The sequence below is a fragment of the Sinohyriopsis cumingii genome, unplaced genomic scaffold (genome assembly GCF_028554795.1).
Source record: "Sinohyriopsis cumingii isolate HCF-2022 unplaced genomic scaffold, ASM2855479v2 utg000695l, whole genome shotgun sequence".
Lineage (NCBI taxonomy): Eukaryota > Metazoa > Mollusca > Bivalvia > Unionida > Unionidae > Sinohyriopsis > Sinohyriopsis cumingii.
The window spans coordinates 3,434,657-3,578,835 of NW_028315924.1; the positions used below are offsets into that span (position 1 = coordinate 3,434,657).

Here is a 144,179-nt window from a genome sequence, read left to right on the forward strand (position 1 = left end):
ACGGGGTATCCACATAAAACGATACAGTTTCAGTCAATATCCAGTCTGCCTCGGGCTCGGCAATTTCACTTTATACGTACCTATGGTTTAACGCCTAAAAATCAACCGAAAACCATTCAAATCAGTTCCGAGTTAAGCTATTTGATATCGAAAGTAGAACTAAAACAAGAATATGCATCAACAAATCACTATGACATTATTCATGTATTGTATTTAAAATACTGAATTACTAGTTCGGCTACACTCAGGCCAGATACGTTGCTGTACAGGAATAACCTCATATGTATTCCAGCGTCCTTTGTCAAACAATGACGTTGATTCGGCTATGTTTGTTTTGGGGTTGTTTTTTTATTTTTATTATTGTTTATTAGTCCTTTGTGATTTACGGCAAAAGCAACACAAGTATGTTATTTATTCCTGAGAAAAAGAACATGCTCTCTGCCCAAGGACTCCGCCAGGGTTGCTAGTCTGGGTTAAGCGTAAGTTAGGTTTCGAACTCAAGACTCGAGTCCAGCACGCCAGCCACTCAGCAAAGGCGGGTTACATTTTGCCTTCACTCTTAGAAATTATAATGGGGTTTTTCAACGAGCCGGTATTTCGATGAAGTCGACTCAATAGTTACTCAATTCAAAAAGATTGTAAATAAGTATGGAAACCCAAAATTGTAATGGTTAGGTACGTTACTTAGTTAGCTAGCTAGAAGGGCCAGTTTGGGAAAGAGAGGGAGATTTATCATCGTGACAACTGTCATCATCATCATCATCACCATGATTTTATATTGTCTAGAATTTTTTAAACAAAGAATTCAGTACTTACTAAATTACTTTCTCATTTAATTTTTCTTACATAAATACCCATGAACGTGTTATTCTGGAATCCAGCACATGCACCATTCAGTCTGAAGATGTACTCTAACAACAGTCGTACATACAATGTGTTGATTACTCTCATAACAGTGTGTTGATTACTCTCATAACAGTCGTACATGCAATGTGTTGATTACTCTCATAACAGTCGTACATGCAATGTGTTGATTACTCTCATAACAGTCGTACATGCAATGTGTTGATTACTCTCATAACAGTCGTACATGCAATGTGTTGATTACTCTCATAACAGTCGTACATGCAATGTGTTGATTACTCTCGTAACAGTCGTACATGCAATGTGTTGATTACTCTCATAACAGTCGTACATGCAATGTGTTGATTACTCTCATAACAGTCGTACATGCAATGTGTTGATTACTCTCATAACAGTCGTACATGCAATGTGTTGATAGTATTCACTTTGCAGTGGATATAAATTTAATTTTATTTAATTGTATGTCTGATCACAAGAGTCATATATAGGAGGAATAAAGGAAGGAATAAAGGAATGATATAGTGAAATTTAAATCCTTGACATTCATTAGTATGTACAGGAATATGCGTAATATTCAATCATCAATCATGACCTTGTCACGTGGTTTGGCTGATTCAGCAACTCAGGAACTGTTGAAGTACTTTACTTCCTCGTGATAACACGTTCTTGACATCAAAAGAGTCAGGTGAGTGGGCATAATTCAGTTTCAAGGATGTCCTGTTCCGACTGTAACCGCCCAGTTGCTTGTTTAAACTCATTAGCAAAAGTAGTGACATAAATATTTAGGGGTAGTTGTCAAAATCAAGAATTTGGCATTCCAAAATGTATTGTTTCTTAGCTTCGTCTTATGCCTCAAACACCAGAAAATCCCATAGTTATTTACTGTGACGTCATTTACGGGTCTAATTTCAAACTTTATTGCTTCTAAGTAGATTTATTAAACTGTTGATCTTTTGAGGAAGCCTGAGATTCATGGTACACCACAAATCGCCATCTCGAGTTCGGCTTTTGGCATATAGCCAATAAATATGTATTTTCGTCCTTGTCGTGACTAAGGACATGTGTTCAAATGACTGAAATAAAATTGGATTTTCCCGTGTCCTTTACCAGGAAGTTTTGACCTAAATAAATATCACCTTTGTGTTCAAACAAAACTCTTAAATCCGATATTTAAAATATTTATCTCAGCAGTGCACTGTATTTGCAACTCGAACCTAGCATAAAATATTAATAGTAATCACAAGTATATATAAAACAAGTGAACAGGAAGAGAGAGAGAGAGAATGTCCGACTTTGAATAAAAGACTGACCATTTAATTTTTCATGGTGGAGGAATTTGTTTTATATTTCAATATTTTATATTGATTTGATAAAAGTTATCTTGTTCTGATTTATAGGAGCTACTGTGGCCATTTATTAAAGAAAATATAAATTAATGTCAAAGAAAACCACGTATCGTTTTGTAATTCATCGTATAATTTGTCAAATAGGTCGTTTTTACACACTGCAAAGTCAATTATAAAGCATACAATTTGAAATCAATTTTATTGGTTGTCAAACTCCATCTAACCTATCTGTGTCAACAACGACCAACGTGTTGCTAAGTTCGGGAGCGGTAGGTTTAGGGGTACTTGTCAAAATATGGAATATGGAATTCTAAAATTTCTTATTTCTAAGTTTCGTCTTTTGCCTCAAACACCAAAATATCCCATAGTTATTGACAGAAACGTGATTTATGGGTCTAATTTCAAACTTCAGTGCCTTTTAAAAGATATCGTAAAACAATTTACGTTCGAGGAAGCCCGAAATTCAGGGTTCACCACAAATCACTTTCTAGAGTTCGGCGTTTTGACGTATAAATATTAAATGTAGTTTTTCTTCCTCGTCATAACAAAAGCTAAGTGTTCAGGTGTGATCATATTAGAGCTCTCTTGTCCTATACTAGGAATTTGGACCCGCATATCAAGTACAAACCATGAATCAGACATGTAACATATTTATCTTAATCGCTTCACAGTGCACTAAAATGCAATTTAAAATACTAAAAGGTAGTAAAGAATGTTCAATCAAGTCAATCGATAGGTAAGTAATTGCAGTGGTTAATCATATGTCTGACTTTAAATAAAAGAGGGACCATTTAATTTTTTTTGATTTGGAGGATTTTCTTACTTTACCTTTAAAAATTTTAAAATAAAAATCGGTTCCTATTTTGAGACATCTTGTTCTGATTTATAGCCCGAAATCCCTAATATATCCATTATGGAAGATAAAAATATTAATTAACTTGAGGCAAAATGAAACATAGTATCGGTTTTCATTCATCGCATTGTTTACTTTGTAATTTTTCTAATATATTTCGTGTTGTAAACAGCAAAGTCAATTATAAACCTTACAATTAGAAAATATTTTTTTTGTTTGACAAACCCAGTCTAACCTATCTGTGTCAACAACGACCAACATGTGGCTAAAGTTCGGGAGTGGTAGGTTTAGGGGTACTTGTCAAAATAAAGAATTTGGCATTCTAAAATGTCTTATTTCTAAGCTTCCTCTTGTGCTTCAAACACCAAAATATCCCATAGTCATTTACAGAAACGTCATTTATGGGTCAAATTTCAAACTTTATTGCTTCTAAGTAGATTTATTAAACTATTAATCTTTTGAGGAAGCCTGAAATTCATGGTACACCACAAATCACCATCTCGAGTTCGGCTTTTGGCATTTAGCCAATTAATATGTATTTTCTTCCTTGTCCTGACAAAGGACATGTGTTCAAATGAGTGAAATAAAATTGGATTTTCCCGTGTTCTTTACCAGGAAGTTTCTACCTAAATAAATATCACCTTTGTGCTCACACAAAACTCTTAAATCCGATATTTAATATATGTATACCAGGAGTGCACTATATTTGCAATTTGAAACTAACATAAAATAGTATTAGTACAGAATCACAAGTATGTTAAAGCAAGTGAATCGACAGACAGACAGACAGATAGATAGATAGATGGATAGATAGATAGATTATTCGACTTCGAATAAAAGACTGACCATGTAATTCTTCATGGTATGGGTATTTTTTGTTTACTTTTCAATTGTTTATTTTGATTTGATAAAAATAATATTGTTCTGATTTATAGGAGCTACTATGGCCATTTAGTAAATAAAATATAAATTAATGTCAAAGAAAACAAGGTAACGTTTTGTAATTCAACGTATATATAGGTCGTTTTTACACACTGCAAAGTCAATTATAAAGCATACAATTCGAAATCAATTTTATTGGTTGTCATGCACCGCCTAACCTATATATGTCAACAGCGACCAACGTGTGGCTAAAGTTCGGGAGTGGTAGGTTTAGGGGTACTTGTCAAAATAAAGAATATGGCATTCTAAAATCTCTTTTTTCTAAGATTCGTCTTTTGCCTCAAACACCAAAATAGCCCATAGTCATTTACAGAAACGTGATTTATGGGTCTAATTTCAAATTTAATTTCCTTTAAGAAGATATCGTAAAACAATTAACTTCTGAGGAAGCCCGAGATTCCTGGTACACATCAAATCACCATCTCGAGTTCGGCGTTTTGACGTATAAATATTAAATGTATTTTTTCTTCCTCGTCATAACAAAAGCTGAGTGTTCAGGTGAATGAGATAATATTAGAGTTCTCATGACCTCTACTAGGAATTTGGACCCAAATGTCAAGTACAAACCATGACTTAGATATGTAAAATATTTATCTTAATTGCTTTACATTGCACTATAATGGCATTTTAAAATACTAAAAATTAGCAAAGAATGTTAAATCCAGTGAATCGATAGGTAAGTAATTGCAGTGGTTAATCATATGTCTGACTTTGAATAAAAGAGGGACCATTTAATTTTTCTTGATTTGGAGGATTTTCTTACTTTACTTTTAGAATCTTTTTAAATAAAAATCGGTTCCTAACTTGAGACATCTTGCTCTGATTTATAGCCCGAAATCCCTAATATATCCATTATGGAAGATCAAAATATTAATTAACTTGAGGCAAAATGAAACACAGTATTTGGTTTTAATTCATCGCATTGTTTACTTTGCATTTTTGTTAATAATATACGTCGTGTTGTAAACAGCAAAGTCAATTATAAACCTTACAATTAGAAAATAATTTTCTTGGTTGTCAAACCCCATATAACCTATCTGTGTCAAGAACGACCAACGTGTGGCTAAAGTTCGGGAGTGGTAGGTTTAGGGGTACTTGTCAAAATAGAGAATTTGGCTTTCTAAACTTTATTATTTATAAGCTTCGTCTTGTGCTTCAAACATCAAAATATCCCATAGTCATTTACAGAAACCTTATTTACAGGTCAAAGTTCAAACTTTGTTGCTTCTAAGTAGATTTATTAAACTATTGATCTTTTGAAGAAGCTTGAGATTCATGATACACCATAAATCACCACCTCGAGTTCGGCCTTTGGCATATAGCCAATAAATATGTATTTTCGTCATTGTCGTGACAAAGGACATGTGTTCAAATGAGTGAAATAAAATTGGATTTACCCGTGTCCTTTACCAGGAAGTTTTGACCTAAATAATTACCACCTTTGTGTTGACACAAAACTCTTAAATCCGATATTTAATATATGTATGCCAGGAGTGCACTATAATTGCAATTTGAAACTAACATAAAATATTATTAGTAAAGAATCACAAGTATGTTAAAGCAAGTGAACCGACAGATAGATAGATAGATAGATAGATAGATTGTTCGACTTCGAATAAAAGACCGACCATTTAATTTTTCATGGTGGGGGAATATTTTATTTTCAATATTTTATATTGATTTGATAAAAGTAATATTGTTCTGATTTATAGGAGTTACTAGGGCCATTTAGCAAATAAAATATAACTTAATGTAAAAGAAAACAAGGTAACGTTTTGTAATTCAACGCATAATTTTCTTTGTATTTTGTCATATAGGTCGTTCTTACACATTGTAAGTCAATTATAAAGCATACAATTCGAAATCAGTTTTACTGGTTGTCATACAACATCTAACCTATATTATGTCAACAACGCCCAACGTGTTGCTAAAGTTCGGGAGTGGTAGGTTATGGGGTACTTGTCAAAATAAAGAATATGGCATTCTAAAATTTCTTATTTCTAAGCTTCGTCTTTTGCCTCAAACACCAAAATATCCCATAGTCATTGACTGAAACGTGATTTATGGGTCTAATTTCAAATTTCATTGCCGTTTAGAATATTTCGTAAAACAATTTACTTTCGAGGAAGCCCGAGATTCAGGGTACACCATAAATCACCATCTCGAGTTCGGCGTTTTGACGTATAAATATTACATGTATTTTTTCTTCCTCGTCATAATAAAAGCTAAGTGTTCAGATGAGTGAGATAACATTGGAGCTCTCTTGTCCTATACTAGGGATTTGGATCCGCATAACAAGTACAAACCATGAATCAGACATGTAAAACTTTATCTTACTTCAAAGTGCACTATAACGCCATTTTAAAATACTAAAAATTAGTAAAGAATGTTAAATCAAGTGAATTGATAGGTAAGTAATTGTAGTGGTTAATCATATGTCTGACTTTGAATAAAGACCACCTATTTAATTTTTCTTGATTAGGAGGATTTTTTAACTTTATTTTTTAAAAATTGTTTTATAAAATTCGGTTCCTAACTTGAGTACACTTTCTCTAATTTATATAGCCCGAAAACCCTACGATATCCATTATGGTAGTTACAAATATTACTTAACTTGAGGCAAAAGGAAAAATGGTATCGGTTTTAATTCATTCTGTGTCATGTAGTAAACAGCAAAGTCAATCATAAGTCATACGTTTCGAAAATATTTTATCTTTGTTGTCAACCCACATCTCACCGACCTGTGTCAACAACGACAAACGTTTGGGTTTAAGCTAGGTTACAAACTTAAACTTTCTAGTTTTATCATTGAATATTTAAATAGAATATTTATAACAGTGTATAGGAATCTTAGGGTAGATGTGTGTGTGTGTGTGTGGGGGGGTGATTTGGATTTTTTTAAAGTAGCTTTAAAAGAAATTCAGTCCTATCACTAGGATGTCTGTAGTGTGGCAGTTTATAGTTATGCCGCAGACATGTAGCATGACGTCCACTCAGTCATATTATTATAACACTAGGCTGACCAGTCCTAGCACTAACCTCTTAATGCTGAGGGCCAAGCGAGGCAGCTGTTAGAACCATTTTTACAAGTCTTTGGTATGACTCGGCCGGGATGGAGTACAGTAAACTCATTTAATATCATGCATTATACAATAAAATCATTTAATATCAAGCATTCTACAGTAAATTCATTTAATATCAAGCATTCTACAGTAAATTCATTTGGTATCATGCATTCTACAGTAAATTCATTTGGTATCATGCTTTCTACAGTAAATATATTTAATATCAAACATTCTACAGTAAATTCATTTGGTATCATGCATTCTACAGTAAATATATTTAATATCATGCATTCTACAGTAAATTCATTTAATATCAAGCATTCTACAATAAATTCATTTAATATCATGCATTAACCAGTACATTCATTTAATATCAAACATTCTACAGTACATTCATTTAATATCAAACATTCTACAGTAAATTCATTTAATATCAAACATTCTACAGTAAATTCATTTGGTATCATGCATTCTACGGTAAATATATTTAATATCATGCATTCTACAGTACATGCATTTAATATCAAACATTCTACAGTAAATTCATTTAATATCATGCATTCTACAGTACATTCATTTAATATCAAGCATTCTACAGTAAATTCATTTAATATCATGCATTAACCAGTACATGCATTTAATATCAAACATTCTACAGTAAATTCATTTAATATCAAACATTCTACAGTAAATTCATTTAATATCAAACATTCTATAGTAAATTCATTTAATATCAAACATTCTACAGTAAATTCATTTAATATCATGCATTAACCAGTACATGCACTTAATATCAAACATTCTACATTATATTCATTTAATAACAAGCATTCTACAGTAAATTCATTTAATATCATGCATTAACCAGTACATGCATTTAATATCAAACATTCTACAGTAAATTCATTTAATATCATGCATTAACCAGTACATGCATTTAATATCAAACATTCTACATTATATTCATTTAATAACAAGCATTCTACAGTAAATTCATTTAATATCATGCATTCTACAGTAAATTCATTTAATATCAAACATTCTACAGTAAATTCATTTAATATCATGCATTCTGCAGTAAATTCATTTAATATCAAACATTATACAGTAAATTCATTTAATATCATGCATTCTACAGTAAATTCATTTAATATCAAACATTCTACGGTAAATTCATTTAATATCAAGCATTCTACAGTAAATTCATTTAATATCAAACATTCTACAGTAAATTCATTTAATATCATGCATTCTGCAGTAAATTCATTTAATATCAAACATTATACAGTAAATTCATTTAATATCATGCATTCTACAGTAAATTCATTTAATATCAAACATTCTACGGTAAATTCATTTAATATCAAGCATTCTACAGTAAATTCATTTAATATCAAACATTCTACAGTAAATTCATTCAATATCAAACATTCTACAGTAAATTCATTTAATATCATGCATTCTACAGTAAATTCATTTAATATCAACCATTCTACAGTAAATTCATTTAATATCAAACATTCTACAGTACATTTATTTAATATCAAACATTCTACAGTACATTTATTTAATATCAAGCATTCTACAGTAAATTCATTTAATATCAAACATTCTACAGTAAATTCATTTAATATCAAACATTCTACAGTACATTTATTTAATATCAAACATTCTACAGTACATTTATTTAATATCAAGCATTCTACAGTAAATTCATTTAATATCAAACATTCTACAGTAAATTCATTTAATATCATGCATTCTGCAGTAAATTCATTTAATATCAAACATTATACAGTAAATTCATTTAATATCATGCATTCTACAGTAAATTCATTTAATATCATGCATTCTACAGTAAATTCATTTAATATCAAACATTCTACGGTAAATTCATTTAATATCAAGCATTCTACAGTAAATTCATTTAATATCAAACATTCTACAGTAAATTCATTCAATATCAAACATTCTACAGTAAATTCATTTAATATCATGCATTCTACAGTAAATTCATTTAATATCAACCATTCTACAGTAAATTCATTTAATATCAAACATTCTACAGTACATTTATTTAATATCAAACATTCTACAGTACATTTATTTAATATCAAGCATTCTACAGTAAATTCATTTAATATCAAACATTCTACAGTAAATTCATTTAATATCAAACATTCTACAGTACATTTATTTAATATCAAACATTCTACAGTACATTTATTTAATATCAAGCATTCTACAGTAAATTCATTTAATATCAAACATTCTACAGTAAATTCATTTAATATCATGCATTCTACAGTAAATTAATTTAATATCAAACATTCTACAGTAAATTCATTTAATATCAAACATTCTACAGTACATTTATTTAATATCAAACATTCTACAGTAAATTCATTTAATATCAAACATTCTATAGTAAATTCATTTAATATCATGCATTAACCAGTACATGCATTTAATATCAAACATTCTACATTATATTCATTTAATAACAAGCATTCTACAGTAAATTCATTTAATATCAAACATTCTACAGTAAATTCATTTAATATCAAACATTCTACAGTAAATTCATTTAATATCATGCATTCTACAGTAAATTCATTTAATATCAAACATTATACAGTAAATTCATTTAATATCAAACATTCTACAGTAAATTCATTTAATATCAAACATTCTACAGTAAATTCATTTAATATCATGCATTCTGCAGTAAATTCATTTAATATCAAACATTATACAGTAAATTCATTTAATATCATGCATTCTACAGTAAATTCATTTAATATCACGCATTCTACAGTAAATTCATTTAATATCAAACATTCTACGGTGAATTCATTTAATATCAAACATTCTACAGTAAATTCATTTAATATCAAACATTCTACAGTAAATTCATTTAATATCATGCATTCTACAGTAAATTCATTTAATATCAAACATTCTACAGTAAATTCATTTAATATCATGCATTCTACAGTAAATTCATTTAATATCAAACATTCTACAGTAAATTCATTTAATATCAAACATTCTACAGTAAATTCATTTAATATCAAACATTCTACAGTAAATTCATTTAATATCAAACATTCTACAGTAAATTCATTTAATATCATGCATTCTACAGTAAATTCATTTAATATCAAACATTCTACAGTAAATTCATTTAATATCAAACATTCTACAGTACATTTATTTAATATCAAACATTCTACAGTAAATTCATTTAATATCAAACATTCTACAGTAAATTCATTTAATATCATGCATTCTACAGTAAATTCATTTAATATCATGCATTCTACAGTAAATTCATTTAATATCAAACATTCTACAGTAAATTCATTTAATATCAAACATTCTACAGTACATTTATTTAATATCAAACATTCTACAGTAAATTCATTTAATATCAAACATTCTATAGTAAATTCATTTAATATCATGCATTCTACAGTACATTTATTTAATATCAAACATTCTACAGTAAATTCATTCAATATCAAACATTCTATAGTAAATTCATTTAATATCATGCATTCTACAGTAAATTCATTTAATATCAAACATTCTATAGTAAATTCATTTAATATCATGCATTAACCAGTACATGCATTTAATATCAAACATTCTACATTATATTCATTTAATAACAAGCATTCTACAGTAAATTCATTTGATATCATGCATTAACCAGTACATGCATTTAATATCAGACATTCTACAGCAAATTCATTTAATAACAAGCATTCTACAGCAAATTCATTTAATATCATGCATTAACCAGTACATGCATTTAATATCAAACATTCTACATTATATTCATTTAATATCAAACATTCTCCAGTAAATGCATTTAATATCAAACATTCTACAGTAAATTCATTTAATATCATACATTCTACATTAAATTCATTTAATATCATGCATTCTACAGCAAATGCATTTAATATCATGCATTCTACAGTAAATTCATTTAATATCATGCATTCTACATTAAATTCATTTATAATGCATTCTACAGTAAATTCATTTAATATCATGCATTCTACAGCAAATGCATTAAATATCAAGCATTCTACAGTAAATTCATTTAATATCAAACATTCTACAGTAAATTCATTTAATATCATGCATTCTACAGTAAATTCATTTAATATCATGCATTATACAGTAAATTCATTTAATATCAAACATTCTACAGTAAATTCATTTAATATCAAGCATTCTACAGTAAATATATTTAATATCATGCATTCAGTAGTAAATGTATTTAATATCATGCATTCTACAATAAATTCTGCTCTGCTATGTTGCAATTGCCCATGATATGCCAGGGGTTACAAACTGACAATAGACAAAGTTTTCATACCGAATCAGTCGCAACATCAGTTATCAATAACCACACCATCCCCTGGGAACCTGAAGGGAGGTGATAACTATGTTATTGTTGCAAATGCCATCAAAGTATGAGCAAGAAATATCATCACTACTAGAACCTGGAATGTTGGGACTTTACGACCAGCAGGGAAACTCGATGAGCTAATCCATGAGAATGGAAGATACCAATTTCACATCCTTGAATTCCATGAGATGCACTTGAAGTCTTTTTGGAGAGAGATCAAGAAATAAAGGACACAGGATTTACTTCAGTGGATATAAGGACAAGAACGTACGTAGAGTCACATTTATAATCACAAAAGGACAATGTGAATGCAGTAATGGTTTGTTGACCAGTGTCTAAAGGACAATTACTATCCACTTAAGGGTATTAAGATTATCATCATAGAGGTTATGCCCCAACATCTGACCATGATGATGAGGAGGTTGATGATTTGTATGACCAGCTTCAAATTCTCACAGACCAGACACCCAAGAACCATATTCTAGTTACTCAAGGAGATTATAAATCCAAGGAAAGATGCACAGGCATATTGGCGAGACGTTTGTGGTCCATATTGTAATAAACAGACCAGTGAGAGAGGATTCAAGCTCCTAGACTTCATCACCTACAATAACGTAGTGCTATTGAACACCCTTGGCTCGCACAAACTAACGTAAAGATGGATTTGGCAAAGTTCTGATGCAAAATATCACAATCAAATTGACTACATCTTGCTGAGGAAGCGCTTCTGGTCTAGCATTAACATTACCAAAAACATGCAGCTTTCCTGAGGCTGACATAGGAAGTGACCACGTCTTGCTGATGATGACTATCAAACTTCATAGGAGGAAGATCAGAAAGCCATGACAGGTTAACAATTGAAAACCATAAAGATCCAAGTGTGTCATAAGCTTGTAAGAATCAATAGGTGGCAAATTTGCACTACTTGAAGGTCTGGTGCTAAGAATAAACCTAGACTCCTTGATAATCACCTTTCACACAGCAGTAATAGGCACTGCCACCAATATCCTTGGAAAGCATCATAAGATAAAAAAAACATTGGTCATTGCAGATGTCCTCGACCTCTGTGGTTATAGGAGAATACTTAGAAAAAGGCAAGGTGACCATGAATGATCCGAAAAACACAAGTAGATTAACAAGAGGATCAAATAAATGAAGGAAAGATGGCTAGAAATGGAGTGTAAGAAAGTCGAGGAAAGCCTGAACCAGAATAACAGTAAAAAGGCATACCAGTTGGTGAAATACATGGCTATGACGTCGGGGAGGGGGGGGGGGAATCTACGATGAACCAAGACAAGGTTGGTAAAAGTCTCACAGAAGATAAAAAGATTCATGATATATGGATGGAGCATTATTGTTAAGAGCTTTACAACCAGGCGATTTCTAGAGACTCAGCTGTACTAACCTTCCCACTGAACACAACAGAGGTAGACCATTTGATTCTCAGGGAAGAAGCTGAGGATGCAAAAAAGGCTATAAAGAAAGGGAAACCAGCTGGGGTAGAAATATATCAACAGAACTTGCTCAAGCAGGTGGAACCTCTATGACACTATCCTCACAACAATCTGTAGAAAAATCTGGCAAATTGGAGAATGTCCCACCCAAAGACCCAGTCTAAGATTATCACTTTCCCTACAAAAAGAATATGCAGCTATTACAGATCTACCAAACAATCAGCCTCAACAAACACCCAATCAAGGTTATGCTTAAGATCATCCCCATGAGACTGAAACCCCAAGCAGAGTACATCACTGCTGAAGACCAGGCAGGTTTCAGCACAGTTATAGCACTATAGTACAGATCGTCAAGCTTAGATTCCTCTGTGGAAGGTATTTGCAGCATAAACAGGACCTCTGTCATGTCTTCACTGACTGTTATTCTAGTTCAAGCTTGCCTTGACTTTCTTAGATTCGTGCTCTAACCAGCTTTCCTTTATGGAAACATAGGAGATTGGTTCCGAACCACATATTCAGAATCAGACAGGGCTGCCTTCTCTCACCCACTCTCTTCAACATCAAGAGTACCTGCAAAGGATCATGTCTGATGCCTTGGAAGACCACAAGGACAGCGTCAGTGTTGGAGGCAGAGCAATCACTAACCTCCATTTCACTGATGATATCAATGGCTTAGCAGGAGATGAACATGAACTGGTAACCTAAGTGAACCATCTCAACCATGCATCAGTAAGGTATGGGCTGGTGATCAGTACTGATACAACTAAGCTAATGACAAACAACCTGAATGGCATCCAAAAGAAAATAAGAGAGAATGGGTAGAAGCTGGCAGTGACAAGCTTCAAGTACCTAGGTGCTATCGCCTCTGATGAAGGACTCTGAAAGCAGAATTAGAGAGAAGAGTCCATGCCATATAGTTGAGATGTTATCAGAAGATCCGGAAAATCTCATATATAGACCAGGAACTGTTCACTACCATAAATAAACACAAACTAACATGGCATGGTCATGTCTCACGCCCATCTGGCCTGTGAAACACAAGACAGATGGAAAAAGAGATGGGAAAATAACATCAAAGAGCGGACAGGCATGGCATTTGTACAGTCTCAAAGAGCAGTGGAGAATAGGGCAAGATGGAGAGAAATTGTTGCAATATCATCAGTGGCACCCCTATGACTAGCCAGGTTACAGGAGAAATGAAAAATGAATAAAATAAATACATATACATATAAGATAATATAAAAATTTATTTAAAGTTGGCATGATTTAAAACAACAAAATGTAAGCTCTATAAAACTTTGTATTGACATGACACTGGGACACTTGTAAGACACTTGATGGTAAATAAGGACAGTAAAACTTAATGGTACATAAGGACAGTAAAACGTGATGGTAGATAAGGACAGTAAAACGTGATGGTACATAAGGACAGTAAAACTTCATGGTACATAAGGACAGGACAACTTTAAGCTTGATGGTACATAAGGACAGTAAAACGTAATGGTACATAAGGACAGTAAAACTTGATGATACATAAGGACAGTACAGCTTGATGGTACATAAGGACAGTAAAACTTGATGGTACATAAGGACAGTAAAACGTGATGGTACATAAGGATAGGAAAACGTAATGGTACATAAGGACAGTAAAACTTGATGGTATATAAGGACAGGACAACTTTAAGCTTGATGGTACATAAGGACAGTAAAACGTAATGATACATAAGGACAGTAAAACTTGATGATACATAAGGACAGTACAGCTTGATGGTACATAAGGACAGTAAAACATGATGGTAAATAAGGACAGTAAAACGTGCTGGTACATAAGGACAGTAAAACGTGATGGTACATAACTACAGTAAAACTTGATGATACCTGGGATAGTAAAACTTGATGGTACAAAAAGACAGTAAAACTTGATGGTACATAAGGACAGTAAAACGTGATGGTACATAAGGACAGTAAAACATGATGGTACATAAGGATGGCAAAACAAAGCAGTAGAACATATATTACATGTCATTATTAGGGGAGAAGATTTTGGGGTGGGGGATTATTTGGAGATATTACATTTACAGTGTACCGTATCATAGTAAGCAGCCTGTCACTGGATATAATCATGAATTCTCCAACAATTTTTGCCACATGCTGTCATACCAAATGTCAAAGTTCATTGTAACATGTTTGTGAAATATATAATGATAAATGTGATGTGCCGGTCTAATATTGTGATACAGTCAATATAGGTATCACTACACTCATCAGTTTTACTATGCAATATCTGTTTTTATTTTAAACCATAGCCAAATGGATATAAGATCAAAATAGAACACACTGTGTCTCCCACTACTAAGCCTCTGAAACAAAACTTAGCATACCTTATGTACGCTAAACACCTACTGTTCTTTTTCTCTTGAACTGATGGCTCATCCTAGAAGCTCAACAAAGTCAATGACCTCAAGGCAAATTAACAACCCAGATGGAAAAGATTAATACACCACATATGGCAGACAAACTGAAAAATCAACTTTTGTTTTCTTTTGCATTATTGAAAATCATTTACAAAAATCATTTACAAAAAGTGCCACTTGATGTTGGATGCCTTCATACATCTCATGTACTACAGCCCCTTGATGTTGGTCAGATTGTTCCCTTAGAAAGCTACATTCACTTATGAGTGCACCATTGAAAGCCCATTGAATACAGTACAGCAATGACAAAATGCAAACTTTATCTTGCTGTTGTAGGTTTTTCAGCACATGATTATCTATACATGGCATCCAGTATAACTTATGGAGAAAGAAATGGGGAAAACCCCGGTAAAAACACAGCCCTATGAGATGATATTGTTAAACTTTCTCACATACCCACATTGGCCAAGCCTGCAGATACTCAAACCCATTTTGACAGAGGTTAAAGAGCATTGATTGGTAATAGTGAGTGATGTAGACTACTCAGCCACTTGAGGCCCCCAAAACATTACGAAATAGCAAGTAAATCCCATGGTAGATCAATGACTCAGCACAAAATAATAGTATGCAAATCCTATGCAAAACCAGACTTTGCATAATAGTATGCAAATCCTATGCAAATCCATCACTTTGCACAGTAGTATGCAAATCCTATGCAAATCCAAGACTTTGCATGATATAATAGCTGCAAATCCTATGCAAATCCCATTACTCTGCACAAAATAACAGCATGCAAATCCATAACTTTGCACAATTTGATAGTTGCCTGTAGAAAACCAAGGATTAGTCCACTAACCATTCATTAACACCATAATCAAAAGTGCTCTTAAAGCTCATCTATTTTGAATATAGGAGACTTAAAGACTTAATGTCTACTTCCATATATATTGTCAGCATTTTTTTCTTTGTAATTTAATGCTGCTTGTTTAGTAATCTTGTCGTTGTATATGTTTTTGTGTCATCTAAAACTGGAAGAATTAGATAACAGGCAAATAAAGGTATTGTTTGTACGAGAGCCATCCTAAGCCATGCAACCATGTCCAGAGGGAAGGCAATTAACAGAAGACATTAGAGTAGAACCTTGCAAAGCATTTACATGAAAATTATAAAAATCCAATCAAAACAAATACCAAATAATCAGGGAAGCAGAACCACAAACCATAAGAAGAGACATCAGCAACAAATGTAAAGAAAAATAACCACCCTCATCTTATGCAGTAAACCAGAAAGTAAACTGGCAGCTGAAATTTACTATGAAGTTGCTGTTGATTATTATAATGATGATGAAAACCACAATAAAGAAAATAGCAATTATGTTGATGATAAAGACCTCTGCTCCATTTATCACAAATGTTCACCTACATAATTAAGAAAATGTACATATATAATTAGTGTAAAACGGGCATTTTTAATCAATGTGTCATCACTTGAAACATTTACAGTTTTGCTCTGCTATGAAAATTGTACTTGAACTGTGACTTTCTATGCCCTCAGTGTTTTGATTCAAATCAGAGCTATTAATGTTGACAAACGAGAAAAAAAAAATCAATGATAGTTCTAATGTTAATAACATATTTCAAAGCTATGCCTTTTTAAAAATAAATAACTTTAAAGATTTCAATTCCATGTGCTTTACTTATTTTAATCATTACATTTAAAATTGCGTCACCTCCATCAATAACAATATTTGATCTACTTTTATATCAAAGCATTGAATTGTTTGCCTGAAATACCTTAGCTATTTCGTGCGGATGAGTTTTATATGCATTACTACAGTAAACAGTCCACAAAATCCCCCGCTTTATTAATAGCAAACCAATCAAATCTCACCACTCCCTCTCGCTATAACATATCCTGCCGAACGGCATTATAGTCAATCACCGTCAGTGGTTTCGACAGCAAGTGAAGTCCCGTTTTAGAATATTATCAATTTAAGTTTAGCGTATCTAGGTAGTCATCACAAAGATAATAACTAAAGAACATGTAAATTTACCATATCGAGTGAAGTTAAATAACTTGGAGATTGTTGCTGAGAAAATTCTCTTTCATTAGATATATTATTTACTAGATTTCGGCTTTTATACCAATTGATGGGCTTCATTTGATTGATCGTGGTTTGGATACAGCCATAGTTGTTGTTTGTATTGCAGAGTTATAAACTCCACCTTTTCCTCTGAGCACCCTAGTTCAAGTAGGGCTATTTCAAGAGCAATAATTTTTCAAGAAGCTGTCAATATTATCTCGGACCACTGCAAGAACACAAGTTTTATTTCTTCGGTTTTATCTTGATAGTTTAATTCTATCATTTCTTTAAATCTACTGTGTATTTAAAGCCCAGCAGTTTGAAAACACCTGATTCCCAATTTAATGAATTTTCTTAACAAAACCGATCTCCTATATTTATTCCCCCCCCCCCAACAAAACATCTCTATAGTCATTTCACTATTACTGCAAAAGACTTCATTGTATCTAAGATATCTATCTGTGATGTTTCAGTAGCGTCTAAAATAACAGAGGCATCATGGGCATATCGAAATTAAGCATGTGAGCAGCAGGGAGGGCGAGCAGACCTTGACATTTCGACGGACCAAAAACAGCTCCATAAAAACACCATCAGGAGAAAGATTTTATTTACCGAATAGATTCTTCCTGTGATAGTTACATCGTTATTGATCCGCAAATCATTTATCAACACCTGCTCGAAGATCCTGCTACGTATTAATCATGTTCATGATTTTTTTTTTGTTGTTTTTATTGGTTATTCTCGTCGACAGACCATACTGTGACGCCCTCCCTGCTGCCGTCGTCTTTAAATGAATTTTACAGGATTATTCTGTCAGAAGATTCTATCTAGTCCGACTCGATATCGAGTTCTAGGATCACATAAATTCACAGTGACGAACCCATACGGTGTAGATTGAGCTCGTCCAAAGAAACTTCTGAATTTGTTTATATCCATGTCGCCGCTACACCAAGTCTGATGAATATTTCTCAGCGTATGTGTATCAACACCGTTGAAAATCGCCAGCATGTTGCAATTATCTCTGATCACTTTAGGAATTTGAGTATACCTCTGAGTCACATAAACAACATCGGTGTTCTTATGCCGTCCACGAGAGAAAATTCTAGCGGGATTTGATTGCTTATCCAGCATGACATCATCGTAAACGACAAGGTTATTTATCGAACCATCCAGAACATCTATTGACGGTGCTTCTTCGATATCAGTAATAAAATCAATTATATTCTCGCCGCTATTCAACAACGCTGCGTTTTCATTAAATTCCTTGAGTACCTGATAGCATCGTTGATCATCCACAGATGGTGCAACTAAATATAATTTGTCCCATTTTAACCATCTCATAATCAGATTCAACAATAGCTGCGTTTTCCCCGATCCTGATGGTCCTATGATAATCATTCTGATCGAATTAGGTAACGCAGCGTGATGTTTCACAGGGGTAGACTTCTTTGTAGCTGAAAAATCAATTACATTCATGATATAGTTATACTATGGATCTATATTGTGTGCGATGTAGAACACGAACTCCAACCGTGGATGTAGTTTCTGTCGTCACAAAGAATAATAGATCAGCCGTTACCGGTAGATGTGAGATATGTAACACAAAGAAATTTAGATTCACTTCATCCGGTGAAAAACCAATCAAGATGAAAATGAAAATGACAAAAAAAATGAAGAAGAATCGGAGGTGACATCGCGTCAGGATTATCATCGCTATCCGGATTCTTCTGGTCCAAGTATCCCGGAGAGAAACATTTACCCGGATACAGTTACTGCGGACCGGGAACGCGACTCGATCTCAGACTAAATGATCAAGATCAACCTAATCCTGGCGAGGATCCTGTAAATGCAATTGATCGGGCGTGTTATATTCACGATCTCGCATATCGAAGTAAGGATCTGCAACAGAGACATCAAGGAAAGATTAGCTAGCTGGGCGATAAAGGCCGAGATGAAAAGTAAATTAATGCTAGGTGCTGGTTAGTATTATATGGAAGAGATTTACTATTCTCTTGTTGGATTTTGGCGAGGTAAATCAGCGATTAAGAAACTATCAAAAACTGCAAGAGTAAAACCATCAGTAGCTGCTGCGTGGTTATCAAAACAGGCTATATGGCAAATTTATCTACCGCCGCCTAAACGAATTGAATACGCTCACTTTGATGTTAGTATTCCAAACGAGGTTCATCAGGCTGATATCATGTTTCTACCGCACGATACCGTCAACGATAAAACATATAAATATGTACTGACCGTTGTGGATATCGCTAGCAGATACAAAGAAGCTGAGCCATTATCAACTAAAACAGCAAGTGAGGTAGCTAGCGCATTCGAGAAAATATATCAACGAGGTCCATTAACGCGGCCAAGGTTGCTGCAGGTTGATCCCGGACGAGAATTTCTCGGTGCGGTTACTCAATTAATGAACAAGAAAAATGTAGCGATACGACGTGGAAAAGTAAACATCCACAACAATCAGGCTATTGCTGAACGATTCAACAAAACACTAGCTGAAAATTATTTGGATATCAATATGCAAGAGAATTCATTCAGGATAAGCGATCCAGCGACTGGGTCGTTAGGTTACCTAGTGTTATCTCAGCGATAAACAATGAGATAACAAGAACAATAAAAATGAAACCAGCAATAGCTATACAAAAACATTTTATACCGATCATTAGGAAAGATTTTTCAATTCGACAGGTGCTAGGTGATGTGTTAGTCAGGTATTTATATAAACATGGTGAGGATGAGGGCGGCAGAAAAAGAGCAACAGACCCTATTTGGAGTGTAACAACACACAAAATAGCATCTGCGACAAGATCATCAGGTAGACCGGCAATATACAAACTAGACGCTTACGCACCTCAACGAGGTTTTACTCGTGAAGAATTACTCGTGATTCCTAATGATACTCAATTACCGCCTCAGTCACTTAAATAATCTACCCCGCGTCTATTGCATTCTAAACAAACTAGATTGACATTTTTTTGTTATGTCCTAAATTGTTATTTATTCTATCTACGGTGAACTGTCTCGAATCGTTTCTTTGATATGTCCAGGCCATAATACAATTACAACCACAACAATGGTTATTTTGTTCTTTTTTCAGCGATAAAATAAATTCTACATCCAGATCGAATTCGTGATTATTCTTTTTATCAGTCTGTTTATAACTGAATAATTTTATTTTAATCACGTACTCGTTCGTTTCTTCATTAATAATCGATCTATCTAGGACTATTCTACCTAGCTGAGATATTTTTCTCACCCTAGATACAGCTAAATATTTCAAATTTGACCATCCGATATTATCATCCACAATCCAAACTCGAGTATCAGTTATAGTTAATCCCTGTGAGGAATGTATCGTCATGGCATACCCTAAATTCCACGGTGATTTCTCTGAATTCATCATATCATTTACAAAATTAATATCAACGGCGACGATATCATTTAATACCAAATTCTTTTTACCCCGCCCTGGTATATCAACATCAATATTTTGTAATCTTGTATCGATTGGTCTGTAGCATAGCGGAACAGGCATCAGAGGGAATTTTTCTTGATGTATCTTAAATAGGACTAGGTTGACCGTGATCTCCGCACATAATCACTGCGGTATTTTTCGTCGATAACCACTCTAAAAACAAATACTGTACAAATTTCATCCCATATTATTTTTTTATTTATGTACTTTTCTCCCATTCTCGATGGACTCCACGTGCCACCGTTATACTTGAAATAACTGTGGTATGTACACGAATTGACCCCTCGCTGCTTCATTTCTCGTGCTAATCGATGCGTCGGCGTCAACACGATCATATCCGAATTCTTGAATAATTCGATCATTCTTGTTGTTTTTCCCGATCCACCAGGTCCATTTATATATAACATTTTGTGTCTCGCAGCAGGATCATGCGCAGATGGCGCGATAGAATTTTCCGATAAACTATCTGAGTGATATTTTTCTTCATCAATTACATCAGCGTCTTCACAATACCATAAAATATGCTCGTCCTTCACCCGCCATGTGCCCCATGATCCATCTCCTGTTAGTTTTTCTAGCTCTGGTAGGTATTTTTTGTCAATATAGAATGAATCTGTAGCTACTCTAACCGCGGCATCGGGAAATTTGTTTATCATCGATAGCAGATTTATACTCGCATACGCTAACATCGATGATCTTAAATGGACGTACTGGGGCGATTCTCCATCGAGATAATTAACGACGGTACCTAATTTAGTTCCATCAGCGATATAAACATCCTCCCGCGTACAAAATATTCCTCTATCAGCTATATCGGCTATTATAAAATCTAATTCAGCCTCGCCCATAATCAATCTACAATTACGTCGTTGATGATCATATGCGCCACCTTGGGTAAATTTCCCAATAATCTTCCTACCTAAATCCTTCGCGTCATCGTGTTCAGTGGGCAGCCAAACATCAAATTGTTTTCGGTACGAAATAATCGCTTCACTGACCGTCAACGACGTCAACATAGCAGAATCCAACATATATCTCAATAACACTATCGGGACCCATCTTTGTTCTGATAAATGTCGCCCAAACCAAACATAGCATATTTTGTGTAATCCTGCGGCGAATTCGAACCATGTGACTTTAGCGAATCCTGTTAGGGGAAATTCAGGTAGCGGACCATTAATCGATACTCGAGTCATTTCATCGCAGGGATGACCAAATTGATTGAAATACTCGTTACATCGTCCCATTCCGAGAAAACTACCAGGATAGCACGCTATCATGTCAAATGAGATCATGTCGATGAAATTATAATCGGTATTCCATAACCCACCATGGCCATACTCAACGCAGCTATTTTGAATATCACTAAGGAATTCTATTCTAGTGGGCCTCCATGAATTTTTCTCTCGTGCCGCATGAGCAACAACAGACGGAATTGTAAAGCAATTAACAAGTAATTCTTCATTCACCGAGTATTTTTTCGCTATTTCAGTCATAGAATCATGCAATTTTTCACTTCGATACATATCACCGTTGGGCCTGACAAACTGATCGTATCTATCATCGCTGTAAAATAACCAAACAGATACAGGATCTAATTTGCTTATTTCATGAATAAAATCAAATATGTTTTTCGTAGAATAAAATTTAATGTTACGTTGCTGAGGAAAAATAGTTATTGATTTTGACCATGCATGTGAATTGTGATCAATTATTTCGATAGAAGCACCTTTAGATTTATACGCAGACGAGTACAATATCTCGCCTGATATCGTTTTCACCGTGATAGGGAATTTTAATTTCGCTGATAACGCAGCAACGTCGTTTATTGATGCACCATCAACAACAGATTCAGCCCAATTATTTATTTTTTCTTTTCTCAGATCGGTTAATCCGTTACCACGTTTTGTGTTTGTGAAGTGTTCTATTACTCGCTCAGCTACACAATTAATCTTCACAGACATTTTCATTTTGGCAAGATTCTCAACGGTGGGTTTATTTAGCTTGTAAATACCATAAACAACAGCTGTTACGGGATATGCTCGTACATAATACGGTTTATCTATTCCTGTGAGTAATCCTGGTTTAGAATTATTGCTAACCGTGACAGATTTTTTCCCGTTAATCACAGGATCGCGTTTATCGCGAGTAATCCAAATATCATTCTCGTTATTCACTATGAATTTTATTCTAAATATGTATTTATCGCTGAGCAAATTGATTATTTTTTTAGCTCGTTCATCTGTCATCGTGTTATCGATATCAGCTGCTTTCCACGTTGACCACACATGAGCTGCTCCGTCATCGTAAAATTCTTTTTTAGCCTGATCCAGCTCAGGAATCACATACTCTATTTCATCAAGATCGAATACCATTATATTATATTTTAGACAAGTATCTAAATAATAATAATGATGAATAATTGCAAATGGTTAATGGTTGGTTCATTTACTTGCTGTGATAGATTATGCAAAAAAGAATACTGCGGGATACATTCAGCTTACCTGAAACGCGGTGGAATTGATCCTACGAGATGCATCAGATGCAACATCGGAATTCGGGGGAAAACAAGAATTTGTTTGGAATGCGGCGGTAAAAGATACAGGGAGTTGAAACGGCATTACGATAAAAAATCACCCAATAGCAATATCGCTATCAGATGCGAGGAGGATTATCTTAATAGATTCTCAGACAAATTATCCATTAGAGAAATAGATACTATGAAATGACCGGTATATTCGTGAGACATCCGATCTATGATAACTACGAAGCATCAGCTGATGGTACTCAAAACGAAAAAACAGGTTGGTTGTGGTGTCATTAATTCTGGATATCTTCATCTTAACGCAGGAGGTCGTCACTATCTGAATCATCGATTCATATTTGAGTGCTTTCACGGACCAATTGGAAACGGATTAGTAATCGATCACATCGACGGAGATATATTGAATAATTCCATAGAAAATCTGCAAGCAATAACACAAAGCGAAAATATCGCAAAGGGAAATATGGGTCACGGGCGAAAAGTTTCTCGTGCGGTCAAATCAGTAAATATGGAGACTAACGAGGAAATATATTTTGAGAGTATGAGTCTAGCCGCAAAGCATTTTGGTATTAATCCATCCTCGGTACAAAAATGCGCGGAGGGAACATATAAATCTTCGTTCTCATACAAAATCGGCGTGTGGATCAAATTCAGCTACTTCCCGCTCGTATTAGATAAATAAAATCATTTATGAATATGAATCAAGAAAACATCAACGAGATAGTAAAATTGATTGACGAGTTAAAAATAAAAAAATACAATTATCAGATGATTTGGATTCTGATAGAATTATCGCCGATTTTGATACAATATTACAAAACAAACACGAGGGTAGATATACACTATCGTCTGAATACCGGCTCATCAAAAAAACACAATCTGCTATGTACAAATCTCTCATTAACATTGATGGGGCTAATTTAGCGGATTTTGCTCCGTTGGCGCGTGTTGTTAAGCGGATTCGATCATCGTTATCTGATGAATACGAATCAAAAAAGACAATAGATACACGCGCGAGACAATTACGAAGACTGATGATGGAAAGTAATCCCGAGACACCGATTCTCGATGAAGTAATTCCGGATAAACCAATTCCGGATGAATCGATTCGTGATAAAGTGATTTCGGATAAACCATTTCCGGATGAATCGACCAGTAATGATTGTGAGCATTTCTTCTGTGGTTGGGGTCCATGTCAACGTTAATCAATATTCTTTGAGATATTTTATTTTCTGTAGAATAATTTTTTTTTTTTGTGTTATTTTTAGTGAAATTTGACTGTTTTGGGTGAAAAATCGAGCATTTTGGGTGATTTTTTTGACTGTTCTGACTGTTTTGGCCATCAGTTTGTTTGGGCAAGATACCCGATTCTCTAAGTGGTTTCAATTAGAGAAAATACAAGAATCGAGAAAAACCATTAATTTTTTATTATTTTGCTTGTTTTTTGTTTGTTTTTTTGAGTGAAATCTGCTTGTTTTTCGTTGATTTTTGTTGATTTTGATCGATTTTTTCGACTCTTGTATCGTTCTCTAATTGAAACCACTTAGAGAATCGACCGAGTTGGGGGTAAAATAACAACCAAAATAATCCAAAAAACGACCAAAATAGTCAATTTTTCACCCAAAACAGTCAAATTTCACCGATAAAAACAAAAATCTGCAGAAAATAAAATAATTCTACAGAAAATAAAATATTTTTTTTTAATGATTTTATTAACAGATTGATACTCAATGTTTCTCCACGTGTATCTAACAAATGACCTGATTGATCAGTCAGAGAGAAATTTGCTCGCTGTAATAATCGATTAGGACATTTAAGATAAACTGGATTGATCGGCTCTTGCACTAACAAGAATCCAGGTGGATCTTTGGGTGAAAATGAATACAAAACGAACCCTTGTTTCGCCTGATCAGAGGTAGATGCATCAGCGATGTAGCTATTCTCGATGATATCACAATTGAGATTAACCGCGATGGTGGTTGTTATATTGACTATCTCTGGTGAGAGATGCCTGCCTGTTCCATCCTCGGCATTATCGCGTTTGAGAATGGCTGGTGGTGATAGTTTTCTTCTCCATGCGGCGCGCAATTGATGAAAATTTTCATCAATGATATCATTGAGGGATTTTCTCAGTTCATCTACGTTGTATCCCGGAAATTTGTAATTTGGTATATCGGCCTCGTATATCCGATATACCTGCATGAATTTTTCTTTATTGTCTGTCTTATCCTCGATTATTGCCTGAATCAATCGTGAGTGGATATACTCCATATCAGATATTATATGATTGATTATTTCCACGTTGAAAATAATTGAATCACATGAACTCGATATATCAGAGATACACTCATGAAAAAGCTTTTTTATGTTGTCTAAAACTAATTTACCATAGTTAGTTAAAAAATCAAAAATAGGAGTGAACTGAGCGAGTTCATATAAATATCGTTCGATCATCGGTAGCCCCCTGGTATGATCGAAAAGATCTCTGATAATAAACATAAACATCATATCATCTTTTTTCTGAATGTGAATTCGGTTCTCAATGATCCTGTCCTGAAATTAACCGTTGGATCATCGTACCTATCATAACGATTTTTCCTGTCCGTGACAAAATTTTCCCTCCTGGGCTCTGGTGGTGCTGGTTGTTCTGGTGGTTTGATCTCGGGCCAACCTAATATGGTTCTTATTGAACTCGCGTAGATATCAACCTGGTAATTCGAGGTGATTTCAATAATCGATTTTGATGTTGGTTCGTGCACGATTATTTTTATTCCAGGATCGGATCCTGTTATATTCTTTATTCTGTGTATGAGCTCATCATTAATCTGATCAATCTGATAACTACCTGCTGACAATCCAACAACGGTCCAGTCGGGAGTACCATCGGGTTTGTTTTTGTAAGCGAAAATGAAAGAATTATTTGACTGTAATCCACCGAATGATCTTGATCGGATATTTGGCCAGCTATAATAAACACATAACTGAGCTAGTGCTATCTCGTCGATGGAGATGGGAGTAGGAAAAACGATGCTAAATTCGGGTTTAGTTGAACTAGCCGAGATCATCGTTGTTCTTGTCACTGTTGTGTTCGTTGCGATCTGTTGCAGCAACTCGGTCATTATTAATATTAATATGTTTAATCGTCTGATTGAAAATACCAGATATCAGCGCGAATTCTGCGTCGGAGATAACACCATCGTTAAGACTCTCTGATAATAATAAAGATAATCTAGAATACGCCGCTGTTGCTGTATTTAGTTTGTCTTTGTACGAGATCTATTTTGTGTTAGTACACGAGGATATTTTTTTCGTTATAATACTAAATACAGCAGCGAGTGCGGTTGTTGTTGAAACAATTATCGTGATGACAAACGGCGCTGTCATCGTTAACGCGGATAGAATTATTCCAGTGCCTGTAATAACCGCAGAGACGGAATAAACAGCAACATCAATAATAACCAGTCTGTGCTGATATTTCTTTATTTTTACTTGATAAACGTCGACGATACTCTTCAGCGACATCTGCCATGCAACAGCCTGATTGTATCTGTATTCCATATTATAATTGCAGATGGTCTTAATTCAAAAACTAAATGAGGAAGGCATCTCAGTGAGGAATTCTATCAACCACCATATGGACATCTCCTGCGGTGTTGGTTTATTAGCATCAGCGAACTCAAATTTGATTATCTCCTCGATATTTTTATCCAGTAGGATATTTAATGTACCGAGGAATCTATCTGAGTGATGTCGCCATTTAAATTTTTCACAGGTGACCCTAAATCTATCCGAGGAAAAATGGTTTATTCTGTACGCGCCAGTGACAGGTGCTGTGTATTTTATTGTGTTTGATGTGTTTGTCCATTTTAGTACTCCTGATGCAATGGTAGGAATTAGATTGATGAATGAATCTTTCATCGCCGCTGGAATCTTGTTAAAATCAATTTTACCCTCGATTGATGTATTAACCACAGCTAGGTTTTGGTTTATTTTGTCAATATCATCAGAGTTGGCCGTTCGGAGCATTCGACTGACAACATACTCGATAACTCCACGATTTCTCTCAGCAACATCGGTATTTCTTTTTGTGTCTTCTTTGATGCTCTCGACTGTACTGGTATTTTTTTTTGTATCCTCTTTGACGACATCAAAATCAGCTATGTGAGTATTGTATTCGTCTCGTTTGATTATATCACCTATCTTCACGTTGCTGGTTTTTATTTTTCCATAATCATCCTGAAAAACAACAACCTCACCAGGATCAGCCTCAGCTAGTGACAGAATATTATTAACGTCGTCCTTTGTTGCGTATCTTGATAGATCTCCCACATCAAATTTCTCTCGATCTAGTATCTTTTTTATTGTTCTCGCTATCAGAGATCTACCGTAAATGTCAACCATTATATTGTTGTCGTTGATTCAATTTACTTGATGTATATTCATGAACGGCTTTATGATACGTTTTTTTTTTTTTGATCTAGATATCGCCGATAGGATATTTATTGCTTCATCACCGCATATCGGAGGATCGTCTAGTGTTTGTATCGGTAGCGTAGAATACCACGCTGGGACGTTTATTTGATTTACATATTTCAAGAATTACACAGGCGGGGCTAATCCGTACGAGTCAGCGTAGATAGCCTCGAGCGGATTAATAGCGTATACTACCCAATGAGTACCTGGTCCGGTACTGTTATCGAGATTTACGATTCCTGTCTCGTGTTTATTCGGGCGGGGTGGTAATTGATCTCGCATGAACACACCTCTAAAGAATTTTATTTTTTGTTTTTTTGCGGCATTAATTAGATCGTAATTCGACATCGGGGTTATCTTCTCCACGCCGCGGGGGTTCCTGGTAGAATCGGTCCCCGTCCGTAATACCACGGAGGAGTCCCCGGTAATCGGAGTCCTCGTCCTTTTTTTTTCCATATCTACCACCGGTGATTTTATCAATGACCTTTGACCCAACACCAGTGGCGGCGCCCAGCGCAATGGCCTTTGCAACAGCCGGTGCAGCAGCTGCGGCTATTGCAGGTAATGAAGCTAATTTTGCTGCGAGTAATGCGGGTATCGCAGCTAATAATGGGAAAAACCCACCTACCTTAACCATATCCCTTAACGCGGATGGCGATAATGTGATTTTTATTCCAGTATTCGATAATTTAGCTCTACTGAAATGTTTTTGTTGTGTTCTTGTCAGGGATAGTTTATTTGGACCACCCTGAATCTGATCGTGTTTTAACGTCAATTTAGTCCCGCATTTTCTCGCTAAATCTGATTGTAATTTCTTTATCTGACTCTGAGTCAGGGTCACACTAACATGATCATACGGCATTCTATAATTGTAGGTTGAATCTAAATTACATTTTTTCTACGGGGGAGTCGATTATTCTCATTTTACCCTCGATGCCCTCGAGAATCATGGTTCTATCGCTGAGTATAACAGCGACTGCTCTAAATGCAACAGGACCCGGATTATCTATTCTGATCTTGAAATGAATATCAACGACGGATTGTTTTATTAGGTCCATGTGTTCCAGTGAAAAGTAATAGATCGGATAGTATTTTATGAAATCTAACTGAGATATTTGTAATCCGGGATCTATATTTTGATCTCGACCCATGTAACTCCAGAGGCGATGATAACCACGTGCTACTGATCCCTCTGCGTAATTTAACTGAATCTCCTCAACTGGCTCCTGATGTCCATTTACCCTTAGTGATACATCGCTGGCATTGAAATGATCAAAAATCATATGGGTTTGACGTTGATCATTCACTCGATTAGCTCGCTGAAGAGCGATAAAGATATGTCTTGGTGCGGATACACCTTGCTGAGAAGCTATGTGCCAAGTGAAATTACCGCTGATATTGCTCTGAATACTATCTGTGTACGTCGTCAGCCACGACATCACCGATTTACCACCTCGATCCATAAACGATAATAGATTTCGCTCCTCGTCTATCGATGGTGTCATTGATGGCATCCACAGTGTCAGTTTGGTTAATACAACCTTGCCATTATTGTCTGCGGCTCCAGTCCTCCAGATAGCATCGTTACTGTCGCCTTTTCGATAGAAAACAACCGTGTGCTTAGCTCCAAATATGACCTTTCTAAAATCTCTACAAAAACCAAAGATATGGGATAGCGGAATAACACATGAAAATCTTTTATCATCACCCCTCAACATAGATGTGCGAGCCAAAAAACCAAGATTATAATCCGCAATAGAATCATGAATAACATGAAAAGCAGCGGTTGGTTTAACTATTGTTCCGGCTACCGCATCGGCAACAACGTTATCATATTTCAATTGCACTAAACTGAATTGTTTATTTTCGGCGGCGTCTGTATTATCTTTAGTAAACATCATACTGGGACCAGCCGATCTAGTGAAATCATCTGAATATCTCGCCAGGCCTATAATCGTGGTTGCTACATCAACGTTGTCACTGATTGTTTCGATCTCTCTACCATCGATCATGTACGCTGCGCTCTTGAACAGCGCCATAATACCATTGTTGACCAATCCAACCTTGACATCCGCGGCGTAATGAGTGTCATCGTTTTTCACAATCCGACCAACGACCTCGATATATGCCTCACACGGGAGAAAATATCTCGTCGTATCTTGTACTTGTAATTCTATTCTACTGGGACTATTTGGTGTTATCGCGTCGTATGAGTAATATTGATAATCTCGCACTGAGTCGTCTCTCTCTATTGGTTCATCTAGCTTGAATGCTTCATTAGATGCGCGTGAGAACATCTCTTTTATAAAATATCCTTATCGTCTAAAACGAAGGCGCCCTCCAAATGCACTGGTACCGATTTCTTGTTGTGGTTGTTGTGGTTGTTGTATTTGTTGTATTTGTTCTAGCGCTTGTTGTGGTTGTTCTAGCACCAACGATGTTAGTTTTTTATTAGCTGCGTCGTTTATGATCTTGCTGACATCGCCGGGCATCCCAGCAGTGATAGGTAGTTTATCTTCAGGTTTTGGTTTTCCTCTTACCAATCGTGCTACTCTATCTTTAATAGCCTCATATGCTTTACCAGCAACATCACCAGCAGTACCTATCACTTTATCGCGAACAACACCTATTGCTTTCGATGATAATTGCTTGGCTAGTGGACCGACCTTAGGAGCTATTCGGCTGAAAAATTTAATTATTGAATCAAATATCCCCGATTCATACTTAAATTTGTACATGGGTAACCTTGAATTCATAACACGAACCTGTGTCGCTCTCTGATGGCTCTTGTGAACAATCATTTTATTTTATAATACAATTATTTAATCACTGCGATAATCATCTACGAGTTCATCGACGAGATCGCGATAGATAGATACATCAATAACCTTTCCCTGAAACAATCTTCTACAAATATCCGCGGCCTCGTTTATTATTTCACGTGAATTATTCCCGGCTCGTTTTCCACCAACAAGAACCTCTAGTCGAGATACATCATTAACAACGCTATCGGGACAGATGGTATATCCTTTACCCGTCTTCTGGGTACCGAGAAGTGATCCTATCACATCAGTCTCCTCAGGTACATCCTGGAATTCCTCCTCTGGTGATTGTGGTCGTATAGGTTGTGCCGATGAGGGTTGTCTGTATCTGTATACATCTTTTCTGAATTTGATATATTCTTCATTGGATAAATCGACTTTGGTATCTTTTCCAGCGAAAAATACAACAGGAATCCAATCAGCCTCGGTGATTTTATCTTGATATTTTTTTTGCATGTATCCATCTTTTTCGTCATATCCGAATGCAGCAATACGATTTATTTTGGTTGGATCGGCAATATCCTTCAAAGCAGCAGCATAGAAAATTTTTTGGGGATTTATCCCCTGCATTGTTGATTCATCAATCGGAATATCAACTTGTTGTTGCACAGGTTGAGATACCGCATCAATGAATTTTGCATAATCTGGATCGTTCGGTTTTACCGATGTAGATCTCTTGGATGCGCTATATAACAATAATGGCCATTTTTCTTCCGTAAATTTAAATGTGGCAAATTTGGAATTTACGTATTTTTCTCGATTATCGTAATCCCTAGCTATATCGATTAATTTGTTTGGGTCTTTGATATCTTGAAGAGTTTCTTCGGTAAATAGATCATGCGGTTTAGGTTTACGTGGTTGCACAGGTTGAGGTGTCACAGGTTGAGGTGCCACAGGTTGAGTTGCCACAGGTTGAGGTGCCACAGGTTGAGGTGTCACAGGTTGAGGTGCCACAGGTTGAGGTGCCACAGGTTGAGGTGTCACAGGTTGAGGTGCCACAGGTTGAGGTGTCACAGGTTGAGGTGTCACAGGTTGAGGTCTCGCAGGTTGAAGTCTTCGAGCTGTTGATGCTATCTTTGTTTTATTGATGTAACTGACGTATTCATTATCAATCCTGTTGATGTTACGATACACATAGTATAGTATTTTATACCATTTATCACGACCAGGGGCAATATTAGCGTATTCGGGTTTCAACATGTTTTTTCGATTGTCAAATGATCTGTATGCGAATTCAGCAAGATCATCAAGATTCGCTATTGCTCTTATTCTTGTTACCTCGTCATCCTTAAATTTGCCAGCGTGGGGGGCTTTCGTTACAGTTAGTTTCTCAGTTCTTTTCAACAAAGGTAGTATTCCCTCCTTTGCCGCTTCTTTCGCTGCCTCAGGGTCTTTTATATCACCCATGAACGCCATTTCGGTTGCTCTGGTTACTGGTTGGAATAATTCTTGTGTCGTCTCAGCGAATCCTTCCTTTGCTCTTTTAATCGCTTGTATTTTCTTTTTTACTTCCTTTTGCACAGGCAGATATTCCTCTATTGCTTTTAGTCGTTCTCGTGCTATTTTCGCGCTAAGTGATTCTCCAACATCCATGTTATTTTATTTTCATTTTGTTTATTGAAATTGAAAAATTAATACAATATTTTATTCTATTTTACTTTATTTTGACAGAATAATCCTATAAAATTCATTTAAAGACGACAGCAGCAGGGAGGGCGTCACAGTATGGTCTGTCGACGAGAATAACCAATAAAAACAAAAAAAAATCATGAACATGATTAACACGCAGCAGGATCTTCGAGCAGGTGTTGATAAATGATTTGCGGATCAATAACGATGTAACTATCACAGGAAGAATCTATTCGGTAAATAAAATCTTTCTCCTGATGGTGTTTTTTTGGTGTTGTTTTTGGTCCGTCGAAATGTCAAGGTCTGCTCGCCCTCCCTGCTGCTGCATGTGTTATATTAAGAATTACTATGCCTTTGATCTTGGGCCTTAACCTGATCATTTGTCATAGAATCTCGACACACACAAAATGAAAATATTTGGCGAGAAGTGATCACCTTGCCTGCAACCACTTTTAGTAAGAAACCATTGTGAAATTTTACTGTTCACGGTGATACCTAATTGATATTCTTGTAAAATATTTAAATACAATTTTAACCATTGGACTAAACTTTAAAAACTGAAAAACATTTTAATTATAAATTCCATGAAACCAATTTGAAAGCCTTTATTTCAAAGTCGACAAGAATAAGAAGACCAAGGATATTCTTCTCTTCTGTATATCACATTATATCGAAAATTAAATCCCACGGGTTTTCCTCGTTACATAATGTTTATAGACTCACCTATATATCGACCAGAAATGAAATCCTCTATATCCGTTTTGGTAATATTGTATCAATTCTGTTTTGCACTAGTTCCGGAGTCAAATTTGCACGTAATAATTCACAAAGTTGTGTGGGTTTAACGCCGTTTTCAGCACATCATAGGCAGGGACGTCATTTCAACTTTTTTTCGGGGGAGGGGGGCAAAACTTGATTCATGCAAATATCAACGCGCTTCCTCAGGCTGAATAACAGATTAGAAAGATAGTAATAGCATGGGGCGACATTTCATTTTTTTTTCGGGGTGGGGGGGGGGGGAACTTGACGGGCTTGTTAATTTTCGTATATAGGCTACAGCAATTTTACAGCACATGCAAATTCTGCCCCACCCCCCATGATCAATGTATGTACAAAATGAAGTTTAGTTTCTACCTGACCTGAAATATTGACTTTTGTATTATTCTGTAAACAAATAATACATAGCTAACATGTTTTGGTTTAATATTAGGATCATTATTAAAAGAAGTAAACATGTTTATTTGGGTCTGGTTGTAGGCTTTTGGGTATATGTGAGCCAAGTATGTGTTTGTCGTGAAATAGTGAGTGAGCGATCGATCACAGTTCACGAAGCGCATGAATGGGGCGCTAATGTCGATCCCATACTAACTAATAAAAGTCCTTAGAACTTGTTCTCGCGTGTCCATACGAACAACGCCTTACTCATTCTGTTTTTGCAAAGGCCTATAGTGCTAGTCATAATTCGAGGGTGTTATAACGTTTGTAGATTTAGAGGCTTCGTGTCTGGTAGATTATCGTTTATGTGTTATTAAATTGATATATGGAAATACCGGATTACGGGTTGTGTATCGTATTTGTCTTGTTTCTAGTATTGTATATTAAGTATTAGTTCTGTTTTGTTTTAGGTCTATCTCGTATATTTCCTGTTGGTTAATAAACCCCACGACCAGCGTATGTGGTATTTATATCTATTTATACAACGCCCGACTAACATATATTATAATTTTCGTAACAAACTTTCTAATTATAATTAACATTTTATCTTGTAAACATGAAGAAATTTCTTTGAGGTTATTTTCCATTAGGTAATAGTGATTTTTAGAAATGCTAATTGTGACATGATGTCAAGTAGAGAATTACATAATCTTGTTACTGAAAAAGTTATTAATTCGTGCTTTAAGATTTAACAGAACTAAAATTTAATATTGTTGTGACCAGAGGTTCATTTGGGCTAGAATTTATTTCTTCAAATTATTTTAAGTGGTTTTTCTCCGGAAATTCAGGGTGCTCATAAAAATTATTCTTGGGATTTATTATGAATTCATACCTGGAATTATATTTTTGTTATCCAACAAAAGACTGTTAGCACATCACCACTACACTTGCTACCACAGACACATCAACACTTTCAATGTTGGATTTAATTTTGATTTTCCACCATAGTTTATTCAGAACTTTAATCATTATGATTTGTGTCCGTAGTTCTATGATTGTTGGGTATCAATTCGCAATATCGTAAGTTCCTTTATTTAACTTTTCACTTTGTATTTTATGGAAATCGTATATTATTTGTTGAATTTTACAAAGCTTGTGGCTTCTCTTTCTTTTCTATCACAAATGAATGAACAATAAATTAATGTATTAAAGGTAGGCAAATAGGAGAAGTTGCGAAATATATGAATTTGAAATGAATGAGAAAAAACAATAGGATAATAAAGGACGATAACATTTAATGAAACTGAAAGGAAATTCAAAATGCAAATAGCGACAATGAAGGAGGTTATTATTGGATGGGACTTTGATTTCATTTTTATTGCGCCGAACAATAAGGAATTTTCATTTACATCTCTTCTAACAAAATGCAATAAAGGAGAACAAAATTTGAAGAGAAAAAACAAAAACAAATAGCACAGAAGTTCACGGCTATTGCCAAAAAAAATGTATCGTGCATATTTTGGAATAAAGATCAAGATAAGTCATGAGCTCCACAAAACGTTTGTCGAACTTGTACTGAGACTTTGAGAAAGTGGAATAAATGCAGAAAGAATTCATTGAAGTATGCAATACTCGTTATATGGCGTGGACCTAAACACCACGCGGATGATAGCTACTTTTTTATATTGCTAACACTGAAGACTTTAACACAAAAAAAACAATGATTATATCTGATTTACTTTATAGCGAAAATACCTGACGTGATAAGTGAAAATTGTTGCGAAAATTGAAACCAGCATGGCAAAATTGTACAAAATAACTTAATAGAAAGAAAACGTATCACTCTCTGTTCTGAAACACATCCTTGTCTTCATCACTCACACGGAATCTGACGACTTGCATTATTGTAATAACACACTTCACACAGTTAGCAATATCAATACAAATATTATTTTATTCTAAGTTACAAAGTGAAAATTTAAAAGACCCTTACATTATTCTGAATTAAATTCCAAATAAACGTAAATGTCCTATCACAAGTCCAAAAGTATAAAATATTCCAAATTAATTCCAAAAATCTTGAATGTATCGGTGTGCCACAATGACATAATCCAGAATGTCTTTAAATGAGTCATCAATAATCCCGAAGTAATGTATTGATCTAAAAAGTGAATGAGCACTTTGTAATATTCCAGTGAATAATTTAAATAAATTTCTTCTCAAATTATAACCGAACACGGCGAAAAATGATTACACAGACTTATCTTAAGATAGGAAAGAATAATTATTTACAAAGTCCTAATTTCACTTTTGACCTAAGACACTGTATATTTTTATGGAATTCCCTTGCTGTAAGATATTTCTAACGGACGAGAGAGAGAGAGAGAGAGAGAGAGAGAGAGATAGAGATGTGTGTGTGTGTGTGTGTGTGTGCAGGACAGGAACCAGGCTAGCAGAGTACAGCCTGGCACTCTGTTTAACAAAACCAACGTCAAATCAGTTGTAAAATATATCATATGATGTTGAGGATACCAGGCTAGATTTACCGAGGCCCGTTGGATTTTAATAACATGTTTGGAGACCATTCTACGTTTATGTAAAATATTAAGTTTTGTGTCGAAGTGGATATTGCGTGTTTTCAGTGGTATATTGGAATAATTTTCTCAGTTAAAGTTATATAAACTCAAACAGCAATGAAACTTTAAGCTCATGTTCGCACGTCATTTCCTGAAATTGGTCTTTCTCTTCAGACAAATATTTCTTTAGCAAAATTTGTTGCGATACGGTTAATTTCACTTCCCGATTCATTTGCTGGTATTTGTAAACTTTACACGCGGGAATAGGATTTTTCCGAACTTAACTCAGATTTGTAGGAAATTATCGCATCCGGTTTTGTTTGTTGTCTGCTATAAATTTTATTTATCGTTGTATTGTATAAAATCAGTCCATCTATTCAACGAGTAATCATTCAATAAGGGTCAGACTATATACGAGAGCAAACTGAAAAGAAGCCGGAATAAATTAAAATACCGGAACAAAAAAAATACATAATAATAATAATAATAATAATAACAATAATAATAATAATAATCAGGACTTTGTATAGCGCATAATCTTTAAAAGCTCTAAGCGCTTTACAACTTTAGACAACACATATAAGATTAAAAACATATATAATGATATGATTACAAAAACAAACACCATGAAATTAGAAAACGTAAAAAAAAAAAAAAAAATGCTGAGAATATTTAAGGTAGGAAATATTATTAGGTCTTTAAGTTTGTTCTTGCAGTCAAAATAGGTGAGTTTTTAGAGCACTTTTGAATGGGATGACTGTGTCTTTGTGTCTAAGTTCAGTGGGCAATTCATTCCACGTTAATACCGGAACAAAGGTTAAAAAACAAATTCTGCTGCTATTACTTGTTATACTTATATTGCCATTAATTTCAATTCATTTTATAGACCATTTATTAAATATGTTATCATAAACATGTGAACTTTTTAAGCAGGATATCAGGGTGAATAAAGTTTAAGCAATTAGTGGCTAGTAGTTGGATGACTATTTTTAAACTGTTGTTGTCACATGATGTCATCTAACATTTGCATGTCCTTGTCCACCCTTTTGATTCCCAAGCCATGCAAACCAGCACCTAAAAACGTTGTTCTTCCCAGATATTGCTGAAGTTACATCTCATTTTTGTACATAAGGATAGCCTAATGCATCGCATAATGTTGGGCACAAAGTCGAATTCATGACTTTTCCCTTTTTTTTTGTAAAGAAATAAATCCATCAATAAATAGATGCATAAACAAATGGATTCACCAACAAAGAGAAACATGTAATGATTTTAAATTTTCAGGGGCTGAAGTTAATCATTTAGTTATTTTAAAAAATGCCAATTGTTAATATTAATTTCATATTTCTAAAAGCTTTTCAAGAATACTCAGTTTTGACATTCAACACAAAATCATGTTCCATTTGGCATACATTTAATTTTAATGCACTTAAGATGAAACAGTATCTTTGAACAGTTCTTGCTTTTATTCATTGTCATCCTCTGTCCATCATCTTCAGCACAAAAGCAATATTTCACCATACTAATTAAAACTGGTTTCTCAGCTGTCTCTGGCACAATCACTTGTTTTTGCAAAAAGTATTTGTACATAAAAGTTCTGTCATAATACACATGCTATGAAATTATTCCGTAATTAATATTGTATCCTGCAGATCATTATCTGGAAATACTCTTTGAAGATGACAATCTTGGGGACTTCAATCAAAATATTTTTAAAATCACAGTATTGTCTACATTTATGTTTGTTAATAATATGCAAGATTGTGGTTCAACTTCACTTTTGATATAAGTGAAGGAACTTCCAGCTTTAATTTGCCTTTCAAGCTATGGAGCACTTAATTTCAAGTATATTATATGTGACCTTTCAATGAAGTAAATGTCCTTATCAAAAATGAAATCCGATTTTTATCTTGAATATACAAGATGTTGAAAAAAGGTTCTTAGGGAATCAAAATGGCAGCGCAAGGTGTGTACATGTTGCATTATGGGTATTTGTATACACTATCGTGATGTCTGTGAAAACAACATCCAGTGCTGATAAGCTATCATTATTGTTTAACTACACTGCTTATTTTTTGAGTATGAATAAAAACATGGTCTTATACAATAATAGATTCCTATTTTATTGCTCAGAATGTTAAAATTTAAGACATGCAAAACAACACATTTGTGAAACATCAGAAAATGATTGTTACAACATATTTAGTACAAACATTGTTTGAAATCAACTGTATTTAACCAATTACTGTGATTCACTTGTACCATTTAGCCATGCATGTTTAAATTTAAAATGTATTCTCGTGTTGTTTACCTTTTGCTTAAATTTATTGCTACTCAGCATTTTCTGACATGCAAGTGTTTTCATATAATCAGTATGGATGTCCCCAGATAAATTATTATTTTGAAAGGCACTGCTCAGACAGCGACTATCAATTTTATTATTTTTCTGAGCCATTCTATTTGAAAAGAATATTTGTCATACAATATATATATGTATGTCTGTCTACCTACCTACATACATGTCTGTCTGCCTGTCTGTCCATCTGTCTACCTACCTACCTATCTATCTATCTATCTATCTATCTACATGTATCTATCAGTTTAAAGAGATTAAAGTGCAGATAGATGGAAAATGGAAAAGCAGTTTCTTGATTGATAAAAAAGTCACTGTAACTGACTTTTGTTGCTTTACTCTGATAAATTTTTATTCCGGTACATACAAAGAAATAGTCTGCTAAATACACAGTATTGGGGGCCCTGAGTGGCCAAGTGGTCTAAAGTGCTCATCATTCTGGATCACTGCCATCTCACCTCTGTCTGCATGGGTTTCAGTCCAAGGCTCGGCTATCGCAGGTACGTGGGAAAGCCTGTCAGTAGCTTCTCGTGAGTCGGTGGTTCTTCTCTGGGTTTTCCAGGGTTCTTCCTCCACCAGTTATACTGGCCACCATGTATAGCCAATCTTGTGCTGAAAAATGACATTAAACCCTTGAACAACAACAACAACAACACAGTATTGTATCTGATGCAATGCAGGGCTTTTCATATCAACTGGGATCTGGGTGGTTTACCTGGCTACTTTTACTTTTCACCCAGCTACTTAAAAAGAAAACCTGTATCCCATTGGGGGAGTTGCCCCTACCCCTTACTTTGGCAACTCACAATCCAACTTTAAATATAATGGAAGACCTTGCAACTAATCAATTTGCAGTAGCACTCTTCTGTAAAAAGAGAACGAGATAAAGCAAATAATCACAAGAAGATGAAGAATACTTAAAATTCTGTCATAAATTGGTACGCCTGTCTTGTGATTATTTCATGTGATACATACAGAAGACAAAACTACAATATTTCTGTGTAAACACTGTTGCTTATGCATATTTATGGCACATGGTTTTTTTCACAATATCAAAAAATGATCACTTTCTAGGAATTGTAGATAGGATAATTTAATCGGTTTCATTTATAAATTAATGCCTTATCAATCAATCAGTATATAAATGTCCTTGGAAAGAAAATCTCTTGGACTTGTGGACAGTTTTTTCATACACATTGTTACCTGTTTTGAATAATCATAAAAGATCTCACCAAACAACTTTGAGATTTATTACAATTAACAGATATGTCAGAAAACAATAAAATAAAGAGAATTTTCAACTTTTTATCTATTATGTTCCAGTGTTTGTTATTTCTTCAAGAATTTGCAATTTGTTTCAGGTTGTACCAGCAACTAGTTGGATCATTAAATCTACATCAACAAGTAGTGAAGGCAGAGACCAGCAGTGCTTGGCACTGTTTGTGCTAGAATTTTCACTTTTTGGCTCCTGCAGATTATCGATGGCTCACATGTAATTAATACATTTATTCAGACTGACCTTTGTATGCAGTGGTAAGTCTTCTTTTGACCCATGACATTAGATCCTTCAGAACATTCACTTTTTAATCCTGTGAGAACACCCCGCCCCCCGGCTGTTGATCTGAAATGTTAAAATTGCTGACACATGCTTGGGATGGAGCTGTGTCTAGGTTGTTCCTTCACAGTAGAAATTTGAGAAAGAGATGTCATGTTCAAAATTTATGATTAGAGTTTGTAATCTTTTTAAAATTTATTTTATCATTCTCACTGTCTCCAATTTCTGACAAGATGTCTCTCTCTATGTCTCTTATACCAAACAATTTGATAAATGACCGTATAGTTTCTTACTTTCCTGGGTTAGATTTAATGAAAAAGAAAGAATTTCTCAGGTTTTCATTGCTTGTTATTCTGGTTATTTTTTAAAACAAAAAGGTAGTTGTATATCTTAAGTACTTGTAAAATAATTCCCTTTTTTTCGTGCATGAGTGATGGGTGCAAGTTAGATTATAGAATATATGGCTTGGTCTTACCTTATGTGTCATTCTTGCAAAAGACTGCTAGCTCTGCTTGGTCATTTTAACTTTTTTCGACTTCAAAGATAGATTGGACGAAAGAAGAAATGAGCTGATAACTTTTTTTAAATGTATTTTAATAAGTCATTTATTACATTTTTAGAACCTGGTATTCTTTGCTCTGGCAACATTCATATCCCCTATTTTAATAAGTGCTCAATTTAGTGTTCTTTGGACTGGGTCATGCTCATTTATTGAGCACATGGTATCACCCATATTGATCAGCTGTCTGCTTTAGTGCAGTTTCCATAATAACCTTGTACATGAAAGTAGCATAGAGGTGTGCCAACATTCTCTCCTAGGCACATGTTGGCATTACAAGCATAGAGGTGTGCCAACATTCTCTCCTAGGCACATGTTGGCATAATACAAGCATAGAGGTGTACCAACATTCTCTCCTAGGCACATGTTGGCATTACAAGCATAGAGGTGTGCCAACATTCTCTCCTAGGCACATGTTGGCATTACAAGCATAGAGGTGTGCCAACATTCTCTCCTAGGCACATGTTGGCATTACAAGCATAGAGGTGTGCCAACATTCTCTCCAAGGCACATGTTGGCATTACAAGCATAGAGGTGTGCCAACATTCTTTCCAAGGCACATGTTGGCATTACAAGCATAGAGGTGTACCAACATTCTCTCCAAGGCACATGTTGGCATTACAAGCATAGAGGTGTGCCAACATTCTCTCCAAGGCACATGTTGGCATTACAAGCAACTTCACTTTATAATGGTACCTATCAGCATCTTGTGTCAATATATGGTTTTGTATTTTGGATGGATTTGTATTTTTAAAGAAAAGAATTTCCCAGGTTTTCCTCACTTGTTATACTGGCTATTAACAACTTTATCTTATATCGGTACCTATGTCAGCTTTTATTTGTACTAAATAGCCTTAGATTTTTAACAGACATGATTGTTCTCTGCTTTAAAGCAGAAGTCCACTTTTCTCCTGATGAGAAAAATAGGATTTTTTTATGTAGTCCATTTTTTATATCATCTCCAATACGGTTTTAAAAAAAATAGCCCATCTGGTCCCATTCCACCATGATCCCTGTAAAGTATTAGTCCATATATTATTTAACACACGATCATTGTAAAGAGCATTGGTCAAAATTTATACTTATGCAATGTGTAACTGTCAGGTACATAGACACTCTAGTAGGAATAGAAGGGCATATGAGAGCAAGACATACCAATCATACAAAGGACTTGGATATGGGCACAAACAAACATTAATCAAACAGTCTGCCAGAATGATTACAGTGACTATGTCAGTGATATGGTCAGTGACACAAACACCAACAAGAAATTACACTTTCATAAAAAGTAAGAAATATGATGGTTCTGGAGTCTCCCGTCAAGAGAAGAATGGCACAATCCATTTCAGTGCATCTGAATAAATTGTTGTATTTCATGTACAGGGGCTCGTATCATTCTGTTCTATATATCTGCTCAGATCTCTGTTTATTCCTTCTATAAGTTTCACACTGTATTTTAATATTTACTCGATCTGGGCATCAACACCGTGGGCAATCACCCTCTAGATAACAATAACCAAAAAAGTGGACACCTTGTAAGAAGGACAATCTGCAAATCAACCCCACCAACACCTCAAGCCCCTCATGCAGCTACTGTGAATTTGTATATACCAACCAAAAGTTGCATCCATAATTGAAGGTGTTGACTTGATTTTTACTACCTGTAAATCAGTTACCTGTTTTCGTTCACTAATTCCCTGGTTCCTTGTCTGTGTGCAGGGTTGTCACTGGTTATCGATGTCAACCATGATAATTTCAAACTTGACCACACTAATAATCTTACCAGCTTGTCATTCATGCTGAGACTACTTTATGCTAACATTAGAAATTCCAAAAATGACATATTAATGAATGTAAAAGTAGTGAAATTATTTGTATGTGACACCAGTTACTATAGATAAAGTTACAACAGCAAATCTGCCTGGTGTACCTATGATAGTTGCTGTTGTCACAATTGCAGCAACACCAAGGCCAATGATGATACCATTCTTTGAGTGATTTCATGCCAGACCATGACAGACCATTTTGGCTGGGTATTTTTACATGCTAATGTAGTGATTCCAATGATGATCACAGTCTTTGGGTGATTTCATGCCAGACCATGACAGATCTTTTTGGTTGGGTATTTTTACATGCTAATGCAATGATTCCAATGATGATCACACTCTTTGGGTGATTTCATGCCAGACCATGACAGATATTTTTGGTTGGGTATTTTTACATGCTAATGCAATGATTCCAATGATGATCACAGTCTTTGGGTGATTTCATGCCAGACCATGACAGATCTTTTTGGTTGGGTATTTTTACATGCTAATGCAATGATTCCAATGATGATCACAGTCTTTGGGTGATTTCATGCCAGACCATGACAGATCTTTTTGGTTGGGTATTTTTACATGCTAATGCAGTGATTCCAATGATGATTACAGTCTTTGGGTGATTTCATGCCTGACCATGACAGATCTTTTTGGTTGGGTATTTTTACATGCTAATGCAATGATTCCAATGCAAACTTTGGCTGACTATGAAGATCTGAAATTTCTCGGAGACAACTCCATGGACTTTCAGCTGAGAATTAGTTGAAATATTTGACTGTCCGCTAAAACAACAAATTAAATTTTCACTTGATTATTAGCAGTAACAAAGCACTATTTAAGGGGAGTATTTCATTTTCTCTTGTAATGAATTTCAGCATAAAATAGGCATAGAAAATCCTCAGCTGAATGGTGTTGATGTCACTGGCATTTTGAGGGTTAAGGTTGCTTGCTGGTAAGATGAAAAATAATGATGTCTTGAATCATGATATGTAGGTTGGTTTAGATGCATTGTCTAATCATAATTCTTTTATAAATGCTTCTTGTAGTAATAATGATTTTATTACCTGTCAGTTTTTTTGCAGTGAAGTCAATGAAGTCACCAAAGATGGTAGTTGTACCTGCCAGAAGCAAAATGCAGTTTGGAGATCTCAGTTTAGTAGTTATTGTCATACTGTTTTGGTCAGGAATATGCACTGGTATGTATAAGGAATTTGCACTGGTATGTAGGAATATGCACTGGTATGTATCAGGAATATACACTGGTATGTATCAGGAATATACACTGGTATGTATCAGGAATATACACTGCTATGTATCCAGAATATGCATTGGTATATATTAGGAATAAACGCTGGTAAGTATCAGGAATATGCACTGGTATGTATTAGGAATATGCACTGGTATCTGTCAGGAATATGCACTGCTATGTATCAGGAATATGCATTGGTATGTATTAGGAATATGCACTGGTATCTGTCAGGAATATGCACTGCTATGTATCAGGAATATGCATTGGTATGTATTAGGAATATGCACTGGTATTTATCAGGAATATACACTGGTATGTATTAGGAATATACACTGGTATGTATTAGGAATATACATTGGTAAGTATCAGGAATATGCATTGGTATTTATCAGGAATATACACTGGTATGTATTAGGAATATGCACTGGTATGTGTCAGGAATATGCACTGGTATGTATCAGGAAAATGCATTGGTATGTATCAAGAATATGCACTGGTATGTATTAGGAATATACACTGATATGTATCAGGAATATACACTGGTATGTGTCAGGAATATGCACTGGTATATATCAGGAATATACACTGATATGTATCAGGAATATGCACTGGTATGTGTCAGGAATATGCACTGGTATGTATCAGGAAAATGCACTGGTATGTAGGAATATACACTGGTATGTATCAGGAATATGCACTGGTATGTGTCAGGAATATGCACTGGTATGTATCAGGAATATGCACTGGTATGTAGGAATATACACTGGTATTTATCAGGAAAATGCACTGGTATGTATCAGGAAAATGCACTGGTATGTATCAGGAATATGCACTGGCATGTATCAGAAATATGCATTGGCATGTATCAGGAATATGCACCAGTATGTATCAGGAAATGCACTGGTATGTATCAGAAATATGTACTGGTATTTATCAGAAAAATGCACCACTGCTATGTATCAGGAATATGCACTGAGAAACAGACATGCCAATAAAAATGTGTCTATATGGCAAGTCCCCCAAACCATCACACCATATCTCTCTCTAATTTGGTTAATTGGTCAGTCTGCATATAAGTTTTACCACATTGTATCATGCATCATTTTTTCACTTACTCTCCCACTTGCTCATTCTCTGGACCATTGTAACAAAATATAGGTGAAAATCTATAACAAAATGAGGACAATGGATTTTTTGCCTGTATCATGCAATGATGTATTTGGTCCTACGATTCTTAATATGAATGAAGGTAAAGTTACAATGAAACCAATCAAATGAAAGTTGAAGGAGATATAGTGGATAAAATGTGTTTTTTTCTTCTTCAGGTCAGTAACAGTGTTAAATAAAACATAATAATGACTTAGATCAACTGTAAATAAATTTAAAATGGAACTGCAGTGTCTCATTGGTTAGCATACAGGACTCAAGGACTGAAAGAATACGGATTAGAATCATACCATCGGACCAGCCTGGTTCAGCTACAATGGTGTGTCCTTGGGCAAGGCACTTTACTCCTATTGTGTTGGCACTAAATAACCTACTTGTGTTGCTGTGCCTTAGAACACCAAACCAAAATTATAATATTTAAATATTTGAATTACCTCTTGCTGGTTCATCATTTCACTTTGTTTATTTTCCTGGTAAGTAAATGGCTGCATGTTCAGTGTTCAGGAAGGTAACTGCTTTTCTTTGTAGTGCTCTCCTTTCTTCATTTAAATGAACTTTCATGTTTTAATCATAAGTGTATCTTAATCCTATTTAATCAATATAAATGGAAACAGAAGCTCATAAAAATATGAAGTTACTCATAAATAATATATTTTCATTCTGTATTTTCAGATGTTAAAATTATATGCTCATAATTTCACATGTGAAAATATAAAATTTTCCATCATGCCATACATTGCTTGATTGTGTTTGCCTAGCAAACGAAAAAGCACTTTGTGAGATAGAACAAATAAATAAAAATTGCATTACATTTCAGACATGGCAATTAATCCTTGATGATAAATTCGACTATATGCCATTCGTATCTGCCAAGTTAATTTCACTTACTTTTCAACATTATGACACCCCTTGTTGTGCATTGCTGCAACAGACTTGCTTTGTTTTCAGAACGGGTAAAATACATGTAGTGTCAAAAGTGTAATTTAATGGGACAGATTATATTGATACAGTCCTACCACTCTCTTAAGTCAGTTATATTTATACAATCAGCATATGAACTTGAGGTGAATGTACAAAAAGTGGGTGGCGGTGTTGTGCTGAAAAGTGAGTTTGATCTAAGCTTCAAATCTAGAGCAAATTTAATATATAATAAAAAGAAAATTTATTTTCCTATCTAAATACCAGTTATATTTAAAAAAATGATAGATTTTAACTCACTGTTGAATGCATAATTGATGAAATATATTCAGTATTAATAGAAGGAAAGAAAATAAGATATATTATGCATGTATTTTTTAAAAAGGGTAAAGTAAAACAGCAATCCTTATATTCATGATTCTGGGTATGTGTGTTTCTGAGAAAAGTCAATATCCTGGAAAGTCAAAAGTGAATGTCATAGCACTCTGTTGTAGGTCAAAGGTCATTATGTGCAATTGTTTAGAACCAAAAATCACAACATGTATCTAAGGAAATGCACTTTGTGCTCATTTAGCTGGTGTAGATGGACTATTCTCTGGAAGTCAGAGGTGAAGGTCATCAATTGAATTACTGATTTTTAAATGTTTTGATGCAACTTACTGATGGTTTCATGAATTTGTGAATAGATTATTAGTTTATTAGACTCTAATTTTGACAGAAGAGTTAGATAGTTTTGTTAATGGAGCAGAAAAAACCAACACTTAAATGATGTGGTGCTCATCTGGTCATGTTAAAGCCATTGCAGAATTTACATTTGCATATTTTTGTAAGTGTTTTTCATACACACATTTTAATTGGGCATATTTATATTATGGCATTGTTCATCCATTCATCTCTCCATCCATCAATGTTTTTTTTTTTTTGGCTAATAATTTTGCAAGTCAAGAGATTTTGACGAACTTTGCCCAGGTATATGCAATAATTAAATGGTGTTTTGTACTCCAGTCACATCCCCAGGTCAAAGGTCAAGGTCACAGCAAGAAAAAACAAGTTAATGGTCTGGGGATATTATGTATGTATGTATGTCTGTATGTGTGTCTGTGTGTATGTATGTATGTATGTGTGTCTGTGTGTATGTATGTGTGTATGTATGTATGTATGTATGTATGTATGTATGTATATGTGTGTGTATATGTATGTATGTATGTGTGTGTATATGTATGTGTGTGTGTGTTTGTGTGTGTATGTATTATATGTGTGTGTGTATGTATCTATGTATATATGGATGGATGGATGTATAGATGGGTGGGTGTGTTTGTATGTGTGTGTACATGTGTGTATGTATGGATGGATGGATGGATGGATGGGTGTGTGTGTGTGTGTGTACATGTGTGTATGGATGGATGGATGTGTGTGTGTGTGTATGTGTGTGTGTTTGTATGTATGTGTGTGTATATGTATGTGTGTATGTATTATATGTGTGTGTGTATGTATCTATGTTTATATGGATGGATGGATAGATGGGTGTGTGTGTGTGTGTGTATGTATGTGTGTATGTATTTATGTATGTCACTTCAGCACAACAGTGGCTTTATGGTGCCAATTAAAGTTTATATAAATTGTAAGATATTTGGAAGAAACTTTAGCTTTATATATATATATATATATATATATATATATATATATATATATATATATATATATTATAGTTTGATGGTGTCTGACACAACACTTCCTCACCCCCCTATTTCGAGGTATGTAGTAGTATTTTACAGCACCTCAACACAAAAGTGGTTATGTAGTGCCAACCATAGGTAACATTCAAGCATATAAACATGAATGTAGGAATGCAAACACTTCCAGATAAATATAAATATATGGTACATAACAAGAGAAAATATAACACTGTTAAAATACATATAATGTGTATAAAATAACACCTAACATGTGTAACATGAATATGTGATTATGTTAGGTCATGGCCAAGGAAATATGCATGATTCAGTTACTTGCATTGTTTTGGTGTGTATATTTTTTACCACTGATGATATATGAATATGATTTAGTGACATGAAATAACTAGATGTTGTTTTGCATACTTAACACTTCAAGGTAAAGGTCACAACAGCTAAAAATATAAATCAGTAACTTACATCCCTATTACGGGTAAAATGTCTAAAACCATTAAAAATATTTTAGAAAGATACTTTAGTTACATGTATATCATGACTATAGGAGTGTCACATATGGTATAACGGTACCAATTGCGCAAGTCCAGGTGGGCGGAGCTTAAGGTGTATGGAACATTGTATTCAGAATTAAAGAACAAAACTAGCTGTGATTGGTGCATTATGTAAGACTTGTACTTTCTGTTTGGCTTAAAAAAAAGTTGAGCCTCTTGGCAACATGTGAGTTTGTGTTAATTTCTATCTAGATCATATTTTGTATTTTTTATGATTTTTTTAAAATATGGTACACATGACTGAAAATGTGCTTGTTGTGACTAGATAACTCTTACCCCTGTCTAGTTCCAGTAGAGTTATCTCTCTTAAATGCAATGGAGTACCTGGTTATGTCATTGTCAAATTGACAATCTAGCATTGTTCTATATGACAGCGTGTGACATGCATGCCCAAGTAGGACAGAAAGTATATTTATTTCACAAAACATTAGCATTGAGGTATATGGAAAAACAATTGGTACCGTGATACCTAAAGGAAAGAATAGCCTCACAGTGTTTCCATAGAAACGCATACATGTGGGCGGCATTTATGAACTATACTAGTTTGATGTAGGAAAACAAATGTATGCTGAACACTTTTGGTCAAATATTGAAAGTTCTTTAAGAATAAAATGTATGAAATCTTTAGAAAATAGCACAAGATGGCTTTGGATGGGGACTTTTGATAACTATAGCTATGATAGATATAGACTTGTGTTACCTGATGCCTTTATGTATGTGCTGTTACCTCCTAGATTGGAATGCATGCAACAAAATAAGTTATGTAAACATAATATAGTTGATTTTGGCCAAATATTGGCTATTGTACCTGCAAAAGATGAAAAATCATGTGTACAAAAACAACTATCTTGTTCTTGTAAGGCATGCCATAAACCAGGATAGAGAACATTCTAAGTACACTTGTAGATAGATCACTTGTACCATGTGGGATGTTCTGGCATGAGTAATTTTTAGGTAATTTATTAAGGATTTGGTATTCCTTCCCATTTTGATTTGAATTGTCCTGCTCTAATTGTCCCTTTTTTTTTTACACTCTCCTGCTTTGAAATTGTTCATGTAGTTAGTTCAATTCTCTTGCATTCCCTTTTGTTGAAGTAGCAGTGAATACCAACAAACAAGAACAGTTTCCTTAAGTCAGCATTTCCCATTGGCACTTGTATAAGCCCAATTATAATCTACTACTGACTTTCAATTAATCCTATTTCTTTCTGTCAAGCTGCTCTTGTGGAATTTCCATGTTTGGTCCAACATTACAGAATGATAACCATTTTAGTCACACAGTGCGTATTCATTCCATTCAAATCCACACTGTTCTTGAAACTTTGCATCCCATCGCAAGAATCCAAATTGGCATGAGATGATATCTGCATGGTTATGGAAGGCTGCACTCTACATGCCGGCATTGTAGAAAATATGAACTATGTGATATGAAAGAGCTGCGTCATCTTAGAAATTAAAATTACATGACTCTTGAGGTCTCCACTAAACATAGGAGTCTAAATGTTAGGTTCTCACTTTGTCAGTAATGTATTTTGAGATAATTTAATTGCAATGAAGTTAATACAGGTTGTTGATGAACTCATCTATATTACATGGATAATGTATTCAAGGTTACCACACCTTAAGTATATCATTCAGTTATCTCCCTTACACCAGTCATAACATTTCAAGGAAATAAAATCTCACATTTTCAGTGACTGATTATGAAAATAAAGAGAAGATTTGTGAAGTATTATATTAGCCCTCAATCTTGATGCAAATGTAAGTAGAAGCAATTTGATAATTTCTCACAGTAAAGTTTACAAGTTAAAAAACTGATAAGGTATGTTCTGCTTGGCTCTGAGATAAGTTTCTCTCTATCTTATACCAATTATTATTAAATTCTTATGTAGAAGAAATATACTTTATATGTATCTATATTATCTAAATTATTCACCCTTTTATATTAGATGGAAATGAACACAACTTCACTTGAAATTTGGGTCCTGTAAGGGATGTTATAGCACAGTTGCCTTTGGGCTGTCCTTGGACCTGTTGGGCCCTGCCCCATATATTTGTCCAAGGTAAGGTCATCAAACTTTCACTTCTCATTTTTCGCATTGCTGATTTTGCCACCTTTAATTCCTTTATCATAAGCTACCTCTCCCTTTTAGATAAACACTTTCCTCCTGTTTTTAACTCCATTTGATGTGCTATACTTAGTGTTTATATTTGGCATTTTTCTGTATTTTATTCCCCTAATTTCACCTCCCAATCCAAACATAACCACTTAGAAGCTGCGATTTACTATATTTGGTGACTGACTGGCTTATTGAAACAATTTTATTCACATTACAAAGGAGGAAAGCTTACTATTTGTGTTACAAAGAGGATGGGTAGGTGGACCTTTGTGTGAGGACTGGTGGTTAGTGACCTCTTGTATCTGTAGATAGTGTAAAGTGGTCAAAACGTATACTTTATAATAAGATTGGGTCATGTCCACCTGTCTCTGATGTTAAGTTCTGCACCTACCAAACAAATATAAATTCCTTTCTTTTAGGTGAATTGTACATTTTGAAGTAGGACAGGTGCATACTATTTGGTACATTGACCTTTGACCTAGTTATTACATAATATGATATAATGTGATTTATCCCATATCACCTATGTGAAGTTCAATAATTGCTGATATGAATAAGATACAACTCATAGTTGAAAGAATTCATTTTATTTCAAAAGATGATTTTGATGGTGAAGCAAAAGTATGAAAACAATAGTTCAAACAGCTCAATGACATTTCTATACACATTCATATAAGACATAGGTTAGTACCTCATCAAATTGTTTTTCACAAGTGAGACTAAATATATTTGTTACTTATACAGTCCCGAACTATTTCACAGATTATTGGAAAAATTAAGGTTTGCTATAGGTATAACGGTACCAATTGCGCAAGTCCAGGTGGGCGGAGCTTAAGGTGTATGGAACATTGTATTCAGAATTAAAGAACAAAACTAGCTGTGATTGGTGCATTATGTAAGACTTGTACTTTCTGTTTGGCTTAAAAAAAAGTTGAGCCTCTTGGCAACATGTGAGTTTGTGTTAATTTCTATCTAGATCATATTTTGTATTTTTTATGATTTTTTTAAAATATGGTACACATGACTGAAAATGTGCTTGTTGTGACTAGATAACTCTTACCCCTGTCTAGTTCCAGTAGAGTTATCTCTCTTAAATGCAATGGAGTACCTGGTTATGTCATTGTCAAATTGACAATCTAGCATTGTTCTATATGACAGCGTGTGACATGCATGCCCAAGTAGGACAGAAAGTATATTTATTTCACAAAACATTAGCATTGAGGTATATGGAAAAACAATTGGTACCGTGATACCATATGTCAAGGTCACCAGCTTTTAGATCAGATACACATACAGGTACACATACAAGGAAATTAACTTTTATAATAGTTTCATAAGTAATAACATTTGAACCACTTGAATAATCATCATGGGGAAATTGTAATCAATAATATTTATTTTTCCAATCTAATTAATTTTTTTGAAATATATATATTCATTAACCTTATCTAAATTGTTATGGATTAGATAAAATCATGAATATGATGGTATTCAGTAATAGACTAAGCCGCAGTTATTGACACAATTATTTAATAATTTTTAATTAGTTATGCTTCATTTTTTGGTTTTCATCCTGTTGGTCATAATATACAGTAAAATATGCTTGCACCGAATGGATTGTTTTAATTATTATATTAAACAAAGAATGTCTTTACTCTTAATTGGCTGTACTTTTTAATTCAATATATTTTACCAGCCTTGAAGTTATGACTTTATGATCGTAAACTAAGTAACAGAAAGAAACAAAATCAACATGTTTTTGTAAAACTTCACATATGATTTAATTATCAAAGCTATCAAGTGAATATTTAAGAGGAACCTACAATATTATCAATTAAATAAAAAAATAATCCTAAAATATTCTCTCCAAGTGAAAAAGAATTGAATGTTCCAATTGAATTTCAGATCCATGAAAGCACTGGCCTGCTAACAGTATGATTTACCCAAATGGTCTTGTCAGGAACTTCTTTGGATAATTTCACAATAGTCCCAGAATAATATTTTAGTTCAATGAGCACTTTGTAATTCTAACAAATAAGCCTAATAAATGTCTCCTCTCAAGTTATATCTGATCACAACATTAAAAACATCTTTAGACTGATATTAACACAAGAAGATATGAAATAAGAATCTGAAATAATAGGAATTAATTAATTGCTAAGTTTTCCCCTTATATTCACTCATACCGACATACTGTCCCCTTATGTACATACATACCGGCATACTTTCCCCTTATATACACACATGCAGGCATACTTTCCCCTTATATACATGCATACTAGCATACTGTCCCCTTATGTACATACATACAGGCATACTTTCCCCTTATATACACACGTGCAGGCATACTTTACCCTTATATACACACATACCGGCGTACTTTCTCCTTATATACATACATACTAGCATACTGTCCCCTTATATACCCACATACCGGCATACGGTCCCTTTATATACACACATGCAGGCATACTTTCCACTTATATACACACATGCAGGCATACTTTCCCCTTATATACACGCATGCAGACATAAAACGCATTTTCTCCTACTCACTATGTGACATTTTGCAATACCCAGCATCATAAAAGAACACACCTGGCCTTCCCATTTGATGGGTCCAAATAACCCTAATCTTATAAGCAGGTTTCTTATAAATATTATTATTAATGATCATAAACATCTGTTTATAGATTCTATGCAATTTATGTGACAAATGTGAAAAACAATGGATACAATTATGTACAAAACATTGTATAAAAATATAGATACATATATCACATGGAAGAGGCAAGATGTCACATGAAAACTAGCACATATTAAAAAACTGATCTATATGCTAATGATACTATGCATAAGTCTGACTCTAACTTTATACATTTGAGCAGAAATCTGGTTCAAGGTTTATATCAAGTTGAATATTGGCATCACTGAATAAAATGTTGAACAATCCTCAAAAAATCAAGGTAATTTTGCTTGGACCAAAAAAGCAAAGGTTATCTGTGAATATAAATCCAAATCTTGAACTGTATATCTCCAATAATGAAACTGAAAATGCTGACACAGAATACATTTTGGGAGTTAATGTTGATAAGAGTCTAGACTGGTGTAAGCCAGTGAAACACATTTGTTTTGTAGCAAACTATTGGAATTACCTTTTAAGGATGATACAATGTTGTCTACCACTCAACTATTGGAAATTATTTTACAATGTATTTATTCTCCCTCTTTTGGACTGCTACTGTAAATTTAGGGAATTACAACTGATAATAATGTTAAAACAATCTACAGACTTCAAAAAGGGCAGCAAGAATTATCCTAATTTCATTGTTTGATACATCATCCAGAAATCTATTCTCAGAATTGAATTGGCTGAAATTTGAAAGCAGATAACCCTCCCAAAAGTCCATATTAATGTCCACATTACTTGCATGGCATGTTTCATTTTAAGTCAGAACAACAGTACCAAGACCTAAACTGAGATAAGTTACAAATCATCAATTTCCAAAACATACTCTCTTGTTTTATAGTATTGTTTGTGTACTCTGGTCCTCTTGTTTTATAGAATTGTTTGTGTACTCTGGTCCTCTTGTTTTATAGAATTGTTTGTGTACTCTGGTCCTATTCTGTGAAATGAATTCTCCAAAGCAATTAGATCAGAAACAAATCTGAATGTGTTCAAAACAAGAACATGTGACTACTGTCGTGAAAGGTATTCTTCATTGTAAATACTGAAATACAAGCGATCTGATTTATTTTGTTAATGCATTTCATGTACACTTTGGACACATTTCATGTACACTTTGGACACATTTCATGTACACTTTGGATGCATTTCATGTACACTTTGGATGTTTTTCGTGTACACTTTGGATGCATTTCATGTACACTTTGGACACATTTCATGTACACATTGGACACATTTCATGTACACTTCGGATGCATTTCATGCACACTTTGGATGCATTTCATGTACACTCTGTATGTTTTTCATGTACACTTTGGATGCATTTCATGTACACTTTGGATACATTTCATGTACACTTTGGACACATTTCATGTACACTTTGGATGCATTTCATGTACACTTTGGATGTTTTTCATGTACACTTTGGATGCATTTCATGTACACTTTGTATATTTTTCATGTACACTTTGGATGCATTTCATGTACACTTTGGATACATTTCATGTACACTTTGGACACATTTCATGTACACTTTGGATGCATTTCATGTACACTTTGGACACATTTCATGTACACTTTGGATGCATTTCATGTACACTTTGGATGTTTTTCATGTACACTTTGGATGCATTTCATGTACACTTTGGACACATTTCATGTACACATTGGACACATTTCATGTACACTTCGGATGCATTTCATGCACACTTTGGATGCATTTCATGTACACTCTGTATGTTTTTCATGTACACTTTGGATGCATTTCATGTACACTTCGGATACATTTCATGTACACTTTGGACACATTTCATGTACAATTTGGATGCATTTCATGTACACTTTGGATGCATTTCATGTACACTTTGGAGGCATTTCATGTACACTTTGGATGCATTGATGTACACTTTGGATGCATTTCATGTACACTTTGGATGCATACACTTTGGATGCATACACTTTGAATGCATTTCATGTACACTTTGGATGCATTTGATGTACACTTTGGATGCATTTCATGTACACTTTGGATGCATTGATGTACACTTTGGATGCATTTCATGTACACTTTGGATGCATTTGATGTACACTTTGGATGCATTTCATGTACACTTTGGAAGCATTTCATGTACACTTTGGATGCATTTCATGTACACTTTGGATGCATTTCATGTTCACTTTGGACACATTTCATGTACACTTTGGATGCATTTCATGTACACTTTGGATGCATTTCATGTACAATTTGGACACATTTCATGTACACTTTGGATGCATTTCATGTACTCTTTGGATGCATTTCATGTACACTTTGGATGCATTTCATGTACACTTTGGATGCATTTCATGTACACTTTGGACACATTTCATGTACACTTGGACTTCTATACTTAATGTAATAAGCATGTATTATTATTATTATTTATTCTCTTTCTCTCTCCTGTATTTACAATAGTTTGTTCATTATGATACCCTCATCAAATAAAGTATCATTATTATTATCAACAAAAGCCAACACACTACTAATTAAATATACATGACAATGCGTGCAATCAATATTAGCTTCTTCGTCCAGCCTTAATATATGAGACTTTGACAAGAGGGTCAGAAGGAAGGATTGTGTGAGTGTGATTTATATTTTTATTGTAACTTTAACAATTTTTTAGTCATATCACTACGATGTATGCATTGTGGCAGTTATCATTATGTCTAGAACTGCAGCATCATGCCACAGACATGTGGTATAATGTCCCACCCATTCACATTATCCTGACACCAAACCAACCAGTCCTAGCAATAACCTCTTAATACTGAGTGCCAAGCAAGGCAGCTGCTAGTACCATTTTTGTGTCATTGGTAAGACTTAGCCAGGGTTCAAACCTGCAGCCTCTTATATCTAAGGTGGATGCTTGAACTGCTTAGGCCACCAGAGTGACCCAGAAAGAATTAAGCACATGTGTATTGTTCAGAGAAACAGAATTCTTGTTTGATATATAAGCATTTATAAACAGAACTTAATTTAGTCCCCTGTCCTCATTTCAGATGCTATTCCTACTGTAACACTCAATCCCAGCAGTTCTGTTTATTTTGATGTTGGAGGATCCCTGTCACTTGTATGTGAAGTTGACCAGGATATTGGAGTTACAAGAATTTATTTTTTAAGGAATAATATGGTCCAGGTATCAGTCAGCCCGTCAACATGTACAGTTTACCCAGCAATTATAGGAGATCCTCACACATATAACAGCACATGCAGCCAGGGAAGGATCTTTACTCTGAGGATAAATGGAGTCAGTGTTGATGACCATAGGACAACATGGTCTTGTCAAGTGCTGACATCTGATGAAACTTGTGCATCAGCTTCCGGTGTCAGATGTGGCAGTCCAGATCTTAGGATCCTTCTGAGAGGTAGGTATAGTTAGGAGAACCATTCTAGATCTCAGACTGAAAAAAAAATGTTAATACAGAATGTTAGAAAGACGAAACTAAACCCAGTTTACTACAGTATTTCTAAATGGGAATTGTGGATGGACTTGTCATTGAACATGGTCTTGTCACTGTGCAAAGACATTTATTTCTCACCCATGCGACAGAGAAATCTAGCTGGTTTTGTAAACCTTACTTATTTTTATCTCAGTCAGGTTATCTCATTCAGGTTGTCACAGTTATGGTGTCCATGCGCAGAAACCCGTTATCTTCTGCTGTGCCTGGCAGAGTTGTTATAAAGTCACAACAACAACAAATATATAACAAAAGAAATTCACTCATAAAGTAACTTAAGGTCTATCCAACTTTGCAACATACCATACAAAGCATATTGAGCAAGACAGACACACACACGCACATGTAGTTGAGTTAGATGGTTTAATGCTAGAAACTATACACAGCATGATTTCCTCCAATAGCTTCAATTCTGCTAATCATTATTATCACCTGAAAATGTGTTACCAGGACATCTATGAGTAACTTTAGGTTTTGGGATGATAGTTTGCTTTGTACTGAACATACCAGCACAAAACCATAGATAGAATGCCCTTGGTCAGAGAAAGAAGTCAGGGTAAGAGTTTCAGTTTGAACAAGTCATCATTAAGGTCATTCTGCATCACTCTTAATTACATAACTTGACATTTAGCTATCCCACTCAAATATGCTGGACACAAAATATAGCAATTTTCGTAACAAATGTTTAGGCATAGTAGAATAATTACATTGTTTCTGATAACTTGAACAACCCAATTTAATGGCTTGCAAACCTATTTTGTTGTAATTATTATACAAAATATTATTATTATGTGAATTTTGTCATTTTCTGAACTTAAAAAATATTAAAATTCATAAAAATAAATTCGTTTATTACTTGTTTGACAAAAAAGGGTCTCTTTTACAGCGAAAGGAGCGTATTGTTTTATAAGTCACAGTGTACAACAATAGAAAGTTATTTTGGGATTTATATAAGGCACAGTGTACAACAATAGAAAGTTATTTTAGGATTTATGTAAGGCACTGTACAATAATAGAAAGTTATTTTGGGATTTATGTAAGGCACTGTATAACAATTGAAAGTTATTTTGGGATTTATGTAAGGCACTGTACAATAATAGAAAGTTATTTTGGGATTTATGTAAGGCACTGTACAATAATAGAAAGTTATTTTGGGATATTCTTCAGATACATTACCCAATCACAATGTCTTAGGAAAACGACAACTACCTCACAAATCCAGCCCTCCCAATTTCTACATTAAAGCAGTTTCGAGGAGTTTCATCTTCATAGGGAGGTATACTCCATCTATAAATTTCCAGCTTTTCTGTTCTTTCTTTTACAGACAACAAAGTTTCTGACTTTCAGCATTATCACTTTTGGCACCCTTCTCTAATGAATTACCTGTACAGGAAACATCACCCATTTAAAGATAATTTTCATACTGCATAGCTCTGCACTGACAGACAGAAGTTCATAAAGCAGGACACACTGAAATGATATATATAGTCTGTTCTATTTTTCTATTACAAATTTAGACCATGGGCATCACCAGACTGACAACAGGCTATATGTGTAACTTACTCCAGTTGTCATTCTACGAATACATATTACATCTGAATAGCATGGATAGATGTAAATGGGCAGCAATACTATTTGTACTAAAGGGAAATGCACAGAAGCATACCTTTGAGGGACAAAGGTGCCATCTTCTTGCACACATGGGTACAAATCCATATCACCTGCTGGGGATGGAGACAGAGAGCAATAACAGCCTTACCATTACAACTTTCAGAATTGCACACTGGCTAAGGGGATAAATATTATGTACTCCATCCCAGCCTCAAGAACTGGACATCATGTCAATACAAATGTTACTTCATGACCAGGCCTGGCCATTTACTTCTGATAGCAATGGGCCAGGTCCACAATCAATCACATAGTATCAACTACCATAAGAAACAAATTTGTCTAACTCCATGACTTTCACAGTGTTGCTAGATGCTTCCTGCATACAAAGCCCAGCTTAGTACCCTAGTACCCAGGAACCCTGTTTATACAGCAGTCTAATCCATGCACATAATGCTGGTAGGTTGTCCAGTTTACACAGCAGTCTAACCTATATAATACAGCTAGGCTGTCCATTTTACACTGCAGTCTGACCCACATAATGCAGCTAGGCTCTCCAGTTTATACAGCAGTCTAACCCACATAATGTAGCTAGGCTGTCCAGTTTATACAGCAGTCTGACCCACATAATGCAGCTAGGCTCTCCAGTTTATACAGCAGTCTAACGCACACAATGTAGCTAGGCTGTCCAGTTTATACAGCAGTCTAACCCACATAATACAGCTAGGCTGTCCAATTTACACAGATGCTTTTATGGATCAGTCTAACCCACTTAGTGCAACCAGGCAAATCCCATTGTTCTGTATAATGAATTTACATTGTTTCTTAGATAGTTTGGTTGGGGTTTTCTGTGTTTATTTCATTATATGCTATTGGTAATGTAACATTGTATGTTGGACTTGACCTTATCCAAAATCAAGTTCATTTTCTATCTGACCTGAATCATTGATTTTTGTTTTGTAAACAATATGACTGTTTATCTCAAAGTCTAGAACTTTGGAAATTCCACATGAATCACCAGGTCTACCTGTTGTTTAGTACACATTTTATGTTATAATTTTAGTAATAGACTTCTAATTATAACTAAGATTTTATTTTGTAAACATCAGTAGCCTTCCAGGAGATTGTTTTCCATTAGGAAATGGTTTTAGTTAGAAAATGCTAATTATGACCTGGGGTCAAGTTGAGGACTATTAATCTTGTTTTATTTGTGCTTTAAGAGCATAGCAGAATCAGTTGTATTGTTGTGTCCAGAAATTCATTTGTGCTAGAATTTATTGATTGAAATTGTCAAGTTCAAGTCATTCTTCTCTAGAAATACAAAGTACTAAAAAGTGATTATTGTAACTAGAACCTTGATTTTATAGTCAAATTCCAAATAAGGATTTAATTTTTGGACTGTATTATTGTGACCCAACAAGAGACTGTTGGTAAATCACCACGACATGGGCCACTACAATCACATCAACACTTTTAGCACTGGATTTAATTTGAATTTCCACCTAAGTTTATTCATGGCATTAATCATTAGGACTTGTGTCTTTAATTGTATGATTATTTAATTTGCAATACTGTAAGTTCCTTTTTCGACATTTTCATGTTTGTATCCTTGGGAAATAAATTATTTGTTGAATTTTACAAAGCTTGCTGCTTCTCACTCTTTTCTATTACTTGTTCTAAGACCACAGAGTTGTAGTACTGTGGAAAATGTGCACCTATGTATGATGCCCAGTTTATACAGGTGTGATTTGGATTTTTAATGTAGCTTTAAAAAATGTTCAGTCATATCACTACAGTGTCTGCAGTGTGACAGTTTATAGTGATATCTAGCACTGGGGCATCAAGCTGCAGACATGTAGACTCATGTCTCACCCAGTCACATTATCCTGACACCAGGCTGACCAGTCCTTACACTAACCTCTTAATGCTGAGCAGCTAGGGAGGCAGGTACTGATATCATTTTACAAGTCTTTGGTATGACTTGGCCAGGGTTTGAACCTAATACCTCCTGAATCCAAGGCAGACACTCCACTTAGGCCACTAGAGCAGTGCTTTATTTGAAGAAGAAACCAATTTTTTCTAGTAAAATGTTCCTTCAATAAGATCTAGCTGATTACAATACACACATACTCACAAAGCCTCCCTGTAGTTAGACCCATTTAAAGAGCATGCCATCCACTCCAGTAGTAAATTAATAATTCATGAGATTTGGTACCAATATCAGTATCAAGGAGATATCACGGTAGCTGCCACTAGCTGGGCATGTAAATTACCTAAACATGGAGATCAAGCAGTATTAGTTGTACATAGACTGACCTTGACCTTTAAGTCAGAAGGACAGTACCAATGATGCAATTTAAGATCAGTATAGAACACCGTAAGACAGACACGTTTAAAAAGTAATTTGCTTACTCTGGTGCTATTCTTTGGAATAAACTACTATGAAACATTACATGAGAAGAAAATCTAAATGTGTTTCAAAGAAAATCATATGACCTTTTTTTTACAAAGGCAGTTGTCATATAAGATACGAAAAAAAATGCACTCCTGTTTATTTTGTTAATGTACATCATTCATCATATACACTGTGGTTAAACTCCATGCATTTAAATGTACATTATTCTTATATTTTTTGTATTTATAGTTGATTATTCATACTATGTACTTTAGGGTAGAATGATATATAAGTAGCCAATATAAAATAGGTATTATAATTGTTATATTTTGTCAAACTTGCAAGAACTCCAACAAATCTTATTTTCCAGTTCCTGCGACCACTGTTCAATTGACGAATGGCTTAGGCCAGATATTATCCTCATCAGTAATTATTGTCAGGGAACAGAGTACTGTTATCAGATGCAGCACTGCTCCCAGTGGTAGCAGACCTCAGGCATTATTCCAGTGGTACTATAGGCAAAGAAACCAATCCCCAGTACTAGTTGTGGACCAGTCTATTTCCACAACACCAGGCCCAGTAACAGTACCAGGACAGCTTGAGTCAGACCTGCTGATGTCCTACAGTACATGGACACTGACAGGAAATGCATCATATCAAGATATGTATATATACTGTCAAGCTCAAGATGAGACCAACACTGGGAACTATACAAAGTCAGATGACGTACAGCTTAACATTGTGTGTATGTATATAGAAGTCTTAATTATAATATTGTGTTTCAGTGTGTAAGTATCAATAGGTCTTTATTATAGAATTATGTTACATTATGTAAGTATAAAGAGGTCTTAATTATAATATTCTGTTACAGTGTGTAAGTATAAAGAGGTCTTAATTATAGCATGGAGATCCTGGGCTGCCCAGACGTCAGGATCCCCCTCTCGTCCTTCCTGGTGGGGTCCAAAGGAATGCTGAGCATGACATTTGGCACCAGTTTGGATGCAGGGGCTGCCGGAAGGAGGTCGTAGTCGACCCCCAAAACTCCTCAGCATGATAATCTCTTTCCATGCAGATATGAAGGGAACAGTCCTGTATGATGGATCATCCTCAACTTCCTTCCCAATTAACAGTGGTGTGAAGCAGGGCTGCGTGCTGGCACCAACACTTTTTGGGATCTTCTTCTCCCTGCTCCTGTCCTACGCCTTCGACACGTCCACGGATGGCATATATCTACACACCAGGTCTGATGGGAGCCTGTTCAACCTGGCACGACTGCGCTCAAAGACCAAAGTGAGAGCTGTGCTCATCAGGGAGATGCTTTTTGCAGATGACGCAGCTCTTGTGGCCCACACCGAGGAAGCCCTCCAGAGACTGGGAGACCGTTTTGCTGTTGCCTGCACGCACTTTGGTCTCACAATCAGCTTGGAAAAAACAAATGTCAGCGTGCAAGATACCACCATTGCCCCTTCAATCAAAATCAACGGTGTCACCCTGGAAGCAGTCAACAACTTTACCTACCTAGGGTCAACCATCAGCAACACTCTCTCGATTGATATGGAGCTGGACAGAAGGCTTGGAAAGGCAAACACCATCATGGCTCGATTAACAAAGAGGGTTTGGGAAAACAACGCGCTGACAGAGCACACCAAGGTCCGAGTCTACCAGGCCTGCGTTCTCAGCACCCTTCTATATGGAAGTGAGACGTGGAGTACCTACATGAGGCAAGAACGCCGGCTCAACTCCTTCCATATACGGAGCCTAAAACGCATCCTGAAAATCAGCTGGCAAGACCGTGTTCCACACAGCGAGATCCTGCAGCATGCAAGTACCCCCAGCATGTACTCTCTGCTAATTAAACGCCGCCTTCGATGGCTGGGTCATGTCCGACGCATGGAGGATGGAAGGCTGCCAAAGGACATCTTATATGGACAGCTGGCCACTGGCATGAGAAGAGTCGGACGCCCCTCACTCCGTTTCAAAGATGTGTGCAAGAGGGACATGAAGGCATGCAACATTTCTCCCGATGGCTGGGAAGAGCTGGCTGAGGACCGAGGCACCTGGAGACTGATGGTAAACAATGGCATATCAGTCGCTGATGCGAGGAGAGGCCAGTTGGTGGCAGAGAAACGTAAGAGAAAGAAGAACGCAACAGCAACCACAGTAATGCAGACTTCCCAGTATGTCTGCACCAACTGCAGTAGGGACTGTCACTCACGTATAGGCCTGCACAGCCACAGCAGACGTTGCCAACAGAGACAGGCAACACCCCAAGGGCGCTATTCGCATGGTCTTTCGAGACCGAGTCGCCAGTGATGATGATGATGATGAATTATAGCATAGTGTTACAGTATATACATATACAGAGGTCTTAATTATAATATTGTGTTACAGTGTGTACGTATAAAGAGGTCTTAATTGTAGCATTGTGTTACTGTGTGTACATATACAGAGGTCTTAATTATAATATTGTGTTACGGTGTGTAAGTATGAAGAGGTTTTAATTATAGTATTGTGTTACTGTGTGTAAGTATAAATAAGTCTTAATTATAATATTGTGTTACCGTGTGTAAGTATAAAGTGGTCTTAATTATAGCATTGTGTTACAGTGTGTACATATACAGAGGTGTTAATTATAATAGTGTGTTACAGTGTGCACGTATAAAGTGGTCTTAATTGTAGCACTGTGTTACAGTGTGTACGTATAAAGAAGTCTTAAAAATAATATTGTGTTACAGTGTTTAAGTATAAAGAGGTCTTATTTATAGCACTGTCTCAGTAGTTGAGACAGGAAACATTGATTACTTGTAAATATGTCCAGGTATCAATTTAATAGTAAGATAGTAATAGTTCTGTCAGTTAATCATTAGGGATGATACTGTCACTGTATCATGATATATATATATATATATATATATATATATATATATATATATATATATATATATACTTTGTATAACCCTAAAGTATCAGTCACACAGGCTGTGGTTGCATCAAGATGTACTTTGTATAACCCTAAAATATCAGTCACACAGGCTGTGGTTGCATTTTGTGCCTACTTTTTCATTAGTAGGTGTCATTTTTATTGAATGATCTGTCATCGATTGTCCATTTGACATTTGTCAGTTCATTAGGATAAGTTTGTTATTGCTGCTCCTGCTAGCTTACTTGGAAGATTGCAGTGAAACTTTACATGCACAGTGATCCTTTGTCACATTGGTCCTAAATAAAAATGATGCACACTGATCCTTTGTCACATTGGTCCTAAATGAAAATGATGCTCACTGATCCTTTGTCACATTGGTCCTAATGAAAATGATGCACACTGATCCTTTGTCACATTGGTCCTAAATGAAAATGATGCACACTGATCCTTTGTCACATTGGTCCTAAATGAAAATGATGCTCACTGATCCTTTGTCACATTGGTCCTAAATGAAAATGATGCACACTGATCCTTTGTCACATTGGTCCTAAATGAAAATGATGCACACTGATCCTTTGTCACATTGGTCCTAAATGAAAATGATGCACACTGATCCTTTGTCACATTGGTCCTAAATGAAAATGATGCAAACTGACCCTCAATGTTGCTATTGTAGTGGCCATTTTGAAAATACTGTTATCTCTAAATGTTCCTAACTGAACGTCCATATCAACATGGAGTTTTCACCAGTTGACTTCTTATGATATCTATTTTAAGTCCTAGATGAAAATGGTGCCAATCTTACATATAGTATGGTTGCCATAATGGCTGTTTTAAAAATCTCACTGTCACTACACCCCATGAAAGGATGTTTGTAATGACAAGGTGTTTTACCACAAGACTTCTAACATGCAAATAAATCCCAAATAAAAAGGGTGATAATCTGACATCCAGTATCTCCACTATGGCACCTAATTGGAAGATCTTATTGCCAAAGAATATCAGATATTATTTAAATTCTCGGCATATAACATGAAGAAAAGGCCTTTTCTTGAATTAATGAAAATTCTTTTTGGTCATTAGAGCTTCAGTACCTTTATGGGACTCTTGTTTTAATTTTGATTGCATATACCTTTAAATGGTGATTATTGTTTAAAATTCTCTTATTGTTGATTGATATTCCTTGGAAGAACATCATACAAATATAGAGTGGATCAACATTGCTAGACAAGACCATCCAAAATGTATGATGCAGTGTAAACTGGATTTAATTTTTTAAAATTATATTACATTTAAAGTGTATCTGGAAAATTAGAACTTTTTCCACTGCTCCGGAGGCCTAGTGGTTAGAGATCTGAGTCAGATCTGGGATATTGTGGGTTTGAACCTGGGCCAAGTCATACCAAAGTCTTCTAAAAATGGTACTAATAGCTGCTTGATGCTTAGCATTAAGAGGTTAGTGTTAGAACTGGTCGGCCTGGCGTCAGGATAATGTGAATGGGTACGACATCATGCTACATGTCTGTGGCATGATGCCCCAGTGCAAGACATCACTACAAAGTGCCACACTGCAGACATCATAGCAATATGACTGAACAATTATTAAAGCTATGTTAAAAATCCCAATCACACAAACACACACACAGATCTTTTTCCAGTACTGGTAATGGTTAGACCATATGTCTAATTTTCTTGACCAAACTTGCTGCCAGTTTGCTGTTGTAAATGACCATAGTGATTTTAAATGTCTGGAATTTGTGTGACGATAACAAAGGTGCAGATTATTGACTTTGTTAAGATTATATTACAATGAAATTGTAGAACATTTTTTTTAAGATCAGGAAAGGCATTCACATAACTACATTAACACATGCTTTAACTGGAATAATTTATGTTATGAGTCATTGTTGTTGTAGGGTTTAATGTCATTTTTGAGCACATGAAAGGCTATACGTGGTGACCTAAGTATCAAAGTTGGCTGATAAACCGGGAAAATGATGGAAAGAAGCAACAAACCCACGAGAAGCTACTGGCAAGCTTTATCACATACCCACGTTGGCCGATCCCAAGACTCGAACCCACACATACAGAGGTGAGATGGCAGTGATCCGTAATGGTGAGCACTTTAGACCACTCAGCAGCTCGGGGCCCCATGTTATGAGTCTATGTTCCTAAAATAAGTAACAGAAAAGATTGATAATTTATCATCTTGAAAAATTCAGTATTTGTAATGATGTGATGTGAACATCTTTTATTAAAATATTATGGAATAATTAACAGATCAAGAATTGTTAAAATATTAGGAATCATCAAAATATTAATAATTATTATAATATTATTAATTAATACATTTGGAATTACTCTCTCAGATAAATATATGAAGAAAATAGCAATTACAAATTGAACCCTTAGTAACAGTTTATTGTGAAGATACCATGATATGCAGGACATATGTATGGGATATACATTGAAATGACTTATGTGGGAAGTGAAGATTTGTAATGCATGGAATATATACTAAAATTTCTCATCTGGGCCATGTTGACTTGAATGCAGGAATATACACTAAAATGACTCCTCTGGACATGTCGAATTTTTAACTCATGGAATATGTCACAATACATTAGGAATATTAACCTGCTATTTCATTAGTCCAGGCCTAATATCAACAAAATACATGATATGCATAAGTTCAAAGCATCAAATAAAACACTATTTTTCAATAACTCTGTTAGTAATGGCAAAAATAAATTAGTGAATTTGTAAAATGATGAATTACTAATCAAAAGAAAGGAAAGACAAAATAGCTTGCAGAAGATAACCTAAATTTCATCCCTGGTGATTCTGTCTCATTGGGGGAGTGTCCCTTCACTTGGTGGGATAAGTCTCCTCGCATGTCATTGTATGGCTTTTGGGCTTGTAAGTCAGGATGCATGGGTTTTGTACAACTCATTATACCACCACACTGTTACTGGTCATCAAGCAGTCACTGGCTGTTCAGCCATCACAACATGTGGATCATTTCATTCAGATGGTTCAGCCAACTAGGATTTAAGTGGATCTCATCGATAGATCAGTCCATCTAGCTCCACTGATGGTGACATACCTTACTATGCCAGAGGTTTCAGTGAGAAATCTGTCCATCCAATTAGGCCCTTGTAGTGGCCAGTACTGCTGATAGCAAAGCCAGATTGGGACTCAGCTCAGTGACTGTGACAAAGCTCGTTCAAATCAACCATACTCAGATATGACCATGGAATGGACTGAATTTAGCTTTAAGGCCACAATCGAGGATATTTTAGTGTGTTGGCAGCTTCTGAATGCCCTCCACAACAGACGGTAAGTTCAAGCAACCATAGATTTTGAGGAGGAGGAAAAGACACTATCCTTCCAACTCCTTCCCCAGTTGGCTAAAATTAAGGAGATCTATGACTGGCTTTCAAGTAAAATTGTTGATCCAGGAAATTCCAGGGCTTTCTTTTCAGAAAGCCAAGTCCCAGTGACATTGTCATCTTGCTGATATAAAACTGTGCATCCTCAATGTTAAATTTAACCCCATTAGCAATATTCCGACTTGCAGAAACATCCGACCATAGCCACGCTTGGGAGGTGATGTCCAGTATCACTAGGGACATCAACCGGACAGCTCACCATACCATGGCCATTGCCTTGATGGCTTTGGCCAACTTAGACCAGATATGTTATGACATGTCTGCTGTTCATGTTGCACAAACCTCATCATATCCTTGTTGTACAGATGACTCTGAGTCACCATTGCATTTGGGAGGAATAGTTGAAGAAGTTTGGAGACAGGCAGCTCAGGAACTGACCCTCCAACTTCATGCAGACTCAGGACAAGAGATCTTTTCAGCCAGATGTACAAAACAGGTGTTGGAGATTGTGCAAAGGCCACAATCGCCAGTGTTTTATTCAAGGCTGTTTCTTATTCAGAGGCCAAACATTGACTTGACTTGCCTCAACCAGTTCATTGTACCACCAAAATTCCAAGCAGAGATGGCAAAATCAATCACCTCTCCAGTCAAAAAGACAAGTATGCCATCAATGTCAACAAATTTTTTAATACACTTTCCTTTCCAATCTAGCTTCAAAGACATTTGAGATGAAGGGATGATACTTCATATAATTATACATCACTGAAATGTGTGTTGATGTCTGCCATAGTTGGTGATCCAATCTTCAAGTTGAATGTAATTCATTGACAGTTTCAGTTTCAGTCACATTTGACTTCTTTCTACCTTTGTTTTATGTTATCCAAACTGGTACGCCATGGTACACTTAGGTTTCTCAGTTTAATATCATCTCATGGATCACAGTCAAGATTTTTTCTTCAGGGTCAAGGTCAGTGATTAATTTGCAAAACCCTATCTCTAAACTTACACTCTAGTGATCTTTAACATTGGGCAGTCAAGCTTGGTTTGTTTCAGTGTCTGTCCAGTATCTTCACAACTGTCTTAAAAGTCATAATCAGATTTCATAATTGTGTACTTTTATTGCCTCACTAAAGTAGACAGGAGACTAAAAAAGTCACTGAATTAATTTGTTAACGGTTATTATATTTTATTATTCAGATCCTCCAGCTGTTCTGCTTTCTACATACCAGTCTATATATAATGTGACAGAAGGCATGCAGAATTTGGTTTTCAGCTGTAATATTATCGAGGCAAACCCATTGCCACAGGCAAATAGTTATAGTTGGTTCCACAAGACATCCATTATACAAGGACATACCTCATCTTCCTATACTCTTCCAAGTGTACAGAGGTCAGATGCTGGAGAGTACAGGTGTACAGCCAGAAATGATTATGGCACTACAACATCCAATTCTTTAGATCTAATTGTACAATGTAAGTGTATCCACCATCAGTACAATATAAGTGTATCCACCATCCCAACTAATATATTGTATCTCAATGTACAATGTAAGTGTATCCACCATCTGTACAATGTAAGTGTATCCACCATCTGTACAATGTAAGTGTATCCACCATCTGCACAATGTACGTGTATCCACCATCAGTGCAATATAAGTGTATCCACCATCCCAACTAATATATTGTATCTCAATGTACAATGTAAGTGTATCCACCATCTGTACAATGTAAGTGTATCAACCATCTGTACAATGTAAGTTTATCACCTTTTCAAGCAGCTAACAGCAGTGAATGTACAAAGTCATTTAATGTTAGTTTCACTAAAAGATTGATTTAAGTCCTTGTCAGTTATGCTTCACTTACATTAAAAGCTAAGAACACAAGTTTACACAAAGAACACAAGTTTACACAAAGAGCATGGGTACACAGAACACAAGTATGGTGTATTTTTTTTCCACCCAGGTCATATGCCCCAAGGCTTATGATACAAAATAAATTTTTGTTGAACTTGCACACATACACACGTTATAGTAAGATAAACAAAATGCTTAGTTGATAATACAATGAAAGAAACTAACTTTGTACTGTTATCATTTATTCCTCTTTATTTTTATCATGAGCATTAAAGAAAAAAATATATCCATGAACTCTGTCTATGTAGCATAGGCATCCATACTGTAGCTTGTTTCGCTTATGTCAGATAACACACAACACATTGTTCATTGATGTGAATATAGAGAAATTAATCATGTTTGGATGTACTGAAAGGTTTGAATATGTCATCTGACTGAAAACTGGATCCAACAAAACCACAAACAAGAGAGGCCAATATTATCCAATTGCTTGAAGGTATCTTCCATTCATGCATAACACAGTGTTACGTGCAAAATAACCAAGATTGTGTTATGTCAAGGTTAACTACATGACAGTATCTTAGAAATAAAAATCATTATTTGAAAACACATTCACTGTGAGTGCAAATGTATACACAAAAGTATAGAAGTATACACAAAGTACACATATATACACAAAGTTCACAAGTGCACACAAAGTTCACAAGTATACACAAAGAACACAAGTATACACAAAGTTCACAAGTATACACAAAGAACACAAGTATACACAAAGAAACCAAGTACACACAAAGTTCTCACAAGTATACACAAAGAACACAAGTACACACAAAGTTTACAAGTATACACAAAGAACACAATTATACACAAGGAACCCAAGTACACACAAAGTTCACAAGTATACACAAAGAACACAAGCACACACAAAGTTCACAAGTATACACAAAGAACACAACTATACACAAAGTTCACAAGTATACACAAAGAACACCAGTATACACAAAGTTCACAAGTATATACAAAGAACACAAGTATACACAAAGAACAATCTTGATGTAGTAATAGTAGTTATAATAACAATATTGATATTTGGTGCATGGTATTTGTTCTCAACAACAATTTTAAAGATGAACCTTTGTACAGTGGTCACCTGTTTACAAAAGTTAGTTTTATCTTTTTCCCATGAGTGGCCTCTGTTGACAGGTTTGACTATACTTAGATCTGCATACACTGATGTTGTACTTACATCATTACTTGTACAAATATAATTGACTTGTAAGTAAGGCTGTAACATTTACATTTGTACACGATAAGTCAATAATAAGCCTTAATGTTGCATACTGATAAGTAAATAAAAGCCTTAATTTTGCTTACTGATAAGTAAATAAAAGGCCTTAATGTTACTTACTGATAAGTAAATAAAAGCCCTTAATTTTGCTTACTGATAAGTAAATAAAAGGCCTTAATGTTACTTACTGATAAGTAAATAAAAGGCCTTAATGTTACTTAATGATAAGTAAATAAAAGGCCTTAATGTTACATAATGTTACATACTGATAAGTAAATTAAAGGCCTTAATGTTGCTTACTAATAAGTCAATAAAAGGCCTTAATGTTGCTTACTGACAAGTAAATAAAAGGCCTTAATGTTACTTGCTGATAAGTAAATAAAATGCCTTAATATTACTTACTGATATGTAAAATAAAATGCCTAATGTTGCTTACTGATGAGTAATTAAAAGGCCTTAATGATACTTACTCATAAGTAAATAAAAGGCCTTAATGTTGCTTACTAATAAGTCAATAATAAGCCTTAATGCTGCCTGCTGACAAGTAAATAAAAAGCCTTAATGTTGCTTACTGATAAGTAAATAAAAGGCCTTAATGTTGCTTACTGATAAGTAAAGATAAGTCAGTAATAAGCTTTAATGTTACATACTGATAAATAAATAAAATGCCTTAATGTTGCTTACTGATAAGTAAATAAAATACTTTAATGTTACTTACTGATAAGTCAGTAATAAGCCTTATTGTTACTTACTGATAAGTAAATAAAATACCTTAATGTTACATACTGATAAGTCAATAAAAGGCCTTAATGTTACTTACTGATATGTAAAATAAAAGGCCTTAATGATACCTATTGATAAGTAATTAAAATGCCTTAATGATACTTACTGATATGTAAAATAAAAGTCCCTAATGATACTTACTGATAAGTAATTAAAAGGCCTTAATGATATTTACTGATAAGTAATTAAAAGGCCTTAATGATACTTACTGATAAGTAATTAAAAGGCCTTAATGATACTTACTGATAAGTAAATAAAAGGCCTTAATGTTGCTTACTGATAAGTAAATGAAAAGTTTTAATGTTGCACTCTGATGAAATTTCAGGTTATGGGTAGGTCATTAAAGCAGAATGTCTTGTCTTACAGAACTTTGAAAATATGATGATGTGTTAGTGGGGAAGTGATTCAAAATATACTTACCATTTCTTTCTATTTTGAAGAACTACTTCATTAGAGCAGGGGTAGTGATAAGTTTTTCTACTGGCATACTCTAAGCAGGGCACTGTTTAAGCACCATGACTCAATGATTGGCATTTTGGAGAGAAATAAAGGGTTTTCATTTTAATTCCCTCCAGTCCCACTCCAAGCCACTACAGTGCAATTGAAAAACAAAAAAAGCATACAAGCTGTACTGTACCTATTCTGTTTTTGTCTCCAAAAGTTAATACTTATAGAAAGAGTCAATAGAAGTAGTCCTTAGTTGTTTTCTTTTGTAGATCCTCCCAGCATAACAGTGATTCTCACTGGATCCAGTCAGCAAAATCAGACAACTATACTAATGTGTGGGGCATTGGGTGTCCCTGCAGAGACAACCTTCTACCCATGGGTCCACATTTGGGAAGATGTGATCATCAGAACAGGTCTACAGGGCAAAACCAACTCCACTCACAGTGTACTGACTCTTGAGAGATTATCCCTGGAGAGTATGGGAACATATGTATGTACTGCTTCCAATGGAATTATGGGAATCAGTGGGATGCTTAATCAAACCGGTTTAGAAACCCTGCATGTCAAAGGTACGATTAACAATACAAAAAATGAATCGAAATTCAAATTATTCAAACACACACACACTCACAATTCTTTCTTTGAAGGACTAAAACCTTACACGATGGACTGTTGTTTTCTGTATATCATTGGCAGTTAAGTAAGCTGTTGCTGAAATGGTCATTGTTTGATAATATACTACATGAGTGCTGTCCAACCCATGGCTGATTTTAAATAGCTCACCAGAGCTCGAGCAGCTATATAGCCATTGCTTTGCAGTTTTCTGATGCAGCCCTCGGCTTCAAGAAAAATATTTTTCAGTGGCCCATGATGTCAAATAGGTTTGACAGCACTGTACTACATAAATATACTTGAGGTCATTTTCTTTATGCACCAGTTTATGCCTGTGTATAGCCTTTTAAAAAATGTATCAAAGTTTTCATTCTTGTATGATTTACCTACATACATTAGCAAGCAGTGAAAACAATCCTTCCCATCAAATTAGGACAATAGTTATTTCTGTATTTGGAGATATTGTATAGTGCAGCAATGCATTTACTTGGAAAACACATGGTCTAGAGGGTATGAAATAAAAATATTGCCACTTTGCCATCCAACAGTTTACATAGCCACTAGAGTGGCCATCTTGAAATATTGTTATAGCTACTCCATCTGAATGGATGATTACATCTACATGAGGTTTTCACTAAAAGACTTATAAGTTGTACTAGTAACTAAATGATGATGGTACCGATCTGATGCTAATCTTGCCAGTCTGATGCAAAATATGGCCACCACTGGTGAAACCTTGAAAACATTATTACTAAACAGCTTTTTATCAAGTCTAGTTGGTCCTAATGATGCATTCAGACATTCAGTATGCCTGCCACAGTAGCCATCTTGAAAATCCTATCACCGTTTCTCATGAATGAATGGTCAAATCAGCATGGAGTTTTCACTGAAAGACTTCTTATGATGTCGGGTTGGTCATGAATGCAAATGGTGCTGGTCAAAGTGGTAATATGACAACCACAATGACCATATTGAACAATCTTGCTATCACTACTTCTCCTAGATGGGTGGTCATATCTCCATCATGACTTCCCAAAGACTTTTTATCAATTGATATTAAATATAGCACTATGACATCCATCTTTAAAATCTTGTTATCATAGCTCCTCCTAGATGGGTGGTCATATCTCCATTATGACTTCCCAAAGACTTTTTATCAATTGATATTAAATATAGCACTATGACATCCATCTTTAAAATCTTGTTATCATGGCTCCTCCAGAACAGTTATATCAACATGGGGAATCCACCAGAAAACTTCATACAATGCCTTGTTGGTCCCAAATGAGATGACATTCAGTATGTCCATCACAGCAGCTAATTTTGAAAAATCATTTTGCACTCATCTCCTTCATTAACATGGTATACTATTCCGTTTACTTCCTTAGTTCATTAATTGTGGAATTTTCTAGATTTCTAGGGTAAGTAATCATTTTCCTCTTGAAATTTGGATTTTTTAATGGCATCTATCCTTCATCCAAATATAATATGAAAATAACTGGCTTCTTTGTTGACTGACTAATATTACTTGCTAAATTTTAGACCCTCTTAGAAGGTCTCACACCATCATTGTCTTAAACCAGTCATTATCATTAATAGAGTTTTGGTGGTCACACACCACTCTTGATTGGTAATAATAATAATAATGAGGACTTTGTATAGCGTCTAATCTTCAGAAGCTCTAAGTGCTTTCCAACATTAGACAACACCTATAAGATAAAAAACATATAATGATATGATTACAAAAACAAACACCATGAAATTAGAAAACACTAAAAAACATGCTAAGAATATTTAAGGTAGGAAACATTATTAGGTCTTTAAGTTTGTTCTTGCAGTTGAAATAAGTGAGTTTTGAGGGCCCTCTTGAATGTGATCACTGTGTCTTTGTGTCTAAGTTCAGTGGGCAATACATTCCACATTGCTGGGCCCTGGTATGCAAAAGAACGCTGTCCATATGACTTTGTTTTCATACTTGGAATAATGATATATGATTGTCAGAGGAGGAGCGTAAGTATCTTGCTGGTGTGTACACATGGGTGAGGTCAGATAGGTATGTTGGACTAGAGTCCGACAGTGAAACGTAGTACCGAGAACAAATTTTGTGTTTGATTCTGGATTGAATGGATAGCCAGTGTAGGGTACAAAGCAGCAGGGAGGTGTGCTCTGATCGTGGTACTCTAAGTATGATCCGAGCAGCTGTGTTTTGAACTTTTTGAAGTTTCTGGAGCAGATATTGAGATGAACCAGACAGAATTGAGTTACAATAGTCCAGTCTTGAAAGTACTAATGAACACACAAGTGTTTTAGTGGCATCAACTGAAAGATATTTGTGAATTGAGCTGATGCGTCTCAGCTCGAGATCTGCAGCCTTGCATATGTTCATGACATGTTGGTGCAATGTGAGAGTACTGTCCAGAATAACACCTAGGGTTCATACTGATTGTGTGAATTTAATGTTGGTGTTGCTGATATTTATTGCTTGAGGTAAAGGATGTGATTGAGAAAGTCTTTGTATTGTGATCAGAATGGCCTCAGTTTTATCATCATTCATCATCAACTTGTTACATGTCATCCATGATTTCACATCAGAAATGCACCTCTCTACACCTTGGATGGTAGCATCAAATTCAGTTGGGTGGCTAGATTTGTATATTTGGGTGTCATCAGCGAACAATTGGTGAGACACTGGATGATGATCTATGACACTTGAGAGCAACTGAGTGTACAGAATAAAGAGAACAGGTCCAAGAACAGACCCCTGTGCAACACCACAACATAAATCAACAGGGCTGGAGTGTATTCCATTTGCAGATACAATTTGTGTCCTGTTGACCAAATAGGACTTGAACCAGAGTAAGGCTATATCATGAATGCCAAATACATGCTGTTGATTAACCATCATAATAATAGTGTGTTGGTAGGTATCACACTACTCAATTCCATAACATGTGGACAGGCAGTATCTAACTAGTGTTTAATTGTATTTGACTGAGGACTCACACAATTCCTCCATATTTCAACTGTTTTGATTTTTGTTTATTGTTTCAGACTTTTCATTTTTGCAGCAATATTAGTTGCAGTATGAGCAAATGCAGTCATAGGAAAGCCTATTGGGATACACACAGAGTATAGGTAAATGCAGGCATTGGAAAGCCCTTTTGTGTATACACAACATTTAGGTAAATGCAGGCATAGGAAAGTCCACTGCGATACACCAAGTTTAGGTAAATGCAGGTATAGGAAAACCCTGTGGGTAAATGAGGGCATAGGTGTTATGCATATTTAATTTGCATTGTTTGTTAGTTTATTTTTTCATTTCATTATATGCTATGGAGAATTTTATGTTGGACTTGACCTTGTCAAAAATCAAGTTCATTTTCTACTTGACATGAATCATTGATTTGTTTTTATTCCATAAACAACTGATACAAAGCAAAATGTTTCATATAAGTATGGGTTAGATATTTGGATTATTATCTTGGCCATTGTGTTTACCACATTTTATATTCTAATTATAACTGAGATTGTATTTTGTAAACATTAGGAATCTAGTTTTTGTCCATTAGGTAATTTTATTTTATTTTAAAAAATGGGAAATACAAAGTGCTCATCAAAAAGTAACATTCTTGGACAAAGAGGCATGAATTTAAAGTGAAATTTGAAATAAGGATACATTTTTGGATTGTATTATGGTGATCCAACAAAAGACTACACATCACCACTACATGGGCCACCACAGGTACATCAACACTTCCAGCATTGGATTTAATTTTGGTTTTCACTAAATTTTATTCAGAACTTTAATCATTAGGACTTGTTTCTGTAATTCTAGGATTATTTGGGATTTAATTTGGAATACTGTATGCTTCTGTTTTATATGTTCACATTGTACTCTTGGGAAATGAATTATTTGTTCAATTTTTACAAATCTTGTTGCTTCTCACTCGTTTATTTTGCCTTTTTTAAGACCATAGAGTTATTATAATAGGAAAGTCCCTTGGGATAGACACAGAGTGTTGTAAATGCATGCATAGGAAAGCCCTTTGGGATAAACACAGAGTGCAGGTAAATGCAAGCATAGGAAAGACCCTTGGAATACACAGAGTGAAGCTAAATGCATGCATAGGAAAGCCCTTTGGGATAAACACAGAGTGCAGGTAAATGCAAGCATAGGAAAGACCCTTGGAATACACAGAGTGAAGCTAAATGCATGGATAGGAAAGCCCCTTATGGATAATAATAATAATAATAATGAGGACTTTGTATAGCGCCTAATCTTTAGAAGCTCTAAGCGCTTTGCAACATTAGACAACACCTATAAGATAAAAAACATATAATGATATGATTACAAAAGCAAACACCATGAAATTAGAAAACATAAAAGAACATGCAGAGAATACTTAAGGTAGGAAACATTATTAGGTCTTTAAGTTTGTTCTTGCAGTTGAAATAAGTGAATAAATGCAGGTGCAGGAAAGCCCATTGGGATATACAGCCCACCTGCATTACTAGTGTTTCTCTTTAGCTTTTAAGTACCAAAAAAGAGTGAAACCAACAAGTTTTGTAAAATTGAAAACATAATTTATGTCCCTAAAATACAAAGCAAAAAATTAAAAATAACTTACAGTATGGTGAAGAAATCCTTAATAGTCTTGAATGTTCTATGAAGTCCAAAAGTACCAAGTAATCCAAATGAGTTCCAGTTCCAGAGAATGAGATCCTTCTTTGGGTCCGTAGAGACCCAAAATAAGATTAGATCTTTGGTGGAGAAGAGAACTTCTAGGTTCCTGGAAGACATGAGATCATTCTCTTCACAGAAATATACTGTTCCTTAGACCCCAGGCAGTTGATTCAATTCATTGCTGGTGCCAGTTCACTGCAACATCTCTCCCATGAGAGGAAAGTTTAGGGCAGAGTGAGTCAAACATGCATTTCTTCATGAGGGAAGAGCAGTACCCTCTTCATGCCTGTAGTCCTGTGATGGTGACAAGCACATTGAGCCACCCAATCACCAGTCATCAGGCACTGGGCAGTGGTCTTTGAGTACTGGTCACTGTGTCATTAGAGCCCCATCAGTACATGGACAATACTCATGTTGAGATTCCCCCCTTTCACCATGCTGTTCTGCCTATTCACACCAGACTAGAGAAGGGGATCAGATCTAACCCCCTTTCCCTATGATCCCTCTTAATCTCTACAGGATGCAGTTGCATCCATTTCAGGTAATGATCTGTCTCTCCCATTTTTGAAGTCCAGGCCTTAGCCTCATAGCAGTGTTTATTCAATGTCTTGGGTTTTCGTCAATTTTATTGTCCAGCCTCCCCCATATCTGTACAATTATGCACCCAATGGGCATGCTTTCTACCTCTAGGGCATGCTTTGTACCCCCCAGGGCATGCTTTCTAACCCCCATGGCATGCTGTTTTACCAATAAAAAGTGAAAAATTATTTTGTCATTAGTACACATTCATGCTTGCCAATGTTGGCAGTGGCCATCATGTCTAGCAATGGCCAAAGTAACTAAAGACAGTACAGACTTAGATGACAATTAACATCCAATTTAAATAAGAATTAAAATGGTATTGGTTTTGGTACATTTTACCAGCTTGCCTTGTAAAGTCTTTGTCACCTGTTTGTTTAACATATTTTTGGGGTTGAAGGCACACATAGGGTAAAAAAGAAAATCAGGGTTGAATTAATGACAAAAGTGATGAGAATTATTATAACACATGCTGTTAGGTACTGAGTAAACACAAAAATTACTGGCAATTATGATGAGAATTATTGTAACCAATGCATTTAGATAATGTGTGAACACTAAAATTAAATGAGAATTATTATAACACATGCTGGTAGATAATGCGTGAACACTAAAGTTAAATGAGAATTATTATAACACATGCTGGTAGATAATGTGTGAACACTAAAATTAAATGAGAATTATTATAACACATGCTGGTAGATAATGTGTGAACACTAAAATTAAATGAGAATTATTATAACACATGCTGGTAGATAATGTGTGAACACTAAAATTAAATGAGAATTATTATAACACATGCTGGTAGATAATGTGTGAACACTAAAATTAAATGAGAATTATTATAACACATGCTGGTAGATAATGCATGAACTCTAAAGTTAATGAGATCAAGATCAGAAATGGAGAATTCCATACTGCAGCTCATTTTAAGTCAGTCACATGTTCAGATGTCAATAGTTTCATGAGTTACATCAGCACATTAAAAAATGCTTCTTACAGTGAATTAAGTGTCCAAGAAAATAGCACAGAGTACAGTGCAAACATCACAACTAAGGTAACAGAGCAGATAAGAGTATCTAATTCTTTTAGCACTATTAGTACAGCTAGTATCCTCTTTTGTACCTTTAAAATATTATGTCCACCAAATTTTGGAGGATGGGGAGTATGGTGGACACACATCACCTGTTTGTGTGGGGTACAAGAAGAATGGGTTGCCAGCTTTCTTCCCCCAAATGCTCAAGGAAAGTTGATATGCATTCTCATCTCATGCCACTAGGCTATATCTATTTCAAATGTTTTGTGTCCCTAGATTAAAAAATATAAAGTGAATAGAGCAATATTCTTCGTCTTATGGGTTAAATGTATATGTCTCCATATTTGTGTGTAAGACATCTTTTTGTATATCTAAATTATAAGACATCTTTTTTATGTCTAAAATACATTTTCATATTTTATCATTTATATGCTTGGATCATGGAATGTGAATTAAAGAATTCATATCTCCTTATCTTATCACAGTACACATTTAATTAGTGATGTGCCATATCTAAAGGTTATTGAAAGTGGTAATTTCTTTATTACAGCCTAAGAGCTGCTGTTTTAGTGTTTATTTTTTTAAAAGCAGAATATGGTTGTGTAAGCTAGGATGCACACAGGCCAAATTTACATTTTATTGTGGTGGTATTATGTTGCTTTTTAAAAAAAATTAAACAGAATTTGATACTGACCATGGTTTTATGATTGTGATGAAATTATCTTTATTATGTGAGTCGTAGGGTAATGTTTTTTTCTAAATAATTAAAGGAGGCATTTCATGGCATTAGACTGGAGCATCTGATCAATGCTTGATATCTCCAAACATCCCATCTAAACCTGGATATCTTTAAGTCTACAGTTCTGATATATCCAATCATCCCATCTAAACCTGGATATTTTTAGGTCTACAGTTCTGATATCTCCAAACATCCCATCTAAACCCGGATACCTTTAGGTCTACAGTTCTGATATCTCCAAACATCCCATCTAAACCTAGATACCTTGAAGTCTACAGTTCTGATATATCCAATCATTCCATCTAAATCTGGATACCTTTAGGTCTACAGTTCTGATATCTCCAAACATCCCATCTAAATCTGGATACCTTTAGGTCTACAGTTCTGATATCTCCAAACATCCCATCTAAATCTGGATACCTTTAGGTCTACAGTTTTGATATCTCCAAACATCCCATCTAAACCCGGATACCTTTAGGTCTACAGTTCTGATATCTCCAAACATCCCATCTAAACCCGGATAAATTTAGGTCTACAGTTCTGATATATCCAATCATCCCATCTAAACCTGGATATTTTTAGGTCTACAGTTCTGATATCTCCAAACATCCCATCTAAACCCGGATACCTTTAGGTCTACAGTTCTGATATCTCCAAACATCCCATCTAAACCTGGATACCTTTAGGTCTACAGTTCTGATATCTCCAAACATCCCATCTAAACCTGGATATTTTTAGGTCTACAGTTCTGATATCTCCAAACATCCCATCTAAACCTGGATACCTTAAAGTCTACAGTTCCAGTCTTAGAGACATTTCCTTTGTTTTTCAGGAACAGCATACATTTTTGTCAATAATGCTAGATTTGTTGAAGACATCGGTCTCACTGTCAATATGTCCATACCATTCTACAGTGATCCCGCCATTGAGAGCTTTGTCATTCAGAAAAATGGCAGAAATGTAATGAATACAAGCAGGACCATGACATATCTTTCCAAGGACATTGTAAATTATCAGTTATATAACAAGACAATCCAGCTGGATGCACAGAAGGTAAATTGTATGATTCAAAATGTGACAGTGGAAGATTTTGACACCTATACCCTTGTGCTTTCAAACTCTATTGGCATCACGTCATTCCTGTTCTGTCTGGATCCATTTGGTAAGTTGTGTATGATAACACATCTTTATTAATGTGAATAATAATAATAATAATTCTTTCTTTAATGAGGGTAGTACCACAACTGCAAAGTTGGAATACAAATGCATCTAGTATCCCTTATGACACTGAGCTGTCCTTTATCCATCCTTTCTGTTTCTTCAATTTGTTTTAGAAATATTAAACCTAGACACTGCAAACACTGAATGCAAACAACACAGTTTTTACAGCAATAGACTGTTTGATAAACCAGACAAGGACAGTGAGCAGTCTGTCTGTTTACATCAAGAGCTTCTGTTGGTTTGAAATGCCAATAAGTTGACCATGTTAGAGACCTCCTGGTGACAGTCAGTTAGAAACTTAGAAATTGATGAATGCAGTAACTACATTTTGTACACTTTTTTAATCCTTCATGCCTTTTGTTTTAAAATCAACAGGAGAGTACAAACACATAGGAGAGTGTTTATACTATAGAATGATCTATAGGGAATCATCAGTGTTGTTGGATCCTGAAAGTTCCCTTAAGGTAATATAATGGGGTAACAATTTATTCAGTATGGCACTTGAAGATTACGTATGCATTTTTGTTATCCAAACTGAGAATTGTTGAATGCAAACAACAAAAAACAATTCTCAAAACAAGTGGAGGACACAATTGCTATGGGAAGAAAACCTTCCATTCTGAAAGCATAAAAAGGAAGTAGATAGTTTTTTCTCAATATAAAGCAAACAGTGTTACAGTGAAGAACCTTACAGTGAGGGAATGTGATACTTAGTAATCATGTACTTTTTAGTCATGTTTTAGTCCATTTGGGCATGCATGGAGGGAGTGCTGTATTTAGTAATCATGTAGTATTGTCATAGTCCATTTGGGCATGCAGGGAGTGTTGTATTTAGTAATCATGTAACCTTGTCAATGTTTTGGTCCATTTAGGCATTCAGGGAATGCTGTATTTAGTAACCATGTAGCATTGTCATAGTCCATTTGGGCATGCAGGGAGTGTTGTATTTAGTAATCATGTAGCCTTGTCTGTGTTTTAGTCTATTTTGGCATGCATGGAGGGAGTGCTGTATTTAGTAATCATGTAACCTTGTCAATGTTTTGGTCCATTTAGGCATTCAGGGAATGCTGTATTTAGTAACCATGTAGCATTGTCATAGTCCATTTGGGCATGCAGGGAGTGTTGTATTTAGTAATCATGTAGCCTTGTCTGTGTTTTAGTCTATTTTGGCATGCATGGAGGGAGTGCTGTATTTAGTAATCATGTAACCTTGTCAATGTTTTAGTCCATTTAGGCATGCAGGGAGTGCTGTTTTTAGTAATCATGTAGCATTGTCATAGTCCATTTGGGCATGCAGGGAGTGCTGTATTTAGTAATTATGTAGCCTTGTCAGTGTTTTAGTCCATTTAGGCATGCAGGGAGTGCTGTATTTAGTAATCATGTAGCATTGTCAATGTTTTAGTCCATTTGGGCATGCAGGGAGTGCTGTATTTAGTAATCATGTAGCATTGTCATAGTCCATTTGGGCATGCAGGGAGTGCTGTATTTAGTAATCATGTAGCATTGTCATAGTCCATTTGGGCATGCAGGGAGTGTTGTATTTAGTAATCATGTAGCCTTGTCAATGTTTTAGTCCATTTAGGCATGCAGGGAGTGCTGTATTTAGTAATCATGTAGCATTGTCAATGTTTTAGTCCATTTGGGCATGCAGGGAGTGCTGTATTTAGTAATCATGTAGCATTGTCATAGTCCATTTAGGCATGCAGGGAGTGCTGTATTTAGTAATCATGTAGCATTGTCAATGTTTTAGTCCATTTAGGCATGCAGGGAGTGCTGTTTTTAGTAATCATGTAGCATTGTCATAGTCCATTTGGGCATGCAGGGAGTGCTGTATTTAGTAATTATGTAGCCTTGTCAGTGTTTTAGTCCATTTAGGCATGCAGGGAGTGCTGTATTTAGTAATCATGTAACCTTGTCAATGTTTTAGTCCATTTAGGCATGCAGGGAGTGCTGTATTTAGTAATCATGTAGCATTGTCATAGTCCATTTGGGCATGCAGGGAGTGTTGTATTTAGTAATCATGTAGCCTTGTCAATGTTTTAGTCCATTTAGGCATGCAGGGAGTGCTGTATTTAGTAATCATGTAGCATTGTCATAGTCCATTTGGGCATACAGGGAGTGCTGTATTTAGTAATTATGTAGCCTTGTCAGTGTTTTAGTCCATTTAGGCATGCAGGGAGTGCTGTATTTAGTAATCATGTAACCTTGTCAGTGTTATAGTCCATTTAGGCATGCAGGGAGTGCTGTATTTAGTAATCATGTAGCATTGTCAATGTTTTAGTCCATTTGGGCATGCAGGGAGTGCTGTATTTAGTAATCATGTAGCATTGTCATAGTTCATTTGGGCATGCAGGGAGTGTTGTATTTAGTAATCATGTAACCTTGTCAATGTTTTAGTCCATTTAGGCATGCAGGGAGTGCTGTATTTAGTAATCATGTAACCTTGTCAATGTTTTAGTCCATTTATGCATGCAGGGAGTGCTGTATTTAGTAATCATGTAGCATTGTCATAGTCCATTTGGGCATGCAGGGAATGTTGTATTTAGTAATCATGTAACCTTGTCAATGTTTTAGTCCATTTGTGCATGCAGGGAGTGCTGTATTTAGTAATCATGTAGCATTGTCATAGTCCATTTGGGCATGCAGGGAGTGTTGTATTTAGTAATCATGTAGCCTTGTCAATGTTTTAGTCCATTTAGGCATGCAGGGAGTGCTGTATTTAGTAATCATGTAGCATTGTCAATGTTTTAGTCCATTTGGGCATGCAGGGAGTGCTGTATTTAATAATCATGTAGCATTGTCATAGTCCATTTGGGCATGCAGGGAGTGTTGTATTTAGTAATCATGTAGCCTTGTCAATGTTTTAGTCCATTTAGGCATGCAGGGAGTGCTGTATTTAGTAATCATGTAGCATTGTCAATGTTTTAGTCCATTTGGGCATGCAGGGAGTGCTGTATTTAGTAATCATGTAGCATTGTCATAGTCCATTTAGGCATGCAGGGAGTGCTGTATTTAGTAATCATGTAGCATTGTCAATGTTTTAGTCCATTTAGGCATGCAGGGAGTGCTGTTTTTAGTAATCATGTAGCATTGTCATAGTCCATTTGGGCATGCAGGGAGTGCTGTATTTAGTAATTATGTAGCCTTGTCAGTGTTTTAGTCCATTTAGGCATGCAGGGAGTGCTGTATTTAGTAATCATGTAACCTTGTCAATGTTTTAGTCCATTTAGGCATGCAGGGAGTGCTGTATTTAGTAATCATGTAGCATTGTCATAGTCCATTTGGGCATGCAGGGAGTGTTGTATTTAGTAATCATGTAGCCTTGTCAATGTTTTAGTCCATTTAGGCATGCAGGGAGTGCTGTATTTAGTAATCATGTAGCATTGTCATAGTCCATTTGGGCATACAGGGAGTGCTGTATTTAGTAATTATGTAGCCTTGTCAGTGTTTTAGTCCATTTAGGCATGCAGGGAGTGCTGTATTTAGTAATCATGTAACCTTGTCAGTGTTATAGTCCATTTAGGCATGCAGGGAGTGCTGTATTTAGTAATCATGTAGCATTGTCAATGTTTTAGTCCATTTGGGCATGCAGGGAGTGCTGTATTTAGTAATCATGTAGCATTGTCATAGTTCATTTGGGCATGCAGGGAGTGCTGTATTTAGTAATCATGTAGCATTGTCATAGTCCATTTGGGCATGCAGGGAGTGTTGTATTTAGTAATCATGTAACCTTGTCAATGTTTTAGTCCATTTAGGCATGCAGGGAGTGCTGTATTTAGTAATCATGTAACCTTGTCAATGTTTTAGTCCATTTATGCATGCAGGGAGTGCTGTATTTAGTAATCATGTAGCATTGTCATAGTCCATTTGGGCATGCAGGGAATGTTGTATTTAGTAATCATGTAACCTTGTCAATGTTTTAGTCCATTTGTGCATGCAGGGAGTGCTGTATTTAGTAATCATGTAGCATTGTCATAGTCCATTTGGGCATGCAGGGAGTGTTGTATTTAGTAATCATGTAGCCTTGTCAATGTTTTAGTCCATTTAGGCATGCAGGGAGTGCTGTATTTAGTAATCATGTAACCTTGTCAATGTTTTAGTCCATTTAGGCATGCAGGGAGTGCTGTATTTAGTAATCATGTAGCATTGTCATAGTCCATTTGGGCATGCAGGGAATGTTGTATTTAGTAATCATGTAGCCTAGTCAATGTTTTAGTCAATTTGGGCATGCAGGGAGTGCTGTATTTAGTAATCATGTAGCCTAGTCAATGTTTTAGTCAATTTGGGCATGCAAGGAGTGCTGTATTTAGTAATCATGTAACCTTGTCAGTGTTTTAGTCCATTTAGGCATGCAGGGAGTGCTGTATTTAGTAATCATGTAGCATTGTCATAGTTCATTTCGGCATGCAGGGAGTGTTGTATTTAGTAATCATGTAACCTTGTCAATGTTTTAGTCCATTTAGGCATGCAGGGAGTGCTGTATTTAGTAATCATGTAACCTTGTCAATGTTTTAGTCCATTTATGCATGCAGGGAGTGCTGTATTTAGTAATCATGTAGCATTGTCATAGTCCATTTGGGCATGCAGGGAATGTTGTATTTAGTAATCATGTAACCTTGTCAATGTTTTAGTCCATTTGTGCATGCAGGGAGTGCTGTATTTAGTAATCATGTAGCATTGTCATAGTCCATTTGGGCATGCAGGGAGTGTTGTATTTAGTAATCATGTAGCCTTGTCAATGTTTTAGTCCATTTAGGCATGCAGGGAGTGCTGTATTTAGTAATCATGTAACCTTGTCACTGTTTTAGTCCATTTAGGCATGCAGGGAGTGCTGTATTTAGTAATCATGTAGCATTGTCATAGTCCATTTGGGCATGCAGGGAATGTTGTATTTAGTAATCATGTAGCCTAGTCAATGTTTTAGTCAATTTGGGCATGCAGGGAGTGCTGTATTTAGTAATCATGTAGCCTAGTCAATGTTTTAGTCAATTTGGGCATGCAAGGAGTGCTGTATTTAGTAATCATGTAACCTTGTCAGTGTTTTAGTCCATTTAGGCATGCAGGGAGTGCTGTATTTAGTAATCATGTAACCTTGTCAATGTTTTAGTCCATTTGGGCATGCAGGGAGTGCTGTATTTAGTAATCATGTAGCCTAGTCAATGTTTTAGTCCATTTGGGCATGCAGGGAGTGTTGTATTTAGTAATCATGTAGCCTTGTCTGTGTTTTAGTCTATTTTGGCAAGCAGGGAGTGCTGTATTTAGTAATTATGTAGCCTTGTCAATGTTTTAGTCCATTTAGGCATGCAGGGAATGTTGTATTTAGTAATCATGTAGCCTAGTCAATGTTTTAGTCCATTTGGCCATGCATGGAGGGAGTGCTGTATTTAGTAATCATGTAGCCTTGTCAGTGTTATAGTCTATTTGGACATGCAGGGAATGTTGTGTTTAGTAATCATGTAGCCTAGTCAATGTTTAAGTCCATTTGGCCATGCATGGAGGGAGTGCTGTATTTAGTAATCATGTAGCCTTGTCAGTGTTATAGTCTATTTGGACATGCAGGGAATGTTGTGTTTAGTAATCATGTAGGCTAGTCAGTGTTTTAGTCCATTTGGGCATACAGCAAGTGCTGTATTTAGTAATCATGTAGCCTTGTCAGTGTTTTAGTCTATTTGTGCATGCAGGGAATGTTGTGTTTAGTAATCATGTAGCCTTGTCAATGTTTTAGTCCATTTGGGCATGCAGGGAGTGCTGTATTTAGTAATCATATAAACTTGTCAGTGTTTTAGTCATTTTAGGCATGCAGGGAGTGCTGTATTTAGTAATCATGTAGCCCTGTCTGGGTTTTGGGTCCATTTGTGCATGCATGGAGGGAGTGCTGTATTTAGTAATCATGTAACCTTGTCAATGTTTTAGTCCATTTAGGCATGCAGGGAGTGCTGTATTTAGTAATCATGTAACCTTGTCAATGTTTTAGTCCATTTGGGCATGCAGGGAGTGCTGTATTTAGTAATCATGTAGCCTTGTCTGTGTTTTAGTCTATTTTGGCATGCAGGGAGTGCTATATTTAGTAATCATGTAACCTTGTCAGTGTTTTAGTCCATTTGGGCATGCAGGGAGTGCTGTATTTAGTAATCATGTAGCCTTGTCTGTGTTTTAGTCTATTTTGGCATGCAGGGAGTGCTGTATTTAGTAATCATGTAGCCTTGTCTGTGTTTTAGTCTATTTTGGCATGCAGGGAGTGCTGTATTTAGTAATCATGTAACCTTGTCAATGTTTTAGTCCATTTAGGCATGCAGGGAGTGCTGTATTTAGTAATCATGTAACCTTGTCAATGTTTTAGTCCATTTGGGCATGCAGGGAGTGCTGTATTTAGTAATCATGTAGCATTGTCAATGTTTTAGTCCATTTGGGCATGCAGGGAGTGCTGTATTTAATAATCATGTAGCATTGTCAATGTTTTAGTCTATTTTGGCATGCAGGGAGTGCTGTATTTAGTAATCATGTAACCTTGTCAATGTTTTAGTCCATTTGGGCATGCAGGGAGTGCTGTATTTAGTAATCATGTAACCTTGTCAATGTTTTAGTCCATTTAGGCATGCAGGGAGTGCTGTATTTAGTAATCATGTAACCTTGTCAATGTTTTAGTCCATTTAGGCATGCAGTGAGTGCTGTATTTAATAATCATGTAGCCTTGTCAATGTTTTAGTCCATTTAGGCATGCAGGGAGTGCTGTATTTAGTAATCATGTAACCTTGTCAATGTTTTAGTCCATTTAGGCATGCAGGGAATGTTGTATTTAGTAATCATGTAACCTTGTCAGTGTTTTAGTCCATTTAGGCATGCAGGGAGTGCTGTATTTAGTAATCATGTAACCTTGTCAATGTTTTAGTCCATTTGTGCATGCAAGGAGTGCTGTATTTAATAATCATGTAGCCTTGTCAATGTTTTAGTTCATTTGGGCATGCAGGGAGTGCTGTATTTAGTAATCATGTAGCATTGTCATAGTCCATTTGGGCATGCAGGGAGTGTTGTATTTAGTAATCATGTAGCATTGTCAATGTTTTAGTCCATTTAGGCATGCAGGGAGTGCTGTATTTAGTAATCATGTAACCTTGTCAATGTTTTAGTCCATTTGTGCATGCAAGGAGTGCTGTATTTAATAATCATGTAGCCTTGTCAATGTTTTAGTTCATTTTGGCATGCAGGGAGTGCTGTATTTAGTAATCATGTAGCCTTGTCAATGTTTTAGTCCATTTGTGCATGCAGGGAGTGCTGTATTTAGTAATCATGTAGCATTGTCATAGTCCATTTAGGCATGCAGGGAGTGCTGTATTTAGTAATCATGTAGCATTGTCAATGTTTTAGTCCATTTAGGCATGCAGGGAGTGCTGTATTTAGTAATCATGTAGCATTGTCATAGTCCATTTGGGCATGCAGGGAGTGCTGTATTTAGTAATCATGTAACCTTGTCAATGTTTTAGTCCATTTAGGCATGCAGGGAGTGCTGTATTTAGTAATCATGTAGCATTGTCATAGTCCATTTGGGCATGCAGGGAGTGTTGTATTTAGTAATCATGTAGCATTGTCAATGTTTTAGTCCATTTAGGCATGCAGGGAGTGCTGTATTTAGTAATCATGTAACCTTGTCAATGTTTTAGTCCATTTAGGCATGCAGGGAGTGTTGTATTTAGTAATCATGTAGCATTGTCAATGTTTTAGTCCATTTAGGCATGCAGGGAGTGCTGTATTTAGTAATCATGTAGCATTGTCAATGTTTTAGTCCATTTAGGCATGCAGGGAGTGTTGTATTTAGTAATCATGTAACCTTGTCAGTGTTTTAGTCCATTTAGGCATGCAGGGAGTGCTGTATTTAGTAATCATGTAACCTTGTCAGTGTTTTAGTCCATTTGGGCATGCAGGGAGTGCTGTATTTAGTAATCATGTAACCTTGTCAGTGTTTTAGTCCATTTGGGCATGCAGGGAGTGCTGTATTTAGTAATCATGTAACCTTGTCAATGTTTTAGTCAATTTGGGCATGCAGGGAGTGCTGTATTTAGTAATCATGTGACCTTGTCAGGGTTTTAGTCCATTTGTGCATGCATGGAGGGAGTGCTGTATTTAGAAATCATGTAGCCTTGTCCGTGTTTTAATCTATTTTGGCATGCAGGGAGTGCTATATTTAGTAATCATGTAACCTTGTCAGGGTTTTAGTCCATTTGTGCATGCATGGAGGGAGTGCTGTATTTAGAAATCATGTAGCCTTGTCTGTGTTTTAATCTATTTTGGCATGCAGGGAGTGCTATATTTAGTAATCATGTAACCTTGTCAGTGTTTTAGTCCATTTTGGCATGCAGGGAGTGCTGTATTTAGTAATCATGTAACCTTGTCAGTGTTTTATTCCATTTTGGCATGCAGTGAGTGTTGTATTTAGTAATCATGTAACCTTGTCAATGTTTTAGTCCATTTGGGCATGCAGGGAGTACTGTATTTAGTAATCATGTAGCATTGTCATAGTCCATTTGGGCATGCAGGGAGTGCTGTATTTAGTAATCATGTAGCCTAGTCAATGTTTTAGTCCATTTAGGCATGCAGGGAGTGCTGTATTTAGTAATCATGTAGCATTGTCATATTCCATTTGGGCATGCAGGGAATGTTGTATTTAGTAATCATGTAGCCTAGTCAATGTTTTAGTCCATTTGTGCATGCAGGGAGTGCTGTATTTAGTAATCATGTAGCCTTATCAGTGTTTTGTCCATTTGGAAAAGCATTTCTGCGTAAAATAAGAATTCTGTGGATGCAATGTATCCTTCATCCTATCGACCATTTGGATTTGGAATCTATTAATAGCTTCTAATCACAAAAGTTAGAACACAAATCAGCATAACAGACTTTTATGTGCACCTTTGCATTTGGCTTTTTGTCAGATGTCAGGCAGTGAGTGACTTTGGCTTCTTGATAATTTCTAGTTGAAGAATTTATAATTGGTATTATATTGCCAGAATTGTGCTGACATGCTATAATATTATATAAAGACATACTACATATCATATAGCACACAGGCTTGTTAATTTAATATCATATAATGAGTCAACTGTCACTGCCATCAATCACACTAAACTCATACTGCCATCAATCTTGCTAAACTCATACTGTTTGATGTGAATCATACCATACAATGTGTATCAGTTACTTTCGTTCCAGGTCCTCCTCTCAAGGTTCAAAGATTTTACTTCAGCAGATTCATATATGACCTGATTGAGCTGCACTTTGATGCAGGTTTTAATGGCGGTCCAGAGCAGACTTTTGTCATTGAGTACATATCAGAGACTAGTTTTGAAAATGGCTGGAAAAACATGAGTGCTTCTGAAATAAGGGAGAAAGATAGTCAATATAGATTTCCAAATGGAACTTTCTTTGTCAAGGCCACAACACCTGCTCCTGGAAGTTACATTTACAGAATGTATTCATGGAATCTGAAAGGCAGGAGTCCATTTTCAGGCAACATCACAGTTACTATTCCATATGGTATGAATATTAAATTTAAACGACATCTGTGTATAATAATAGTTATTATTTTATGTATAGTTTACAATAATTCTTAAGGGAGTTGAATCGTTCAGTTATTAGTTCATCTGTGGTAAGTACAATAGAGTTCTTTAGTCAAGCATCCTCATCAACAAATTCCTATACTCACTTCTCAAAAACTCCTTGATGGATTTTAACCAGACTTGAAAAGAAAATGCTGGCATGGAAACTGTTTTTATTTTTACAAATGGTACCATCTGTTTTAAAAAAGGACAAAGAACTGCCAGGAAAATGACTTCTTAAAAGCCACTGAAATTGAAAAACCTTTAAGCAGCTTCTTTTTCTAAACTGCTGAACAGAATTTGATCTTTTATTTTTCATCCTGTCTAGCACCATATCTTTGTTATAATTCTACTTTTGCAAATGACAGATCCTTATATTTTGCATGTTTCATTTTTCATTTGTACATATTTTTACTGTTCTTCCTTTTCTCAAATTCTCCATCAGTTTGAAAAACAATCATTATTATTCAATTTGAAGAAGTCCTTCCTGAAATCACTATGAACTTTGTGTGTCAGACTAATGTTGAACTGTACGTAGGCATCCAAAGTTAGGGTTGCTGGTCACATGGGACAGTTTTGTGTATTTGAGCTTTGTGAAGGCCTTGATCATGGTTGTTGATCACACAGGACAGTTAAGTGTAATTGAGCTTTGTGTAGGCCTCAGTCATGGTTGCTGGTCACAGAGGACAATTCTGTGTATTTGAGCTTTGCTGATCACAGAGGACAATTCTGTGTATTTGATTTCTTCAGTTTCATACCTAATTGTATGTTAAGCTATAGAGGATTTATGTTAGGGGTAATACAATACACCTGTGCCACATATTGATGATTCACAATACTGAGCGTATGATACAATACATTATCGATACACAAATCAGCTTGATGGTCTTTTCATCTTTCAAAGGTCTGTCATTGGTGGAGTGGTACCATTTTATATGTGTTGACATCTTGGTTATATTTTCAGGATATGGATTACAGAGAGACTTATCAATGTATATTTATCAGTGTACACGGAGACATTCCAAACTTGTTCCACGTGTGCAACTTAAGTACTTTGTAATCATTTAATAGCCAGTTTTGTGATAACCTTATATGTTGCTTTAAAATTAAGTTTTGATGAAAAGTTTTAGTGTCACACAGTAAATAAGCTACATTTCTGATTACTAATTATTGTTATACCCTAGACTCAAGCAAACAATACTCACCAATCAGAATTGAATATATTTCACTGAATGACACACCAGAAGTATAGCATTAAAATTCATCCCAAGTAGACAAGATACAAAGCAATAAATTATTTAAGTAAAACTGAATACTTGTTTTCAGCAGATCAATGATAAGTTGAAACGTAAACCTTCATATTAATTTCTGCTTTGTTTTTGTAATAATTAAGTCATGAACTTCAGATTAGATGGTTTATCCTTGTCTTGCAAGTCAATTTATTGATATAGTTGATGAAGACATTGCAGAAATATCTACTTAAATTTAAATTTACTACACATAACACATTTATTTCACATATGAGCCACTAAATAGATATATACAGTAATGACTCTTTGATGGATATAGAGAACAGTGTGATATGAAATTCTGGCAGAATCAGTTAAGCTAGGCAGTATGCATTCAACAGCTTGATGCTAAATATCGTACTGGCATTTAACAAATAAAGGTATAGTGTAAATGAATTGTCATGATGTATTTTTATTGTGATGGTGAGAAGAAAACTTAGCATTGATGACTGACTGACCAACAGCTTAGAAATCTGATAGTCTAGCTTCAAATTAGGACTGAATACTGTTATAATACTAATGTGGAAAACTAGGACTGAATACTGTTATAATACTAATGTGGAAAACTAGGACTGAATACTGTTATAATACTAATGTGGAAAACTAGGACTGAATACTGTTATAATACTAATGTGGAAAACTAGGACTGAATACTGTTATAATACTAATGTGGAAAACCAGGACTGAATACTGTTATAATACTAATGTGGAAAACTAGGACTGAATACTGTTATAATACTAATGTTGAAAAATATTACTGAATACTGTTATAATACCAATGTGGAAAACTAGGACTGAATACTGTTATAATACCAATGTGGAAAACTAGGACTGAATACTGTTATAATACTAATGTGGAAAACTAGGACTGAATACTGTTATAATACTAATGTTGAAAAATATTACTGAATACTGTTATAATACCAATGTGGAAAACTAGGACTGAATACTGTTATAATACTAATGTGGAAAACTAGGACTGAATACTGTTATAATACTAATGTGGAAAACTAGGACTGAATACTGTTATAATACTAATGTGGAAAACTAGGACTGAATACTGTTATAATACTAATGTGGAAAACTAGGACTGAATACTGTTATAATACCAATGTGGAAAACTAGGACTGAATACTGTTATAATACTAATGTGGAAAACTAGGACTGAATACTGTTATAATACTAATGTGGAAAACTAGGACTGAATACTGTTATAATACTAATGTTGAAAAATATAACTGAATACTGTTATAATACTAATGTGGAAAACCAGGACTGAATACTGTTATAATACTAATGTGGAAAACTAGGACTGAATACTGTTATATTACTAATGTGGAAAACTAGGACTGAATACTGTTATAATACTAATGTGGAAAACTAGGACTGAATACTGTTATAATACTAATGTGGAAAACTAGGACTGAATACTGTTATAATACTAATGTTGAAAAATATAACTGAATACTGTTATAATACCAATGTGGAAAACTAGGACTGAATACTGTTATAATACTAATGTGGAAAACTAGGACTGAATACTGTTATAATACTAATGTGGAAAACTAGGACTGAATACTGTTATAATACTAATGTTGAAAAATATTACTGAATACTGTTATAATACCAATGTGGAAAACTAGGACTGAATACTGTTATAATACTAATGTGGAAAACTAGGACTGAATACTGTTATAATACTAATGTTGAAAAATATAACTGAATACTGTTATAATACTAATGTGGAAAACCAGGACTGAATACTGTTATAATACTAATGTGGAAAACTAGGACTGAATACTGTTATATTACTAATGTGGAAAACTAGGACTGAATACTGTTATAATACTAATGTGGAAAACTAGGACTGAATACTGTTATAATACTAATGTGGAAAACTAGGACTGAATACTGTTATAATACTAATGTTGAAAAATATAACTGAATACTGTTATAATACTAATGTGGAAAACCAGGACTGAATACTGTTATAATACTAATGTGGAAAACCAGGACTGAATACTGTTATAATACTAATGTTGAAAAATATAACTGAATACTGTTATAATACTAATGTTGAAAAATATAACTGAATACTGTTATAATACTAATGTGGAAAACCAGGACTGAATACTGTTATAATACTAATGTGGAAAACTAGGACTGAATACTGTTATAATACTAATGTTGAAAAATATAACTGAATACTGTTATAATACTAATGTGGAAAACCAGGACTGAATACTGTTATAATACTAATGTGGAAAACTAGGACTGAATACTGTTATATTACTAATGTGGAAAACTAGGACTGAATACTGTTATAATACTAATGTGGAAAACTAGGACTGAATACTGTTATAATACTAATGTGGAAAACTAGGACTGAATACTGTTATAATACCATTGTGGAAAACTAGGACTGAATACTGTTATAATACCAATGTGGAAAAGAACATTACATCAGCAGTTGATAAGCAGTCAAAAACAATTCATCAAATAAAGATGAGAAAACAAAAAAGAGATCTGTAAACAAAAATTTAAAATATGGTGGCAACCTTGTAATTGCAACTACACGTGTTAATAATCAAAGATCATAAAGAAAATAAGCTAGTTATTTGTCATCACAATGGTGGTTACAGGAGTTGGTCATCACATTGGTGGTTACAGGAGTCGGTCATCACATTGGTGGTTACAGGAAATGGTTTAATTTACATGTTGTATGCCTGCCAAAAGGTGGAGCATATTATGATAAGATGATGTACATCCATCCATCTGTCTGTCTCTCCCTTACCAATTCCATCCATCTGTCTGTCTCTCACTTACCAATTCCATCCGTCCGTCTGTCTCTCACTTACCAATTCCATCCATCCATCTGTCTGTCTCTCCCTTACCAATTCCATCCATCCGTCTGTCTCTCACTTACCAATTCCATCCGTCCGTCTGTCTCTCACTTACCAATTCCATCCATCCATCTGTCTGTCTCTCCCTTACCAATTCCATCCATCCGTCTGTCTCTCACTTACCAATTCCATCCGTCCGTCTGTCTCTCACTTACCAATTCCATCCATCTGTCTGTCTCTCACTTACCAATTCCATCCATCCGTCTGTCTCTCACTTACCAATTCCATCCATCCATCTGTCTGTCTCTCACTTACCAATTTCATTTCTGTACAATAACTAAAGTTATCTACCATCTTCAGTTACTGACCTTTGTGAATGACTTGCTCATGGACTTAAAGAGCAAAGGTCATGGTCATTGCAACTGTAAGAAATATGATTTCTGCACAAACAGCTTGTCTTATCCACCCTCTATAATTACCAAGCTTTGTGTATGACTTGCACATGGGTGAGGAACAACCCAATCAGTTTTGGAGTCCAAAAGGCAAATACACTGAAATAAGGATTGGATTCAGCACATTACTGGAGTTATCTGTTATCTACAGTTACCAATCTTTAATGATGACTTGTACATAGGCAACAGACGAAACCTAGTGATTTTGATTTCAAAAGGTCAAAAGTCAGTGTCACTTTGAAAGATTCTTTTCTTCTGCACAAAAATATTGTTTCTACATCACAGACCTAGAACAAATGTTGTGGTTGGCTTGCACTTGGTGTAAGAAAGAAGTCTATCAATTTGGGGTCAGAAAGTCAAAGGTCAAGGATACAGGGAGTGAAATAAGAACATATGCTTCTTCAGTATAACTTTATCGACCTTCACTCAGTTTTGCATTTGACCATCATGTTTGATAGTAAAGATATGTATTAAGTTTGTGGCCAAAAGGTCATGGTCATGGTGACTGAAATAAGTGAAAGGGTTTTGCATAATAACTTTTGTTTCTAGTACACATACCTTCACAAAAGTTTGTGGAGGACTTGCACTTAGGCTGATTTTTAAGTCTAAAAGTAAATGATCATACTCATGGTAATTCTAATAAGAAAATATTGGTTGCTGCACACTGTGTGTGTGTGTGTGATTTTGGATTTTAACATAGCTTTAACAATGTTTCAGTCATGTCGCTACGATGTCTGCAGTGTGGCAGTTTATAGTGATCTCTAGCACTGGGGAATCATGCGGCAGACATGTAGCATGATATCCCACCCAGTCACATTATCCTGACACCAGGCTGATCAGTCCTAACACTAACCTCTTAATTCTGAGTGCCAAGCAAAGCAGCTGTTAGTACCATTTTGTAAGTCTTTGGTATGACTTGGCCAGGGATCGAACCCACAACCTCCTGCATCCAAGGCAGATGTTCTAACCACTAAGCCACCGGAGCGGTAGTTGCTGTACAGTAAGTTTAGTTCAAGATCACAATGATGAAAGGTCAAGGTCATTGAAACACATTGATCAGTAATCTCCAGAATCATCCATACCCAACTATTACAACACAAATGAATCTTAAACATGTTATGGGCATATAATATACAGTTCATGGTACTCATGTTATGGGTATATAATGTACAATTCATGGTACTCATGTTATGGGCATACAATGTACAGTTCATGGTACTCATGTTATGGGCATACAATGTACAGTTCATGGTACTCATGTTATGGGCATACAATGTACAGTTCGGGGCCCCAAGTGGCTGAGTGGTCTAAAGCGCTCACCATTCTGGATCACTGCCATCTCACCTCTGTCTGCGTGGGTTCGAGTCCAAGGTTCGGCTAGCGTGAGCATGTGGGAAAGCCTGCCAGTAGCTTCTCGTGGGTCGGTGGTTCTTCCCTGGGTTTTCTAGGGTTCTTCCTCCACCAGTTATACTGGCCGCCATGTATAGCCTATCTTGTGCTGAAAAATGGTGTTAAACCCTAGAACAACAACAACAACAACAATATACAGTTCAATGGTACTCATGTTATGGGCATATAATGTACAGTTCATGGTACTTATGTTATGGGTATATATAACAGGAAGACGGCTTTGTTTTTTGTAAAATTTAAAATAAAAAAAAAACTCTTCCAGGTATCTTCATTTTTTTAAGCATGCTTAGCATGTGTTTGTATCTTGAAATTGTTTGACATAATTTCAATGAACTTCTATTCATTATATTAGGTTTACAGTCAAAGGCCATGATATAGAATTTTGTACTGCACTTACAGGTATCATGTAAATATTTCAAAATAATTTTGTTACCAAATTTTATGCAATGTTGGAACTTCTCAAGAATAACATAGTGTGTTGGAATTTCTCAAGAATTACATGGTACAGTGTATGTTGAAATATCTCAAGAATAACATGTGTGTTGGAATTTCTCAAGAATATCAGATATGGTTATAATACTCAAACATTGAAAGATTATAGATTCCTGGAATTTTTTTATTTGGCCATTGAAGCATCAGTCCCTTCAAGGGAATCTTGCTTTAGCTACTATGATGAAAACAACAGGTTTACAATGGTGAAAGTTATCAGTGAACAATGGTGAAAGTTATCAGTGAACAATGGTGAAAATTATCAGTGAACAATGGTGAAAGTTACAAGTGAGTAAATGTATAATTGTCCAAATGAATAACAGCTCCTCGCAAGAAAGCTTTTTGCTGTACAGTTACTAGTATTAAGCCCAGCATGTGAAAAACCCATTGTAGAAGGGAGCTCTTTTCTGACATTACAAGAAATTACCTGCAGGTATCTCTGTTCACAGAGACCTTTATGGTTAATATAGAATGTCTATGAAGCATTGCAGAATCCAATATTGCATGAGATCAGCCTATTAGGAATAAACTATATATACAAATTAGATACTAGCATGTGAACGTTTCTCAAAGTTAAACCTACATTTCACCTGCTGTTCTACTTATTTCCAGCATTACCAGTTTTAATTTGTTAACTAACCAGCATTTTATAGACTGTCAAATCTTTGAACACAAATTTTCAGTCAGATGCTGTCACACTCAGAAATAACAAATGATGTCACAGTCAGAAATAACAAGTGATGTCACAGTCAGAAATAACAAGTGCTGGCACAATCAGAAATAACACATGCTGTCACAATCAGAAATAATAAATACTGTCACAATCAGAAATAACAAATGCTGTCTTGGTCAGAAATAACATGCTATCACATCCAGAAACAACAAATGATGTCACAAGCAGTAATAAATGCTGTCACAATCAGAAACAAATGATGTCGCAAGCAATAACAACAAATGCTGTCACAATCAGAAATAACAAATGCTGTCACAAGCAGTAATAATAAATGCTGTCACAAGCAGTAATAACAAATGCTGTCACAATCAGAAGTAACAAATGTTGTCACAAGCAGTAATAACAAATGCTGTCACAAACAGTAATAACAAATGCTGTCACAATCAGAAATAACAAATGCTGTCACGAACAGTAATAACAAGTGATGTCACAATCAGAAATAACTTGCTGTCGCAATGAGAAATAACATGCTGTCACAAGCAGTAATAACAAATGCTGTCACAAGCAGTAATAACAAGTGCTGTCACAATTAGAAATAACAAAATGCTGTCACAATGAAAAATAACATGCTATCACAATTAGAAATAACAAATGTTGATGTATCAACAGGGACTATAAATATATTCAAACATATTGCGGTGTAATTATATAATCTGTTTGTTTCTTTCCAATAAACACATAGTGACATATATAAATTAAAAGTTGCTTTTGTTTATATTTTCTGAAAAATCTGATGTAAAGAATAACATTTTATTCCATATCAGTATTTCTAGAAACAAATCAGTATAGAAATCAAAGAAACAAGAAAACAATATTTACTGTTTTGTTATTATAGAAAGTGAAACTGTTAATATCAAATAATGCAACTCTTAAAATAAAAATGAAGATGAATTAAGCTATGTTGAATCCTTTTAAACATTAAATCCATAACACAGTGGATGAGTTAGCGAAAAGGTTTGAATTCTAAACTATACTTAAAACTATATTAGACATTTATCCCATTGGATGTACTTTGCACCAGGATTTACAAATTTTTTAATTACTATTATGTTTATATTTGCAGTACAAAGTACCGATGAAAGTATTGTGAATCCAGTTCCTGCAATAGCTGGAGGCGTAAGTGCTGGATTTGTCGTCATTTTAATTGTGACCATAGGAATATTTCTTTGGAGAAGAAATCAACATCCAAAGGTGACAGAACAAGGTAAGAAGGGTTGTCATTAATAGCATAGTAAATAGTTTCAAATTCAAATTTAGAGAAACTGAAGAAAATAAACATAAAGTTCACATAATTGTTATTGTTGTCCTTTTATATTTGACAGTATTTGAAGTGGTAACCTTTCAGCTATGTTGCTCAATCAGTCCACAATTCGTACTTTAATTCTTTTTGTAAACTGAGACTAAAAAATACCCATAAGATTAAGTTTAATCCCATACAAGATTACAACCATGATATATAGCAAAGTGTTTTAATATTTAATTACAACCATAATATATAACAAAGTGTTTTAATATTTAATTACAACCATGATATATAGCAAAGTGTTTTAATATTTAATTACAACCATGATAAAGTATGTCTGTGGTAGAACTTGCATGTTGAAATTTCCCTCATGAAAGTCATTACCCACTGCCACTCTAGAATTGGAAGGACTGGGTGTTATGCCAATGTACCAGTCAATGTTTCATTGGGTATTTTAGAGCTTATTTCATGTTTCTTTTTTTTTTGCATATATATATATATATATATATATAAACTGTATTGATATTTACACAATACAGTACATTACTAATTTCAGGCTGGTTTAGTTAGCACCGCCTCTACAAACTGTTCCTTTTTTCAGCTATCACACTGGAAAACAACAGAAACACCAGTGTAAGGTAAATGCAGTTGATACGAAGAGCAAATAAAGTCCCATATATTACATTTACATATATATAAATATTTTGCTCTAGAGACAGTTTTTAAAAACAGAAATGTTAAAACACAAAGCAACTATTAAGGATGTTTATTTCCTTTTATTTCATTGCTTGTTAGTTCTAGATGAAGTAATACTCTATGAGAATAATTGCTGACAAGAAAACTGTAATCAGATGTTAAACAAAACATTTCTTAATGCAGCAAATAGTTACAATTAAATGAAAATGTACATTTATTTAATGTTTTTAAAAGTTAAATTTTAAGAACTTTGGATATGATATATGACAATATTTCAATTTCTACTTTAAGGCCAACAGATGGTGATTTATATGAAAAATTGAACTCCACTGCAAACAGTGATATCCAGATGTATAGCTCACTGAACATACAAACACCATCCGAAGGTATCCTCAGTTTAGATCAATTTTATTAAACTATGCTGTCTACAGGCTAAAGATACTATTACATCATAATTATTGATTGCCAAAAGTTTCTAGGATTGTCTTTTATATACTTAGCTTTTAAATTTTATTTGATGGGTAGTAATCTCATTGCTCATCCAATGTGTTTTTGAAAACCATTTTGATGGGAACTAATCGAAAAGCATGACCCAATGTGTTTCTGAAAACCATTTCTCATGTGCAGAGGATTATTGTTGGGAAGTGCCATCAAACAAGCCTATCTCAAATTGTATTTCTAGTGATCCTGTCCTTAACATGAATTTACAAACTTTGTATATGACCCATAATAGATTGACAGTAAATTACTTGACCCTTAGACTGACAGAGAAAACTGCATGACCCTTAAATACACTGACATGGTAAATTCCATTTATTACTTGGAATTTTTACTGATTCAGGCAAATTTGAATTTTACTGTATATTAATGTGCCTCTCTTAATATATATTTGAAATGAGATTTTAGGTTTGCTGTTATTTATTTATTATCATTATCAAACATTTTATTTGTGTGAAGCAATTTGTAACTTGGTTTTTTTTCTTCTAATTATGTCTCTAAGAGTTTTCTTCTTTTACAGATCACCAAAAATATTATGAAAATACATTACTACAGGCCACACACAACTGATCCTTTCCAGTAACATTCAGGACAGGCCCAAGGAAATGATGGAATATCTTTTCCTTTCAGAATATTGGTGTTTAAAATACATTTGTTATGAATAAGATATTACACCATGGATATTAAGAGACATTTCTGGGACAATATCTGACGTGTTTTATTTTTGTACTTACATGACCCATACATTGGCTGTTTATCCTTTCAATGCGCTTGCGTGAAAAATCAGAATATTCTGAAATATATTTGGCAATTAAGCATTCTCTCTATAGATTTATTTTCAAAAAAAAAAAGAATTGCTTATATTGTTTTCAATCATATCCAAATTCTAATTAATTAAATAACTTATAGAGGATCTACATTACATGATGGAAGTTGCTCGTACCGAATTTCAAACATAATTCTTTTCAGAGGACAAATAATTACCTGTAGAAAGTTTTATTATTTTTGATTACTATGTACAAAAAGTTAATCGTTCAGAGTCAAGCAAGGTCTATGTGACACATGATCCTTTACAACCTAACAGTACTAATGAAAACCATAAACTTTGAACATCGTCTATCAACCTACTTACTATAGAAAAAATACTCAAAACGACTTTTGTTCTTATTAATGATTATGTGTTAGAGTGTGAGAGAGAGAGAGACAAAACTGTTGTCAGTGTGTAGGATCATGGGTATGCAAGGTGTATTTATTTGTATCGTTGTTATGGTGTCTTATATTCAGGCCTGCCAAATCCTTTTGGTTAGAAATCCTGAGATTTTTGTTTAGGATCCAGCTTTAATCCAAATATTTGGTAGACCTGTACAAAATTGTTTTTAAGAAGACAGTGCCAATATATCAATCATAACATGTTGTTGTTTTGTGTACAGGAAATAATTATCTGGGAACCTGAAATCTGGAGATTTTCTATACAATCCAAAAAGGTCCTGAAACAGATCTGCAAAGCTGAAGAATCCAGCTTTTATCCTGGGATTTGGTAGGCCTGTATATTGCTAGAGTTAATCCATGTCACAGGGACTCTTATCATTGCTTACAATTTAGGTACCTATAAATAGTACATGTACTAATATTGTCTTCTTACAGCAACAGTAACATATTATCAAATTACAATAAAAAAGTAAAAAAACTCCAATGGATTTTTTGTTTTTAAATGCATCTTTGAAATATTGAGAGAAATTAAAAAATATTGTGTCTGTAAGATGTTGTGTATTCAGAGTTGTATTTTATTTTATGGTTGTTGGAGAAAGAGAGAGGGGTTACAAAGTGACTGTAATTTTTATTGTTCAGTTACTTCATCAATTTGATTTCATGATTTACACACATACAAAGGCATTACTGTATTGTCAGTTAAGCCCTGAATAAGTACCTCAGTCTTTTTCTAATTATGCTTTCCAAGAACCACATGATTATCATGCAGAGTTAGTGTATGCTGATTAAATATGTCATGTGTTATGAGTCTGTGTTCTTAAAATAACTAACTAAAAGGAATCAAAAGCAACAAGCTTTGCAAAATTCAACAAATAAGTTATTTCCTCGAATAAAAAGTGAAAATGAAAAAGAACTTAAAGTGTTGCAGATTAAATCCCAAAATAATCCAAGAATTAGAGACTCATGTCCTAATAATTAAAAGTCCTGAATAAAATTTAGTAGAAGTCCAAATAAGCTCCGAAGCTGAAGGTGTTGATTTGTCTGTTGTAACCTTTATAAGGCTGATGTATGAAAAGTCTTTTGTTGAATCACAGTAATATAATTCCTGGTTTTAATTCACTATAAATTACACTGAATGTCTCCGTCCAAGAATTTTATCAGAGCACTTTTGTGTTTCCAGAGAAAATAATCACTTGAATTCAGTAATTTGAAAAATTAAATTCCAGTTCAAAATTGAAATACTGCACACGACATATAATACAACTTGATTTTGATAGAACTTAAAAGCACAAATGAATTTTCCCTTCAATGACAAGATTATATAGTCTTCTGCATGATCTCAGATCACAATTTGCATTTTCTAACAAAACTATTACCTAATTGAAAATAACCTTATCAAAAGATTTTGATGTTTACAAAATAAAAATTTTAGTTATTATTAGGAACCTATTACTAAATTAAAATATAGAACCTGGACTTTGTCAGGTACACAAGGTGAATTCCAATAATCTTGACCTGGACTTTGTCAGGTGCACAAGGTGAATTCCAATAATCTTGACCTGGACTTTGTCAGGTACACAAGGTGAATTCCAATAATCTTGACCTGGACTTTGTCAGGTACACAAGGTGAATTCCAATAATCTTGACCTGGACTTTGTCAGGTACACAGGGTGAATTACAATAATCTTGACATGGACTTTTTCAGGTACACAAGGTGAATTACAATAATCTTGACCTGGACTTTGTCAGGTACACATGGTGAATTCCAATAATCTTGACCTGGACTATGTCAGGTACACAGGGTGAATTCCAATAATCTTGACCTGGACTTTGTCAGGTACACAAGGTGAATTCCAATAATCTTGACCTGGACTTTGTCAGGTACACAGGGTGAATTACAATAATCTTGACCTGGACTTTGTCAGGTACACAGGGTGAATTCCAATAATCTTGACCTGGACTTTGTCAGGTACACAAGGTGAATTCCAATAATCTTGACCTGGACTTTGTCAGGTACACAGGGTGAATTCCAATAATCTTGACATGGACTTTGTCAGGTACACAAGATGAATTCCAATAATCTTGACCTGGACTTTGTCAGGTACACAGGGTGAATTCCAATAATCTTGACCTGGACTTTTTCAGGTACACAAGGTGAATTCCAATAATCTTGACCTGGACTTTGTCAGGTACACAAGATGAATTCCAATAATCTTGACCTGGACTTTGTCAGGTACACAGGGTGAATTCCAATAATCTTGACCTGGACTTTGTCAGGTACACAAGGTGAATTCCAATAATCTTGACATGGACTTTGTCAGGTACACAGGGTGAATTCCAATAATCTTGACCTGGACTTTGTCAGGTACACAGGGTGAATTACAATAATCTTGACATGGACTTTTTCAGATACACAAGGTGAATTACAATAATCTTGACCTGGACTTTGTCAGGTACACAAGGTGAATTCCAATAATCTTGACCTGGACTTTGTAAGGTACACAAGGTGAATTCCAATAATCTCAACCTGGACTTTGTCAGGTACACAGGGTGAATTCCAATAATCTTGACCTGGACTTTGTCAGGTACACAAGGTGAATTCCAATAATCTTGACCTGGACTTTGTCAGGTACACAGGGTGAATTCCAATAATCTTGACCTAGACCCAAATAAACATTTACTTCTATCAATAATGATTCTGATATTAAGCCCATACACAGAGAGAATATATTAGTTATGTATTAAATGTTTACAGACTAAAATAAAAAGTCAATTCAGGTCAAGCAGAAAAGAACTCATTTTTGACAATGTCAAGTCCAACATACAAAGTTACATTATAGTATCATGTAATGAAATTTAACAAATTTATATTAAACAATTCTAGCAACCAAACAGTGCAAATTAAATATACATAACACATGACCTTTAACTGGATCATTTAGAGAAAATACTGGATTGAGGACCAGATTACATTGTCTGATCAAATTAGTGAGGCTGTTGGTAGGGAAATGAGGCTACCAAAATTGTCTTAAAAATGTTTTTGACAAGGCCTTTGTGTCAGCAGCAGTGTTGACATGCATATTGTACAGCACTTGTGAATGATATTGTGCATGGACTGAAACCAAATATTGTACTGGGGAATTTACTGTCCATTTAATTATATCAGCAACTGCAGGAATGGACCATTGACTGGCTTGCCTATTGTCTTTTTATATCCTTCCCGGTCCTCTCCTTCCTATTTTTGGTGTTTCAGCTTCGATAGTGCCAATGGAACATAGGTCTCTCAATTTTGCAACATTTTGAAAAATCTGAATAATGAAGACATCTCTAAGACAGAACAGTACAAACACTTAAAAGATATAGTAATCTAAATTGCTGAGTCAATGACTTGCACATTTTTGATTGAAATATATAGTCCTTTATTGCATTGCTCTCATGAACCACTGTGACTATTTGACCAATGGTCAATGGTTTCCATATTAGCGTGTGCAGAAATATAATTTATACTGGACACAAAAACATAAATGGCATCTGAACTAGTTTTAAATTGTATGTGGTGCTCTGTTACATTGGTCAACTTAATAGAGAGCTCTCATTATTGATATTGTTAAAGGATTATGTACTGCAAAGGTCATTGTCCAGTTAATGATATTGTTTAAGGATTATGTACTGTAAAGGCCATTGTCCAGTTCATGGTATTGTTTAAGGATTGTGTAAATTAGAGGCCATTGTCCAGTTAATGGTTTTGTTTAAGGATTGTATATTGCAAAGTTCATTGTCCAGTTAATGATATTAAGGTTTATGTAAAGGCCATTGTCCAGTTAATGGTATTGTTTAAGGATTATGTGAAGGCCATTGTCCAGTTAATGATATTGTTTAAGGATTGTGTAAATTAGAGGCCATTGTCCAGTTAATGGTTTTGTTTAAGGATTGTGTATTGCAAAGGTCATTGTCCAGTTAATGATATTAAGGTTTATGTAAAGGCCATTGCCCAGTTAATGGTATTGTTTAAGGATTATGTAAAGCCCATTGTCCAGTTAATGATATTGTTTAAGGACTATGTAATGTAAAGGCCATTGCCCAGTTAATGCTATTGTTTAAGGATTGTGTACTTTAAAGGCGATTGTCCAGTTAATGATATCGTTTAAGGATTATGTAAAGGCCATTGTCCAGTTAATGGTATTGTTTAAGGATTACGTAAAGGCCATTGTCCAGTTAATGATATCGTTTAAGGATTATGTAAAGGCCATTGTCCAGTTAATGGTATTGTTTAAGGATTACGTAAAGGCCATTGTCCAGTTAATGATATTGTTTAAGGATTATGTAATGTTAAGTCCATTGTCCAGTTAATGGTATTGTTAAGGATTATGCACTGCAAAGGCCATTGTCCAGTTAATGGTATTGTTTAAGGATTATGTAAAGGCCATTGTCCAGTTAATGGTATTATTTAAGGATTATGTATCCGGGCAGCACCTTTTTTATTTAGGACCAACTGGATGAATGTGTAAACTTTCATGACAATACTTCAAATTGTTTAGACAGTGTAGCGATAACTATCTTGTGCTAACAGATGGACAAATGACGGACAGTGGACGAATGACAGACAATGAACGAATGACAGATAATGGATGGATGACAGATAATGGATGGATGACAGGCAACAAACCATCCTGCAAACACTCCTGGTCTATGACCAGCAGTGCTGAAGAAAATAATTGTTGTGATCCCAGGATTCCATCGACTGAAAATTAAATGGTCCAACCCATATGACTGTTTTACACTCTGTTTGATGTCATTTCTTTTCCTTCTACTAACATTGTACTAAGGTTGAATCATCCATCTGACCCAACTACAAAGTCTTTTACACCATTTTGAAACACTGGAAACAAAAGAGTTTTGTAAAAGTTGGCACTAGGCGGTCTGGGCACATTGAAAGTCAATATCTACACATTTTCTTTGAAAATCGAAGGCACAGTTTTACTGCAAATGGTGTTTGGAGGCAAATCTCAGATTTTGTCAAAGGCTATTGTTTTCCCCGGAACCATTAAACTTACTGCCACTGTGAAGGGGCAAATTTCTGGCGATCTGTGAAGAACACATTAGTTTCAGACCAGAGAACAATTAATTAGATTTATGGGGACAGGTGCGTATCAAATCGCCATTCTGCCATAATCGGTAATGTCTTTTTGACGGGAGAATTTCATCCTTAATTAAGCATTTGTTTATTTCGGCAACAGGAGACTTGTGGAGACAAAAGTTAACTTTGATTCCATAGTATCAATGTCAAAATTGAAAGATCGCAGAACACTGTTACAGAGACTACAAGGTCAAGTTGACCACGACTTTGGTGCCTCTGGAAAAAGGCGGCAGATATATTTGATTCTGATTGGTTACGCTAAATATGGTGTGTTTCCCACACTAAATTTCCTAGTTTTAATATCGCAACATCAAACATTTAATCAGTTCTGCAAAAGACAACAAGTGTAAGAACATTCCGAGAGTAATTTGGGAGAAATTCTCTCATAAAACTGTTGTCCAAGAGGGCTGTTGTCAAACAAAACATACGAACAAATTTGGCAGTAGACACAATGAACATTGAAAGCAAAGGTAGTTGTGACAATTCCATGTAATTTGTTGATGCCGTATATATTGCTTGCTGAATTTATTTACTTATATTTGCATGAATCTATTTGCTACATTCATACATCAATTTGCTTTATGAAGTATAACTGTGTTGAGTTTATGCATAGGAAGTCGTACATTACTCTAGCAGCAGAGAGGGTGAACAGACCATAGAATTCCGACAAAACAAATAAAACAAACAAATAAATCATCTCGTAGAAAGTTCAAGATTTTACAAATGAACTTTCCTTGAGATGTTTATTTTTGCAATGACCGATTGTGCTAATAAAACCTCAGTTCGAAATAGTAGCTGAAAAAATAAAGTACTCTACGTGTTTATTTATTTCTTGTTTAGTTTTTTGACGACCAACGTTGGTAGGTACCCTCTCTGCTGCTATTAATTTACCACCATACCAAGTTTGATGAATATTTTTCAACGCGTTCTCGCTGTCGTTTTTCCTCATCTGTTTCATCTTCATCTGAATCTTCGGAATTTGTTCTATGTTTCAAGTAATATTCAAGTTCTGATGGTGGTTTTTCTATTTTGGGATTTATGTTTTTTCTTTTTCTGTAATAGTTCATCAAACTTCGATATTGATCTCCACCGCAATTTTTGCAAATCTGATATAATCCTCTAACGCCGTTGTTACATCCAACACATCTTCGTGGACCAGCATGAGGATTTTTCTTTATAAGATAATTATGTTTTTTGCAATATTCTCCACGGCACCTTTTGTTGCATTTATCTGTTGTTCCTTGACGCAGCCACGCACAGTTGTTCATTATATTAATGATATCTGTTTAATTCAATTTAATTTTATCATCACCACTGTTACCCAAATATTTTATCAATACGCACACGATATCTTGTTCTTGGATCATGTAAATTTATTGTTATAAATCCATGCGGGGTAGCTTGCGCTCGTGAGAAGAAATTTTTGAATTTAATTATATCCATGTCACCACCACACCAAGTTTGATGAATATTTCGCAACGTGTGTGTGTCTACGCCATTAAACACAACTAAAATGTTGCAGTTGTCTCTGATCACTTTTGGTATTTGTGTATATCGTTGAGTAACATAGATCACGTCTGTATTTTTGTGTCTACCTCGGGAAAATATTCTGGCTGGATTTGATTGTTTATCTAGCATCACATCGTCGTATACAACTAAATTATTAATAAATCCATCTATGGAATCTACGGATGGTGCTTCATCAATATCGGTTACAAACTCTATAACATCATTATCTTCATCCAGTAATCGCGCGTTTTCATTGAAATCTTTAAGTACATCATAACATCGTTGATCATCAACGGATGGTGCTACTAAATACAACTTATCCCATTTCAACCATCTCATTATCAGATTAAGTAATAATTGCGTCTTACCCGATCCAGATGGTCCTATGATAATCATTCTGATGGAGTTCGGTAGCGCAGGATGATGCTTAACTGGCTCTCGCTGCCGAGTTGCTGAGAAATCAATTATATCCATATATATTATAACATGAATTTATATTGTTTACGCTGTAAAGTTAAAACTCCAACTATTGATTTAGCTACGGTTACAACAAAAAATAAAAAAATAGCGTACGGTAGAAAATGTTCTGTATGCTGTAGAAAGAAATTTTCGTTTTTACCTAATAAGCGCGGTGGTGATATTGCTAATTTGATGTCAAAGTTTCCAGGTGCTCCATGGGCTAAATACAGCGGAGAAAAACATCTACCAGGATATAATTATTGCGGTCCTGGTACCAGACTCGATATCAGGCTCGATAATCAAGATCAACCAAAACCAGGCGAGGAACCAATAAATGCTATTGATCGAGCTTGTCATGCTCATGATGTAGCTTATAAAAGTAAAAATCTACAAGATAGGCATATTGCAGATGTAAAATTAATTCATTCATTAAATTCTATAAAAAATAAAAATATTAGAGAATCATTAGCTAATTGGTTAGTAAGATCCTCGATGAAAGGTAAATTAGCGATTGGGGCTGGTAATTAATAATGGAATCAATTTATTATTCACCGAGAGGATACTGGAGAGGCAAAGCAGCAATTGGTAAACTTGCTGATGCAGCATCGGTTAAACATTCTACTGCTAAAACGTGGTTATCTAAACAAGCAATATGGCAAATTTATCTACCACGTCCTAAACAAATTCAGTACTCGTATTTCGATGTCAGTGTTCCTAATGAAGTTCATCAAGCTGATATTCTGTTTTTACCGCATGATACTGTGCGTGGAAAAACGTACAAATACGCGCTAACCGTAGTTGATGTTGCAAGTAGATATAAAGAAGCAGAGCCGCTATCAGCGAAAACATCATCTGAAGTAGCCGATGCGTTTGAACGAATTTATCAACGAGGACTCGGACCACAAGGTGGTCTGCGATGGCCACAGCTACTACAGGTTGATCCTGGTAAGGAATTTCTTGGTCCAGTATCATCGCTGATGAAACAACATAATACCAAAATACGACGAGGTCATACTGCAATTCACCGTGATCAAGCAATTGTTGAGCGATTTAATCGAACACTTGCTGAGCGGTTATTTGGATATCAATACGCGAGGGAATTTATTCAGGATAAAAGATCTCGTGAATGGGTTGCAAGATTACCAATCGTGATAGCTGCATTAAATAATGAAATCACACGAACAACCAACATGAAACCCATTAGCGCGGTCACAAGAAAAAATATACCAACACAACGAAAAGATGCTGGAAAACAAAAAATATTAGGTGATGTTACAGTCAGATATTTATATGAGCCTGGTGAACTTGAAGGTGGTAAAGCGAGAGCAACTGATCCTATTTGGAGTGTTACCACACACAAAATATCTACCGTGACAAGATCCACTGGAAGAAATGTAGGCGTTTCCAGACCTGCAATCTACAGATTAGATTCTGCTGCTCCTCAACGTGGATTTACACGTGAACAACTACAAATAATTCCCGCGGATACACAACTACCGCCGCGATCACTCCGGTGATTTCGATCACTTAACTAGCGCCAGGGTGCCTGCACCCCGACGTCGATTACACTCAAGACAGGTTAACATGGTATTTTCTCGTGTATGACCGCGACTATTATCTTTTCTATCTACGGTAAATTGTCTTGAATCATTACTCGAATATCGCCATAACATTATACAATTACAACTGGTGCAATGATTGTTCTGCTGCTGTTTTAACTCAATAATAAATTCAACATCAAGATCAAAGTCGTGTTTATTTTTTTTGTCAGATTGTTTGTATCCGATTAATTTTTTTCTTATTATATCATCATCGATGATGTTAAATTTATCAACGATTTCAGGAATTATAATTCTACGTAATTGAGATATATTTCTGACCCTCGATACCGCTAAATAAACTAAATTTGACCACTCGATGCGATCGTCTACAATCCAGACTCGTGTGTCAGAAATAGTTAATCCCTGAGACGAGTGGATCGTCATAGCGTATCCCAACACCCATGGAGATTTGTCAGCGCGTAATGCATCTTCGACCACACTGATATCAACGGCGACAATATCATTTAATACGAGATTCTGTTTCCTTGACTCTGTCTGTCCTGGAATATCGACATTAATATTCTGTTTTCGTGTATCTGATGGTCTATAACATAACGGAACGGGTAGTTCTGAATATTGTTCTTTATGTAGTTGAAATAACTGTTGTTGTAAAGCGTCTCTGATTATTTTTCTACTTGCTACGATCAAATCGTTGGGCCTCCACGAGTTCAAAAAATCACTCATTGAGGTCTCTGAGATTACTCCGCGTATTATTTCACACTGAATTTTGTTTGATTGTAATCTGATTAATTTTTTAAACTCCTTCAAATTTGCATCAAGAGCTCTATGATCATCATCTATTTCTTCGTAATAATCAACGAAATTTTTTAACCAATCATGTGGAGATGGTCCAACAAAAGGCGGAGGTTGACCATGATCGCCACACATTATTATGGCGGTATTTTTCGTCAACAACCAATCAAGAAACATTTTTAATGTATCCAATGAGACCGTGCATATCTCATCCCAAATAATTATTTTAGGTATATATTTTTCTCCCATCCGTTCAGGAGTCCATGTATCCCCGCGCCATCGGAAGAAACTATGATACGTACACGATTGTACTTGCCGCTGTTTCATCTCACGTGCAAGTCTATGTGTGGGTGTCAGCACGATAATATCTGAATTTCTAAAAACATTAATCGTTCGAGTTGTTTTGCCGCATCCACCAGGTCCATTGAGATATACTGTCTTATATCTGGTTATTGGATCACTCAACGATGGTGCTTTCGACATTTCTGATATTTTATTACCCTTACGATAAAAATCTCTCATTGGAACATCTGCTGATTCTGCATAATTGTGTAATAGTTCCTTTTTTATTCTCCACGAACCCCATCGTTCATCATTACTTGTAAATTTCATAACAGGTTCTAAATATTTACTTGAAATATAAAACGAATCTGTTGCGACTCTGACTGCGGTCTTGGGAAATCTATTAATCATCGATAATAAATTTATAGAAACATAAGCCAACATGGAAGATCTTAGATGAGTATATTGCGGGGATACGTCATTTATGTAACTAACGATCGTACCTAATTTTGTTCCGTCGGATAAATAAACACTTTCTCGATTTACAAATATATTTTTCGCTGTTGTGTCAGCGATTATAAAATCGTACTCGGCATCATCTAGAATTAATCGTGCGTGATGTCTTTTATAATCATATGCACCACCTTGAGTAAATTTACCTATAATTTTTCTACCGAGATCTTTTGCGGTTTTGAGTTTATTAGGAATATCATCCTTAAACTCGCTGATAACTTCAGAATCTGACATGGGCAACCAGACTTTGGTCTGTGCATGATATGATATAATTGCCTCACTGACCACCAACGATGTCAGTATCGCACAATCTAGCATATATCGCAACAAAACTATAGGTGCCCAACGTTTTTCACAAAAATGTCTACCAAACCAAACATAACAAATCTTGTGAAGATTTTCGTTAAACTCGAATGATTCAATACAGGCGAATCCAGTCAGATCAAAATCAGGTAATGGTCCATTAATTGCCACTCGCGTCATCTCGTTTGTAGGGTGACCAAATCTTTCAAAGTACGTAGAACAATCTCCGTATCCCAGAAAACTTCCTGGATAACATGCAACCATATCAACCGAAATAACATCATTGTAATTGTATTTGGTATTCCATAATCCGCCATGTCCATATTCGACGCAACTTGCGCGTACGTCCTCGAGTAAATCAAATCGTGTTGGTTTCCATGAATTTCGTTCTCTGGCGAAATGAGCCGCGACAGATGGAACGGTAAAACAATTAGTTAGTAATTTGTCAGTATTTTCCGCGTGCTTGCACTGTAAAAACGTCGCGAGATTTTTCATCTCGTCATGGAGGGATTCTGTGCGATATATTTCACCGTTCGGTTTGACAAACTGATCAAATTCACCCTCCTCATTACTTTTAAATAACCATACCGATACAGGATCGGTTTTACTTATTTCGTTGATAAAATCAAACATATATGTGGGGTAAAATCTAACAGTTCGATCACGTGGAAATATTGTTACTGCGTTAGTCCATGCGTGCGCGTTATGATCGATAATATTTATTGGAGCTCCTTTCGATTTATATTTCGACTGGTACAGTACTTCTCCCGTTATTGTCGCCACAGTTATTGGAAATTTTAATATTTTTCCTAACTCAGCAACATCTTTTATTGTAGCACCAGTATCCTTAACTGAATCAGCCCACGAGTTTATTTTTTCACGCCTTAAATCAGTTAATCCATTTCCACGCATCGCGTTTGTAAAGTGTTCTATTACTCGTTCAGCTACACAATTTAACCTTGAAAATTTCATCGGCGCTAGTTTATCAACGTTGGGTTTTTTATTTATCTCATAAATTCCATAAATAACTGCTGTTACAGGATACGCTCGCTCATAATACGGTTTATCAATACCAGTCAATAGACCCGGTCTGGAATTTTTACTTAATATGATAGTTTTATTATTACCAAGGACAGGATCATATTTGTCACGGATAATCCAACTATCTGTTTCTGTTAATACAATAAATTTTACTCTGAAGAAATATTTTTGATTGCCCTCGTATTCAGCGATGTAGTTAATGATAGTTGCCGCTCGCTTGTCGTTCATTGTGGCGTCCGTGACAAAGTCAGCTTTCTTGACTCCGTCAGTGCGTATAATCTTGAACGTTGACCATGTATGAGATGCACCATCCGTGTAAAATTCTTTCTTGGCGTCGTGAATTTTCGAGATCAAACTTTTATTTTTCGGATCAACCAGATCTCGTACTGGCAAGTCAGAAGATAATCTGTCAAGGTTGAATTTATACTTAACAGGCCTAGTTTGGGATAATCTCTCAAACTCGTTCATATAATTAAAACAAATATTTAAATAAAGAAAATTATATATATATATACAATGTCCCAATGTAGATGGTTGATGATCGGCTCAGTAAATCGATGCAACAAATCCTGTAGAAAGGAATTTTGTTGGATGCACTCACAAAACATACGACGAGGAAGTCTAGGACCAATACCATGTCTACGGTGTGGTATTGGAGTGCGAGGAAAGACAGAATTATGTGGGAAGTGCGGCGGGAAACGGTTCAGAGAGCTTAAAAGATATTATGACAAAAAAAATAATAGCGGTGAAAACGCTATAAAATCCGTGAGGGATTATGTATCAAGATTTCAGACAAACAATGATTTAAACATATAATATTATTATAATGGAGCAAAATATATTTGTCCCACATCCTGTCATAACAAACTATGAATCAAATATTAATGGTATCATCAGACACTGCAAGTTGAAGAGACCAGTTGGTTGTATTAATAATGTTGGTTATCTTAGATTTACAGTTGGGAAAAAACATTATTTCTGTCATAGATTTACGTATGAATGTTTCTTCGGAGTGATCAATGATGGTCTTGTTATTGATCATATTGACGGGGACACTCAAAACAATAATTTATCCAATTTACAAGCTATCTCTCACAGCGAGAATAATACACGCGGTAATACAGGAAGATGTAAGACAATCGGAAAGAGGGCGGTAATTTCTACAAACATAGAAACCGGTAAAATAATTATGTTTCGTTCGATGCGTTCAGCTGCAAAATATTTTGATATTCACTCGCATTCAGTACAAAGAGTGGCAGAAAATATATATAAAACAGCTTTTTCGAAAAAATATAAGCAGAAAATTACATTTCAGTATCAATGACTATCATCACCACATTATTAACTATCATCACCACATTATTAACTATCATCACCACATTGAATTAATTTTTTTAATTTATGTCACAGTAGGTCCTCCATACACTACTGAATTTTTGATTACATAAGGGAGATTACTTTGTAATATATAGTTTTCTTCGTAGATGGTTGGTTTTTTATGATCGTAATTAGTCAGTTTAACTAATTACATCGTATAGTGCCGACGAACCTAACTCATTAGACTCATAAGTATTATTTATGGTTTTTAAATATTTTCCCATCATACAACACATGATAATATTATTGATCCGTAGGAAGCTGTGTGTGAAACAGAAACCGTTACTCATTGTAATCAACCTGCAGTTGTGTGTTCACTGAACTTACATTCTGGAAAGTTCTTTGACTGGTGCATTAATGCCACTATTATTATTGATTTTCGGTCTGCTTAGGAAACCAGCTACAAATACAGAAACTATTATTCAGAAACTGTTATAAATACAGAAACTATTATTCAGAAACTGTTATAAATACAGAAACTGTTATTATCCAGAAACCGCTACAAATACAGAAACTGTTAAATACAGAAACCGTTATTATTCAGAAACCGCTGTTTAGTGTAAATATTGGTTCCTTAGCTATATAGCTAGCTATATATTAACTTCCGAAACATATGTTCGTAACAATATTTGATAGCTCGATCAGTATGGCATTGGACTGTGACGCTCGCGGTCCAGGATCGAATCCCCATGGCTGACAATTTGTCGGTGGTGCGCATAATTGCGATTTTTATAATAGTGGGGGGAACCGCAAGAACCCCTCCGCTCAGCAAATTCACAACCACAATATTGACTTGTGGTTGATACATATTTTCGTATCACCCACTGGATTAATTATTGTGGGTGTGATTTTGCTGAGCGTACATGTTTGTATTGTCCTTAGTTAGTACCGTTTCATTCATAATCTGAGCTCGCTAATACACTCGATAGGGGCTCTTCATTCATTGTATATAACCATTTCATTGTATATAACCATTTCATTGTATATATGTTATATGTATGTCCGATAAACTTGGTAGATTGCGGTGGCAAGCTACGAGTTTAATGAGGACTGTGCTGTCCTTGTGCTGTCCTTAGTTAGTGCCGTTTCATTCATAATCTGAGCTCGCTAATACACTCGATAGGGGCTCTTCATTCATTGTATATAACCATTTCATTGTATATATGTTATATGTATGTCCGATAAACTTGGTAGATTGCGGTGGCAAGCTACAAGTTTAATGAGGACTGTGCTGTCCTTAGTTAGTTATATGTTATGTGTATATCCTCTAAACTTGGTAGATTGCGGTGGCAAGCTACGAGTTTAATGAGGGTTGTGCCGTCCCCCCTCTTGGGCCTCTAGACCGTTGTTTGGCGGGTTAGGGGCTCTCGTAGAGGGAATATTTGCCTAATGAACTTGGTAGATTGCGGTGGCAAGCTACGAGTTCTTGGCTGTGCTGTCCTTGAAACATCCCGACGAACTCGCTAAACACTCGATAGGTGTTCTAGGGATATTTTTTTTATTTTAAAGATTTATATATTATATAATGAACCATGAAAATATCAATGATGTAATTGTCGCTATTAAAAAATTAAAAAAAGATGGAATTAATATATCTGATGAACTTAATCCTGAAAAAATAGTTTCTGACTTTGAGATTTTACAAGAACGTAAAACCATGGAGACACACGCACTATCATCTGAATACAGGCTCATGAAACGGATTCAATCGGCAATGTTTTAGTCGCTAGCTACCGTAGAAGATGATCATGTGAAGGAGTTCGTTCCTCTTTCTACCGCCGTAGAAAGAATTAAGTCGTTATTATCCCACGAGTATGAGGCAAAGAAAACGATTAGTACTCGCATAAGACTATTAAGAAAAATTATGTCAGAGAGTAACTTCGTTACTGGTGAAACGATCCAAGGTAACTTCGTTACTGGTGATAATGAAAATGAAAGTTTTGGTAACTGGGGTCCAAGTCAACGCTGACCACGTGTATTGGTAGTCAAAATCAAGAAAGTTCTAACCTTGTCAAATTTGTTCCTAATAAATTTTATTTATTAATAATATTATTTTTACTGAGGATTTATTTTTTTTTTACTAAAATCAAGAAAAATGCACAAATTACTTGATTCTGACGGGGTAGTTGGTAGTCAAAATCAAAGAAAAATGCACGAATTACTTGATTTCTGACGGGGTAGTTGGTAGTCAAAATCAGGAAAATTGAGCAATTTCGTTGTATTTTAGTAAAAAAAAAATAAAAATCTCAGTAAAAATAATATTATTAATAAATAAAATTAATTTATAATAAATAAAATTTGTTAGGAACAATTTGACAAGGTTAGAACTTTCTTGATTTTGACGGGGTAGTTGGTAGTCAAAATCAAGTAGTTCGTGCATTTTTATGTTTCTGACGGGGTAGTTGGTAGTCAAAATCAAGTAGTTCGTGCATTTTTATGTTTCTGAGGGGGTAGTTGGTAGTCAAAATCAAGTAGTTCGTGCATTTTTATGTTTCTGAGGGGGTAGTTGGTAGTCAAAATCAAGTAATTTGTACAATTTCAGTAAAAATCAGGAAAATTAATAAATATTATTTTATTTTTTGTGATAGAAATTTTAATTTTACTTTCATCGACTAGCTTTTTTAGTTGCCTAGGCCGATTAATTTGTACCAAACACAAATTTGTGCCAGTAATAATAAAATATTTTTTTAAGTTGATCGAATTTGAGTCTGATCTCTGTTACAAATGTTCTTCTAACTCTTAAGAAATCCTCGCGTGTAAAACCCTCCTCCACATGAAGATCTACGACAAAAGTCCTTACGACGGAAGTCCTTACGACTTTACATACAGATTTATTACAAGCTCTTCTTCACGTATGTCAATCAAGCGATTAAGGTGGTCTGTGAGTTTAAAATTGATTCGTGTTAACATATTATTGTGACACCGCAAATACACGGGATTAGTTGGTTCTTGCACGATTAAATTTCCAGGGGGAACTTGTGGTGTGAACGTGTATAGGATGTATCCTTGTTGAGCCTGATTTGATCTTCCGAGATCTATTTGATAGCTGCCATCGATTACGTCACAAACCAGATTGACCGCGACCGTCGGTGTTATATTAACGATCCGCGGGGATACGTGTCTTCCGCCGCCATGTGGATCATTATCATATCTGAGAACGGTTGGAGGTGGTGCTAGTTTTTTCCACGCATCGAGTAGTTTAGAAAAAAACTCATCAATGACATCACTGACAGATTTTCTTAACTCGGTTACACTATACCCGGGAAATTTAAAATTTGGTACATCGGCTTCTGTTAATTTATATTTTTCTAACCATTTATATGCATCAAATTTTTTAAATGATCCTAAACTAACCATCGCTTGAACTATTCGGCTATTAAAATATTCCATATCTGATATAAGCTGATTTAATATTTCCACACGCGTGATGATTTTTTCACGCGATGACGCTGATATGTCAAACATATGTTCGTTAAAATATTGATTCAGTTGATCTAGTTGTTTTTTACATTCTTGATTGATTTCCTGAAAATATTTAATAATATCTCTCCGATCAAAACCCAAAACATGTCCTGTTTCCCCCTCCCGACTTAGAAAAGTCCATGCCTCCATATCTTCGTGAAAGAGAAAATGGCTAAATATTAATTTATTTTTAAAAATACGTAGTTTTTCCCCGTATGATGGATTAATTTCATGATATGATTGTCTATCCGTGACATAATCAGACTTTTTCGGTTCTGGTGGTCCTTTATGCACCGGGGGAATTTCAGGCCATCCTAGCACGGATCTGATTGAAGATTGATAAATATCAACGGCATAATCAGGCGAGTTTATTTCAATCGTCGAGGACAACGTCGGCTCATGAACGTTTATTGATATTTTTGATTCCTTTCCCGTTATTGATTTTATTCTACGCGCAAATTCCTCACCGATCTCTTCAATCTGGTAACTGCCGGTTGGTATTCCAACAACAACCCAGTCAGGTGTTCCATCGGGTTTGTTCTTGTTAGTAAATACAAGCGAATTATTTGCTGGTGTACCATTAAATGATTTTGATCTGATATTTGGCCAGCTGTAATATACCCGTAATTGTGCTAGTGCTATTTCTTTTACTGGAATTGCAGTAGGAAAATTAACACTAAATTCAGGATTAATTGAACTTACCGAGATCATCGTTATCTTTGGCGGAGTTGTGTTGGTCACGATCTGCTGGAGTAATTCTGTCATTATTGATACTTGTATCTTTAATACCGATACCTTCGTCGTATATTTTGGTTATCATTGAAAATTCGAAATCAGATATAATTCCATCACTGAGACTTGCTGATAACAACGAGGATAATTTCGAGTATGCTACCGTCGCTGTATGTAATTTTATTGTGTAATCGGATAATTTTTCGTTCGTACAAGTACATATTTTTTGTGATGATATTAAGCACACCTGCAATAGTTGTTGCTGCTGAAATACAGATAGTTACAGCTACTGGTGCCATCGTTGTCAACGCTGATAATATTACACCGGTTCCAGCAACAACAGCGGATACTGAATAAACAATCACATCAACGATAACCAATCGTCGTCGATATTTTTTTACTTTTACTGTATATTGATCAACTTGATCTTTTAGCGCAGCCTGCCATTCACGCGCTTGATTGTATCTGTATTGTGCACCGTCCATATATATTTTTATGCAGCAACCAATTGAGGTGTTTCAGCTACAAATTCCAAACAGCACCAGTAAGATGTTGCGGTTAATGTCTTATCATCTGCTTCCAGGATAAATATTTCTTTGAATCCGATATTTAATATAACAGATACAACCCCGGAAAACCTGTCGGTGGAATGACGCCATGGAAACGTTGTAAATATTTCAAATTTTGCAGCACTAAACACAGACAGCCTGTACACGCCAGTGGTTGTTGCGATATATTCGATAGTATTATTCTGTTTTGACCATGTTGCGAATCCCGATGATACCGTGTATACGATGTTTGTGATATGCCCGGGAGATATTTCAGCTGGAATTTTAATCAGATTGGTTTTATTGATAATCTCAGGAATTCCCGCTACGATGTCTAGCTGTGTTCGTTTGATCGTGTCTAGGTTACTTTTGATATCAACGAGTTTTATATCGATGACGGAAGGAGTTCCAAAGAACTTATTTATGGCATCATCGGTTTTCTGAAAATTTCTTCGAAGCCTTGTAAAACCGGTTACGTGAACATCATACTCGGCCCGTAGCGTGGATAGTTTTCCATCCACGTCGTCGACGTATAGTTTGTTTGCGACGTCGTTGTCAGATTTTGGAGCTGTTACAGCTACTATTTTGTTCCCGTTCATGCTAAGTTCACCTGTCATTGTGTCACCGGTGTTTCTCACGCGATTAGCAACACTTTTTGCAATTTCATCTCTGATGGTTTTAAGTGACATACTTGAATCTCTGATTCTACCACCGTCAGTAAACACGGGAATATTATCCGTAACTGCACCAAGTACTCGCCGGACTATATCATTCCATTTGATATTGCTGGTTTTTAGTTTACCATATCGATCTTGAAAAATAACAACTTCATCTGGGTCAACTCCAGCCAGGTTCATAATATCAGCGAGGTCATCTTTAGTCGCATACTTTGACAGATCAACGTCGGATTTTATTTTCTTACCAGTAGAAGATCTTCCGTAAATATCAACCATTATAATAAGATCCGTTGTTTAAAATGCTTTACGCGCAACATATCGGTTGCTTGTATAATCGTGCACGATTTTATGTGGCGGCCTGGATGATTTTGATATTGCGTCGAGTACATTAATTACTTCACGGCCGCATATTGGCGGATCTGTCATTGTTTGTGTGGGTAGCGTTGAATACCAAACTTTATAACCGCTAGTTGTTGCGTGGAGTGGTGCGACATACTTGATACATTCAACAGGTGGAGCTAACCCGTACGAATCAAAATAAACAATTCCACGCGGATCAACAGCGTATGATACCCAATGAGTACCGGGTCCGGAACGTTTGTCAAGATTAATAATACCTGTTTCTAGTTTGTTTGGTTGTTTCGGTAATTGATCTCGCATAAAAACACCTCTGAAGGCAGATATTTTTAATTTTTTAGCAGCATCAAGTAAATCAAAATTTGATGATGGAACGTCTAACGAAATGACCCTGGAAGCCTTAGGCCTCTCCCCCAACGAGATCCCGGTAATCTTAGACCGCGTCCCTTTTTTTTGTTATATCGTCCACCAGTAACTTTTTCGAAAATTTTTTTACCCGCCGCTCCAGCAACACCTCCAGCAACACCTAACGCGGCCGCTTTTGCTAAGGCTGGAGCAGCCGCAGCTAGTAATGCCGGAATGGCCGCAAGAAATGGGAATATACCACCCGTTTTAACCATGTCTTTGATGGCGCTCGGGGAGAGATGGAATTGAACTCCAGTTTTTGATTCTAGGGCTTTATTGAAATGTTTAATCTGATTATTTGTCAACGATAATTTGTTTGGACCACCACTAATCTGATCTCGTTTTAGTGATATTTTAGTTCCGCATTTGTTGGCGGTTTTTGATTGAAGCTTTTTTACCTGACCCGGGGTCAGAGTAACATTAACATGACTATACGACATTTTTATATAAAATATATTTTTCTAAATAGCACGATTAAAGATTTTCCACCGGTGCATCAACGACCCTCATTCGACCACTACCACCTTCAAGTAACATGGCCTTGTCGCTAAGTATGACCGCGATCGCTCTGTAATCAACACCAGCAGTATTTAATGTTGCTTTGAGATGTATATCAACGACAGATTGTTTTGATAGATCAAAATGTTCTAATGAAAAATAATAAATCGGATACAATTTTTTAAAATCTAGTTGTGATATTTGCAACCCGGTATCAACATTTTGATCACGTCCCATAAATGACATCAAACGATGATATGCACGTCCTATGTGATTTAATGCATAATTTAGTTGTACATTTTCTGTTGGTTCCTGTTGTCCGTTTATCCGTAAGGAAATATCTGTGAGACCTAGTTGGTCAAATATCATATGAGAGTGAGTTTGTGAGTTTAAACGATTACGGTTCTGAAACGCAATAAAAATATGTCGTGGTGCAGAAACACCCTGTTGTGATGCTATATGCCATGTAAACTGACCGTTAACGTTAGTTTGCATACTGTCTGTGCTTGTTGTTAACCATGACAACAAGGATTTACCACCTGCATCCATGAAAGAAATTAATCGCTGTTCTTCTGCGATCGTTGGAGTCATTACCGGCATCCACAGTGAAAGTTTCGATAATATTACTTTACCAGCGTCACCAACGGGTCTCCACAGAGCATCATTATCATCGTTTTTTCTTACAAGAACAACCGTGTGTCTAGCTCCAAAAATAACCTTTTTAACATTCCTGCAAAATCCAAAAATATGCGATAGTGGAATTGTACATGAAAAACCTCTATTGCCTCCTAGCAACATATTTCTACGTGCTGCAAATCCCAAGTTGAAATTGTCATTAGAACCATGAACTACTGGCCACACAGGAGCATCAGCGGTATCGGCATCATTTCTTGGTCGTCTTATATTATACGGATTACTTTCAGGGTTATCGGAGTTATCTTTCACAAACATCCTTGTGGGACCTGCTGATCTTGTATAATCATCAGAATATCTCGCCAGACCAATTATTGTTGTAGCAACGTCGACATCATTCTGAATTGATTCAATATTTTTTCCATCAATCATATATGTGGCGCCACTAAATAATGCTATGATCCCGTTGTTGACAAAACCAATTTTTACTGGATCTAAGTAATTAGTATCATCCGTTTTTATAATTGTACCTTCTACCTCAAGAAAGGCATCAGCGGGTAAAAAGTATCTACTTGTGTCATGAACTTGTAGTTCAATTCTTCCACGTTGATCTGGTTGTTTTGCGTCATAGGAATAAAATTGATAATCACGTACAGATTCATCCTTAAGGACGGGTGCTTCCATGTCAAATGCTGTGTCGGATACGCGCTTGAACATTTTATTATAATTATTTTTCGTCTAACACGTTGATCACCGCCTTCGGGAAATTCCACCTCGGAAAGTTCCACTTCCTGATATCAAACTTGAGATATTATTTCCAGATTCACCGAGTCCTTGATCTGCTAACGTCGTTAGTTTTTGATTTGCAGCCTGATTTATTATTTTACTTACGTCTGCAGGCATCACCTCAGTACTTGCCAGTTTCACCGGTGGTTGTTGTTTTCGTCGCAATAATCGTGCTAGTCTTTCTTTGATCGCCGAGAACGCCTTACCAGCAACATTGACAATTGCACCAGGAGTAGTGAATAGGGGCACCCTAGCGACAATGGGAATTAGCATTAAAAACACCCCTGGGTCAATCTAGCGACAATGGAAATTTAACATGGAGAAAAATCGTGGGTCAATCTAGCGACAATGGAAATTTAACATGGAGAAAAATCGTGGGTCAATCTACCGACAAGGGGAATTTAACATGGCAATAAATCGTGGGTCACTCTACGGACAAGGGGAATTTAACATGGGATTTTTTTAAAAAATTTTTTTTAAAAAAGGGTAGGCAATTCAAAGACTATCTCTTTTCGAGAAATATGGCTGGCCCTGAAAAGGGCCTTTGGGTTTTCTTCTTCTTCTTCTTCTGCTTCTAATTTCTTCTTTTCCTCCACCAACTTCTTATTTTAGCTCCAACACTCTTTCTCTTCTTTTTTTTCTCCTTCTCTTCTTTCTTCTCTTCTTCCTCTTCTTCTTTCTTCCTCTTCTCATTTTCCTCTTCTTTTTCAATTTTTTCGTTCCATGTTCTTATTCTTATCTTTTCCTCTTCATCCTCCTTCTCCTCCTTGATCTCTTTCATGACACCACTAATCTTGTCCTTTGCTTTCCTTAAATTGTTAATTTCCATCTTTACACGATGGGGACTATAGGAATAATGGTCTTCAACCAGTCTTAATAGCATCTGTTCCATTATTCCTAAGTTGTCTAAAACGTCTTGCAAGGTTTGTAATTTGTCCATTTGGTTTGACGCCATCTTCTTTGTATTCTTTGCAGAATGGTTTGAACGACGAATACTGTGGGTTCTTATACGAAAAGCGCGAACGTGAAGGAAAACATCCCCTAAAACATAAAATGGATCTTACCTAGATGATGACCGAACATCGCGCGTACGTGAAGGAAAACATCCCACTTTTCTCATTTCATATAATATAACCCTAACTATACTCTCCACATTTGCTAAGAAACCCATAATCTACTATTCACACCAATATACCTGAGCTCTTACAAACACACAAACACATACACTTCCACTATTAATAAAGAGTTAGTGTTTATTTTCACACTACTCTACCTACATACATTGGCAAATTAATAGTTATTTCTTTTCTAGAGTATTGGGTAGCCCTGAAAAGGGCTGTTTTGTTTGGAACCTCATGGGCACCTGGTTAATGGTGGCACCTTCCAGGCCTGGCGCCACATACACATCTTATCCCCCAGTTACTTTTTACCTTTTGAGGGGAGAGAGCAGAGGCAGGATATGTTGCTTCAGAATCCCAATTTTCACTCTCTGGGATTTTGAAATTTCTTCTCTCCTTTTCCTCCTCCTCTTCTTTGTTTCTTCTTTCCTCTTTATATCTTCTTTCTTCTTCTTTGTTTCTTCTTTCCTCCTCTCTTATCCTTCCCTCCTCGACAATGGCTTCCGCGGCCAGTTCATTTAATATGCGCCTGGCATATTCCAGATGCACATGAAGCTCCAACAGTTTCTCAAGTCTCGTGTTCATTTTTGGCGTTGATCAATCAACAAGGGTAGCTCGACTGCCGAACGAGTTTCAATTTATAGTGAAAGCGCGTACGTGAAGGAAAACATCCCCCTAAAAACATAAAATTCATCTTACCTAGATCATGACCAAAAACAACAACAACGCGCGGACCTAAAAGAAACACTCGCTCACTTTTTTATGCTACCCATCACTTCAATAGACTATCCACATACTCAAAGCAATCCAATCTAACCCCAAATATACACCTCAAGCAGCCCAAGAAAACAAACTAACATCATTTTAATCTACTATCCACACCAACCTACTTTATCACTTACAATCACAATCACACAAACTCATACGCTCACATTTTTAAAAGCTAGAGTTAGTGTTTATTTTCACACTACTCTACCTACATACATTGGCAAATCGATCGTTATTTCTTTTCTAGAGTATTGGCTAGCCCTGAAAAGGGCTGTTTTTTGTTTTGCTATGGCATTCTTTTTTTAGTTTCTAAGAATGCGATGTCCTCTGAGGATAGACTTTCTGGCAATAGGTCTGCTTCTTCGGAAAGAGAAGAAGAATTCTTTGGTGTCGATACGACAATCGACAAAGCCTCTGTCAGCTTCAGGTTGCTGCTGTTGCTGTTGTTGCTGTTGCTGCTGTCTCTGAAGTCTGTACTTCTCTGTCCATTCTTCTTTCTCCTTGTTCATTTCTTCTCTGAAGAGCTCTTCTATCAGGTCTTCAGTGATTTTTAACATTCTCACATTCTCTATTTCTTCTGGCTTCGGTATCAAACTGTGTCTGACCCTATGCAGATTCACGTAGGCTTCGTTGAGCTTAGCTAGTTTGGAGCACATCTTCTTAGGAGGATGAGTCGACAATGGATGGCTAGACTGGGAACAACCCGGTTCTTAAAGTGAAAGCGCGGACGTGAAGGAAAACATCCCCCACACGGTTTTCGAGCCGCAACGTTCATGAGAGGGATAGTAAGAAATGAAAGAGCATCAATCCAATATTCTTATAGCTAAACAAACCACAAAGGCATTTTTTTCAAAACACAACATTTTTTATTCAAAAATCACTTAACACTAAACAACAACATTTCTAACATTTTTAACAATAATCCAACACTATAACATCAAACAATTTTTTTCAAATCAGAAACATTTTTTTCTTCAAATACTAACTACTTTGAACAAGGCTGACAACGTTGTGAATGAAATTGTGATTTCCACTGTTGGAAATCATTAGGCCATTGATGGACACTACGTTTCCTAGCTTGAGACAAAAGATAAGCATAATGGTCACAAAACCATCGATCTACTTTCACATCATTTCTAGCAGAAGAACGAGGATCGAAATGAGTCACTAAATGTTCTAAGGAATAGCCCAGGCTGCGATGATGCAGAAAATACACACAGTACTGTCCACACACCAAGGAATCTGTGCCTTGTAATTTCACGTTATTGAATCGGGTGGTTTGAGCATTTCTTCTCATAAAGTCGATGATATCGTCTTCCAAAGGGGGCAATCCGTACGAATCGAAATATTCCACACATCCTTCTTGAGGAAAGTAGACGGCTACCCAGTGGGTTCCTGGGAGATGACTTTCGTCCGTGTTGATCACGTAAGCTTGATGGTCTTTAGGTTTGCGATGAGGGAGTTCATCTTTAGCACAGACGACAGGATTCCAAGAAGCCGTATACGAACTATGGTTCAAAAGGTAATAAAGTTCCCAGGTATCCATTGATTTGTGTTTTTTTCTTCTTCACAGGTAATAATAAGTCGTCAATTCGATCCTGACTTTTTGCTTGAAAATGTCTGACGAATAAACGGTTATTCGTTCTGTTTCCTCACTCTGATTCAGGAGAGCTTCGATACGATGGATCTCTTGAGTGGTTAATGGTGGACAAGAATGTTCACGCAAGTCTTTATACCACTGGTGCAACACGTCTTTGTTTGAGATGAGACTCCAAGCTTCGTCCAGATACTCGTCCAATTTTTCTTCTTGACTCAACATCAGGCATTTATCGTGTTGAATTTGACTGGGATGATCGTTTTGACATCCATAACAATTTTTCTTGATCAATTCCGTCATTTTGTCGACCAAGTGTTTGGCAAAACAGGAGACTAAATGGGCTTCTTGTTCTGGCCATCTCGACTTCATCATGACAATTTCTTCGTCTTTGTCTTGGGATTCTCCTTCCACGGTCTCCTCACATTTCATGTCCAAAGTTTCTTCACTAGGTAAAGAGGGATAACAGTCTTCCATGGCTTCTAGTAATCTAGAATGACTTCTCTCAAACTGTTGATTTCTATCGTATTGTCAAATTCTGCATACAGGATCACGTTCAACGTTGGATCAGCAGGGTCTCGATTTGCAAACTGAATTTCCACACGAATCTGGCCAGATTTTATAGGGTGGAAATGTCCCTCGTCGCTGCCTTGGTCTGGAGTGAAATCAAAGGCCCACAAAGCATAGCCTCCTGCATAATCTTCGTACGTAATACCGTGACTGGTATTGGTTCCTAACTGTCCGGTGGCTTCGTACAGGGACAAGTACGATCTCAAGTAATTGTTCTGGGCAAAGTTAGGCTCAAAGGGTCGTGTACACAAGGTCTTGCCGTCACGACTGACTTCGATTTTGGACACGCTAGAGTGTCTAAACTCAAAAGGATTTTCGTTATGAAGTCCATTGAAAGCTGAATTCCTGACGATACCAACGATCAAACGCTTGGGTAACTGTCCTTGGAACAGATGATCTTCGATCATGGATCGCTGTCCAACAGGAATGGTGAACGTTTTCACTTCCACTCTTCGTATGGGATACTTGGCAGTCGTTCTGCTCAACGTCTGACTGATGTCGTTTCCCACTTTAGGTAACACTTCCACACGGCGTACGTAAAGTCTGGCTTCTTGGATAACAGTTTTGTATTCGTTGGCATGGGCCATCAAATGGAAAGCGGCAGTGCTACGATTCAGTCTCAGGCGAATATCAACTCCGTTCAGTAAATACTTTTCTTGTAACCACATGTCCAAATGCAAACGATCCATCAGTTCTAAACTACGTCCTTGCAAAATTTTAGTTCTACGTGTGTTAAACCCCACATTGTGAGGATTGTCATCTTCTGTCAGGGCTGTGTCGCTAAACGTGCCTGCACCTGCCGTGTCAGGTTTCCATACCACGCAAGCATCCAGATGAGTATTCTTGGCTTCTTTTCCGTACGTCAAGAGATTTTCCAAGTAGGCACGATATGGGTAAGTATCCATGCTGCTGCTGACCAGTTTGTTATTCAAGTACAAGTCCACTTCGCTGAACAAGGAATGCATGAAATTGTTGACGGGCGCTACCCTATCATTGGCTCCAGGATTGGTGTTGTCAGTTTTGATCACTTTGACTTTCAAATACAGGTAACTGCTATTCAGATCGATGTAATCTTCGGGTTGTCCTTTGATTTCGAACTCGATGGGAGCGGAATCCGTCAAAGAGGAGACGGGATGAAATTCCACCCACTGGGATTCTTGCATCGTCATCATGGTGGGGGGCATGGCAAACATATCCAGTTCCGTCTTGGAACAAGCACATGACTCTCGGTGCATCATTTTTTTCTGTGTCTCAATAATCGAAAACGTCTAAGTCTCGAACGGTTCTTCTTTTCTTGGCTTTTCTAGCTTGAAGTCTGGTGAAAGGGTGTTTTCTTCGTCGTCTCTTTCTGCCTTGTCCTTGCTGAATGCCTGACTCGGTAGCGTGCAGGGCATTTATAGGTGTGTCTCGTCGGCCTAAAATGTCTTTGCCCGTTTGCAGCAGGACATTTTTGCCTGCCCTCATGAAGGCTTCTTTAGGGTTTTGTTTGTCGATGATGACATTTTGGAGAAATTCTTTGCCTTGCGTCAGTGCCGCATCTTTCAAGGCGTGCAATCCGCGTGTCACCATCGGTTTCAACACCGGAGCCACCGAACGAAAGGCCGATTTTAACATGTCTCCTAAACCGTGTCCTCGCTGTCGTGCAACCCCTTGGTACACTGGATACATGACTTGCTTACGAATCGTGAGAGAACCGTTTTCGAAAATGGAGTTTCACCGTGACTTTTCCTTTGGTGAATGGAATATTTTGTCCCAAATCTCCTTTTATAGTAATGTTGACCGTGTCCAAATACGACTTGCTGACCGGCAAATAATGAGGATGGACAAATTCGCGGTGAACGTGGTAAGTGTTTCCACCTTCCTCGTCAGCGTTTGCGGCAGAATCCACTTTGAAAGGAATGACACGCAGTAACGGCACGGAGGTGTGTCCCACCACGTTGTATTCCACCACATCGGAGTACACGAACATCAAATTCAGTCCTTGGTTCAGTTCTACTGGGGTACGAAATAACTTGCTAAAAGACTCGTTGTCGTAAACGATGGGTAATTCGTTGTTCTTGAGTATGCTCATTCTCAGGTTCATGTCTCCACCCAACATGTCAAACAATTCAGGACAAAATAAAATGGACATGATTTTACTCCGCTCAAATCTCATCGAGAAGCGACGAGCTACTTTGTGGTACTCCATGGTGACACTTATTTTGGCATGCTCCAAAGCTTTCCCAAACACGCCATTAAACTTGGCAGCTATGACGTTGACCAAATGTTGACCACTGAAATAATAACCTGGGGGAATTAAAAAGTGGTAGGTCCATTTTTGAGTTTTCTCATTATAGATTTTATTGTCATACGTGACTTTCTTATTCAACTCCTGTTGCAATGACTCGTCATGAACTTCCACATTAAAAAAATTTTGATTGGGAATGACATTGAGGACTTGGGTCGGGTGAATGATTTCCACTAAAGCCACTTCCCAATGGGCTTCGTGATCTAAGGGGATGGCCTGAGGTAATTTGGCCGTGTAACAGCACAACGTGTTGTGGGGAAACACCTCCATGGAACTGTCACTGGGTAAGGTTAAGTAAAATTGGTTTTGGTGACTCATAATTCCAGAGTTCTGTGGCTGTCCGAGGGAATATTAGTGGATGTCAGAGGTGTGTCTCCGCCCAAAATGGGGTTCTGGTTGTGGTTGTTGGAGTGGTGACTGGCACTGGCACTGGACACAACGTTCCCGTTCGAGGAGAATTTCAGGGAGGGATTGGGAAGCAGGTAACCGATGCAACTGCTCAATAAAATGGTCCACAATTGTTTGTCTCCTTGTTGCAAACTCAAATTGGCGATGGCTGCCCCGATGACACAATACACCACGAAGATTTGGCAGAAAAAGACGATTTGCGTTTTAGGCACACGTTCTCCACACCACACCCACAAGGGTTGTTTTTGTAAATCTTGCACAGAAGAACTAGGGGAAGAAGGACTGGTCGACGTAGCTGCGTCTGCTGCTGTGTGAAAGGGCATGATGGTCACTTCTTCTTTTTATAGTCGATGACTTGCGAAGCGTCGATCCAAGAATCGAAACTGGGTGGATATCCTTTCCAACGTACTTTGACTTCTTTGACACGTCGTTTGCCCACTTTACGGGTTCTGCGTTCGAGAATGCTTTCGATGTCGTACACGTCGTCTTCTTTTTTGGTGACACGTTGTAACTCGGGCAAATAAAACGTTCCTTTGAGTACTTCTCCGTTCATGTCTTCCAATTTATAGACGGTAGGATGACGGCCATGTACTCGTCCAGTGACGCGAAACAGTTCGGTCGTCCAGTTAGGTAAGTAACCTTTGTCGAAAGTGCGTTTGGTTTTGCCAATGCGCACCCAATCTCCCACGGTCAACTCTCCACTTTTCTTGGGGACAGCCCTCGTCGGGGACGTACCGAACAGGCGCTCGAACACCAGCACTTCGTTGTCGGGAGTCACGTCTTGCGGGGCACGTCCGATGCTTCGATGGTAAGATTGGTTGTACGCTTGCACCAGGTGTGGTAAGATGTCGATGTACTTCAGAGTGTGGTGATGCGTAAAATATTTCCACATGCGTTCTTTCAAAGTGCGTTGAAAACGTTCCACGATGCTGGCTTTGGTTTCGGGATTCTCGGTGGTAAAAAAATGAATGTCACGTTTCTTTAATTCTTTTTGGAAAGCTTGGTTCAGAAATTCGGTGCCTTTGTCCGTTTGCCATCGAAGAGGGTGACGACCGCTTTGTTTCAGCACTCGTTGCAGGGCTCGCACTAACTCACTGCTGGATTTGGAAGTCAAGGGTACGACCCAGGCAAATTTGGAAAAGACGTCGATGACACAAAACAAATATTTGTAACCACGATTGTAGCTGGCCAAGTGAGAGACATCGGCTAAATCGGCTTGCCATTGATGATCGATGCCTTCCACTCGGGTGCGACTTCTGGCAAACTTGCGTCGAATGGGTTTGTGTAAAGTGTAGGTAGCTTGTTCTTGTAACCATCGTTGTACTTGAGGTAAACGGAGACTTTTCAGCCGCGTTTTGGCAGCACGATACAATTTTTGAACTCCTGCGTAACCTGCAGGATGCGAGGGATCGTAGTAAATGCTGGCTAAGACTTTTTCCATTTTTTATTTTGTGTGTTAATAAGTCACCCACTCTTCGGTGATGCTACTTTGGGTGGGACGAAAGGGTGGTTTGGAAACGGATTTACGTGTCCGATGGGCTACGGGAGTAGAAGTCGAAGGTGGAGGTGGAGGTGGCAATGGAATGACTTTGGTTTTCTTTTCTTTTTTCACTTCTGGTTTCCCTTCTTTCTTTTTCACTTCTGTCGAAGAAGGCGTGGACATCATCTTTTTAACCCAAGCTTTCATTTCTTCTCGTTGGGGTGTGGGGGACGGGGTCAACAAGGATCCTGCAATCTTACTCGAAATGGGAGCTGCTGACGGTGTTTGAAACACTTCGCGCATCTCTTCTTCCTCAGGTCTTTGTGGGGTAGCATCTCTGGTAACCCTTGGGGATGGTAGTGGTGGTGGTGGTGGTGGTAATGATGGTGCTGGACTTTTCATCAAGGTCTTAAAATCTTTTAGAGTGGGTAAAGCTGTTTCGTCTAAAGCTTTCTGGTGAAAGAGTTGCAGTCGTTGCAAGAGTTGACCATACTTTTGCGATTTTTCTGTTTCGGACAAATCTTGGCGATCCATCAAGGATTGCAATTCGTGTTGTAACTGGGACATCTCGCTCAAATTGGGATTGGGAGGTAAATGCGGGGTGCGTTGTTCTTGCCACCGATGGTATTCCATCCATCGTTTGTAAGGCACTAAAGCTAGTTTTCGTCCTTCCATGGGGTTGTCAGGGATGAATTCTGAGATCTTGGGACTTCCGAAGGCCTTTTTATCTTGCTCCCATCAGTCCTCCCAACATGGTTCCCAAGACTCCTTTTAGTATGGGGCCTAACAAGAGAGGTAAAATGCCTCCACGTTGGACCAACATCTTCTTTTTTTGACGAATGGGAATTTTCTTTTGAACCATTTTTCGAAGAACGTGACGATGTTTGCCTAAGCATTGTTTCTGGTGTTTGGACAAAGGGATCGTGCCTTTCAAAACGTTCAAACAACATTCGCACACGGTATCGATGACCTCTTTGGAAGCCGTTTGAATGAGTTTTTTTCGTAGGGGTGGAGAAGCTTTGGACAGGACAGATAACAGGTCCCCATGTTTAGCTAAACGTGGTGGCAGTCCTTTCCTTTTTTTTCCTTGGGGTTTTCTGGAGGGTGACATTTTTGCTTGTGGGTTCCGGGACATTCACCGAACAGACACTAACGTCGATGACTTAACGCACACCCTTTTATCTTTTTTTCTGGGACTATCGCTTTGTCATAAAGGTGACAATGTTTTTCCGAAAATCGCCAAGGAATCCTCCCCTTTGTTGACGCCTCTTTTTCTTGGAACAACTGTGTCTTTTTTTAGGGTAACGTCGATGCTTGGCTAAGCGCTTTGTCGGATGACGCGTCTGCCTTTGTCTCTTTCTTTTGTGGCTTCTTGGAGGTGACATCTTTTACAAGTTCACTGATACCCCCGACTTGGTCACAGGTCTTTTTATACTGGAACTCGTCGCCACTGATTGTCTTTACGTTTTATCAGTTTGAGGACAGGCATGACACGTCGTGCAGGGGTACGTAACGGACTAAATCGAGCCAGTTCTTGCTTGGACAAATCCAGTAAACTTTGTAACATGCCTGATCTTTCATGGACTTTGATTTTGGGAGAAGGTACTTTGTGAGCAGCAGCCACTGCCGCTAAATTGGAGGGTCCTGCCACTGGGGAAGTTCTTTTGGGGGTCATCAACGGAGAAGTTCTTGGTGTAATCAACGTCTCCAAGTACTCTTCAGTTCCTGGTGACATCAACGGAGAAGTGGACAAACGTGAGGCTGCCGGAGACGCTGTGGCAGGTCGTGGCTTGCGAGTGTAAGGTTGCGTCCTGGCCGAAGTGCCTCTCTTGCGACTAGTTTTCTTCTTCTGTGGACTTTTCTTTTTCTGGGGACTTTTTCTCTGTTTCTTTTTCTGGGGGCTTCTTTTCTTTTTCCGGGGTGATGGTGGTGGTGTCTGGTAAGAGGAGGGTCCTGCCACTGGAGAAGTTATTCTTCTTGGGGACTTGGTCTTTTTCTTTTTCTTCTTGGGGCTTCGTTGGACTTTTGTCTTGGGGATAACTTTGGGGGCATTAGGATCCCATCTTAAGAGTGAGCGAATGATGACCCCTCCTAGAGTACCGCTCCCTCCAGGTTTCAAAATGATTTGTTTTTTGGTTTGAGTGTCGATGCGGGGATCGGCCAGTTGGACCAAAGCGACTTTGTTTCGATCGAAAAAGCGTTTGGTTTGATGAGGAATCTGAATGATTCCTTGGAGTAATTGACGTGCCGTCACCGTGAACCATCGTAAGACTTCTTTGAGACTAGCTTCTAAGACACGGGCTCGTGTTTGTGGATCTTTTTCTCGGCTGATGCCATACAAGGCACGAATCAATTTGACGGGAAGATGCGACTGAAGGGACGTCATGTTCACACTGTGTGAGACAGACGAAAAAGGGTCTGAGGTTTTTATAGATTTTTTTCATGGGTGGAGTGAAATGAAGTCGAGGACGGAGACGTGTACAGGACAGGCCCTCCGTCTTGGCACCAGTGGTGAAACAAGTGGGTACGAAATCGCAAATCCTCGGGGGTCGTAGGTTTCAAATCGACGAGTAAATAGGCGTGTGGAGTTTGAGTGGCATCATCGTACGCCTGAGTCAGCCAAGGCGTTCCTAACTGTTTGGCTAAGACTTGCACTTGCGATTTATCTCGAGGGCTTTTAAACAAGACCACGTAATGCGCATTGAGACTGATGGTGCGATGGGCTTTACTTTGTTGAAACAAATTTTGGGTGATGTAAACGACACTGGCATTACGGTGATGCCCTTTGCGCGTGAACCACAATTTAATTTCTTCTTCGTCTTCTCCTAACATGTCGTCGAAAATGACCAAATGGGTTAGACGGGAGTCAGAGACGATGCCATCGTCTTCTTTAGGAATGCCTTCCACAAACACGATGGAATCGCCTTGACTTTCTCGCAAGAGGTTGTACGCCGATTGCCACTCTTTGTAACACCACACGATCCGTTGAGGGGGCCGATCGATCAAATGATGTTTATGTTCGATCAAACGTTTGACGAATTCGGTTTTGCCTGAACCGCTAGGTCCAGCAATGAGCATGTTAAAAGGATGGCGAAGATACAAAGCCTCCCAACTGGCACGATCTAAGTGTTCGTCGATGACTTTGACAGTAGAGGAAGAGGGAGCAGAGACAGCAGAGGTAGCCATGGTATGAGAAATGTCACTTGTGACACGAAAAAACAAACAAGACAAGAGTTTATATACTTTTTCAGAACACGTTTATTGAATGTTTCAAATATGAACACGAAAGACAAAAATACATACAACCCAAATAGTGATGTACAGGAATATAAAACACAGCAAAGCGATCAAAGTGGAATATAAACAAGTGTCTGTACAACATGTTTTGGTTAACCAAGATGTCCTAGGGACAGTGTGTAATGTTCTTACAGTCTCTACATGAGGTATTGTCACACAAGTGTCCTCCCGGAATGACCTTTCAGGCATGTCCATGACAGTCCTGTCCTGAAACGAGTGGTTGTTCTCGGTGACGGGTTCTTCTGGCACCGTCACTAACACGGGTTGAAAAGTAACTTTTTTCCTTGAACAACTCTTGTGCATACTGGGCCACTTCTTGGGTCCAAGCCTCAAAACCCCCCTTTTTCCAATCACGAACATCTGTCCAATGGGGATGTAAGTCACAAGCTACACACACATCGTCATACACGTCTTGGGTAGCTAAAAGTTGACGAATCTTTTTTTCCTGTTGAGGTCGAGAAGTATCCAGATGAAAACGCAAGGCTTTGAGCAAAAGGAGTTTTTCGTGACCATTTAAGGCCATGGAGGTGGTAAGTACTGATCGTAAAGAGTCCACAAGGAATCGGCTGGTAAACGAAATCCCAGAAAACAAGTCACTAAGACACACACCACTTGTCGTCCCAAATTGAATGGATATAGTTCTTGTAATAATTGATGGTAATGATCCACGGTTTGAATATGGTCATTGAGTTCCTTCCACGGAATCTGTTGAATGATATGTGACATAATCCGTGGCATGGCAACTTGATTTTATAGTGTCTTTGTTTCGGAAGCAATAAAGGTAATTTCTAACCAAACACGTTCGTTCTCCAGTAGGGAATTTAAATGTTACATACTGTAACTGAAACGCCAGAGTTTGTCTAGATGTTTCGTCTTTTTCTAAGCAGATTCCATGTAACAAATGTTGGTAATCCTTTAACTCGTCTTCCTCAATACGTTGCAGTAAGTGAATCTCCAAGTAACCAAAATTACGAACGTCTAGCCCATCATCATCATTCATATACTGAAAGTATTCAACAAGGTCTGACCAGTGAAAAAATTTCTGACGAATCAGTCCTCTTATACCATTCAGGTACCAGTGGTTAAAGATCTGGTGACGTAACGGATGCAATTGTTCTTTACGTTTCACTTGTATTTTCACCAACTCTCGATAAATCCTTTCTCTCAACTCCTCAGGCAAGCCCAAAATGTACTCTTGTAAAGTATCCATAAGTATATACACTGTTTTTGGAATCGCTGGGTGGTAGCCAATAGCCTCGTTTAACTTTGTGCCTAATGTAATATCCACTCATAATCAGTCTTCTTGTACTTTGGAACAGAGCATAATTTAAAAACGGATGAATCACTTTGAGTTTGCGTTTCACTTGTATTTTGATCAGTTCTCGGTAAATGCGTTCTCTCAACTCCACAGGCAAAGCACGAATGTTCTCTAGCAAAGTATCCATGAATAGGTCATACTAAATCCTCTTTGGTCTGACACAAGAAATGTACTCTTTGCACAAACATGGTTTCACTTCAGTGTCGAATTTAAATCGTTGAGTCACTAATCTACACATTACAATTCGTTCAGAAGTTTCCTCTTTCACCAAGTTGACATTGTGTTCAAGATGTTGGTAATTCGTTAACTCTTCCTCTGGAATTCGATGCAGTACGTTTACAATGATGTAACTACAATCGTCCATACCAAACCAATCCTTTTTAAAACTAGAGGATCGTTGATCAATGTCTGTCCGATGGAACACTTTCAATTGAATCAATCCTTGTATAGCCTTCAGGTACCAGTGGTTCAAACACCGGTGACGTAACGGATGCAATTGTTCTTTACGTTTCACTTGTATTTTGACCAGCTCTCGGTAAATGTGTTCTCTCAACTCCACAGGCAAAGCACGAATGTTCTCTTGTAAAGTATCCATGAACAAATTATTATGGTAAGAAGTTACTTCAATGTCTCGGTCCCACTAAGGGTAAGTAATGACAATTCGGTGACCATCGAGCATGTTCAACGTAGGCCGAATCTTGCGGTTCCCAGTGGTGAAGTGACACACCGCAACTGAAGCACTTGACTTTATCTCCTTCGCCCAAGTAGAAAAATCCGGCTCTGGCTAATTCTTCGGGGGTCGGTCCTCCCAGATACTTAGGCCATTTTCCTTTGAACGATTGAAGACGATTTTCAAAGTCGCAGTATTCCGACAAACGCACAGGCAACGAATATTCGTCTTTCACAGGTTCGTTTCGATGAGGGTTGGGTGACATGAACAGGAGTTTGCTCAGGGCTGGATGACATCCGTAGGGGGGTAGACGTGAAGGTGAACATTCCCCTTTAAAACGAAACCCAGTAAAATGTCCAAGAGGACGAGCAGCATCGCTTTCGCACCCCACAGGTTTGACACGCACAGCATCACTTTCCATGATAGGGGTAGGGGCACTAAAGTTCCCATGATGCTTTACGGCATCGCTCAGGTCACAACGTACAGCATCGGTCCCATCGCAAGGCTCACAATCGCACTCGTCTGCAAACTCCGTTACGCAATTACAATGGTAACCACATGGACAATCGCAGTTTCCTTCCGGACATTTTCCGTCGCAATGTCTGGGTCTTATCCATCCAGTATTAGTCACACTAGAGAAAGATACAGCTTTTTTACAATCCCCAAACTGGAACGATGTCTCTTTCAAAGTATTCATCTTGTTCGCTCGGTCTTGGTAGTCACAATGAACTATCGATCTTGACCATAGCCCCTTTTTTATACTAGTCGCAATGCAGTCTCCAGCTTGTACATCTTTCCTTTTTTACGTTTTTTATGTCCTGTTTCGGAAGGTACCGTCTCTAAGGTACCGTCAACATTGTACCGTAGTGTGATGGGTGGAAAGGCCATAGAAAGGTAAGGGCAGTGCGGAGACCATCGAGTATGTTCCAGAATAGCTGAATCTTTATAGATACATAGATCCATTCGTAACTTCAGTCCGCAAGCGAAACACTGTACCTCGTATCCCAATCCTGACTCAGGTCCCAAGTAGACAAATCCTGTTCTAGCTAAAACATGCGAAGAAGGTAATCCTTCCCTATCCGTAGGCCATTTCTGAAACGTGTCCAATCGACGGGCACAATCACAATAGTCAGGTAAGAAGACTGGAAAATGGTAGGGTTTGAACTTGGAGTTCTCATCGGGTTTCTCACTCGATTCTTGCTGTGGCGAAGTCATCTTTCTCGTAACTATCCTCTTACAACCAATGTTTTATACCAACGTGTCCATACGGTAAGGTGAAATGATTGGGAAGTCGCACTCGCTTCTGGTATACAATTTGATAGACTTTTTCCAAGGGTCGACTGACGATGTGGTGAGTGGGTAAACGTACAATCTTGTTCGGTTGATAGGTGGTCACTTTAAAGTTTCCATCCTCTCCCGATTGCAAGGCTTCTTTCAATACCCCAAAGTTGACCACTCGACTGGTACGATAATTCAGAGTCAGTCCTTTCACTTTGCACGTCGTGTGCACTTCTCCTTGTTTGTCCCGGTATTCGTAGCCGTAATTTTTGGGACCGCCACTGACGAAACTTAGAATCTTGTCGTCGGGATGCTCGTCTGTCCAGGCTCCTAAACGGTCTCCTTCGATGTTAGGGTGATGTTGAATCGGGTGATGGATGTAAATGCAGCTGTCCGTGTCAAAGTACAGGACGCGTTCCCCTAACAGTTCTAAAGCTTCGTACAATTTTAAGCGAGCATGAGCTGTCACGTAAGCCGCAATGATGACATTTCCAAAAGGGTCGTCTTGCACAAAGTCCAGATCTTCTTCGTAATTAACCAAGATCAAATTCTCTCGAACGACGTCCACGTGTTTCATGTATTTGGTTTTGTCGTGAATCATCTGGAAGTAGCGGGAAGGTTCTGTCAAATATTCCGTCTTGGGTAAACACGGTCGTTGTGCCATTTTACCCCACAAGCAATTTAACATCACTTTGGCAAACGATCGCCTGCCTTCGTTTTTCTCGATGTGGTCTAAAGAGATGCCTTCTTGTTCGTAGTATTTCTCTTTGAATTGTATTTGGTCTTCGGGAGTGTGACACCAGGAAGGATAGCCGCTGGCTTCTTGCTTCAGTTTCAAAAAGGCATCCACGTAGTCGGCGAAAATGCCTTTCTGAGTAGGGTCACCCTTGTGGTATTGTTGTGTCTTGGGAAAGTGGCAAATTTCGTACACTTCTAATAGTTGGTATCCCATGTCCAGAGCTTTGAACAATTCTACGCTGACCCAGGTTCCCGTCAAGGCCCGTTCTTCCTGGGTGTGCTGACAAGGTTGGTCTTGGTTGCACGTTTCGGCACAAGTACGGCACAATGGAAACATCAGTTTGCCTTGACAATGGTGAGGTAAGACGGGATGGTATAGGTTCGTGGGAGGCAAAACTTTGCACTTGATCAAGCCTTCGTATTGTCGAATGTTTTTCAGGTCGATGTGTTCCGTGAACAATTGTGGGTGCCCTACAGGAAAGCGACAATATTTGCACACGTAGGGATACAGCGAACACACGTCCAAGTATTTGATTTCTTCTCCTTTCTTTTCGTCGGCTTGGTACAGCAAACAGGTGGCATTGGTCCTTCCTCCGTACAAACTATCCCTCGGGTTCAGCGGGTCCATGAACTGGTAACTTTCCACGAGGCGTTTAAACTCGGGATCGGTTTTCAAACGGTGATCGTACTCGTGTTCCCACATTTCCACCACTTGGTATCCTTGCTGTTCTAACTTTAGACGTCGCTGACAAGTGTCCTGGTACAAGTCTTCCATGGTTCGTTGCAAAAACTGATTTTTAGTGCCACGGTCAGGGTAACAGACGGGACATCCGTGAAATAAGCAACCGTTAAACTCGTACACGATCTTGGGGTTTTCTAAGTCCCAACCATCGACCGAATACGTTCCGATGGTCTTTTCGCCTCCTCCGTTGCGGGCATGCTGAATCCATTTGTCTTCCTTGTCGCACAAGTAATGTAACCAACGTAGGGCTTTGACCGAGTATTGACGCTTGACATAGTGGGTCGTTTGAGGACTGATGACAGCCACGGTGTTTTCAGGCATGAATCGTTGGCGGTACACTAAGGAACACGCTTTGGCAATGGTGCAAGCTTCTTTCAAAGGATCGACCCCTCCGTGTTCCATGAACAGTTCTCGAAATTTTCCACAGCAACGCCGTAAAATGTCCACGTCGGAACGACAATACTTTAGCATTTCTTCCTGAAAGTCGAAAGGGTCCGAGGCGTGAATCTGGTACCAAGCGTAGAAAGCTTCTCGTTGTTCGGTACGCATGTTGTCGGGGTCGTAATAGTGAACCTCTGGTAAATGGGGTAGAACGGCATGTTGATTGGCTTCCGTATTGAAAAAGTGTGGAAAGTACCCTTTAGCCATTTCTGTCATTCCAAACGTTTTAGGCATTCGACTCAAAGGCATGGCCAAGTAACTCATCGAATCTTTAAACTGCACTTGTCCCACTTGCATGAAAATGATTTTGGCTCCGTTCAAAGTGACTTTAGGACGTTCGGTGCCTTGTTCCGTATAGTATCTGAGAAGAAACTGTCCATCGTATCCGGAGAAATTGTGAGCCATCACCGTGGCATGACGATGACAATCTCCGTAACGTTCGATGTCCTCTTGGCTCCACGTCTTGTCGACGGGGTCTAAGACCCATTGGGCAAAATCGGCTAACGTGTTAGGTCCCCGAAAGATTTTTTCACGCCCTCCGGGAATCTTGCTGCAGTGAGGGCAATGACTGAAGATAGGTTCTTGAATGCACTTCTCGCACGCTCGATGAGCCACGCAGAAATTAGGAATGTGAATGCCGGTCTCTTGCATGCATTCGAAATCGAAAAAGATGAAATTGCCTTTCTTCTTGTGACCGTCCTCTTTCTCTGGTGGGGGTTGGTATTTTTGCACGTAACATTGGTGTTCCAAGTCCACGATGTGGTGACAAATGTGACATTTTTTCTTTCCTCGACATACGTGTGCCTTGGCAGCATTGGTACATATGACTTGTTCACACGTAGGGCACAATCTCAGCAGTTGACAAGCGCATTTCTTCTGTGAACCTTGCGTCTTCAAATGTTGTTGGTAACAGGTAGGGCTGACAAACGTGCGCAGACAAGTTGAACAAGGCACTGGTTCTTCGCTCAGACAGGGTGAAGAGGCCAAACATCCTGAGCATTTCGATCCACAATGCTTGTGTTGCTCTCGATTATTATAACCATGGTCACATTTCTCACAATAATAAACATATCCCAGGAATCCAGTGATACTGGTAATGGTATCGAAATGTTCATCGTGATAATAGACATGAATGTATTTTCCATCCTTAAAATCTTGGCCTCGAAACAACAGAGGTCCGCGCACTTCTTGAGGGTGCACTTTCAAGGTGTATCGTGGAGCTAGGGTATCTTGCAATTTTTGCATCTCAGGAATGCCACAGGGTGTGTCTTTGGACAGTCCGGCTTGTTGTAACAGGAGTTCTGCTTCATTTCGTTGTTTGGCTCGATCGGATCGTTGAATAGTTTTCCAGGTTCTTTTCCATTCTACCGTGTCGTTCTTGTTGGCATAGGTTCGTCCCACCACGATGGCACGAGCTAAACACATCTGGTCATGAGGGTTGTTAATTCGGACGAGACTCGTTTTGGTGTTGCGAAGGTCGTCCACCAATAACATCTTTTTGCGTCCTGTCCCTTGAGGAGGAGAGACGTGGGTCATGTCCAGTGTGGCTTTACCATCGGTGATGTCAAACTGATCATTAGATTGTTGTACGTGTTGAATCTTGTCCATGACTTTGGAAGCAGTCAATTCTGCAGGGGTGCTAAACTCGATCCAAACAGGGGATTTCAAACCGTCGTGTTGTATGGAAAGTCTCAAGCGATCGTCTTCTTTGGGTTGACATTGTCGCTTGAGTGCAGTAAGCAAAGAATCCCACACCTCGGTGATGAACACTTCTGCTTTCTCTAACGGCACTTCAGCCTTGAAATCTTTAAACTTCACCGTGTATTTGTAAGCCGTGGTTCTAAATTTTCTAGAGGAGCGCTTTTCCGTCTCTCGAATGGAATAGTACTTTTCAGGGTTGACTAAGGGTGGTGAACTTGGTTTAGAGGGTTCGGATTCTGGTTCACTCATGTCCTCTTCAAAATCACTGGCATGAATTTGTGCCAAGATCTCAGCCCTGGTACGAGGCGATAGATCACGTTTCTGCCTCTTACTTTCTTCTTCTTTCTTCTCGAATGAATGGGATCGTTTCATCTTGAAAGCAAAAAGTCAAATGACTTAAGTTCAAACACCATAAACTACTTTATAGTCATAGCAGACCAGCGTATATAAAAGGGTGTGTGTCTTGTCCTTTCACTATTCATTTCACTCTCGAGCCGAGCACAACGATGGAAGAGACTGACCAGATGGAACGTTTCGTCAGAGCTTTGCGAGGGGTCATTAGAAAATTCTCTTCAGACCAGCCTACGGACTACTCTCCTTCCTTTCGAGATAAAAGTCAAGATACTTGCTATATCTGTCAGAAGAAAGGGCATTGGTCTTCAGAGTGTCCAGACCGTCAAAAAAGAAAAAAAGGGGTTAGAAGAGACAAAAGTCAAGATACCTGTTATCATTGTCAAGAAAAAGGACATTGGTCTCCAGATTGCCCAAAAAAGAAACAAGAGGAGTCAGAAGAAAAGAGGGATTCTTCAGAAGAAGAGAGGGATTCTTCTGAGGAAGAGAGGGATTCTTCTGAGGAAGAAAGAAGACAGGTGAAGAAAAAGAAACAGGAGAAAAAAAGAAGAAGGGAAGAAAGCGAGGAGGAAGAAGAAGAGGAAAAGAGTGTGACGGTGAAGAAATTCAAAAAACAGAGAGACTAAACAAGGAGACAGAAGAAATCAATGAACTTTTTATTAAAGTGTTGTGTTGTGAATTGTAAATTGGATTGTAAAAAATGGAGAAAAGAATAAATGAATGATATAAGGTAAGAGTCTTTGAGTTTTGATTTTAAAATAAGAAGCTACACTCACGCACTCATACACAGACACGTACTTTTTTTGAGTTATTGGCAAATTGAAATTGTATTTCTTTTCGAGAAATGTGGGTGGCCCTGAAAAGGGCCTTTTTCTTTATGGTGCAGGGGTGAGTTTAAGCAATCAATTTTAACTGCCTTAAGCCTTTGCCACGGCCAAGGCCTACTTCTGGACTGCGTAATGATGATAATGATTGAGTTGAAATCACTAAGGGTGGTACGGTAGGCTTAGTCACAGGGTTGACATGTTTGGCTCGGGAAGGTCGTATTCTCTTCGGTCGTGATAAAGAAGTCTGATACATTTGTTTCAGACTTCTTAACTCCGCTAAAATGTCCAACAGTACCGTGACCGTTTGATTTTCACCCTCTTGTTTCTTTGCTGCTACTTCTTCTTGCTGTTGTTGCTGTTGTTTTTTTCTTACCTCTTCTTCTTGTTGCTGTAGGAGAAAAGTCTGTTCCGCTTCCTTTTGTCGTTGTATAAATTTCTCCAATTCTTCTTTCTGTCTCTGTCTAAAATTCTCCACTTGCGGTAATGAAGAAAGTAACGAAGGTTCCGGAACAAATTCTTGCGAGGAGAGAAAATCCACAAAATCCCAATTCACCTCTTCTGAAAGTAAGTCCGGGTTCCCTTGGGCAGTCTCCCCTGCTGGTGCACCCCACTGGATCGTTTTCTGAGTTTCCGTCATGTTGAATCACTGTCGCATAGATTGACTGCACACAAGCGCTAGCGAATCTATATTGACTACGTGACGTCACAGACTGCTCTCTTCGGATTGGATGCGAGCTGACTGAATTCTGTAACGCGTGTTCGGATTGGTAAATGAACTCAATCCGTTTCAATCCTTTCCGCCCCTATAAATAAGCGCCGTTCACTGCATTGATTCACCTATTCTAAGAGCCTCAACATGTGGACAGACGTTGAATCTTCAACCCTTGTGTCAACGATGATGTTCAGGACGGACATGCTCATGTATGTCCGATCCAAGTGGACCGTTGTCAACAGGACCGACACGAGCCTATGGATACGTAGAATTTACGTGGAGAGGCAAGGATGCCTGAAAAGAGTTTTAGTTTATGGACCTACCATTCGACGAAGCCTAAGAAGAAGAAGAAGATGTTGCAGATGCCCTTTATGTTAAGAGCATATTAACATAAACCCAAAGGCCCTTTTCAGGGCCAGCCATATTTCTCGAAAAGAGATAGCCTTTCAATTGCCTACCCTTTTTTAAAAAAATTTTTAAAAAAATCCCATGTTAAATTCCCCTTGTCCGTAGAGTGACCCACGATTTATTGCCATGTTAAATTCCCCTTGTCGGTAGATTGACCCACGATTTTTCTCCATGTTAAATTTCCATTGTCGCTAGATTGACCCACGATTTTTCTCCATGTTAAATTTCCATTGTCGCTAGATTGACCCAGGGGTGTTTTTAATGCTAATTCCCATTGTCGCTAGGGTGCCCCTATTCACTACTACCAGGAGCTTTATCACGAACAATATCAATAGCCTTCATCGATAATTGTTTTGCAACAGGTGCTACTTTGGGAGCTATCCTCGTGAATAATCCTCGAATGACATCACCAAGTCCATCTCCGTAAATAACACTATAGATTGGTAATCGTGAGTTTACCGCTCTAACCTGTGTGGGTTTACGATGATTATCATGCACAATCATCTTATTTTATTTGCCATTTATCTAACAACTAGTCATCAACGAGCTCATCAATAAGTTCTCGGTAAACGCCGATATCCATAATGCCACCTTGAAATAGTCGCCGACAAATATCAGCTGCTTCATTGGTTATTTCTGGTGAATTATTTCCAGCTCGTTTTCCTCCTATGAGAACTTCTAACCGTGACACGTCATTGATGATATTATCAGGACATAAACCAGATCCTGTTTTAGGTTCATCTTGAGGTGTTTTAAATACTGGTGGTTGCATTACCGGAGCAAGTACTTCAGTGGTGGCCGGGGGTGAGTCACCTTCTTGAAATCCATGTGGTGAACCTGTCGGTGTAAATGTCATTTTCGGTGCAGAAATTTTCTTCGAGAAGGGTGATTTAAGTGACTTTTTAGCCTTTTTAATTTTCGACATCAACCCTTGCTGTGGCGAAGAAGATTGTTGTTGTTGTTCTATTTGTTGCAGAGGTGGAGGAAGCTGATACTGGAAGGACTCTCCTTGTTCTAGTTGTTCCCGTCTCCCTCTAAGTCTTTCTACTTCTTCTTTAAGTCTTTTAAATTCCTGACCTCTAGCTTGTTTTCTGTTGTAATATACGCGATATATCCATTTAATGAAATTATCATCACTTGTTTTTTCATGACCGAGTTTTAAAAAATTAGATTTATTAGATATATTTTTTGATATCATCTCAGGTAATCTCTCTCTTTCAGTGTTTCTAATTTCCTCAACAACTCCTTCGTTAAATCTTGCAATTAATCTTAAACTCTCTTCTGCTGTTTTGGGTTCAGATGCAAGTTTTTTTCTCACATCGGCGACTTCAGTACGAAGTTCTCCAATACGTTCAAGTATTTCCTCACCAACAGGTGGAGGCTGAGCCGCAGCTATTTTCCCGGCTATGCCAGTTGGAAGGTCTCGTAAAATCTTTTTTGTTTGTTTGGTTCTTCTTGCTGTTTTTTCAGCCTGCACTGCAGTTTGTTCTAATACCGGAAAAATACCCTTTTTCCTCTTCTCATCTTCCTCCGCAATATCTCCCCATATAGTTTTTTCAACAGCCGATGCAGCTTTCTTAGTAGCTGCAGTGACGGGTTTAAATAGTTTTTTAGTGTCTTCTTCGTACTCAACTTTTGATTCTTGCTGCGCTTGCAGATTTTTTCTAAATGAGTCTCTGACAGGAAGAAATTTTTTAATTGTTTCTAATCGTTCTCGTGCTGTTCTTGCAGTATGCGATTCTGGATGTACCATTTTATTATAACATAATAATTTAATTAATATCAGCAGAAGAGGAATACAGAAGTTTGATGATATATTATAAACACAGAAAAAACATAAATCCCAAAATAGAAAAACCACCATCAGAACTTGAATATTACTTGAAACATAGAACAAATTCCGAAGATTCAGATGAAGATGAAACAGATGAGGAAAAACGACAGCGAGAACGCGTTGAAAAATATTCATCAAACTTGGTATGGTGGTAAATTAATAGCAGCAGAGAGGGTACCTACCAACGTTGGTCGTCAAAAAAATAAACAAGAAATAAATAAACACGTAGAGTACTTTATTTTTTCAGC

The 144,179-nt window shown here is 36.6% G+C and overlaps 1 protein-coding gene across 3 annotated transcripts; it reads left to right on the top strand.

Annotated features, from left to right (window-relative positions):
• Window positions 1–36,115: 36,115 nt before the first annotated feature.
• LOC149773302 (uncharacterized) lies at window positions 36,116–100,800 on the top strand. 3 transcript variants are annotated; one of them, XM_089946530.1, is made up of 13 exons: window positions 36,116–36,205; window positions 39,852–40,023; window positions 43,496–43,620; window positions 55,849–56,214; window positions 60,681–61,055; window positions 67,823–68,098; window positions 71,266–71,565; window positions 79,479–79,808; window positions 89,069–89,392; window positions 97,734–97,874; window positions 98,515–98,551; window positions 98,901–98,995; window positions 99,628–100,800. In XM_089946530.1, exons 2-13 carry the CDS (start codon window positions 40,016–40,018, stop codon window positions 99,675–99,677), a joined length of 2,427 nt encoding a protein of 808 aa, XP_089802656.1. In that variant the 5' UTR covers window positions 36,116–36,205; window positions 39,852–40,015; the 3' UTR covers window positions 99,678–100,800. The 3 variants fall into 3 exon arrangements, with proteins under 3 accessions (XP_089802656.1, XP_089802658.1, XP_089802657.1); XM_089946532.1 differs by having other exon boundaries at window positions 43,507–43,620; XM_089946531.1 differs by lacking the exon at window positions 36,116–36,205 and adding an exon at window positions 36,346–36,375.
• The last annotated feature ends 43,379 nt before the right edge of the window (window positions 100,801–144,179 follow it).

Coding starts and splice junctions, on each gene's coding strand:
- LOC149773302 (XM_089946530.1), top strand. Junction 89,393..97,733: donor CACAGTTACTATTCCATATG/GTATGAATATTA, acceptor TTATATTTGCAG/TACAAAGTACCGATGAAAGT. Junction 98,552..98,900: donor AACAGAAACACCAGTGTAAG/GTAAATGCAGTT, acceptor TTCTACTTTAAG/GCCAACAGATGGTGATTTAT.